A 144,179-nucleotide genomic window follows, 5' to 3' on the forward strand; every position below is an offset into this window, starting at 1 on the left:
GAGCAAAGAAATTGTTGTAGGTAGTTCGTTTTCCAGGTAATTACGTGTATTTATTTAAGTTACAAAACAACGGTAGTAGAGCTTGTCTAAGCTAAGATGCCTCACTTAACTAAATCATTATGACTAGTACCTAAGACAGCAAATCTTACAATAACCCCCTGAGTCTAACGGGGATTTAGTTCCCTGTTAGACTCAGAAGGCTATTGTAAAGATTTGCTTTCTAATTATTCCTAATGGTGTCAATTTCAGCAGTTTATTTACTATGGTTTTCGAGACATTACAGCCCTATGACGGACAGGCAAAAGGACAGCGGAACGACAGTTACCGTATTGCTTTAATAGGGTTCAGTTTATCATCAAATGAAAAGGCATTTACCTATACTCAGGATTTGGTGGATGTGGATTTGATTGATGGTCATGTGGATAATGAACCATAAAAACAGCAGGGCTACTACGAAACTGGAAACTCGAAGTTCGTGTCGTGCGATCCCTCTGACACATACTATTTAATACGAGAGCGAGAGGAACGGTACGATACGAACTTCGAGTTTCGAGTTTCGTAGTAGCCCTGCAGTAAAGCAGTATCATTATATAACCGTAATAGGTACGTGTCAGGCAAAAATATATTCTTTGTATTGAAAAATATGAGACTATGTCGACTAGCACGTTTCCTAAAATTAACATCTTATTTACCTAACGGCACATATAGCGTGTATTTTTGATACTACCTCAAACTGAAACTAGACGATGATTTAAGTGCTGCGAAACGATTTCAAAGCAAATTTTTAATTTAAAATTAACTACCACAGCGTAATTAATTTTTGAAATATTTTCGAGCAGCAATGTAATGCGTACAATAATTTGCTACGAGAGAGAAGCGTTCTGTGACAGCTGTCACGTCAACAAGTGCGACGTTTTGAACAGAAACAAAGTAGTATCACGTAGTGATACATTGCGTGCTAATTAAATTTATAAGGAAAATAATAAGTCTGTTTTTTTTTTACAAAAATGCGATAATTACGGCCTTCACTAACTACCCTTAAAGTTTGAGGTAGTATCAAAAATACACGCTGTAGGTATCATTCTCTCGCGCTTCCCCTGACACGTTCCTATTACTATACGTTCATGCCATGATGGTGTAGTGGAGGTAAATACTAGCAAATAGATCAAAATCCCTCATTGTTACTAAAATTGAAAAAGTCTTATTATAAGTAAGTACTTAAGCCTAGCGACGTTCATTTCAGCCACCTATTAAATGCGCAAAATCCCTTGTTTTCCTCGTTCCTTCATCAATTTACTGAACAAAAGCCCGAGCAAATTGAGCTCATGTTTATATACCTTATAATGTACTCGTATGTGCTTTGTCAGATCTTCAGTAAACAACCGGATGACCTTTGTTTGTACAGTCCACGATAAAAGTTACTTTTGCAATCTATTGCTTCAATGTAACCGTGTAATTGTGAATCTTAGAGAGTACTCGTACTTACAGGTTTGAAAAGTGATACATAATTTGTTTGTAATTGATAAATAATTTATTGTCATAAAAACATACATTTTATTTTTTAAGGCATCGTTAAACTGCAGTACGGTTTGTATCGATGCTGCATTCCGCAATAGCTCTAAATATATGTACTACTGAAGATTGGAAGATACTACTGCAGGTTACTAAGGGTTTTCGTGGTCACAAGTAACTTTCGCCACTCTATTTTAGCCCGGTACTCCTGGTAGCTAATTCTTTGACCTATGGTCTGAAACGATGGTTGTAAGCTCGAGCCTAGACTCGGAACTGATATGCGAAATTACATTTGAATCTTACCGTAAGTAATCGTGTTTAAGTGAGTTTAAACATCGTAAGGAAAGTGGCTCAAGTTTTTGGTCTCCAGCCATACTTTCGAGGCGAACTGTGAAGACAGGTATATTCTGTGTCTTCTAATTACCTAATCAAAAATATTTTAGCCGATCGTCAGGTTAGTTTGACATCACACCTCTATAAATGGACTTATTTTTTTATGTTTTCATACATTATTCAATGTTCTCAGTGTACGGCGTGAAAGATATAATTATTTTTTCTATCAAAAATTCTAACGAGAACCTAGTCAAATTAATTGGCAGGTCATCAGTTCCCATCAGATGACCCCACTTGCTTGTTTGCCTCCCTCTCAAATTAATAAAAAACCAACCCATCATCTTGACGACCACATGGCCTAGTGGTTAGAGAACCTGACTACGAAGCTTGAGGTCCTGTATTTGTATGAAAAATGCGAACGTTTGCTCTTGGGTGTTTAATATGTATTTAAGTATGTATCTATCTATATAATTATATTTATCCGTTGCTTAGTACCCATAACACAAGCTTTGCTAAGCTTGCTTTGGGACTAGGTCAATTGGTGTGAATTCTCCCGTGATATTTATTTATATTTATCATCTACTTACTAAAATATTCCGGATTAATTTTAAAATATCTTGTATTAACGAATTGAGGAGCTTCCTTTCTAAATTGGTTAAGAATCAGCTTTCAACTTCTTTATACTTACACCAATTATTTAATTCTCAACTTGTGCCATATGATTCTATCCGCTCTTTGAGATCACCTTTCCAAAGCACAACCCATCATTTGATACCGAGTACGCCTAAGTACATATTCAGCCTGAAGCTATTTACGCACGAACTCCAAGTTAATTAAATAACCTATGATCTGTCGACGTTGTTTGACATTTCGTCCGTGCCGGGCCTCCTTAAACCTCTACAAGGAAAAAGCTCAATATTTTCTTGTACTCCAACAGAATAAATATATTGAATATAATAACACGGCAAAGGATAACTTTGCGAAGCGGACTGAATACAAAAGCACCGTTTAGTGCTACGACACACATGCCTACTGTATGCTGTGGACACAACTTTAATTAAATTGTTACTTAGGTCTAACTTGGACGCACTTACCACTAAAGCCACCTTGGGGGCGCAGCCGTGCAAGCCAAATTTAATATGCCTAACAAACCAGCTACGGCTACGGCGACGCGGTGATTTTTCTGTTCATCGTATTTTGTGTGTTCATCGCATGGTCGAACCAGCCAGCCAGCCAGGTCGAATCAACCAGCAATCGACAACCTCGCGTTATACTAAGTATAGCGGGGAAGCGGAGTGCAGAAACGAGCGCAAGCAGGAAAGCGGGGAAGGTCCACAAATGGAAAAACAGTCCGCAAGTCCGCTTCGCATTAACTTCTCGCTCGGCTCCGCTGTCTAAATCCGCGAGAGGACAGACAGTCCGCAACTCCGGTCCGCATGACCCCCCTCGCTCCGCTCTGCTGGCTCGATCCGCTCTAGTGAACAAGGCTGCGGCTCCACTGATGTGAAGACGAGCGGAGCGGAGAGGATTGAATCTACATCTCGTCTCCGCCTCATTATCATCAGACGTGTAAGGATTGGTCGATCCCTATACGTCTCCTCTCCGCTCCGCTCGTCTCAAACTCAGTGGAGCCGCAGCCTTCATGCACAGTGCGTCCTTTTCTTACTGGTGCAGATAGAAATGAAATTCGGTCAGAATAGGATGTGCGTTTGTCTGGAAGAGCAACTCAAAAATGAGGAGATCCAAAGATAGAAGTAAAGTTACAGACATAATATATCTCAGCAAAATTGCACACCTTTAGTGCAGCACACGCAGCACCAATACGGAGAACTAATGAATGTTAAGAGCCCATAGAAACCATTGACTGCTGGTAACGCAAAACCGATCACCTTTTAATAGCTCGTCATGGAAGGTTTATATTGAGTAGTGAACTCTTCTTGCTGAATGACGATGGGATACTCTTTTTGATGATGATAGTGGTAAGAACGCACTGAACATAACAAGCTAGCAAACGGCAAGCCCGCTAGCCCTTCTGGGCTGACATGTAACACACTTCAATTATTTACTTACTTATTGTTATTTCCCATGGGAACTTGTATTGCACGTGACGCTCTTTGTAAAAAGTACAGTACTGGTGGAATGATTTCGTTGGCAACCTTAGGGCGTTGTAAGACCCCACATTTTTGATTATGCCACATTTCGATCAAATAAATGTAATGTGGAATTTTACAGTGGGATCTTTCACTGTTTTGATAGACAGTGGTTTGCAATGGTTACATTTTCCGGCCGGTACAATCCAGCGATCTTCAAAAAGCGAACCAATTCTTTCTCGAAGAGCCAGCAATGTATCCGTAAACTCACTTGTGTCATAAAGTCCAAAATATACGGTATTCGACTATTTTTCATTTATTTTGTAAATCTAAACTTGTTAATATATAATGCGTGTTATCGAACGGAAAAACAATTTTTTTAAGCCACCTTTATTATATCAGTCATGGGTTTGAAATTTAAGATTAGACAGAGAAAGACCTACTTTCTTGTGATGTCGCACGCAACTAGAACCAGAGGGCCTACTCCGAAGTTCGAAAATCAAAGTTCGTACCGTACCGTCCCTCTCGCTCTTGCATTAAATAGTATAAGCATAGGCGTATATAGAGGGGGGGGCCGGGTGGGCCGTCCCACCCCAGTATGATCTAGTGCCCACCCCAGGATGTTGGGCTACTGATTTTAAATTCTATAATACTGATATCTTCACACAAAAATCCAGGACAGGCCCCCTCTGGAAAATAACCCTAGATACGCCAATGAGTATAAGTGTTAGAGGGACGAAACGACACGAACTTCGATTTTCGAATTTCGGAGCAGCCCCGTTGCAGTGTAGCCGCCTGTCATATAAAAACCGGCCAAGTGCGAGTCAGACTCGCGCACCGAGGGTTCCGTATAAATATTTTTATTATATGATGTAACTAAAAATTTACGGTTTTCGCAATTTTTCCTTTATCTGTGCTTTAAGACGTTGCTTCGTACCAAATTTCAAGATTCTGAGTTAACGGGAAGTACCTACCCTATTAGGTTTTGATTCCCTTGCGAGTTTCGAAAATTTGCGGCATAAACGGCTGTATCTTTTGATTGCGTTGGCTTAGAAGTTTGATTTTTTCACAGCTCCAAAGGACATTAGACCTGAGTATTTAATATAAATTACAGCTTGATACCTCCACGCATTCCTGAGAAAGAGGGTCTTGACAGACGGACGCAAGGACGGACAACAAAGTGATCCTATAAGGGTTCCGTTTTTTCCTTTCGAGGTACAGAACGGAGGTGACGTAACTAAAGTTGAATGCCTTCAAATAACATTAAATTCGTGACAACAACTCCGCTGGGTACAGCAAAGTAATATTTGACCGCAATAAAATGTCAAAGATAGAAACAACACAATTACCTCTACACAAGCAGCTCTCATAATTCAAGTATTTTGAACTTTATGTCTAAAGCTTCCTCGAAATTGAGTATGACAACTTGAGCTCTTAAAAATTCTGTGTAAGATATGGTAAGATGAAGCAAAAATATCTATTTCACTCCTTGAGTAAGTAATTTTTACAAAGGTCAAATATAGGTTGTTTTATTTATTAGTGGCAAAGGTTGGCATTTTTTAAATACTAAACTGACGCTGACTTCTACCGCTACACCCTTATTCAAAGTAAATAAAAAATCGGCAGTAGGTAGGTACAGTACAGATATCCCACTAAAAAGTTAGTAAGTAGGTACCTACCAATTAAAGCTCACGGACGTAAGTAACTCCAAATGTTTTGATCGACTATTACACGGTAACTTGTAAAACCTACTAAACTGTGATAGTTTAAATAATAAATTCATAAGTGTCGTAATTGGTTGGCTTAGATATAGAATAATAACGTCTTTTATAGGAGCCACAAGTATGTGCATTCGAGGCACACGTGATAGATCCATCGGGTTGACGGACCCAAGACCAGCAGGGCTACTACGAAACTCGAAACTCGAAGTTCGTGTCGGGCGGGGGGATCTCTCTGACACTTATACTATTTAATACGAGAGCGAGAGAAAATCAAAAATACTATATGAAATCATCCTATAAGTGGTCCGACCCATGTTATGACAAACGATCGTGTTCTGACAAACATTACATTCGGACTTACAATAAGTTAGTATGCGAGCCGATATGGACCCAAATTCCGTTCTTTAGGGTAAAAAAAACTGTAGTTTTCCTTTTTTTAATTCGTTATAATTATGTTTGTATACCACTATTGTGATTTCTTTTCTCAATATTTAATTTTACCAATTTGTTCATGTGGTTAATCATCCATGTAGTTATACCAATCCAAAATTTCAGCTTCCTAACACTAACAGTCTAAGGTGGTCTAAGCTATGCCTTGGACGGACGGACGGACTCAGCGAAAGTAAAAGGTTCCTTGTAGGACGAAGGCACTCTAAAAAACTACAAATGACGCAACAAACCCTAGGTCCACTTCGATCCCCAAACAAAGAATATAAAAGAAGTAAATACCTACTAAATAGCAAGTCTGGCTACTAGATTTAATAAACAAGCCATTTCCTACGGGGAATTATATTTGTACAGGCTGTGTGGTGTGGGCGGTGTTTCTTTCACTTCGCATTACGGTATTTTCTGTGAGAACAGACACAGCTGGCAAAGGCTATTTTGTCTTACAAGTTATCATGATTGAGCCATGTTGGAGATAAATGAGTAAAACAGTTTTATTCTATTATTGCTGAAATTAACAGTTAATACTCGTATTAGTGTTATTGCTGACGGGTTGACGTTATGGAAGGGAATTACTTCTGATCAAGACATTGTTTGATTAATACTATACTAAGCTAGTAATAATATGGTATTTGACAATTCCAGAATTTGCAACATCCAAGCATGTTATTATGACAATACAGAATTTCAGAAAATAAATCATCATCATGTCAGCCGAAAAACGTCCACTGCTCTCCCAAGGCTCTCCCTCCACTCAGACCACTCTTGTGCTTTCCGCATCCAACGCGATCCCGCGATCTTAACCAGGTCGTCGCTTTATCTTGTTGGAGGCCTACCGACAGCTCGTCTCCTTGTACGAGAAAATGATTAGCGAAGAAAAAAAATATTCGGTTTAAAATTTAGGTAGGTAATTTATAGTGGACTATTGAATAATCTTTTTTTTTATTCGACTGGATGGCAAACGAGCAAGTGGGTCTCCTGATGGTAAGAGATCACCACCGTCCATAAACATCTGTAACACCAGGGGTACTGCAAATGCGTTGCCCACCTAGAGGCCTAAGATGGAATACCTCAAGTGCCAGTGAATTTCACCGGCTGTCTTACCTACTCGCCACGCCGAAACACAAAAGTGCAAGCACTGCTGCTTCACGGCAGGACTAGCGAGCAAAATAGTGGTAGCAATCCGGGCGGACCTTGCACAAGGTCCTACCACCTGCCTATAAATCTATTTACATATGTCTCTTTTTAAAACGCTTTTCTTTATGCAGTAGATATGACGTTACTGGCGTGTGCCATACGCTAGTATCTCTTTCTCCGTCTAATCTTGAATTTCAAACTTGTATTTTGTATTTGCAGCTGGCTTCGTTCAATACCGAATTGAATATTAGATATTTGCCACAAATTGGTACGAAAACCTACACTGCCGGTTTTTTCTTCTTCACTAAACACTATAAGGTACTCACATCTGTTTTCATAATAATATTTAAGATATGACAAATTGACCTCTTGAATTTCAAACCGCCGTCATTATTCTCAACACTTCTTATACTTATCAGTCTCTTAAGAAATTGATGTACAGTCACATGCATTAATACAGCGGAGCGTGCAAAAATATCTGACACTCCTACCGGCCTTAGAAATAGAGTCGTATCAGATATTTATGCACGTTTTGTTGCGTCAGATATTGATGCTGGTGACTGTACTTGTCCATAAAGATCCACATCCAACCACATTATGAAGTTTTATACATAGCAGTGCTTGGCTTAATATTAAATTGACACCAGTTACTTAATTCTAAATTCCGTTAGAATGATGTTGAGAATAATGTCTGGATATTTCTATTTTTTGTCTAGATATTTGTATGAAAAATACGAATGTTTGTTCTCGGGTCTTGGGTGTTTACTATGTATTTAAGTATGTATCTATCTATCTATATAATTACATTTATCAGTTGCTTAGTACCCATAACACAAGCTTTGCTAAGCTTACTTTGGGACTAGGTCAATTGGTGTGAATTGTCCCGTGATATTTATTTATTTTATTTATTTATATTCACCCTGGCGCAATACAATAATAAACTGCATACCTACACTATACAAAAAAATCGCTATGATAGGGTGGCAATTAAACAATACACTGACATGTAATTGAACAATAAAATATTTATTGTGGAATTGTAATATATGCTTGAGGCAAAAAAGCATCAATACAGCTCTATTTTCGAATATCATGACAAGTGTAGTACTTACTTAATATATTATTCAGATAAAACACAACCAAGCCATAAATTATAATATATGATTTAGTGAATCAATACATCACTACAAACAACGATGATGCGGAAAAATAGCCCGAACGGTTGAATCTGGAACGTTTTTCCTGCTTTTAACCAGCTAATTCAATGAGAGTATGTTCGATTTTTTATCAAACACAAATGCAGGGTTCGCTGTAAAAACATCTTACATTTTTCAGTCAGTATTTGAATGTTAACCCTTGTATTTTAGACATTAATGTATAATATATTATATTTGAATATTATAAGATTTGGCAACAAACTAAATAAAATAATAACACGAGCCTTATTTTTATGTAAATCCTTTACAAGTAAGCTTAACAGATATATTTTACCAAATTCTTTACTTAATTCGTATTTACTAAGGTACATAAAACAGCAAATGCCAATATTTACAGCAGGTTATAAAAGGTCTCTTTAAATTCTTTACAAATACTTCAGCCCCTGTAAAGGTTATTTATCGGAATTTTGAATCAAAAGTGTACACTTCGACGCGGTACACCTTGAACACCTATGAATGTATTGAAATTTTGTTAACCATAGTTAAAAGCAGGGGACTTTTGGGACGGGAAAGTTCATTTGGGGAAGTTCAGCCAAACTAATCCAACTATCTGCTAAATATTTTGGAACAATTTGAAGATACTTTTTATATAGTTATATTATATTTTTACTTATTACATGCTTCCTAAATATGAAATCATAAGATTATAGGTACAAGTGGTAACACCAAAAAAATACCGGTTTAATATTTTTACACCAATAACTGCTGACAGTCATCTTATCTACAATAAATTAAAATATATATATATGATTGGAACTATATAAAAATGCATTTTTAAACCTATTTTCCAATTTAAAACCATTGTCCATCCAAAAAATCATCAGCATCAGTGTTTCCCTTAATTTTATTCCCCTGTGTTCGAATTTGCCCCAACACATTACATTACATTATAATGAACAAAAAAGAAGATATAGAATGAGAAAGACACAAGGTCACAACAGCGTAATCATTAATCACAGATAGGCTTTCGGAAATACTAATAAACTAGAAAATAATTCTCAGTTATATACTCTTACAAGGCCTATTAATTTTAATGTTGCTTAAATTAAAATTTCACTATTTGTCGCCAAATAGTATTTTTAATTATGTATTTTAGCCGCAAACAAATAAGTTTGGGTTAGAATGGTATTTACTAGGCGATTTAGTATTCTCTATAGTGGAGACAGTATGCTGTAGCAATTTGAACATGTCACTTGGTGTCAGTATGATTTATACGTTAATCCTGCCGTCTACTAGGCTCACCAAATGGACTCCAATACAATTGAAAGAAAGAACGAAATACGTTTATTCACAACACTACACAAGACACAACAATATTATTAAGTAGGACAGTATAGAATTGCAATTATGCATTCCTTCCTTAATCATGATTGAACGTGAGGTAGTGCACCGATTTCGTACCAGTAAACAAACTCTACTGGACATACTTGTACATTAATTTTAACTTGTTAGCGCAATTGTTCTAATATGCAATGGTCCTTCGTGTTTAAAAAGTTTGTTACCATTAGCTGAAAGAGAAGCTTATTTTACGAGCTCTGAATCATCTTACTCTAAACGTCTTTTTCTTTGAATCACAATAATTTTAACTTTTGAGCTTTGTTGTTCTTTGAACAGCAATGGAACAGTTATAGTAATTTGACCCCTTTCCAACCTAGTCGAGTATGAAAAGGACTACGATAATAGACTTTGAGAAACTGATGACAATAAGGTTCAAATAGTTATCTCTTACGATCGTATCAGTTCGGTCGGAAAGGGATAATAAGATTGTAATAATTTGTATTAATCAACGTCCAATTAGGTTACCATTTGTATTTTTAAGTTTTCTCTGTTTGTTTTTTTGCCACTAACTCTAGCTTTTACCATTTTTTATATATTTATCTCTATATCTGTATGATTCTCTGTAATTATGCGTTTTAAATATTATATCTGACTAGAAGCTGCCTTTTTTATTTTCGTAATCTCACTCTATTCTTTTATGGTATTTATTATAGTGTGAAAATATGTTTAGGATTAAAATAATACATTTTATTGTTTATTTATTTAGGCGGGTGAAAATTGTAATCACTAGTTTCTGGAATTTGGTTAATTCGAACATTTCGAACCTATCTCTCGACGCCATCGCGCCATCATTTCCCGCAATATCGAGCGTTTAACAAGATTCTGTTTCGCGGCCGTATTGAATTTATGCGTTAGGCTAGTTAGATAGGTAACATAATTAAGCTAGATATTTGTGCCAATAGAATTGTTTATCACGTTAAAAAATATTATTAAGTAGGTACTTTTATTAAAAAAGATCCTCAAGGCTAGTAGATAGTAACAATACACGATATACATATGGTGTTAGTAAAATGTACATATGGCATCTGACCTATGTTTAAAAACATAATAGTGAAACAATTACATTTTACCTGGCTTGAAAATACCTATCACAAATTTTAAAAGATATAGTTGTGATGGGGTAAATTGAGACTTGGGTGTAAAATCTAATCGTAAACATTACCACTAAACTTGTCTATACATTTTGGCCACACGTCGCATATATATATCATTAAATGTTTCTTTTCACCCTATGTTTGAAATGACCCCAATGCAATTTGTTATCAATCATTATTTTCACACTCCCATTAGGTACCTTCCGCTGCTAGAAGTTTTTTTCTATGAACTAGGGTATTTGATCACCTAATGGTGAGTACCAGTTATGGACACCCGCAAACCCCAAAGGATTGCCGATGTGTTGCCAGCCCCGAGGTTCAGAGGGCTAGGATAGAATACTTATAATATTTTTCACCTATGATGAGTTCTGTGACGTTTCCAGTTTGACAGTTTTAGAGATGTACCATTTATCGAGTGAACTATCGATTTTTCTAAGAGTTACTAGTGCCTATTTTTGGAGAAGTTGCATTATATTTAAAAAAAAATATTTTTCCTGATTTCCGCCCACCGACCGGGCCACCGTTTTCTCGTTCTCGCTCGTAATAATCCCTGAAAAGAATAACAAACTTCCGACTCTGGGAGTTCAAAACAGTCTCTTTAGACCGTTTCGTCATTTTGCCAAAAAATAACAACAAACTTAAAGAGAAACAGTAACAAAAGTCAACAACAATAATAACAGAAATGAACAATAACAAAATACAATGCAAAGAAAATGCAACGGAAACTCAACTCTAAAAGGCAGACGCACTCGTACTGACAGGGATACTGACAAGCACTGGTCACAAGAGGCACAAGATGGCTGCGGCCGCGTTCCAAATAGCCGCGTTTACAAAATCTTGCAAGTTCTGTTTAAAAATTTAAAATATCTTAGTGTTCACAGTTATCGAATAATGAACCGCGGCAATTGCCGATAATGTTGTGTCACGTCACTACTCTGTTCCGTTTCAGACATTACGTCATTTAAAAAAAAAATTATATCGTATTCGATGCTATTTAATGGATACTGATATTGATATATATTTTTAAAAAGTACAGTTTTACATTTTTTTATTATTTTGCTTCAAAATAGAAATTATTTTTAAAAAATGTTTAGCGAACATAGTATGCGTAATTCGGAAAATTTTCAAATGTCACAGAACTCATAGGTGAAAAATACAATAATGTACCAGTAACTTCGCCTACGCCACCAAGGGCTACTTGCACGTTCCAGGGTTAAAAAATTCAGTTGTTAAACCTGGATTAGGTTAGACAGTTCCATACATTTTGACACTACTTAAGCGTAGGTTAGCGGTAATATCAGAGTTAAAAGGTAACTCTAGTCCGCGCAAGCCCGCCTTAGCGAGTAAGATGGTGGCAGCGAACGGGATGGATCTTGCACAAGATCCTACCACCAGCAAACCTGTAGTTTCCAGCTTCTCAAAAAAAAACATTTGAACTCCGTTCGACACAACACAACACTCAAATACACTATTAGTTCTTTCTCCCCTAAGTTTTAGGTCTTACAACCCCACATAACTTTACAGCTAGGTCGATCAGGGTACTTGTTCTTAAGAGCGCTGATAATCTTGATATACTGTTGCGTGTTGGCGCGTTCGGCGCGTGTGTGGCGCGCCGGCGCTTGCGCCGCGGCGTGGCAGAGGAAGCCGCCGTCGAGGACCACTAGGCGGTACTCTTGAAGGCATAGCTCCAGCATCTACGAGAACACATGACTTTAGAAGGGGCACTGGGAAGCGACCGCGAAGTGAGTACCAGGGTGGTCAAAGACCATTCGAACAGGGACCATTTGGACTCTTGACTAAGAAAAAGCGTAAGAAAATTGACCAGAGAAAGCGGTACACGAAGTAAGACTTTTTATTTCAGCAAAATTCGACACGAAAATAAGTTAAAACATAACAATAATTTTAAAAGAAAGAAAAAAATACATTTTACCTCTAGTTCGAAAAAGCACAAACAAGATTTGCAGTGTCTCTTTGTCGAAAAAAAAATAACGCGATGTAATATAACACGTAAGCAATAAAGCACCTTAGTTGGAGTTTAAGCGTTACGCTTTCACTCTTCCCATGTACTAAGCATTGGATTTTTCCATCATGGCAATTTACGAGTATGTATATTACGTAGTAGGTACTCAAACTTCCACGCGTCGAAAAGCAGATGGAATTTGTCAAATGCGAGGTCTTTAATCCTACAAGATCCTACTCGATTTACTTGACAAATTAATTCTTCAAAATCCTACTGATACCCCCACACCGAATTACCTTGAAAAGATGCCTTATTATATGGGTGATACACGATATTCTAAAATTTACCCGGGATATTTCAGCAGTATGGTTGAGCACAATAAAAGTTTTCAAGATTTTTAATGCAGTTGACATGTTTTCATACATTGATCCATGTTCAAAGAGTACCCCGCGTCCAAGGGGTCATTACATTTTGAATCAATCATTCAATCATCATCATCCCATCATTTCAGCCTATGTCCCACTGCAAGACACAGGCTTCCTCTCAGACTGACAGGGCTTGGGCCGTAATTCCCTCGCCAGTGCAGATTGGGGACTTTACACACAATTTGGATTCGCTGATATATGCAGGTTACATTCCGACAAACTCACCGAGGTGCAAGACGAGGCTTGAACTCACGACCCTCTACTTGACAGGCCATAAGTCAGACCACTGGGCTACCATGCATGACTCATCCAATCGACAATTCCAATGATCTTAATAAACTTTTCAAACATTTGTTAAATATAATTACAAAGTACCTTAGAATCGTTTAGGTACGTGTAGTGGATGTGTAGTCAAATTAATTCAACCATTTGCTGGAATATTCCGGATAAATTTAAAAACACTCACGAAGATGGGATGTTGGGACGAGACGACCTATATGCTTATCACGCGGGATGGCAGTATCTCGCGTTTGAGAGGCAAAATTGAAGCAAAACAGGTCAAACCTTTAACTAACGGGACGCATAATAGGCTAATTAAAAACATAACGTGTGAAAATACCTGCGTCATTTTGTCCTGTCGCCCCTCCCACGACAAACCCTCACTGTACCATGGCTCCTTTTGTGTACCAAAGTACAAAGGTTCCCACCTGTGGTACGGATATTCCCGCCGAGCTATCAGCATGGGCTGTGAACAAAATATTTGAATGAGACTTTAAATACAAAAGAAAGAACGCATTCAATCGTGACATCAAGAGAGCTTGGAAAGGAAAATAAAAATACGCATATCAAGTCACGGCACGGAATGGACCCAAATCAGCAGAATGCCGACTTTATTCATGTCCTGCGCTGGTCATTTTTGCTTTTTCGGATTTTGAGTTTTGATATAATCTTTTATCTTGTGTTTCTTTTGGTTTTTTTTATATAATTTTTATTTGTGTATTTATTGGTAAACACTTTAATGTCCTCATACATATGTAATATCATCATTCATTCATGATTTTCATTCTATGACCAAATTTAATTAAAACATATTTTCATATGATCCCAAAGACAGCTCTACTACGTTCCTAGAAATATTTCTCTAGTAATTATAGTCTAGTAGAAATTATAAAGTGGCAACACTGTAGTGTCCTCCCTTTTTGATTTGACAGGGTTTGAAAGGGATGACACTAGAGTGTTGCCACTTTTTAATTTCTACTCTTTTTTGCCAGACGTGCAAAGTGCCCTATATTTTATCCCTAACTTATAGACCAGACAGCATTTAAAATTAACTTGACTGCTGTTTTTCTTCGCTAAAGCCGTCCTTAAACCGCATACATACTTACAAAAAAAATAAACTAAATAAAATAAAAAAGAAAGAAATAGGAATGGGTTCCAAAAAAAAGTCAGGTCAAGGATACCCGAAACCGGTGAGCATGTACGAAAAGTGAGTGTTGATGAAGCGAAAGATGTATGACAGGATCGTAGCAGGTGGAAACAAAATAGTATCTGCTTATCCCTTCGTTCGGAATAAGGCGTGATTGTATTTATGTAAAATAAAAATAATGTATTTCTGACATTAAGAGGTATACAACTTATACACATTGAACGTTAAGTAGTAGTACAAAATTGAAATCGGAAACAAGGGATGGAGAGGAAGGGGTGGATGGGGAGGGGGGGTTGATTTTTATTTTTAAGGTATTAGTAAGTAGTTTTTAGCGAATCTCCGTCACGTAGCGTCCAGTGTAGGTTTATTATATTCTATTCTAAGGCTAGTATTAAGAGTGCGAGAGATCACAGAAAAATAAATATCATCTGAGGCACTTCTCAAATTATGTATTTTTCTAAAAAAGCGGTAATAAATTCCATCCAAATAATTCGATAAGAAAAAAAGAAGGACGCTTCAACGCTTCAAGAAAATCGCGTTCAATTTACGACTGGGACGTATTCCGTCTTCTATTGTCACTTGCAAATAGGCACCTAACTCAATTCCACATCAGATAGTCTTGAATACCGTAACTGATTGCGATTTGTTTTACTGCTCCGGAATGGGGCTGCCTACGACTGCCCTTGTAGATAAGGATATATTACGTTACGTAACATTGTCTTTAATAAAATGTAACGTATGTTTTGTTACCCGTACGTTACGCAAATTTAAGTTTACTAGAAATTTGTGAAAGGTGGCTTTCATAAACGTAATGTAATTTGATGAAATCCCGGTGTTTGTTCACGCGGCTAAAGGCCAGCCCACTAATATTATAATTTATAAATGCGAAAGTTTGTGAGTCTGTTTGCTTGCTACCTCTTCACGTCTAAACCGCTGAACCGATTGAGATGAAAATCGGTATACAAATAGTTTGAGTCCCGCGAAAGGACATAATCCTATGCCCTTTTTTATCCCGGAAAATTGCATAATTCTACGCGGACGGAGTCGCAGGCAACAGCTAGTTGATAATAAATCCTGAAATGACTATCAGGAGACATTCGTGCGTCATCAAACTAAGAGCAATGAGAAGGTAACATCTTTATTTAGTAGACGTGGGTGCAGACCCACGCCAAAGGTTTTGTAATCGAGCCATTACAGAAAAATACAACAATACACTAGGAATAGAAAATAATATCTGTTAATACCACGCTTTGTTATAACCTTATGTGATTTACATTTCTTAGGTACTAAAAGCACGTGTAATCTAAAATATTATGCCATAGATGCAAACAAAGGTTTCGCGTAGAACTGTAAAATTTGAGGTCTCTCTTTTTCGCTCTTTTTGCGTGGACGCGACGTAAAGCGTTTTTTAATTGGCTAATGCCGATTCCGCGTCGTAAGTGTGAGGAGACCATTAACGGTATGTAGCATAGCATACTAGAGTTAACATTTCTAGAGCTAATATCCATAAACCCTACATTTTGCAAGCTTTTATTTAAATTATCGCGAAACTTCCAGTGGGTTCTAGTGGGTGGGAACTGTTGAAACTACCTAAAGTACTTCCAAGAACCATAGTATATATGGTCCTTGGTACTACCATCTTAGTGACACAGTTATAAGTTCTGATTCTGTGGCCACATTGAGTTGAAATTTTATAAACGTATATAGCTTGAATGACAATGCAAGTACAATACCACAAAATAGCCAGCAAAAAAAACTTTCAATAAAAAAGTAAGTTTCTCTAGATCAACCACTAACTAAATAATTCAGCATACCTAATCAAAACTTTACCAATAACCTAACCAACAAAAAGTTGGACAACCCCCGGCTTTGTCATTTCAAAGTTCAATATCTCAAAAACTGAACCGATTTTTATAAAACATGTCTAAGAACCATGGCTAGAAAACTTGCTTTAAATTTAAAAAAAAAACACCCGTTTATGAGCTACGGTGCACACACAGACATACAGACACACAGACACACATAGCGGTCAAACTTATAACACCCCTCTTTTTGCGTCGGGGGTTTAAAATAGCCTAGAACAACCTCAACAGCTTGCCAAAACAACCTCTAAATTACAACTTACAAACTTAACAAAACCCAACTTTGCTAAGCAGAGATAATAACCAGAACGGCTAACTCCGCCTAAGTTTCATTAGCGCCTTGTCAAACAAAACCGCGTTAAATTTAAAAGACCAGCTCCAGTTACGAAAGTAACCGCATAATAATTCGCTAGTAGCCCAGTTAGGGCGCGCTCCCTCATAATTAGTAACCAATTAGAGCCAAGGGGAGGATGGGCTAAATTCATTAGGGTCGCGGCTGCGATCTTGCCAGAATTGGGGAAAAAGCGGAAAATCTAATAATTATTTGGACAATTTGGACATGTCATGGTAAATCATAGGCGAAGTCCAGTTGCTCATAATTATAAAATAACAGAACAAAAACAGTACACTTCTTGGTGATTGAGGGCAATCACCAAGTTGTGTACTGTTTATTTTTTCGGGTCCAAAACTATAGGGATATGTTTTGGACCCGTTCATATTTTTCTACAAAAGACGTGATCAAAAAAAAAGGATTTTATTTCAATTACTTAACCCTTTTTCAGGCTCCGCCAATTTAGATACGCTACTAGAAAAATAACTGTGCTTTATTTTGTTTACCTTCGAAAGAAACATTTAAAAGCGAATCGAATATTTAACAAATTCAATTGATTTTGTACCATATTGCAAAGGGAACGAATCGAATCTATTTGGGTAGTTATACAAGCGTTTCAACCGCTATCAGTTTCCTGTGGCATGTATTGAAGAAAAGAAGACGTGAGTTATCCCGGTCAATATATTTAATATAAGTGAGTCTCACGGCACGGTAGTTTCATGTTCAAAATAACCTAGTTTCTGAGAACGACTACTAACGTCACAGCTTTAGTTTAGAGCTTTTTCAATATTAAACCTGGCAACCTAACTCTACTGTCACAAGAGGGTGTATTCAATCGCCATTTGAAGTTGGAACACGCTAAGTTCGGCGTGCAAGTTGGCTGCATTGGGGAAGTTAGCTGATGACAGACTAAAGCTAAAGGGCACTTTAGTCTCAGTTGATAGGGGCTTTTATAGTAAATAGTTGACCATATTAATGTCGCTACGTAGCCTTATGTCAAAAAAATATTGTTCCGTATTTGTAAAATATTTTTTTAATTAATATTTTTTGATGACCTCACCTCGACGATACCAGGCGTTCGTGTTCGTGACAGCCAGGTCTGCAGTCCGGGAAATCTTTGGCAATGCGGGCAATACTTCTGATGGAAGTACATCGCGCGATTCGCACCCACCATATACACTAATCTGTTGACAAATATTTATATTAGTTTCTGTTGAATAGGTAGTTCTACGAGCGTTTCAACCACTATCAGTTTCCTGTCGCTGCCAAGCGCGCAGTCAGCGGTATCAGCAATTTTTGAAAAAATATTAGTTTTTTTTTTACAAATTTACAATTTTACTCGCAAATGTGATGAAAAACATTGTATGTCGCACGGACGGTACTAGAATTACGAACATCGACTCATTAAATAAAGCCCTGTCTTCGACTTCGGGCTTCTAATAGACTCTCGTTCGTAATTCCTTATTTACCGCCCTTAAGGCACAATGTACTATTAATACACGCCATCTCACCACTCAGTATCTGATCCATTTCTTTAGTATAAGCGGCCAGGAACTGATAGCGGTTGAAACGCTCGTAGAACTACCCGAATATAAGATATTTGTTAATGGTAGAGTTAAAAAACATTTAGGGGAAGGTGGGCATGAATGAGACATGTTTTGAAAGAGCCACTTAGATTTTTACCCAAACTTTTGAAATTACATTTTCATGTGACAACATTGATAATCTGTGGCCCACAAAGATTTGACTATTTATTTATTTATTTATTTTTTATTTGACTGATGGCAAACGAGCAATGGGTTCCTGATGGTAAGAGATCACGAAGTATAGTAGCCGAAGCGTATTGGCGGAGCAGGACGCTATCGAAAAAAGTCGCATTGCAAAGTAACTTTTTATGCTGTTTTTTGAACGTTTTTATACACTAGGTACTACCAACTAACCGTTGTGGAGTTTCGTCCTGCGGAGACGATCCTGGCTGGACCACCATGATGTCACTACCTGATTATTGTATTGTCACAAAATCTACATAAGTACCTATGCAAAATTTTAAGTCAATCCGACCACTGGAAGTGGTTCAAAGTCAACTTGCAAGATTTGACCCGCACATAAATATAGACATATATACATATTTACATACATACAATGGCAAGTTAAATAAAAGCTTGTAGAATGTCATTTGCTATTAATATTGTTTAACTTTTGGAGAAGTTTATTGAAATAGTTGATAATATAGTGCATGGCTCTTTCATAAAATGTGGTGGCTCTTTCAATAACCACATGCTATGAAAGAGCTGTTTTCCTTTTCTTTTAAAGGTAAAATTTTATAATCAAACATTTCTATAAGTAATAATTGTTGATTGGATGTTATAGAGTAATAAACGAGTTTTTAACTTACACATAAACCATGTAGTTTTATTGTGTTTTAGATATTTAAACAAGTCCATTTCTAAAACTGGCTCTTTCACGCCCACCTTCCCCTACTGTCATTCAGTGCGGAAAATCGTCCGTCGTGAATGACTATTTTGAATTCAGATCAAAATAAATACCATAAAGTGAATTTTGTCAAAATGTAATTGCATTGAAAAATTATTTAGAACCAAATTTCTTTTCGTTGCAAATTAATTAGCCCCAATTGAATTTAGCCTCTTATGAATAAGAACCAAAATGAAATACGCTATAAAGTGAATTTAGTCTGGACTACTATTAGTTTAGTACTAGGTACATACTATTAGTTTAGTTCCATAATATTATTATAATTGGACTCGTCAGAGATATTATGTAACAGTAATTTTTCCATCGCAGTTCAACGGGGCAGAGCGGGAAGTATATTGGGCACCTCTGCACGCGAGGCGGTTTATTTAACTGATTGTACACGTATTTATCATTTTGTAACAAATTGAAATAATTAAATTACCAGCTTACTAGAAGCAATGATTATGAAGGAAAACGGCGTAACATAACTGATCTGCCATGTTATTTTTACCACAGAAAAACAAATAATAGAAGATACAATAATCCTTAGACAATTCATGGCTTGAGTTGATGATGGGATTGGACATCTCATCAAAATATTAATGAAATGTGTATAAATCCATAACGAAACGGAAAAACATGTTCCGCCATATTTGTTATTCATATACACCGTTAAAATGAAAATACAGCCGAGAGAACCCATGTTTATGTCAGTACTTAAACATAAACGCTGCGGCTGCACGTTCAAGGAATGATACGATTCCGACATGAAAATTTAAAGCCACTGTTTGGAAAGTACTGTTTATAAAACGTTTTATGATCATATTGGAAATAAAAGCTCTTGATGTCTGTTCGCCGGTTATGAACCAGGTAAATGGGCCTAGTGGTTTGAACTACGAGCTCTCTAGCTTTATGGTGAAGGAAATCGCGAGGAAACCTGCACAAACCTGCGAAACAATTCAATAGTGTGTAAGAATTTCTCAATCCGCTCTGGGCCCGCGTGGGAACTACGGCCCATGCCCCTCTCATTTTCACTCACTCACTCACTTTAGCTCGTTTGTGTTGCGCGTGCCGCGGCTGCTGATGGGGACCATCGCGAGTGCTGCCTTCTGGCCGAAAGACGTCGTGTTCCGGCGGTTCCGGGGCACCATGCCGCAGATGAATGCGACGTCGGGGACGGTGACTCAACGGGGTCACGCCGTTTTGTCACCAAATTAGTTTTAAATATTGATTATAAATATGTATGTTAGTCTGTAAGGTACTTATTGTATGGGCCAAGTTGCCCGAAATAAATGAATTTATTATTATTATTATTATTTTGGGAAGGGGGCCTATGCCCAGCAATAGGACGTATATGTATGTAAACTTGTTCATGAATGTTACAAAACTATTATAAAAAAAACACGCTTATTATGCATCTGACAAATACAGCTAATGTCTAAATGGCAGATAAAAACACGATTGATAAGTTAGCAAATGCTTATCAGGCTTTTATTATCGAAAGTTTTAATTTATTTGTGAAGTATTAGGCTTGTTTCACACGTATCACAACCACACGACAACCACACCACAACCACGCCACGTGGTCGGGCGCATATTTTGTATTGAAAATGAATAGTGCAATTCACACGAACCACATTTTGCCGTCATTAGGCCGGCCGGCCTCATCGCAACCACGCGCCTGCGCTCTCCCCCTTCATTCATTCCGACTTCTTCTTACTAATAAAAGCCATAACAAGGATAGCAACACCAATGTTTCCTGTTCGGATTCCAAGAGTAGGCTCAGTCAAGTCAAGGCGTGTTTCCTCTATGAAAGCCGGAGTATAACTGCGTCTGCACGCGACGGAACCACATCACAACTACATTTTGCAGGCACCACAACGCAACTGCAAAATGCAGCAGCGACACTAATCACACGTAACCACATCACAACTACTAGCGACAACCACATTTTGTAGGCACCACAACGCAACTGCAAAATGCTGCATCGACACTATTGACACGTAACCACATCACAACTACTAGCGACAACCACATTTTGTAGGCACCACAACGCAACTGCAAAATGCTGCAGCGACACTATTGACACGTAACCACATCACAACTACTAGCGACAACCACATTTTGTAGGCACCACAACGCAACTGCAAAATGCTGCAGCGACACTATTCACACGTAACCACATCACAACTACTAGCGACAACCACACTTTGTAGGCACCACAACGCAACTGCAAAATGCTGCAGCGACACTATTGACACGTAACCACATCACAACTACTAGCGACAACCACATTTTGTAGGCACCACAACGCAACTGCAAAATGCTGCAGCGACACTATTGACACGTAACCACATCACAACTACTAGCGACAATCACATTTTGCAGGCACCACAACGCAACTGCAAAATGCTGCAGCGACACTATTGACACGTAACCACATCACAACTACTAGCGACAACCACATTTTGTAGGCACCACAACGCAACTGCAAAATGCTGCAGCGACACTATTGACACGTAACCACATCACAACTACTAGCGACAACCACATTTTGTAGGCACCACAACGCAACTGCAAAATGCTGCAGCGACACTATTGACACGTAACCACATCACAACTACTAGCGACAACCACATTTTGTAGGCACCACAACGCAACTGCAAAATGCTGCAGCGACACTATTCACACGTAACCACATCACAACTACTAGCGACAACCACATTTTGTAGGCACCACAACGCAACTGCAAAATGCTGCAGCGACACTATTGACACGTAACCACATCACAACTACTAGCGACAACCACATTTTGTAGGCACCACAACGCAACTGCAAAATGCTGCAGCGACACTATTGACACGTAACCACATCACAACTACTAGCGACAACCACATTTTGTAGGCACCACAACGCAACTGCAAAATGCCGCAGCGACACTATTCACGTGTAGCCACAGCTTGACCGCATTTTAACGCTGCGACGTGGTGTGGCTGTGGCGTGGTGTCTGTGAAACAACTCGTCTTCCTTTATCGATAACCTGTTCAATATGTCCTTTAATAGCCCTTAATTGTATTTATCCGGAAAAATATTCCTTAACATTCCGCATTATGAAAGATGAAGCGACGCGCTTTATGCCAACGGCCCACGCCTTGTCGCATGGCGAAACAGATATCGTGGAATAAGTCCATAAAACTGGTTAGTTTACTTTTCTTTATTTTGCTACAAAGAAATACCCCCATTTCTTTAAAAGACAGGGAGAACGTGTGTAAATTTTATTTTACATCTCTGCTCACGGTTCTATGCGTATGGTACCTACTAAAAAAATCTCCATTCCCATTAAGATACATTATTTTGTTGAACCAATTTAAATACCTTTGAAGACGACACAACAGGTTTCGTAAAATACCAGGAGGATTTTACTGTGCTATTTGTGTACCCTCGGTACGTAGTCGGACTCGCCCTTTTTAAGGAAATAATGCCAAATGGAGGCTTCGCAGGAATTGGCTTGATTTGATTCTCAGACCGGCTTAATACTGCTGTAATTGAAACAGTATATTTATTTACAGGGACTTTAAGAGCTGTAACTGTAACGTTAATCTCTAACATGCTACAAAATAATTGAATTTTTTGAAACTCCCCCGCACCTTCAGAATTACTGCCACAATTCGAAATATTTTCATTTGAATAACAAACTTTGTGCCAAAACATGTAATTATTTCGAATTGAGTCAGTATAAATCTGAAGGTGCCTAGGATCACCTGTTGCTCGTCTGTATGTCTGTCTGTAAGTTTGTCTTTAAAATTTTGACACTCCACCCACTGACCCAGAAGGCCAGAATCATGAAATTCAGATAAACCGCACCAGAAATCATTATTCATTTGGTTGGTTCTTTTTATAGCAAGACTGGCCATAACCAGACCCTATACTGCGAAGTGCAAAATTCGAACTTCCATTTTGCCGTCCCGCTGACGCTAATATTATTTAAATACGAGAGGGACGGTACGAAGCGAACTTCGACTTTCGAATTTCGGAATAGCTCCCCAGGCTGCTCCAGTCTTTTTTCTTTGTGTATAATTATAGTACCTACCTAGTTAAGTAACTAAAGGTAGCGGCCCGGGTCGCCTCCGCCTCACATTAAAAGAAAACTGCTGTTTGACTTTATTCTCGAAACAATTAGATTCTAATTGCTTTGTCATTTTTTTTTTCAAAATATTTATATGGTGGCTTCAGGAGAATAAATATAAATGAAAGAGATAAGTCATTATGATATAAGCCTGAAGAGACTCCGTACTCGCGCCTATTACATTACAACTACCGACGTGGAAAGATTGTTCAGTTCGTTGAAATGGATGTTTACAGAAAGGCGCCGTAGCTTACCTCTTCCAAATACAGAAAAAATATTAATAGTTTATTCTGGAAATCGCGTTAACAACTAAATTTACTGCAGGTAATTTTTAATGTTAGAGCTTGCCTGAGGCTTGGTAGTAAAGCTAAAGTTTTTAGTTTTTATTTGTGTAGTCCTCTCTTATTTTCTGTGGCAATCAATGATTTTGTTATTATTAAAATACCCCCTACACGAGTTAAAATAAAATTGTATCTTAGTTTGTATACAATTCGCAGAAAAGTAGTTATTCAATAGGCATAATATGATTCTTTTCAGACTTACCTATCTGTTTATACTCTTTCTCAAAACAATATCCGATTGAATGTGACACGGAGAGTTAGCATCTATTGACATTGACAACTAGCTCGTTTTTTTTTTAAATATTATTTTACTTTTACTTGGTTTCAGCCGTCATGTGTAATTTACAAGACATTGATATTTTCAAAAATATTTAAATTTAACTATAATAAATAAATATCACGGGACAATTCACACCAATTGACCTAGTCCCAAAGTAAGCTTAGCAAAGCTTGTGTTGCTTGTGTGTGTTGTGCTTGTGTTGGGTACTAGAAACGGATAAATATAATTATACTTATAGATATAGATACATACTTAAATACATATTAAACACCCAAGACCCGAGAACAAACATTCGTATTTTTCATACAAATATCTGCCCCGACACGGGAATCGAACCCGGGACCTCAAGCTTCGTAGTCAGGTTCTCTAACCACTAGGCCATCTGGTCGTCTAGCCACTAACTATGCCATTTTATGCAAGATACTCAAATTAGTATCTTGGAATTATCAATATTTTAAGAAAATAAGATAAAAAAGAGTAGTAAAAAAAAGTGAACAATGCCAATTGCTTGCTGTGTTGGTGTGCAATAAAGAGTTATTGTATTGTCCATCCGTTTGAGAGCTACGATGCCACAGATAGACATTGGCATCGAACATGTAACACCCCTCTTTTTGCGTCCGAGGTTAAAAAACGTTCGTCTTAATCTTAGGATGCGTTTCACCAAAGATGTGCGAGGACGTGTTGCGAAGAATGTGCTTATCATGAACCAAGAGAAACGCTTCATTTACCTATCCTCGCACAGCACATCTATGGTGGAAACAGCTCAGCGGAGCGAGGCTAAATATGAAGCGTTTCTATTGGTTCAAGAAAACCATATTCCTCGCAACACTTTCTCGCACATATCCGGTGGAAACGCAGCCTTAAGGGCCCGGGCCCACTTAGCGTCTTTCGAGTTAGGTCAGTCAGTGTGAAAATGGATTCTGACGAAGAAACACAGTTAGCCGTGGTGGCCTAGTGGTTTGACCTATCGCCTCTCAACCTGAGGGTCGTGGGTTCAAACCCGGCTCGCACCTCTGAGTTTTTCCAAATTCATGTGCGGAATCATATTTGAAATTTACCACGAGCTTTGCGGTGAAGGAAAACATCGTGAGGAAACCTGCACAAACCTGCGAAGCAATTCAATGGTGTGTGTGAAGTTCCCAATCCGCACTGGGCCCGCGTGGGGAACTATGGCCCAAGCCCTCTTGTTCTGAGAGGAGGCCTGTGCCCAGCAGTGGGACGTATATAGGCTGGGATGGGATGGGAACGTGTATTCTGTATATTCTCTTTGGCGCTAATGTTTCAACTGAGGCTGTTGAAATGCGGTGGATTGAGTTGCGCTCTGTCCGTCACAGTGACGTTGTGCTGACAAGACGCGACGTTCGACAAACGCCACTGACGCCGCGTCGACGCTGTGCGGGCGTTAACGAGACGCTAACGTTCGAAAGACGCCACTGGCGTCGCGACGCCGCAATGTGAACGTTACGTCGGCGCTGCTCGGGCGTTTACTAGACGACAACGCTCGAAAGACGCTAAGTGGGCCCAGGCCCTAACCTTGTATGAATATAAGGTGAACATTTTTTTTTAAGAAAAATCTGTATCGGCGGTTATGTCGACAGTGCGAGTATGAGAGCGACCCCTTTAATGATATTACACCCACGAATATGTATGAGGCTCGCATCGGCTGAGGCGGTTCCGCCAATTATATTACTGAATACGTAAAAAGTATGTAGATTCGAGTGCCCCAGAATAACAAATATGGAATACCAATAAAGCTTACGACGGAAAAAACATTTTGATGCCCCATTAAAATCATACCTACTGCTGCTTACGAACATATTCCATAGATACGAATACAAGTCATTTAAACTGTCTGCCGCCAAATAATTTTAACATAGTATCCTGTTCACGTGAAAAACGTGCGTAATCCAATAGCCCCTCGGGAAATCGTGCAAAAGAAAAATAAGGACAAAAAGCAGGACAATAACGATCCAACAGGTGGGCGAGTTGAAAAGAGCCGTTCAAATGTCGTGTCTAAGTAAATAGCTTCATTTGTCAACTCACGTGTCCTTGTCTCGCGGGATCTCTTCCCCCCTCTCGACCTCGAAAAGGGGCACGACGAAAACAGTCTTCGCAAATATACAACCATCGTCCCTCTTCTTATCGCCCATAAGTTTTCGAACCATTGACAGAAACTTGGGTGCCAAACCATCACTTGGCACCATTTCTATGTCCGATACGATAAAGTAGTTGGTACTAGATGCATTTCTTGCTACATTCCTGCCTACATTGACATGGTATATTAAGTTGTTGTCCTTTTTAAAAGTAGAAATTCTGGAGTCAATGTTAGAGCAATCGGTAAATGTTAAATCAGTAGCAAATGTCCTTTTGGTCGGCATTCTCATCATCATCCTTTTAATTTTATCCTTTCTTGCCTGCTGTATGTACTCATATCTTGTCTTACTGTCTAAATTGTGATAATTGACTAATTTCTTTTGTAGTATTTCTTCTATTGTTACATTAGATGTAGTTGTTGGAATTTCAGTTGTAACGTCAAGTTGCTCTTTGTTCCGTATTATTGGAGGATGTCGCTTCGGATAAAACAAATGAAGTGACACTTTGGACATACCAGAATAGCAACGACAAAGATGATTCATAATTTGCATAGTTATATCCAAGTCATAATTTGGCACGAACACAGAGAGACTGATGGGACCTTCCCAATACCTGGCTATCTCGACGATATGGTATATGTATTCAGGTGTTGCTTGAGTGGCATATGTTACGGCATTGTATTTACTGTAGTTTGCATATGTGGTGCCTTTGATGGCATTATAGATGACTCTGTAAGGGCTTTTAACACCCACTTCTGGAGTAGGCATGACTTGAAACAATCCCCATTTCAGGGTGTCTGGGAGGCCATAGTTAAACTGGCAGTAGCTTCTGTTCTCATTAGGCTGCTGTCCTCGTAGGAACGCACCTGGCTGGTAGTCAAAGTCACCTATCCTGGTCAGCCGGTGGTGGGGCTGGTGATGCTTGTATCTGTACAGGTGCAATATGATAATGATGGTGACAATGATAGAGGCTATCAGAAGTAGGGTTGAGTGCCGCCTCGTCAGCCTGTAGGAATATGCCCCGAATATTCGCAGACATCTCGTCATTTTTATCTTTCATTGTTTTGATTCAGGTCCCTTGTCCAAAATATAGTTTCATTTGAATTTTGCTCTAGAGTCCTGGATATTTACATATATCTATGTAATCTCTTTTAATTTCAAAGTACTTAAATACTTAGATAGTTTAAGAGTTATTTCAATTTCATTTGAATTGTAAACACTTTAACTTAATCATTATTAGTCACACGTTATTACATTAACTAGCTATCCAATATTATTTTATTTTAGCTTTAGAATAACGCAATTTTAGCGAACAATACAAATGACACATCGTTGCAAATAAGTTCCCTTCAACTTGCTTACATTACAGTATTGATTATTACTTTCACATATTTGTCACAGATTCTGTCTGGTAAACATTTATAAGACTAAAAACAAACCAATATCAAACAAAATAACTCTTAAAACACTGTAAATCACGAAAACAAAATGACAGCTTGTTTACGCTTTCAAAAACTTTGCACTGCTTTTTGATAAACACAAGTTACGTCGTTTTATTGTGTTTCTCATCAGGTACTCAATCACAGTCCGTTTTTGCACATTTCACGGGCATTTTGCGCTAAACATTCTTTTTTGCGAATAATTTTATTTTGACAGATATTGCGCGCGCACTTTTGTTTTGTTCGAATCGAGCGAGTGCCAAAGTGCCAAACTTTATCGGCCCGGCCAGCGGAATCCGGTCCGGAGACATGAAAATACCGACCCTGTTTTTCGCCGTCAGTGAATAGTACCGCGTCAAATTATTCCGATCTGATAAATACCTACACGTTATTTAATTTAAAATGTAAAGCAAAAAAAGGTTTGTATTTTGTGCAGTATACCGGAATTTACTGCTCTGTTATTTCGAAGCCATATTTTGAGCATTCAACTATCAGGCCGGTATTTCTGTGACGAGAAAACTTCAACTACCGTGATGGTATTTATCAGGTCGGGAATGTTAAGCAGCGTTTCCACCAATAATGTGCGAGGATGTGTCGCGAGGAATGTGTTTTTCAAATATTTTCAATGGTTTTTCATTAACCAATAGAAACGCTTCATTTGCCCATCCTCGTTCCGCTCAGCTGTTTCCACCAGAGATGTGCTGTGCGAGGATGGGTAAAAAAAGCGTTCTATTGGTTATGATTTATGAAAAACATATTCCACGCAACACATCCTTGAACATTACCTATTGGTGGAAACGCTGCTACCCTGCTACATTTTAATACCGTTTAAAGTACCTATATTGCGTGACCGGAATTTACGCACTGTTCTCTCGAAGTCACATTTTGAGCTTTCAAATAGCAGGTCGCTCAGTACTGTACGGCCGGTAATACTCATGTACGTTTTGAGTGCACACGTGCACACCCTAAAATCAATATTGCCGCCATGCTGCTGCAAATGCAATCAGTAGGTTCCCGATATCACGTAAAAAAAGGTTTTCTCATGGTTTTCTGTTAGGTACTTACCTTTATTTCAGTTTATGGGCACCAACTTCAATTCCATTGCAAAACTGAGCTAACTACCTATTCATATTTAAGTCAGAGGTTCAGGACCAAAGGGGGCCCGTTTCTGGGACTTACTTACATCATTTATAAAAATATTAAAGAAAAGCGGTCCCAAATGAGACCCCTGAGGGACTCCGGAAGGAACAGGTACGAAACTGGAACAGAAACCCTTGACCGCCACTGCCTGCCTGAGACCGATCTCTCAAATAAGACTTGACCCAACGCAAAAGATGTACACCAGCAAACTCAAGCTTCCGCAATAACAAGTCATGAGAGATTTTATCAAAAGCCTTTGAGTAATCAGTGTACACGGCATCCACCTGGTAGCCCTCGTCCATCGCAGTGTAGACCTGATTGACAAATTCACAAAGGTTGGATTCAGTGGATTTCCTGTCAACGAATCCGTGTTGCTCTTGGACAATAACTGATCTCAGAACAGGAAACACGTAGTCATAGTGATGATCTTCTCAAACAGTTTAGGAATGACACTAATCTTAGAAATCGGTCGATAATTACTAATATCATGCCTGTCGCCTGCCTTGAACACAGGGGTCACAAATGATAGAATATGATGATTTATTATAAATTACTAAACTTATGCTAGGTATGCGTCTATCACAGCCATCTTTCATTTTGGAGGAAAAAAAAACAATCAAAAGATTCATATTTTGACGTATTCTACACGTTTCAATCATTTGAAATAGGTATCAATGACACCACTATCAAAAAAATTATCCCCCTTTGCTATAATCTAGCTAAGCTTGAAATGCATAGTGGTCAAAATATATAATGGTTACAATGTATAATGGTTCTTAGTCATATGGCACAAAATACATATTTTCATAATGTATACGTTCAAAATCTATACAGTATGTTTTCTATAATGGTTCAAATACATACTAGACACTGAATTTTCACAAAGAAAAATGCATATATTACAATTCTGGCTGGCTGTTTTGGTCATGGTTACACCCAACACGCTCCTCCTCGCTACGCTCGTCTTCGCACCTAAAGTTTCTATTCAATTAGTTTAAAATGCAAGGTCTTGTTAGACAATACGGCTTCCGATCAGTCGGTATCTTATAGGTTAGGTTAGAGTTTTGTCCAGGCGCGATGCGCCTAAAACTAAAACAACGTAAATAGACTAGAGATGATGATGAACCTAGGCATTATATAGTATGTACTTTGACCATTATGAAAAACGTACATAGGAATTTTAGTTGTTATTTTTTTCAACTATTATAAATTCTGATTGTATATATTCAGAGCATATACATTGTGAACTTAGTCATTTTAATTGTATGTATTTCGACCAATATGAAAAACGTGCTTTATTAATTTTGATTAATATTTATTTTAACCATTATATTTTACAATTTTCGATATTTCAACTGTATGTATTTCAACCGATCTGTATTTTAAATTTATACATTATAATACGTACCCGTTATGGTGAAGTAAGTAAGTATGTATAATGCGATGGTAAGGCACCAGAGGGACTCGTGAAGAATTACATCGATAAAAGCAATATTTTGTAAATAAACAAACAACTTCTCACCCTAACACATAGGTATTATTATAATACCTACCTTCCATTCGGCCGTGGGCAAAAAGAATACAGGAGTAAGTAAGATAAAGATAAATAAGCAAAAAAGGTTGATCTACCTATCCATAATTATAGAAGCTTAAGGTGATTTGCTAAAATGCGTATCCGAGTTATCTTCAATAAAGTTTATAATAACAATCACTAAACCAAACCTAAGCTATAAAAGCTTTAGCCACGAAAAACCATATTGTTCCCTATCACATTAATGTCTAGGTAAGTTGTTACAATCGTACAAAGAAAACAGCTTGATAAAACAGAAACTTATACGAGAAGTGGTTCCTGGAAGGATTTTCAACGTTAGGGCGTTATTACACGACAAATTCTGGGCGTCTTTCCAGCGAGACAATTTGTTAAGATGAAATTCCATTTAAAGCACAGAATAAGTAATAGTACAAGGTTAAAGCTGCACGGGCGTCTGTTATTGTGACGCATATTAGTGACGCTGCGACAGAGTGATAGCATGAAGTTTTTAAAAACCTTTTTTTAGATAAAAGAAAACTAACCCGGATTGACCTCTATCTCACCTGATGAAGAGGGTAGATGAGGTCAAAAGTGTATCTATCTCGCTGGGTCAGTAACAACCTACTCACTGTAGCACTACGTCTATCTGAAAATACAGACGACAGAATGAATTTTAATCCATAGCAGTTCGCAATAAGAAATATGAAGGGAATTTCTTCGTGCGGACTAATGACATACTAACTACATTTCATTGTAAGCACCTTTTTAGGGTTCCGTAGTCAGTTTAGCAGACTATTTACTTGGCATATGAATCAGTAAGCCGAACAACTATTCACAGAAATTCGTTTAGCCTATTAATCACTACACATTTTGCACGTATGATCGAACAACCTTTCGCTTTTGTAACGGTTGACCTATTATTCAGTGCGCATATCAACTTTTCGCATCTTTTCGTTTCGCATGGCGAATGGCGAATGGCGTTCAATACCGCGAATATGTATGGATTACACTATGGCCTCATTGGCATTTTTACACGCCGTGCTGACCGCGCATTATTTATGATTTTCTTATGTACCCTCACAAGTTTTAAACGTATAAAGCAAGTAATAAACGTATTTTTGACCATCATTTGCATATATTTTATGTTGGAGTCTAAACAAACCAAGTCGCGATGCTAGAATTCGGTTCTGGCACTTCGCCGGCCGCTGCCGCGGCACGCTCGCTTCGCTCGCTCGGCTCGTGCGTTGTTGGTCGCAATTCTACCTAACACTCCTCCTCGCTAACGCTCGTCGTCGCACCTAACTACATTTTGATAACAGCTTGTATATGATAGTCAACTCAGTAAAATCTTACCTGTCGTTTGGCCGATTTTGTTTGAGTTTGGCAGGTTACGAAACTAAAATCGACTGAACATTAAATCAACTTATCAATATTAATGCCATGTGATAACTCTGCTTATCGTGTTTCGACGAACATGCAGTGATCTGTTTGCGAAATCAGCAAGTTTGCAAAAATTTGAAAAAAAACAAAATGGTAGTAAATGTAATCAAATTTACAAGGAAAATTATAGCGGCTAAGATTGCTTGAGAATTGTAAGTAGTAAGGTATACAACATACCTAAACTTGGAAGACTCCGTACACAATACGAAATCCTTATAAAAATATTACTTGATTTTTATCCTATCTTGGGCGTGTCCGACACGCTCTTGGCCGATTTTTTTATGACTAGGTATATCTTTTGATTGCGTTAACTTAGAAGTTTGTTTTTTTTTTCACTGCACCAAGGGGCAGCAGACTTGAGAATTTGAATATTAATTTCATCCGAATACCTCTAGGCGTTCCTGAGAAAAAGAGTCTTGACACACCTACGGACGGAAGGACAACATTATTATTTGGATTAGGGTTCCATTTTTGTCAACTGAGATACAGAACACTATCAAATATTATAAATAGTCGAATTTGTTGCCGGTTTCTTCTCAACATAAGTTTTTTCCGAACCGGTGGTACCTAGATTCCTCGGCATGAGTGCTTGTAGCCTATATTGAACTTAAATATTTTAACCAGCACGGGTTCTAGCCCTTGATAAAGATAGGGCAAGATTTTTTACATCGCTTCCGCGCCCTTCAAAAGGCGACATCAAAATTTCATTTTGCACTGGAAACTGGAAATTCGCGCCCCTTGCCATCTCGGGCTTAGAGGACTTGCTCTACCCTAGGACCGTCGCTGATTTCGACTTTGACTTTGATATATCGCAGCAAAAGTGACGTCATTGACGTCTGCTTCGAAAGTCTATTTTAATAAATCGCCTCGCTGTAAAACCGTCCGCAAAACGCCAGTGTGATAAATCTCTAATAAAAATGTGGTATAAATCTGTGCGTTATTGTTGCGGAGTCGTAATTGAGGTGTGTGTGAAGTGACAGCTCAGCTGAACTCAATTTGGAGCTTTCTTTATAGGTTTATTAGGCTTTATTTGTGTTACGAGACTTGCAAATAACAAGTCGAGGGTATTCTGTGCCCTAGATAAGGTTTATTTTATACCTGGAGGTTTTAGTCGAGAACTGTTTTATTGGTCCAACATGGAGGAAAATCTTAAATTTGAATTCAAAGCGAAAATGTATGTGGCTCTTATAGAGTGTCCTAATAAGTATAACTGAAATTAAATGTTATTATAACGGATAACTCACGTCTTAAACCGAGTTTAGCTCGACATGAGAGCGGTGGCGCGTAGTGTGCGTGTTGCGGCAGCCGCCGATTCGCGTGCTCCTGAGAGGAAGGGCTACGAAATAGCCCGAAACATGTCGAGCTAAACTCGGTTTAAGACGTGAGTTATCCGTTATAATAACATTTAATATGAGTGAGTCTCACGGTAGTTTCATGTTCAAAAGTATAACTGAAATTTTAAGTTATATCAAAAAACAACAGTCAAACATGCAAACGACACACTCGACGTCCATTCCAGAACGAAATGGCAATAATGGCCGCAGCGTACGTTCGCTGGGGCCGGCCGTGCGTTTGACGAGAATTGAATGCCTGGCACCACTCCACTATCGTCACATAGATTGTACTCCCTAATAATGATTTTAATGCACGTTTCCTCAATAAAATGAAATCTGTACTTCTATTCATTTAATTTAAATTATGTTCTTTAACCCGAGTTGTCATGGTTATTTTCCCCTACCAACAATATCTTTATTACTACCCTTTTATTTTTACGTCATGTCTCCTCTCCATAAATTAAATAAAAGAATATCACCAAAACGACTTCTATTCTGCCAGAATAAAATCAACATAAATTCGACTATTTAGCGTACAACCTATGCCTTAACAGCTAAAAAAAAGGCTAGTATATCACTGGATGCTTTATCGCAAATCTTCGGGGATGGTTTTAGATCACCCAAATTTGGAGAAGCTATAAATTTTATGTATAACATAAAAGCCAGCCTAACATATCCATAGTCATAACGCGTTCAAGATGTTTAACGGGAGCAAAAAGATGTTAGGTTTTAAAGACTAGTTTATTAGGCGTTTAGTGTAACCTTACCTAGGTCCAGTTAGTAAAAACGAAACCTTAATATAGGATCACATTCCGTCCGTCAAGACCAATTTTCTGAGGAACGCAAGGAGGTATCAAACTGCAATTGCTACCAAATTCGCAGGTCTGCTATTCCTTGGAGCAGTGAAGAAACTAAAATTTGTAAATAAACGTAATCAAATGATATTCCTCAAATAAACTGTTCAAGAGCATATCGGATACGCCCAGGAAAGGGTTCCGTGGCCGTTTCGAAAATTACTACTGTACCTTATGTGATTTTGTGTCGAAACAGCACACTGTAGAGACTGTAGAAAGGTAAATGGAGCTAAAAACCGAGTTTAGCAATTTTTGTGAACTATGTATACGTGCAAAGGTCGGAAGCAAAGGATTACCCGTGACTTTTTAGGTACATAAAGAAACAAAAAAATCGTAAAATTACGTATTCATGATCGATTGAATATGTTCTAATAGTAGATAAAGCACATCCAGCAACAGGTCAAGGTCAGTGATTATTTGACTGATTCAAGCGTTACTTTGTTGATGTCCATATCAACGAACTCTTGCCTTTTTACCTTCATCATCGTCATCATGTTTAATTAACCAATTGAGCCTAATATACATACTATTCCGCCTACATGTGTATAAGTAAACCACTAAACTACACAAAAGGAATAGGTAAGTATCATCTTGTTTCAAAGATAAACTATCATCGCAAGAATAAGATCAAAGCCTGTTTTCTATGAATGACTCAACAGTCTCTGATGTTTTTTAGATATAAAAATATCAGGATTCATATATATACCTCTGTTACTTTTATATTGTTCCTTTAAGTAAATAATTCTATTGTTAGGTGCTATATAGATCCTGTCGTAGATGTCACTTTGATCTTGAAAGAGGCCATCGGAGGGCAAACGTATGTTGACAATGGGGCGTATCTATTTTCGTCTAGGATTGGTCATGTCTTTGTTTCCTTACAAAACAAGGCAATAGATATGGGTGTATATGTATACCTAGTACAGTTGAGTTCATAATATGTAATATTTATTTTACTTAATAATTAGCTTCTACAAGCCAACCATAATTTGATAGTTTGAGAGAGACGCGTATCAAAATTCCATCGATTTTGCCGCGGAACTTAAATTCTTCACTCAAAAGCAGTACATCGGCTCCCAATTTCTTCGCCAAGTTTCATAGCAAATGAGGAATCGCTTCCGCAGCGAACTTTGAACAGGAAGTGAGCAGTCTAAGTTTCTAACACGCCAGCATCGAACCGCTTTTGGGAATACCATTTCCAGGCGAGCCACCGCCCGTGCCACGATGAAAAATTCATTGTGCAGGAAAAAATTCAAAACAACATTCGTGCAACCCCTTTACAAAGTAAAATTTCGTAAAAAACCTAAACTATTTAGTAATATTTGCCGACGTAATCTAGTAGGTGACGTTAATGTCAATGCTACTAAAACGTATTCTAATGTTAAGTTTAAAGATGTACAAAGGTATAGAATATTACCGGGTGGATGTGAGCATTATGATATTAGATGTGATATAAGTGACACATTTAAAAATATGATCCAGGAGGTGAATGTTAATACAGCTACGAGTAAAGACGATAATAATGGTGACAGTTATTCTGTTACTAAAAACGATCAGGTGTTAAAAGAATATGGTGGGAACTCTGTCAATAAAAATTCTGGTGCCATGAATCCAGTGATTATTGTAAGTACTGTGCATGTTTTTAAGGAACCATTAGGTATTAACACCGGTGTATTTAGTGGAACATTAAAAAATCGGCCTTATCAGAGGCCATGGCCCTACCAAATCGAGGGCAGCCCTATCATTCTTGTTTAGAAGCTGCTAATAGCGACACTTTTGAGCCTTCTATAACTTCCTTGTAAATAAACTAAGAAATTTTATTTTTTTAGTGTTCTTATTACTGATAAGGTTTGCTATGAGCTTTGCGGCGAAGGAAAACATCGTGAGGAAACCTGCACAAACCTGCGAAGCCATTCAATGGTGTGTGTGAAGTTCGCAATCCGCACTGGGCCCGTGTGGGAACTACGGTCTAAGCCCTCTCATTCTGAGAGGAGGCCTGTGCCCAGCAGTGGGACGTATACTTATAGGCTGGGATGATGATTACTAAAAAGAAAATAACAAAGAAACACACCCCTGAAGGAAATCAAAATTTCAACAACTCTTTTTTTCAATTATTTGCGTGATTCTTTAAAAGATTCAGCTCAGTCACAGACAGACAGATAGAAAACGTTGACTTAGTAGTAGGGTCTCGTTGCCACCTTTTTGGTCATGGAAACCTAAAAATTGTAATATCTGTGTAGATATTCTATTCAATCATAAATTTAATAAACTATGTTTCTATTTAACCAGTTATTTCAATTACACGCACTTACTGTGGTTTTTCCGGGATTGACTCCACAGCTTCCAAGTATATTTAATTACTATCTTTTGCCAGCGATTCCATTTGCGAAAAATCCATTCGTCACTAAAGCTCCGTTTCCACCAATAATGGCGAGGAATGTGTTTTTAACTAACCAATAAAATCGCTTCATTTACCTCGCCTCGCTCTTCTCAGCCACAATGCAAGTGGTAATAGGTCTCAGCTGTTTTTCACCAGATGTGCTGCGCGAGGATGTGTAAATGAAGCGTTTCTATTGGCTAAGGAAAAACACATTCTTCGCAACACATCCTCGCACATTATTGGTGGAAATTATGCAAGTTTTCGGGATAAAAACAATCCTATGTCCATCATTCAACCAAATCCGTCCAGCCGTTTCAGCGTGAAGAAGTAACAAACATACTCACTCACTCACAAACTTTCACAATTATGTGAACAAACATGTCTCAAATCACACAAACAATCGAAATAAAGTTACATCTTGACCTAAATCGAAGGATATTAGTTCGGTTCCCGGCGGAAATAGCAAATCTTTCTTGTCTCCCGGCACAGCTAAAGTAGGTACGGGTACACTGCAAGTAGGTACTTTCAGTGTACCCATTAGGTTACTGGAGGGCTACTACGAAATTCAAAAATCGAAGTGCGTATCGTACCATCCCTCTCCCTCTCGTATTAAATAATATTTGCGTCAACGGGACGGCAAGATACGAAGTTCAAATTGTGCACGTCGTAGTTTAGAGCCTGCAGGACCAGACTAACAGAAAGATGGACCGATGGGCAGTTATTTATAAACTTAAAATATCAATTATAAGGATCAAGGATATACAATGTTTTGTGGTTAAATCTGGTTAAATATAGCATAGCGTAATCGTCAAAGTGTCACAATCGTCTTCACCACTTCTTTCATACACTTGCTCTCTGCAGTCTAAACGGGTTTTACTGGTTTTAGGGCATTTTTCTTTAAATGGCCCATTTTTTTTTCAGAATGAAGTATTTTGTATTCTCCTTACAGAATCAAGAGCACTATTAATTTGGAAGAAGAAAAAAGTGTCCCTAAAGTTTTTTGTCAGTTTTGTGAGTGTTTGTGACTTTTTTTTTCATACAGTTTATATGGGGCGATAGGATACGAAATGGTCACTTAAAATTTATATGGTAAATTGGGGACGTTTTATCTTCTTTGTCAAAATCAATAGTGCAATCAAGAGATTCTGAGTAAAAAGATTCTGAAAAAAAATTGCGTCATTTAAAGTAAAAATGCCTTTTTTAGATTCGTCATACCTGTCGGAGTGACAAAGAGCGGCCACATACAACTACGCAGTGTACAACCAGCAGGCCGATCATTCTATTGGTCTTTAAAATGATCGAGCAATTTGTCTGTCTAAGTGCTCCCTCAGCGAGGAAACTGCTTAACAAGGAGCTCAGTAGGATTGCTGTTATTTCGAGTTCCGTCCAATGTTACTCGTATTGTATACATGTAACCTGGAACTTTATTGAACTAGCTGTTGCTCGCGACTTCGTCTGCGAAGAATTTATCGTTATTTATCGTAACTATGCTGAGTGGGGTCCACTTTATACTATTCGATGTTATTTTTATTTTTTCCATCTAATGTATTTTTATGTGTATCAAATATGTGTAAATAAATGTTTCTCTCTCTCTCTCTCTCTCTCTCTTCTATGGATTTTTGGAGTTATAACTTACCTATGTCCTTTCTAGGGTCTCAAACTATCTCTTTGGTAAATGGGATCTACGAGTATGTAGGAAGGTATACGAACTACTGCTAATGCACCACCTGCTGCAACCTAGTTCTTACTTTATATTGTTGAATATCCGTTCTGCAGTTTAAACTTATACTATTACTTTATTCTGTGTTTAAGCGTGAAGAGGCAGACTAACAGAAAGATGGACCGACGGGCAGTTATTTATGAATTTAAACTATCAATTATAAAGATCAAGGATATACAATATGTTGTGTGGTTAAATCTGGTTAAATATAGGTATATAGGTACATTACGTAATCGTCAAAGTGATTTTTGATCAACAAACAGGATGACCAGGGATTTTTGTCTCAAACTTGGAATCACAACGTCTTCACCACTTCTTTCACACAGTATAAGACGAGGGTAGAAAGATATAGTGAATGCCATCGCGAACGTCAGCGCGTTAGACAATCAATACGGAATTAAAACGTACCAAATAAATCGAATATGTGTAAATAAATGCTTCTCTCTCTCTCTCTCTCTCTCTCTCTTACGCTTAAAATGAATTCTAATCACCTACTACTCGTATAATTTACCTACCTATAAACAGAGTTCATTTTTACCCGATTGCGAAGAAGAATAGGGTTATGTGTTTGACCCGTATGTGTGTATTTTTATCTATTTTGTAAATATTGTATTTTGTTTCTATTCATTAAAATATAATTAATTTATACGGCATCAGACGGCCATTTTTTCCCTAATCACATTATTAGGGTAGATAAATCGTCAATTACTGACCATGTTCAAAAAATCGCCACCTTACGCTTAAAATGAATTCTAATCACCTACATACTGGTATAAGTTACCTATAAACAGAGTTAATTTTTACCCGATTGAGAAGAAGTATAGGGTTATGTTTTTGACCCTATGTATATATGTCTATTCCTATATCCTCTCGTAACTACTCAACGGCTGAACCGATTTTGATAAATGATACGTCATTCGATGCTTCATAAATGTCGGAGTGATATAAGGTACATATTATTTCAATATTATGTACCCTTTTTTTAATAAAAAACAGACTTTACAGAAATATCAAAAAAGTGTGCAATAAAACATTAAATAAAAAAAATCTAAAATCTGACTGCCTTAAAAAAATACTAAAAAGAAGAAAACAATACTTAGTGGTCTAAAACTGCTTTAAGTAGGGTAGCTAAATCTTAAAATCGTGACCAGCTCAAAAATTCTTAGTACCTAATGGGTCCCGACTGTTGAACTTTAACGCATTCACTGTCACCTGACTTGACTTGACTGACCACAAGTGCCACCGACGCCCATGTGCGTTCAAAATCTATGAATAATTATGACAGCGGCACAGGGTGAAAGTCACGGTGACGCATATATGCGTCGGTGGCAGTGAATGCGATAAAGTTAGCTACTTAACAGAGTTCTAGACCACTAGACTTGTTTTCTTCTTTTTAGTATTTTTAAGGCAGTCGGGTTTTTATTGGTGTCATATTACCTACTGGCCACCCTTCAATAACTGGCCACTTTATACTAAAATGAATTCTGGTCACCTATAAATCATCAACATCAACCCAGCCTATATACGTCCCATTGCTGGGCCTCCTCTCAGAACAAGAGGGCTTGGGCCGGATTGGGAACTTCACACGCACCATTGAATTGCTTTGCAGGTTTGTGCAGATTTCCTCACGATGTTTTCCTTCACCGCAAAGCTCGTGGTAAATTTCAAATGTAATTCCGCACATGAATTTCGAAAAACTCAGAGGTGCAAGCCGGGGTTTGAACCCACGACACTGCTTGAGAGGCGATAGGTCAAACCACTAGGCCACCACGGCTAAATAAATAAATATAATTCATTTTTAGTATAAGGCGGCCAGTTATTGAAAGGTGGGTAATTATTGACGTTTTACCCTACTTTAGAAAATTTTGTTTTAGCCTCCTGAAACTTGGCTCCGCGTATATCCGGCCCGCATGGTCCCGGGGGAGACCGTGGGGTCCGTCGCGTTCCGTTGCGTCACGTGCCAGCTCGGGTTGATCGCTTTTCTCGTGCTTTGGACCCTGTTGTGGGTGTTCGTCATACACTCCTTTGAAGGTAGATTAACATGTAAACATGTTTATGTAAACTTCAAAAAGTTTTTGTTACAATTCAATTTTTAATACAATTTTTTTGCGCACTAAAAGCAATAAATAAGTGCTTCTGAAAAGAAATCCTTCCACGGCAAAGTCGCGAGAATAAGCTGGTACATAATAGTAACATATTTATACTAATATACTCATTGTTAGTAAAAAAAAGGTTTTAGTATATCTAATTAAATATTATTGCTTTTTCAGCACCACACGAAACCGAAATAACTCTTGACTTTATACGAGAACAAAATCAATTAGTTATCGACCTGGCAACGGAACTTCGTCAGGTAAGTTTTTAATGTACCCTAAACTAACTGTGTAAATGTAAACTCATCCCCGATAAGTAATGCTCATGATGATTGCAACGCCTGGCAAGGTAAATCTAACATGAGTCACGATCACGATTGAAATCACTTTAAATAAATTAAAAAATAAATATCATGAGACACTTTGACACCAATTGACCTAGTCCCAAACTAAGCACAGCTTGTATGTCCCATGGATACCAGGCAACGGATAAACATACTTATATAGATAAATACGTACTTAAATACATATTAAATATTCAAGACCCGAGAACAAACATTCGTATTATTCATACAAATATCTCCCCCGCCTGGGAATCGAACCCAGCACTTCAATCTTCGTAGTTAGCTTAGGTTCTCTAACCACTTGGCCGTTCAGTCGTCCATAATTGAATACTTTTTATTTTCAACATCAAAAAACACGTTTATCGAATCTCACTAATAGTTACTACTACGGTGCAGTAGCCTTAAGCTGCCTTAACTAACTGAATCCGGTTAGGGTTGACTCTGCTTACGACTCCCGTCCCGAATCCTTCACCCAGTGATGTTCTAAGTGCTGCCACTGACTCCAAACGGTGTAAACGAACTTTAAAAAAATACTACCTGGCCTGTGATAACCAGGTTTGATCTTATGTACCTATAAGTAGCTTAAGTTTGTACGCGGATTGAAACGCGATGACTCGCCAGCTATTACATAAACCCCTAAGGGGTTTTCAATAGTGGCTCGTAATTTTCCACTCACTTGTACCACTTGTTTATATAATTAAATTTAAAAAAAAATGCCGCTGTATAATTTTTCAGCCATTTTAAACGCAGATGTGCGTTTATTGCCATAAACTGGGGGGCTACGACAAAATTCGAATATCGAAGTTCGTATCGTACCTAACCTTCCGTCCCTCTCACTCGTATTAAATAATATAAGCGTCCCCGGGACGGCAAGATACGAAGTTCTAATTTTGCACTTCGTAGTATAGGGTCTGGGGAAATCTCCGGTTCGACAACCAGCAGCAAATATGCGTTAAAAACAGAACTGACTTCGTGCAAACCAATAATACTGACAAAATTTAAAAAAATTGTATACTTACTGCCTTAAAGTTCTTTTAGTTAATTAGACTAAAATATGCTACAAAAGTAGCGCGTTGTAGTTTTAGGCGTACCTACACTTTAATGTGTTCTAGAGATAAAGGAGAGATTTATAGCTTACGTTAAATAAACTTGTAGAGGCTTTTGAAACATTATACAGTTTTCGTTGGAAATACACGAATAGACTCTCAAATTTAGACAAAACCGCTGTGAGAAAACAAGGTTAGGTAATCGAGTAGATTCTTGGTGTCATGCGTGTATTTGGATTTAGTTTTAAGCTGTGATAGATAGATTCTCGCATAAAATAGTAAAAAAATAACTAAGGCAACGTACGTAGCTAGGAATTAAGTTACTTGTTTTATTAAAGTACTTTAAACATCCTATATTTATTTTTATCCTAAGCCGTGGTGGCCGAGTGGTTTGACCTATGGCCTCTCAAGCAGAGGATCGTGGGTTCAAACCCCGGCTCGCACCTCTGAGTTTTTCGGAATTCATGTGCGAAATTACATTTGAAATTTACCACGAGCTTAACGGTGAAGGAAAACATCGTGAGGAAACCTGCACAAACCTGCGAAGCAATTCAATAGTGTGTGTGAAGTTCCCAAACCGCACTGGGCCCGCGTGGGAACTGCGGCCCAAGCCCTCTCATTCTGAGAGGAGGCCTGTGCCCAGAAGTGAGACGTATATAGGCTGGGATTATTTATTTATTTAACTTATCTATTGAAGGGATCGATTATAATATTACAATAATTTTTAATTTGAAAAAGATTGGTACTACACACAGATGATACAGACTCTTAAAGAAGTAGCTCAGTAAACGAACAAAGATTAGTTACATAGATACATGATTTAAGCACCACAAAGACGACAATGCATAGCCAAATAGAAATAAAATAAGAAATAAATATATAATATGCTGGCACTTCACTAGGTACGAGTATATTCACCGGAATATTTGCGTGTACGAAAGAGATGTACTTTTTCATTTCTATCACGCATTATCAGAATAATATCAAGACAATTTGGATATATCAAATCACGCATCTTAATCTTACCCCAATAACGATTGAAACTTCGCTAGGTACACATATTTTTACAAAGTTAACCCAACAATCTCCCCAAAACAAACACGCAAAGCAAATTTCCCATTTTAAGGAGATTGATAGGTGTAGGGATTGTCAATATGCCTACAAATTATCCCGCTGATTGATTACCTCGGTAATGGAATGCAAGCATGTTCGATGATTCAACCTAAATGTGCAAAATAGAATGTGCAAAAGCTTGTGCCACACGAAATGAAAGAGAAACATTTTAGGTATTTCCTCGGCATTACGGTACAAAATAGGTTTTACAAAAAATAGGGTCTGAAAATGAGAGCCTTTTTAGGGTTCATTAAAGAAAGAATGATTGCAGTTTATATGTCGTTTAAGTGTTAACGTACTCGTAGCTACTTGAAATTCTGTGTCCAGTTTAGCTCTAAATGCTAAAGGAAAAATGTATAATTAAGAATAATTAAGTAATTTATTTAACCAGGCGTTACTTTGCGGAGGTCCATATCAATGAACTAAAAGAATTTCCTTGCTCACGCGCGACCTTACGATAGCTAAGCTTATGCAAAATATGCGTGCTCAAGCAGTTCCTCCACCTCCACACTGTAAGAACACACACAAATCACACAAACCCATCTATCACCACCACCACACTACACTGACGCGTTTCGAACTCAACCAGAGCTCATCTTCAGAGTGACACAACCGTATACCAAAAAGATAAAGATGAGCTCTGGTTGAGTTCGAAACGCGTCAGTGTAGTGTGGTGGTGGTGATAGATGGGTTTGTGTGATTTGTGCGTGTTCTTACAGTATGGAGGTGGAGGAACTGCATGAACACGCATATTTTGCATAAGCTTAGCTATCGTAAGGTCGCGGGTGAGCAAGGAAATTCTTTTAGTTCAATAATTAAGTAAGTTTCTGCTATAAATACTTTTTTAATACAAGCTTTAATTTTTAAGCAAGCAGAACCTACATTATGTTTACCAAATGCAATAAGTCAATCCGAAAACTAGAAAACTGAACTTGCAAGATTTGACCCAAACAAAAAACAACAACAAAGAGGACAAGCTAAATAAAAGCTTGTAATAAACAATGGCAGAAGCTTATTCAAAACCTTATTATGCCATCTTTGTTCTATCACCCTAGTTATCAAACTTTGTTGATTAAATCGCGTCAGAGTCGAAATTAATATCAAACATACGAAGTATCCTCAAATTCTTAGACAGCTTTGAAACGGATTAGAATTCGGACTATGAAGCGAACTACGCACACACAATCTCAACAACTATGCTAAATATTCCGCATGCATACTTGGTTTAGATAATTACGCTGCATAATATCTCGCCCGACGTATGGTTAGGTTAATTTCAACGAAACTTCATTATTGCGTTAAATGTTGTGATAAAGATCTTAAAACAAAAAAACTTAACCTTATGTAACCTTTTTGGTTTTCCTTTTTGTACACTAAAGAGTATAAACAAACAAACAATTTGAAGTTAGGCAGTAAATAGTAAGCCTTTATATTTTGGACCAAGGGGCCTTTAGAACATTCGGTATTAAACTAGGATTTTTGTTGTAATTATTGCGATTGTGAACTAGACTATCGATATGCCCGTAAAATATACATTTCAAAGCACATCACTCGGGTAATAGTATTCGAAAGCAAAAAAGAAATAATTCTATGCAGATAATTTGAATTTGATACACAGAAAAATACATTAGAAGTTGAAAATAAATAACAATAAACATCAAATAGTACTGCCCCCTCCCCCCCACACCACAATGTTGTGGCAAGCCGCAACGCTGTTTTTCAGTGGGACCTATAAAAACATAGGTACACATACATACACACACACACACTGTGATGATAGGAACACCAGTTAAGTTAGAATTAGGTGGCATACGATTTGCACTTGTAAGCCTCGTGAGTCCTCGCGTACAGTCGGTGCCCTGATTTTAGTATCCACTTTTCTATGCAATTAGTATGAAAAACCGGCCAAGAGCGTGTCGGACACGCTTGAAATGGGGTTCCGTAGCCATTACGAAAAAATTAAGTAATATTTTTCTAAGGATTTCTTATTTTGTACGGAATATTCCAAGTTTAGGTATATATTACACCTTAGGCTGCTATATACTCTTACATAAACTACTAATAATTCTCAAGAAAACTTAACCGTTATAAGTAGTTTTCCTTGAAAGTTTAATATACTTACTACTATCCTGATTTTTTTCAAATTTTTCCACCCACGGGCTTAGATTTTAAAGGGGGGCGGGGGGACGCTCGATTTTAACAAAAAATTGCAATTTAAAGTTAAATACAAATCACTAAATCGAAAAATCGTTCACTCACTCGAAAAAAGTCACTAAATCGAAAAAAGACCTATCTAACGATACCCCACACTACAAGGTTGGATGAGAAAAAAAAAACACCCCCACTTTACGTCGATGGGAGGTAATTTTTTATATTTTTATTGTACCATTTTGTCGACATAGTTGACATATATATATTCGTGCGAAATTACAGCTTTCTATGATTGATAGTCCCTGAGCAAAGCCACGGACGGACAGACAGACAGATACATACAGACATGGCGAAACTATAAGGGTTCCGTTTTTGCCATTTTGGCCACGGAACCCTAAAAATGCATACATAAGTTGGTAAACCGACCGTACATACTTTATAAATAACAAATTAACACTGAGAATAATGGCCGACTGTACTTTAATAAGCACAAAAGCAAAAGCTAGAGAATTTAAACAAAATAACAAAAGCTGGTGACCCACGTCTAGCTCTTAGGTATTACATCTGTTGAAAAAGTTAGAACTCAGGAGGATAGCCAATTGACATACAAACAGCAAGCCAAATAAAAGTTTTTTTTTTATTTTCCTTTAGAGTGCTGTCCAAGTGTCCACGCTTAAAAAAATACAAATTACATCCCTTTAGAAAGTACGTTACGTGTAAATAATTGAATTCTGCATTATAAGTGAGCAATAAGGTTATATCCGGAGCCCCTTAGCTAGCAACAGCCTCGTTTAAAGAGAAAGAGTCGCTTGCAAATATTGGCGTTCTTTGTTTCAAAGGAAGGTATGCTTTATGACAATTTTATTAAAAGCCACGATGAGATATTGCCACAGGCATGTCAAATACGAGTATTATCACATTTTGGCTGCCTGCCAGTAACCATTTTATCTAAGTTATGAGGTACCAGAATTTTGCTAGTTAAATATGTTGGAACTTTTCATCAGCAGCACACTATTATGTCGTCATCTCGGTCTACGATTATATAATATACGTCAGCAGAGCACAGATCTCCTCTCAAAATGAGAGGGCTTGGGCCGTAATTTCCACGCGAGCTCAGTGCCGAATGGGAACTTCACACACACCATTTCTTTGTAGATGTCTACAGATTTTTTACGTTTTGCATGCACATTCTATATACCTAACTTGAAGTCAAAGCTAACTTAAAATAACCATATAGTTGGATATTTTAAACGGTCGTAAGTATTCGGTATTGAGCACGATGTTTATAACGATTGTACTCAGTAAGAATTGAAATCCCTTTCCTAATCTATAGCACGCCCCAAATAAAAAGGATTCCACTATTAAGTCGACCAGAAATAATTCAATGGTAAAAGCATTTGAATAGCGTCTGGTCTCAGAATATTTTGCGGCACAAAATATTGAAGTGAAATTAAAGCTCAGGATATTCATCCTTATAAAATATTCTGATTATATTCACCAATACATGTAGGAAAATACGTTACGTACCAATTTTCAGGTAACGCGCAAAATGAAATTTGAATATATGTAAGAAATCTGGGCAAATCTTACTCGTGGCTAGGGAAAAATTCTATTGTGACTGATGTGATAATGTAAGAAAACTATTTACATGAATAATGTTTTGCCATCGTATTTTGTCATATAAATTCGTGTGTATATTGCTTTCTCAATTAACTTTAGTAAACTTCAGTAAGCTGTTTGAGAAATCAAGATAAATACCAACTTTTCCGACAAAATACGAGGGCAAAACAATTATATTCACTATATCTTTGTATGTAACAGGAGCAAAAAAATAAACAACAGCTTCCACTCTTCGTCTTGAACTAATTTAGTTCTACAACTTTTGAAAATAACTTGTATTATGAAAGCAATGTATTGCGAAATCCGTCATTTTGTTACGTGGCAGGCGATGTCATGTAAGCTATTGGATTGGATGCCATACATTGAAAACACCATTTATGTAATTTGTCTGGAATAAACACAATGATAAAATTACTTCATTTTTGAAAGTTGCAGAACTAAAGTAGTTTCATTTGAGTGGCAGAACCTGTTTTAATTTTTTGCTCCTGTTACAGGGCCCACCCGGTATTGTACCTTTTTAGGGTTTCGTACCCAAAGGGTGCCAACGGAACCCTATTACTGAGACTCCGATGTCACTAATTCATAATAAGTACGCGCCGTTCAGCCACTTTTTTTTCGGCGCATGGCAAGAGTTTAAAACGCTATTCAGCCTCCGACAGGGCGACTGTTTTTATTAACTTGTAATGTAATGTTGTAACTAATTATGTTTTTTCAGGTGGAATTAAATAATTTAAATAAAATATTAAATATTTCAACTTAAATTTGAAGTGGATATCTACAACCGATTGAGCTGAAATTTTGCATGCATGTATAAATCCTATGACAATGCAATATTATTATGACGTAGAGCTGATCTGATGATGAAGTTAGATGTTGGCCATAGGAACTCTGTAATAAAACGACACGACCGCATCGAATTTGGTCTCATTTGATTCGTCTTTACGACTACCTACTTTGGTAACCAGGGGCAAAAAGTACCGCCAACAAAAAAGCTTGTATTAGATTTTTTTACAAAAAAATATTACCGAACTATTTGTTTTTAAAACATTGTACGGAGGTGCGGAACCTCATGCGCGAGTCGCTCGCACTCGCACTTGACCGATTTTTACATAGTGTCAGTTTAACCATCATGACTACACTGCCGGGCGAAAATAAAAGATTTTCTATGCAACGTTGCAGAAAGATGTTTACCAATAATTTTGTTCATCAGACAGAAATAGAGCAACTCAGTTCGAAATATTGTGTATTCAACAATATATTTTGTATTAGAAATGCTCAAGTTCAGCATATTAATACGGCTCATTTTAAAATTAAGTCCATTGCATTCAGAAGGTAGGTACGACCTGTCGAATATTTTTATAGGAGAAAGAAAGAAAATATTTATTGGTTATAAAGTTATAAATAAATATACGTTACATCAAAAAAAGAAATAAGGAGCCAGCACTAGACAGGGTGACGTGCGGTACTAACTACGAGGTACTCGTAGACCTCTCCGACAAACCGTAACGTGTATGGCTAGCTTTTAATTAACGCACTTTTCATCTGAAAAATTCAAGTTGCAGACGAAGTTGCAGGAAACTGCTAGTATTATGTACACTAGCTAGCTATATATATTAGTATAGTATAGCTGTGAAGGTTTCTCTACTCTACAGCCTTTTATATTGGAAACTGTAGAACAGGGACCCACGGGAGAACCCGGCGCTCCCGTCAATTCTCGGAAAAGCATTTTATTATGGACTAGCTGTTGCCCGCGGCTTCGCTCGCGTTAACTATGGGGTAACACAGATCATTTACTTTCTATGATCTTTATTTTCGTATTTTAATTGATTTTTCGGAGGATTATATTTGCAAATTTTAGAATTTAAAAATCAACCTAGACGATCATAATTCGTTAAACTTTGAACCCCTGTTTCACATCTTTAGGTCAGGGGTTGTAATTCTAGAAAACCCACGTGCTTCTTTTGCCCGCGACTTCGTACCTACGCGGCATAGGATTGTTCCCGCAGGATAGGAATAAGTGAATTCAAGAGAAAATCACACTGTCCGCGATTGAATTGAAACAGGCTTCTATTATTTTGGGTATCGATTTTTAAAAAGCTTTTACTGATAGTTTTTTTTTAAATCCGCTCAGTTTTTCCAGAGAAGCAGACAAATTTAAATATTTCCTTTTTCCCATGGGAATTTCGAAAAATCCTTACTTAGTGCACTCCTATGATACTTTATCTACATGTGTGCCAAATTTAGGTCTGTCAGCTTGTCCTGTCACAGTATACTGTTTTACAGGTATGGATAAATTTTGTGACGTAATGAGTTGATTGGTTTGGCGTAGGTACTTAATGTGTCCTCCTAACCGTTAAGGAGTTATACCTTCCATCATCAGCTCACCTGAATAACCAGAAAGAATACAACTAAAGGTCTACCTATACGTGCATATGATGTTTAAAGAAACTTCCTCTAACTCCTAACCCTTAAGGAGTTTAACCTTCCATCATCAGCTCATCAACATGAGATGATGTCTGTCAGACGCAAATACTTAAATAACTCGAGATAATTATATAAAAAACGTAATGCGTGCCTACAAAATTTGAGGGTTGCCCTCGATTTCCCTGAGATTCCGTCATCAGATTCTGATTTGGTGACAATGGGACTACCTCAGGAGTAGATATTATTTCGAATAAAAAATTATTTAAAAAATCGGTCCACAATTGAGCGAGAAATCGGTGAACTAACATAAATAAATATATATAGCGGAATGCATAACCTCCTCATTTTTTTGAAGTCGGTTAAAGAGCTTTTTGCAGCGTACGTGCAGTATAAAATTTTGAATTTTGAAATTCTGTTTTTTTCCGTTCCCATAAAAAAACGGGAAATGCTCTGTTAATGCTCCCCTACACTCCCCAAGGAACACACTTGCCAAGTTTCAGCTATCTACGACCAGTAAAAAGAAAAATCCCGTTTTTCCCTGTTCTCGTGTGAATTTTGGACAGTCCTCTCTCAGTGCTCCTCTACATTGCCGAATTTCAGCTTTCTACCAGTAAAACGAAAAGTCCCATTTTTCCCTTTCCCGTGAGAATTTCGGCAAATTATCTCTTAATCGTTCCACAATAATACTAATGCTGTTTAATGTAAAATTGCAATAATACTAACGATAAATCCTGTTTTTTCCCGTTAACGTCAGAATTTCGGGAAATCCTTTTGTAGTGCTCCCCTATACTCCTCCCCAAGGAACCTAAATGCCAAATTTGAGTTTTCTGCGATCAGTAAAACGAAATATCCCGTATTTTCCCGTTCCCGTTGGAATTTTGGAAAGTCCTCTCTTAACGCTCTTATACAATCCCCAAGCAACCTACGTGCCGAATTTCAGCTTTCTAGGACCATTAAAATGAAAGATCCTGTTTTTTTCCCTTTCCCGTGGGAATTTCGGGAAATTATTTCTTAATGGTTTTCTTCAATTTTCAAGCAACTTACATGCCAAATTGCAGCCTTCTGCACCCAGTAAAACGAAAAATCCCATTTTTCCCGTTCCCGTCAGAACTTCGGGAAATCCTTTTGTAGTGTTCCCCTACACTCCTCAAGGAACCTAAGTATATGCAAAATAACAATTTTCTAGGACCAGTAAAATGAAAAATCGATCCCGTTAAACTGAATATAAATCCCGTTTTTTCCTTATCCCGTGGGAATTACCCAAATTCCTTAAAACTGTTTTTTAGTATTATAATCACCTACTTCTATGCCAAATTTGAAGAGTCTAGTTATTGTAGTTCATAGAATTCAGTTAAACTGAATATTATAAATCCCGTTTTTTCCTTATCCCTTGGGAATTTCCAAAAATCCTGAAATCGATGTTTTAATTAATGTAATACCTACTTGTGAATCAAATTTGAAGTCTAGTTATTACAGTTACTGAGATGGGGTCACTCGGAATCGAATATATAAATCCCGTTTTTTCCCGTTACCGTTAGAATTTCCAAAAATCCTTCCTTAGTGGATGCCTACATTGTATAAGGTATCTATGTGCAAAATTTCAAGTCTCTAGGTTTAGTGGTTTGGGCTGTGCGTTGAAATATCAACGATTGCTTTTCGATTGACTTTGTCACCACATTACCCCCTTTCAAGGGTTGAATTCTCAAAAAACCTGAAACACGTGTTTACTTATTTGTTGTTAAGAATACTCCTGTGAAGTTTGGAATAAAATAGTCTAACTAATCTTGTTTCTCCATACTAACTTTGGACCCCCATTTCACCCCCCTTAGAGGGTGAATTTTGAAATATCCTTTCTTAGTGCACCCCTAGACCTTAAAAGGAACCTACGTGCCAAATTTGAAATCCCTAGAACCAGCGGTTTGGGCTGTGCGTTGATACATCAGTCAATCACTTTTGCCTTTTATATATATAGATATTCCGATATCATACCTTTTCGGGTGGCGTCTAAAAACGTGTCCGCGTAGGTTATAAATAAATTACCGAAGAAAATGAATTTTAAAAGCAGTTTTCGTCTCTTGGGTAACCATTTTTTTGGAACTTTAATTTTAGCATTTTTAACACGAAATTGATGTCGTGGGCTTTGCACGAAATGAAGATTTATGAAAAATGATATTTTTTTTAGTTTCGTGCTATCTGGATGACCAAGCTTCGCTCATCGCAATTCGCAGCGCAAGCTTCCCTATACTTCCTGGATTTCATCATACCGCAGTCGCGGTTTCAAAACACCCGCGTCATGTGTCTCCTCCTAGCGATAGTGATTTTGAGATTCTCTGATTCCGTCGGAATATCGGGATAAAAAGTAACCTTTGTGTTATTCTAGATATACACACACATACCTACTCACAAACTTTCGCATTTGACTTTTGACTTTGACTTTGAAAAATGGCCGCGTGTCCCTAGAAGGCGGGGCTTGAAAACCGTGTTCTGTGCGTCCTTTGTCGTGAATCTGACATCGCATTATGCGCGCAAACTAATGCCTGCTTTGTTTCTGAATTTTAACCAATCAACGAAGATATGTCTATTTGCAACCTCGAAAATGATTCCTATCTGAATCATAAGTCATTTTGGTTAAAGTATGACCACTTTTTGTGTGGAATTTGTTCTGAGTTAAGTACGCTTCCTGACTTATTAAATATTTATTCGTAACCGTTGGTAGACACACCATAAATGGACAAAACACAATCACCACTAACTCCGGCTTTCAATTATAGCCACAGCAGTCGTTGGCGTTGAAATACAATTGCTTAAGCATTTTGATACAAATATCTGTGGGAATATACCGTGAACGTAGCTAGGATTGTGAGCGATTTCAAAGCGGTCCTAGAGGTATTGCGACGAAATATGCGGGGATTTATGATCGAGATTCTGGAATCGGATTTAATTAAATTACGGAATATGTTTCGGTTCGGACAGGCCTGGGTTTTGGGAATAACTGGAGTTACTGCCGGACTAGGAAATGTCTCTCAACTGTTTTCGATTTAAAGCTCACTCACTCTTCGTCATTTTTGTTAGGAAATCAATTATGCATACAGTGATCGCACAACCACATGTGCAAGACGCCTAAGCATAAGCATAAGCTTAACTATCATAAGGTCGCGGGTGAGCCTGGAAATTATTTTAGTTCAAGACGCCTACGTCTATGTGTTTTCGTTTAAAAGCCCATCCTCCTCCAAAACACAGTAAAAAAATAAAGTCCGTAAGTAGGCTTTTTTGATTCTCAGATATTTAGCAAAAGAAGGTCAAGTGGAAGTGAGTTTTTTTATGTTTTTCTTATGGGCCACGACAATGCCACTAGTCAAGTTTGTAAATTTTACAATTTAACCGTTAACAATTAAAAAAGTTAGTTTAACTATGTATTTTAGTTTATTTATAAACAAAATAGTCAATATTCATCAATTAACCCTATACAAATGTAAGATGAAACTAATTACATGGCTGAAACAACTAAGCTATGATGACACGGAGCTACTACTGTACCGAGCTAAATATTAAGTGTACCTAATATGTGGCATATCACACACACACACACACACACACACACACACACACACACACACACACACACACACACACACACACACGCACACACACACACACACACACACACACACACACACACACATGCACACGCACACACACACACACACACACACGCACACACACATCACCGTTATTTAGAGTAAATTAAGAATATAAGTAATTTTTCTTATTGTTATATTTCCTGTATAGTATACTTACCTAATACTTAGTTATGGAGGAGCGGGGCATCCTAACACAGGTTTACTCACCTAAAAGGATGTCCCTACCACTAAAGGAAACTGTAGACTAGTTCATAAGGGAAATAAACAATTTTCATTTTTTTTTTCATTTTTTCATTTATCCATTCAATACAATTTACATCATAATTTACACATTAATGTCAAGTCAAGTCAATGTGCATTTACAAATATTGTGATTTGTATTCCTAAAACAAAAACTTAATTGTCTCCCTGCAAAATTCGTCAAACAAACGTTCGTTAATTAAGTAATTTCAACGCTTATGTAATCAAATCATGCTTTTGAGGCTACACTTAGCACACAACCATTCACTCTTAAGAATGTATTTTGAGATACATTTTCACAACGAATCTAATAACAAATTTACTGCTCGTATTTCACATGATATAGTATAAACAACACATTGTGAAATCCTTGTGTACATACATTATAGCTCTAGACTTTCCTAAAACAACAGACCTAGTGTTGTTGTCGGTTAGTTTAGGCAAGCCGGGAACCTAATTACTATTTATAAATGCCCTAAACCATACGAGTATTTAACTGTGCGTAACATTGTTCTACAAGTTTATTTTAGGTACCTAACAAGTTATACTGAAGGTTAATGACTGTAAAATTACTAGTGAAATAGCAATTTAAAATACGAATAAATAGTACCTAAATGCTATTGTGGTAAAACGGTGAAGTCATACAAACAAGATAAAATGCTGAAGAGTATTCTAGCAAGAGAGCTAGCAAGATCTTTTTGTAAGCTTCTGTTTTCCATGCAAACACTCAATACAGTGTTCCTAGATTGCAACTTAAAAGAAAAAACCTGCCAAGTACGATTTGTAGGTAGCTGCGAATATCCAGTTTAGCACAGCGCTGGTGCGAATAAAATGAACGCAGTGTGGAGTTATTTTTGATTGGTTACCTAAACAGATATAGGAATAAGTAGGAATTTTATGAGAGTTAATATAGACCCATATGCGAAATGGCGAAGCAGTCCCAGCGGTTTGAGACTCTTCTCAGGATTCCGGGAGAATTTTGGAAATCTCAGGATTTTTAAAATTCTCAATTAAATAGAGGATTTTTTACATCTTTTAATCAAAAAGTAACAAAATCAAAAAATAATTGTGACGTTCACATAATGTAATAAAAAAAGTAATAAAAATATATGACACTCACATAAACTATTTACTATTGTTAAAAACCAAAAGTAGAAATATAATAAAATAACGTTAACAAATCGCCAAAGTTTGATACATTTTCAACCCCACCCCACCCTGATTCCCGAGCTCTAATACATTACCCCCTTAATCTTAACACTGATGCAAATAGGGTAATAAAGTGTACACGGTTTTTCGTAGCGATCCTTCAATGTCGCACTGATCGCGTTAGGGTTATCGGGTGAAGATGGATGTTATGAACTTTGGTTTTTCACCGACAGTACCGACTGAGAAAGACGTTGTTTGTGACGGCATTATGGCTGGAGACAAAAATGTTCGACGACATTAAATTATTATGGATTATTTAAGTAATTAGTGAAGTTTTAGTACGGATTCTTTTTTTTTTTGGCATTAAATATAAATATATCTCAGGGATAATGTAGCATTCTAATGGTGAAAGAATTTTAATTATCGGAGTATATAATGAGTTTATTCGTCAAACATAGGTACAAATTTTTCCACTTTAAATGATTTGTGTAAGTGTAAACACCTACGCATATTGCCCGAAATAAATAGTTTTACTAAATTATTGTTATTTATCTTGCATCGGAATACTTCAGTAAATTTTCTTGTCACACTTAGCGGTTATGAATTTAGATCGATATTGCACGGAATAATTATTCTATAGCCATTAAGCTTAGTAAGCTTTCTTTGGTATAATAATCTACTTTTTACATGTTCACGGTTAATGCTACCGCTTTGTAAGATTACCCGTTAAATTCATCCAATTTGCAGTACCTACACGCTAAATCTTTCATGTTTTATTTAAGGCAATCTTCTCTCAAAGCTGTTGAAATATAAACGTTCGTGTCTGACTTACTTGCAGCACTGTACCAACTGGAGGTGTCATACAGTCATTTCGGTACAAAAATCTATCACACCTTCGACGTATTTTTTTCAATTCCTCTTGTTATTATTCTTGTGATGTTACTTCATGAAGCACACAGCAAAATGGGCTAACTTGAGCTTAATGTGGCATTTAGATACACTACTTCGTTCTCCCAAAGCGTTCGGTGAACTTGTTTCAAATTACTTCAGCCAATGAATGTCGTCTTAACATTAGTCTGTCTGCCTACTGCGTTGAACAAAAAAAATACAAACAAAATATAAATAGGTTCCGAAAATATTAAAATCACAGTTACATTAAGTAACATTAACGCACTTGCAGCTGCCGCTCGCCGAATGCGGCCGAGTAATTTTTTACACTGTTGCGCATAGAACAACTTGCGATGAAGTGACCAGCTTAATATAAGTAATTACCGCAGAAACACGGAATCACTTTCTTTCATGTATTGAAATGAGCTTGGCCTAATTTTGTCCGCCAAAATACCAAATGTAAGTTTTTAAGCTAGAATAGCAAGCTGGTGTGAGTAAGCTACTAAGGTAGCAAATCTCGATTATGCATACCAATGAACTGTTTCTAACTAGCTCTAAGTATTTACACCAAACCATCATTGCTAGCTTGCTATCCTAGCTTAAAAAACTAGCCCACTGCATTTTCTCAAGTTAAGCTTTCATAACCTAGACTCTAGTTACTAGAACAGTGCATGTTTTTCAACCTGTGGGTTGCCTTAAAGCCTCTTTAGGGGGGTCGCGGATGCTGGAAACACTACTTCAGTAAAATAAAAAGTTAAAAAAATATCAAATCCGTTAACTAATTATATTTGTCACAAAATAAAATACATGTAAAAAAAGAACGGGTAGGGGGTCGTCTAATATTTATTCATACTAAAGGGGTCGTGTTCATGCAAAAGGTTGAAAAACACTGAACTAGAGTATAGGTCATTTAATTGTCACTATACTCTATTACACTACTGTAGTAAAGTTAGTTTTGACAGAGGAGTAAACACGATTTTGACCTCTCCAGTTGGTTTAGTGTTCTAAGCTAACTGCCTGTCATGTGGGCCTAAATATAGGTGAAGAATTGGATTACATTAGCACTGGCATCTTTTCCTGAGAAGGGGGAGCTTGTGTGTATGTAGCATACGGGTGAATGATTAGGTTTACTTTGCGAGTTGTTATAAGCCTAGGTTGTTTGCATGTACCTAATGTTGTGTAGAGTTCTTAAACTTCTGAGCAAATATTTGATCAAAAAACATCGTTCTATTTTTAACGTCAGATATTTTTGATCGAATTTTTGGTCCGGCAGTTTAAGAATTTGCCTGTATAAATTGCTGCAGTATATTTTTTTATATTTAGTTAGTGAAAAAGTCTTGAATGAGTTGTCCCTTTTTTTTAGAAACAGAGTAGACTAGGTACTGTTTTGAAGGTTCCATGTCGATAATATTCGGAAACACTGCCAAGGGAACTCATTCCATAACTCAGCGTTTACGAAAAGTCGCTGGTTCTTGCTTTGTTAGCTAGGTGTATAAATAGGTCTAAAGAAACAACTGGCTTAGGGTCAAAGTGCCACGTTGGACGTCAAAACATTCTAGAACCTTTGTTTGGAATAACAAAACGTCCATCCTCAAATGAAACATGTAGTCTGAACAATCAAAACCCAACCCTTCCCACTTGTGTTAAAGTTTAAATTATCTTAACATACTCATAGGTTAAAAGTGTATTGTTCTATTTGGAACTCTATGAACAGAGGCGAAAGTTTCAAATTAGACAGTTTAGAAAAATTGGAAGGTCTCAGGTGCAATGGTGCTGTCGGGTAGATTGGAATAGTGGAGTGACAGAGAAATGAACGAAATAAAGGCAATGGGATATGAAAACTGGCCTGCGCAAATCCTACCAACATTATAAATGGTATCATAAGTGTTCGTAGGTATACGCTTTTGTGCTAAAACAGCTAGACGGACTAGAATAGATGAAAATTATGGTATGTAGGAACCTATCTAGGCAGGCGCGGTCGGAATGGGAGGTAACAGCTTAGGGGACATGACCCCACTCCCCCCCTAAAATGGTACACGTCAAATTGAAAAATCTTCTAAATATATACAAAAAAATATTTGCCCCTAGCCGCAATGTATTATTTCGATGGCAGCAAAGTAGATACAGACATCTACATTTTTTCAAAAATGCTTTTTTTACAAAAAAATACTTATATCAACCATATCTACAAGTCTGTTAAAAAAATATTTCAAATTTCAAAATAATGAAGAAAATTTGGCACGTAAAAGAGAACATCTACACGAGCTTTTGAAAAAACATCGCCGTAGAAACAGACATTTGAATTTACCCGCTTTTACGTCGGAGCTTTGACAGGATGCTTGACACGTCAATGAAGTCATCAGTCACCTGTCACATTCGGATTTGACAAATTTTAAGAAAACAATGCAAGATACCTATGAAAATGAGTACCTGTGACACAATCATGTTATATTATAGTGTTAATTGTTGAAATATTAGCGCTGGTAATGAGATCGTAACCGTAGTAAATTAATTTTGTTTTGCGGTTACGGCCCGACGTAAACACGGACAAATGCCACTTTTAATGCCGTTTATTTCTTATTTCTATGAGCAAATGTTTTGTTTTTTCTTAAAATATTTAAACAAATAGATATATTATTAACATAATGAATTTATGTAGTCCTAAACTACTCAAGTTTGCATTGCTTGCAGCTTACCGCTTTTTTGAAACGACATGCCTGAACAGAGGCTGTATTGCCTAAGGTTTTTGGCGCTCGCTATCGCAATCAAATGACAGTTTTAGTATGTGAAATCTGTCATTTGATTGCGATCGCGAGCTTCAGAAATATTAGGCAATAGGGCCTCAGATCTTGACTGATGATGACGAGCAATCTGTTTTTTCCTAATAGGTAGAAGTAGTAACATAGCGATTCTATTATTGATTATCAGTCAATAGCAGTCCATCGCTGGACAAAGGCGTGCCCTACAGAGCGCCGTTGCGCCCTGTCTTCAGCTAGAATCTAGCCGCTAGATACATCCAGCTTCTACCAGCAGCTTTTCGCAGATCGTCCCTCTACTTGGCCGGAGGGCGTCTTAAACTACGTTTGCCGAGACGCGGTCTCCACTCAAGAAGTCCAGCGGTTGTCGGTTCTTCACCTGATATGACCAGCCCACTGTCACTTCAACTTGCTATAATTCTCTGAGCTAAGTTCGATAACCTTAGTTCTGTGTCGGATAGTCTCGTTGCGGATTTTATCCTTCAGAAAAACTCCAAACATAGCTCGTTCCATAGCCCGCTGAGCTACCTTGAACTGGTGGATTAGCCGTACCATGAGTATCCACGTTTCAGGTCAATATGTCATGACGTGTAGGATGAACTGGTTAAAAACTTTCGTGTTCAGACATTGCGGTATAAGTGACGAGAAAACTCGACGTAATTTTCCGAATGCTGCCCAGCCCAGCTGAATTCCCCTCTTGGCCTTCTTCTCATCTCAAAGTTGTTTCTACCTAACTGAAAATTCTGGCCGAGGTATATGTATCTATGTACTCCGAAACAAATTCAAGAAGATTTTCACTAACGATGATGGGCCTTTGATCAATGTGGCCATTGATGATAATTTTGGACTTATTCACATTCATTAAAGCATTATATTGTTTACTTTATACTATTAAAATTACAGTACACACTGTTTTTTTCTACAATTTATATTGTTATATTATTATATATTTTTTGTAATTTCATTATTTGTACTTTGTACCTACACTGTTCATTTATTTAATAGTAATTTAATTACGTTCTAATGTAAAACTTTAAAATATTTTTTTTACTACGAAAAAACATTAAAATAACAAAAAAAACAAAAATGTAATGTTTTTATTTTTATTTTAGGGTTCCTAGCTTTTTTTGTCCTTTTTTACGTCTTTTTTAATCGAAATAAATGAATTTATATGATAGACAGACATGAAGTTTAGTGGTAGATAACTCATTTAATAAAATGAATAAAATGATAAATGCAAAGTAAATAGAGACATCTGCAAAAAAATATAAAAAAAAGGGTGTATACTCGTTGCATGTCGTTTAGATTATATCTAAATACTCTTATAAGTTTAAATTACCACAACTTATTTGATATTTATAATGGAACAGGCGTTTTTTCACTACAACGCATAAACGGATATCTGGCAGATGTCTTCCTCTACGTTTAAACTCTTTCAAAGTAAACAAATACATCTACATTTTTTCTGTAAAATAATGCTACAGCAAAAATATCTGTTAAACAATCACTAAAGAACATTATTTTAATGCATCATAGAAAATTTCATGTTAATCGGTCCATTAATTTCAAAGTTATCGATATTTTGTACTAAATACGCTCTCCTGTAAAATTGCAATTTTGTAGATGTCTTCTTTTACTTTGCTGCCATCGATTTAGTGAACCCCTCCAAAATTTCAGGCTGCGACCGCGCCTGTATCTAGGTATCTAGCTGGCCATCTGAAATAACACATAATGCTATACTTTTTATTCTGATATTCCCACGGGATCAGGATAAAATTTCAACCGCTAGGATTAGAAACATGAAATTGGTCGCGGGTATTTCATATACAACGTTAATAAAATTGACGGTATAGTTTTTGGAAATTCCCACGAGAATTTAGTAAAATATCGGAATTTCAATTTTACAACTGGTTCTGATAATTTAAACACCAGGCCCCTGTACCACAAAAGTTACAAGTGCTACATTTTTACAAAATTGTTACGTTTTACTAAGAGAAACTTAACAATTTTGTACAATTGTAGCACTTGTAACTTTTGTGGTACAGGGGGCAGGTCGCGGGTAAACACCAGTATTATTGATACGAAAGTTTGTAAGAATGTGTGCGTAGGTGTTTTTTTACTCTTTTTCGTTAAAACGGTTGGACGGATTGAGCTGGACCTCTGGAATAACGCATAGCCCATTTTATCCCGATAAATAAATAAATATCATGAGACGCTTCACACCAATTGACCTGGTCCTAAAGTAAGCAAAGCTTGTGTTATGGGTACTAGACAATGGAATTACATATTTAAATAGATAGATACATTTTGAACATGAAACTACCGTGAGACTCACTCATAATTAAATAATATTGTACTTGTGCGCGTGTTGCAGCAGCCGCCGAGTCGCGTTGCTCCTAAGAAGAAGGGCTACGGATTAGCCCGAAACATGTCGAGCTAAACTCGATTCAAGACTGGGTTATTCGCTACAATATCATTTAAGATAGATACATACTTAAATACATATTAAGCACCCAAAACCCGAGAACAAACATACGTATTTTTAATACAAATGTCTGCCCCGACTGGGGATCGAACCCGGGGCTCAAGCTTCATAGTTATAGGTTCTCTAACCAATGGGCTATCCGTTCGTCTAAGTATACATACCCGGTATTCCATATGACAGGGTTTCTCAAAGTGGGGTATGCTAATCCCTAGCGATTCGCCATTCGAAGGTAGGGAGTTCGCGACAAGATTTACGTAATGGTGGCTGCAACACTAGCAATATGTTTTCTTACCTGTATTTGTTACCTTTTATTGATTAATACTAGTTCAGGCCCACGTGCTACATAGATTTTAAGTGAAATATTGTATTTTGTTATATTGTACCGAAATGAATTTGAATAATATTTTTTTTATTATTGTTATATTCTTTATTTATCTTCATTTTTATGATTAGGTTTTTATAGTTATAAAAAGTAAAATACAGAAAAGTAAATACAAAATAAAAAATACCTATTATAAAAACCTAACCTAGTTTGCCGCCGGTAACGGGGCAGGGCTCAAGCTACCGGTGGTCAGGGCCGCAGAGTGAGGAACCTCCGGACGATGCGTGCCGTGTCCAGAAGTACCGCCTTTTGTATCTGGCCCTTGACCCAGCCATCAAGAGAGAATCATCTAGAGAGAGAGAGTAGTCAACATCCCACATAGCAGTCACCTCTTGAGCCAAGTCAAGGTACTTGCTGAGTTTGTCCTTCTCGGCCTTCACGAGGTTCTCGTCATGTGGGATGGTGATGTCGACGAGCACTGCCTGGCGGTTTGATCGATCTGTCAGCACGATATCAGGCTAATTGGCTACAATAGTCCTGTCCGTAATGACAGATCGACCCCAATAGAGCGTGGCACGACCATTTTCGAGAATCGGCGCAGGAACATACCTATAATACGGCACCTCAGAGAAATAGAAATATATTTTATTTGCATTAAATGTTGTTACAATAAATGATGTTTACAATTAATTTAGGAGTCAAACATATAGGATTCTACAAGGCCGTATCGAAGAGCAAGTTGCTAGTGGATTATTATTATTATTATAATTGTGTTTAACTTTTCGTTATCTCTCCTATTAGGAGGTAAAATGTTGCACGGGCCTAAGCCAAGTGCTTTAAAATATGTACCAAACTAATTTCTAATTCTAACTGTGTAGGTATTATATAGAAAGGAATTTGCGTACGATGCGGCAAGTGTTTAAGATGACTGCTTTTTGTAATAGAGTGTATGTGGCTGAGTGCATATTGAGTGCCCGGAGGCTCTCATGGAGTGTTTTCGGTATGACACCTGTTGTGGAGAGAATGATAGGAATTGTTTTAACGGTGCGGACTTGCCACTGTGTTTTAATTTCTATGGAGAGATCGGTGTACTTAGCTATTTTTTCTGTGTGGGTATTTTGTAGGTTATGTGTGTTGCAGATGGCAATGTCAATTAAATATACTAACTTTTCTCTCTTATTTAAAATAGTGATGTCTGGTCTATTGCAGTGAATCGTTTTATCAGTCATGATGGTTCGGTCCCAATATATTTTGTAGTCACCGTTTTCTAGAACTGTCTGGGGCTTGTATTTGTAGTATGGGACTTTCTCTGTTATTAGTTTGAACTGGGATGCTAGGTACTGGTGAACTATTGCTGCTACTTGGTCATGTCGGTGTTTGTAGTCAGTATGAGCTATGGAGCGGCAAGCGCCGGTGATGTGTTGGATTGTTTCTGAGCTAGCGTGACAGTGTCGACAGTGGTCTGATCCTGGTCTGCGGATGATGTACTTCTGGTAGTTTTTGGTGTTTATCACTTGGTCTTGGATAGCCATTAAGAAAGCTTCAGTCTCTGGGAAGAGTTCACCCCGACGCAGCCAAGCGTTCGACGCTACGTTGTCGACATGTGGTTGCTGCAGGTCGTTGTAATGTCTTCCGTGGAGAGACTTGCGCTGCCATGCGTTAATTTTTTGTTTTGTGTCCGTGATGTGCTCGTTGCGCTGTTTGTTTGTGTTGTGTAGGTTAAGAGGGGTAAGCCGTATGTCAGCGTGTGTGACTGATGTGTGTAAGATGGAATCGTGTGCTCGTCTATAAAAGAATTGTCTAAGGTTTGTTATCTGATTGTTATGCAAGTTAATGATATCTATTAGACCTCGGCCGCCTTGGTTTCGCGGAAGAGTTAATCGTTGTACACATGATCGTGGATGATATTTACGATGTGAAGTCATTAACTTGCTGATTATGCATTGCAGTTTTTGGAGATCGGTTTTCGACCAGTTTATTATGCCAAAACTGTACGTGAGAATTGGTATTGCGTAAGTGTTAACTGCTTTAATCATGTTGCGAGAATTTAATTGTGACCGGAGGATTGCATTTAGTCTGTGTTTGAATTTTTTTATTAAATCTGTTTTAGTTTCCTTTTGGTGAATTTGCTGTGATTGTTGGAATCCTAGATATCTATATGGAGTGTCTTCATCCATTGATAAGATGAGGTCGCCATTGTCAAGCGCATAGTCATCCTGCACAACAGCTCCCTGCTGGACAGACAACGTCTTGCACTTGTCAATACCGAATTCCATACAGATATCTTTGGAGAACATTTGCGTGATGTCTGCGAGCTGGTGTAATGCTTCTGTATCGGAACTGTATAGTTTAATATCATCCATGTACATAAGGTGTGTTAATGTTGTGTAATTTTGATCATGTGATATTGGGAATCCGTTGACATGTCGGTTCAGCATATTTGAGAGAGGATTAAGAGCGAGGCAAAACCAAAGGGGGCTCAATGCGTCTCCTTGGAAAATGCCACGTTTAATGTATATGTCTGTAGTTTGTATTGGTGTGGGAAAATCGACTAATTTAAGTTTTGTTTTCCAGTGTTGCATTGTGTCTTTCAGAAAGGTAATTATTGTTGGGTTAATTTTGTAATGGTGCAGTATTTGTATAAGCCAGCTGTGGGGCACAGAGTCGAAGGCTTTTCGGTAGTCTATATACATAGTGGTAATGTTTTGTTTATGTTTAATTGCTGATTTCATCGCAACCGAGTCAATGATGAGCTGTTCCTTACATCCTTGGCTGTTCTTGCGGCAACCTTTCTGTTCTTCTGCTAGTAAATTGTGTTCTGTTACGTGTTGGTATATAAGTTCTGTAAGACAAGACGTGAGTATTTTGTAGATTGTTTGCAAACATGTTATTGGTCGGTATTTAGCTGGGTTTAGTCGGTCATTATCTTTTGGTAACATGTAAGTGATACCCTGAGTGAGAAATTCAGGCATAGTGCTGGGCGACTCTATGAAGTTATTTATATGTTTGTGTAGTGTGGGATGTAGTGTGGTAAGTTTCTTATACCAGTAGTTGTGTATATGATCAGTACCAGGTGCTTTCCAGTTATGTGTTTTTTTTATAACTCTAACAAATGTGTCTATTGGTATATATTCGAACTGCATCAGAGGGACGTCGTTCAGGAGCTGTTCATCAGCATGAATCCATTCAGCAGTTTTATTATGTTCTATTGGGTTGCCCCATATATTTGACCAAAATTGATGAAAATTTTCAGCGTCAGGTGAGACAGTGTGTAAGGTGTTCTGTGTACTCTTGTGTTGTGTGTCTATCGTTAGTTGCCTGTAAAACTGTTTTTCGTTATTACTAAATTGTGTGTTTTGTTTCTTCCTGCGTGTACAATTTAGGTATCTATTAAGCCTTGCCTTGGCTGCATTCAGCTTTTGTTTCAGTGTATCAAGAAATTGCTCGTTAGTTGTATTGAGCTCCTCGTGCTGAGAGTGCTGTCGATGTCTCTTTTTTATGTCTTCAACACATGCCGATAGTCTTGCCCCCGTGAAGCCCTGTATGTAGTGTGTTAACCTGCCAATGTCTTTCCTTAAATTACTTATTTTTGTTTCTAATCTTTTCTGCCACGCTGGTCTAATATCATTACTTTGTTCTGGGTATGAGTTCTTATGTTTGAATTTTGTGCCGTTACAGGAAGCAGTAGTGTAAGCTGAACAATATATTAATGTTTGCGTCACTATGTAATTGTCCTCCTCGGACATGTATTTGGGTAGAATGTTTGTGTTGATGTAGTTAATAATATAGCTAAGTTTTTTGGAGGTTTTTTGTTTCGGTATGTATGGTCTTTGTGTTGGATCAGTAGTTTTGAATCTTTCCAATGTAGTTTCAAATGTTTTTGTTATATTTTGAGCAAGTTCGTTGTTTGCATCAACTGGTTCAATAATTTCGTGGTTCCTTGTATTTTGGGGGTCAGGTTCTGTCTGTAGGTTTTCTATTGCAGAGTTATTTTCATGGTTCACATTGTCTGAGTCGGTGATTTGAGTGATGGAAGCGTCTTGTGTATTAAGCTGTTGTTGTACCTCATCTCGTATTTTTTGTAGTTTTTGGTCTGGCAAGCGGTTGTTTGCTATAATTATTCGTCTTTGGTCAGCAATTCTTTGTTCTGAGACATGTGATAGTTCTGAAAAATTTTCTGTTATTTCTTTGTGTAGCTGTCTGCGGTATGCTGTAGTGTTTGACTCTAAATTCGTGATCGTGTAATATGCTCTTATTATAGCTTCGTTAATTTCATCCGTCCATATTATTCGCGTTCTTGACTGGGAGTTATTTGATGTCTGTGACTGTTGTGTAAGGTTTGTATGTGAGTGTGTGAATTGTAAAGTTACTTCCTCTCTTATGATGTCTAAAGTGTCTTTTGATAGCATCTTATTCCTTATAATGGCCCTACGTTGATCTCCTATTCGTTGCTTAGATACATTCATTTCCGGAAACTGTTCGTTAAACTGTGCGTATAATGTGTCAAGGTAGCCATTTGTTTTTGTTTCTAATTCGGTAATATGAAGATAAGTGCGCCAGATGAACTTGTTCATTTCAATAGTCCACTTTTTTCGCGCGCGACAGTTGCCCGTAGCGGGTCCAGGGCTGCTGGCGTTTGCCTCCTGGACAACATCTACTGACATTGAAGATAAAGATGTCGTATCGGAAGGCGATAGGGAGTCAAAGGGGTGTGGCGATGAGTTGGGTGATTCAAATGTGCTATGGGTCGATGAGATTGGTGATGATGATCGTGAAATGATATCAGCTGCTTTCGCTAGCCGAGTTGACCTAGGTAGCGGTACATTGCTCCCCCCAGAATACGCGGAGCGGCTCGAGCTACGCGTGATGCGGCGCTCGGGGCGGGATTCTCCAGCATCGTCTCCTCCGCTGGTACCCGCCTGGGGTAGTATGTTTCTCTTTTGTCCCGCTTTCATACTTACGTCTCGCTACTAGTGCTCCGTTAGCCATTGGTAAGTATATAGCTATATACATAGCTGCCAATGTCCGCCCCTCACGTGACACTGATGGTCGTGTCGGACGTGGAGTTAGATTTGTGAGGGGCTTATTATTATTATTATTATATTACGATGATGATTAAAATAAAAAAACTTTAGTTTCTCCAACAGCCAATTTTATTATTTTCTTTCGGAGTATTAGGGGTTCGCTGTCATCAAGAAACTTTAACAGGAGCACGTGGAGCCATAAGTTTGAGAAACCCTGCCATATGACGTGTAAAATCATGATAGTATATCTGCTTGATATTCACCGGCCAGTCTTATTGACCCATGGCGCCGTCGTATTTCTGGGTCACCCTAAGAATGCCTATTTCGAGCACTGACTAGCACAATCCAGGGTAACCCAGTTTCACGAGTCGTGTGACATTAGACACTGATTTTGACAATACCCCGTGTACTTTAAATTAACTACCAATTAAATATTGAGTAGGAGAAAGCACTCTAAAATACGACAGACGCATATATGTGTGTGCGAGTTTGTTTACTCCTGCCCGCGAAAATAACTGGATGTATTTAAGAATTTTCAAAAAAAGTGTACCCTTCAGTTTCAAAATGTATTTAATTTTTTCATACAAAATTTTACGAGTCAGTTTTGTGACGCCCATATTAAGTGTATGAAAAAAAACGTCACAAAACTGACAATTTTTTTTGGGACATTTTTTAAACTATCGGAATCGATTGTGCTCTTCTGAGCGATTCTGAGTAGGATTCTGAAGAACACTTTTTTTGTGAAAATGCCCATTTGAATGAAATCAGCTGGATTTATTGCCAGTGTACCTGTACAAAATAATATTCAGGAAAAAATAAATCTAGACTTAGTAGTTAATCCAGGCTTAAGCTTGACAGTTCCATACAATTTGACACTACTAAACTGAGCTTAACGCTAACTCGAGATTTATGTGTTTACTGCAAGTGGACCTAAGGCTCGTTTTTTTCTTCAAATTTAAATGTGTTGCCAGTACAAAAATCCTAAACAAAAAATAGCATGTATCAAATCGGTTTTTAAATTTCAGTACATAACCAATAAAAAATGACATGGATTAAGAAACTTCTCCTTTTTTGAAGTCGGTTATTAAGCGCACACCAATTATATTAAAATCTATATTTATAACTACAATTGCTAAAAGTGGCTCCGAAGCGGTAACGTTTCGTGTGCTCTGCCTACCCCATTTGGGAATACAGGCGTGATGTTTATCACGCCTAACAGGCCTATCAGGTGTGTATTTATCTGATGCGTTGTTTTGTTGTCGACAATAAGAAACTACTAAAAATTACAGTATCAACACACTCATAAAGAGCTTTTTAAATATACTAAAATAATAATGTGCAACAGTTTCGCATATACGTAAAAGAGGAACTCAATCCTGAGTTTAGTTTAATGTTATTCAGAAACTAGAACTCGTGCAACCCAAATTGCTTTAGTTCTAAAGCTTGAAACACAAAGAGAGCGGCGGCGGGGCGGTGCGGCGCTGCGCGGAGGCGATACCGGTTGTAATATTCGAGCGAACATGAAAGAGGACACGTGGCGCGGTATTCTGTGTGGCCTTTCACGTTAGCTCTAATATTACAACCGGTATCGCCTCCGCACCGCTCGGCCTCCGCCGTCAGTAAGTTTCTAGTTTAAATGTTTCACAGCTCAGCATATAACCACAGCACGTGTTTATTATTAGTCCCATAAGTATTCTTAGTTAGATAACCACTCGACCCTTCCTCGTATATTAAATAGGTATTTGTTTACAAACACATGGTGGTACATGTCGGTCTAAACTCGATTTAAGACGAGAGTTATCCGGGTCAATATATTTAATATGAGGTATTTGTTTGTTTCAAATCTGCAATAGTAGATTGTACAACAAGAGCATAAAACGAGCCATTTTACCCAAGACGTTCATATAGCCACCCGAGCCGGTACGGTGGATAGACACGTCGAGGGAAAAATGGGTTTAATGCTCGAGTTTTACACTCTGCTTTTCATTTCGATGGCGAGGAAATGAAATAGCAACAGTGGAAACAATTATTCACTTACTACATACCTTTTATTGTTCACGCATCACTATTATAATTGTATTTTTTTGGTTTAATTGATCTATTTCGATTAATTTGATTGATTTTGAGTTTTATATAAATTAAAAATTATTTTAAAAAATATGTAGAAACTTCTTTGTTTGTGGCTGTTTACACCTGATTGCCTTGGTCTTAGACGAAAATTTTACTTTATGCACTAGAGCATAAAAAGTCGTTTTATGTCGCCTAGATCCAGCATAAATATGAACTTTACGAGCATGAGAAGAGAAAATTATTTTTTATCCACTTTCATAGGTAGACTTGAGTATATTTACATACCTACGAAGGTTAGATGACATTGGTAGTATATACAATCAACAAAAAGTTCAGCTTGTGTCCCACTAATATTGTAAATGCAAAATTTTGTAAGTCTGTTGGTTTGTTACCTCATCACGTCTAAACCGCCGAACCGATTTAGATGAAATTCGGTATACACATAGTTTAAGTCCCGGGAAAGGACATAGGATAGTTTTTATCCCGGATAATTGCATAGTTCCCGCGGGATATTAATTAACCGAATTCTACGCGGACGGAGTCGCGGGTAATAGCTAGTTAAAAATAAAATTTTAACACCATGCCAAATTTTGAAATTGTAACCACTAAGTCTAGAAACATTAAATTTGCCACAACTATTCTTGATACAACGAAAATAAAAACCAAGATGTAATTTTTGGTAAATCGAGCAAGAGTTTAATGTGATGTTAACTGATCATCCCTACTATTAACGAATTAAATTTTATCCCATTTTGCTCCTAAAATAACCGAGCGGTACATATATCAACCAGATAATCAAATTTAATCACGGCCGATGTTGCCAGCCTCATGAAATAAATGACTAGCATGACGATGATTTATTAACCGGCCACACTGAGTTATTGCGGAACAGCAAATAGATGTCCATTTATTTTATTTAAACTGACGTTTACATAATTTACTTTTCAAACGGCGAATGGAGTTTGGGGTTCGATTTGTAGCATTCGAACATGGCGGATGTAGATAATATCAAATTTTGCTATTTCTGTTTCTTTGGCTAGTTGAAGTATAATTTTGATAGTGTTTTATGCGGCGATTTCCCTTAACAGTGAACAGTGATCACAAAATTCGATATTTCTCTCGTGTCTGACATTTTTTAATGCACAAGTTGTGTCCACGTGGTTTCTGGAATTTTACTATCAAGTTGCAAAAACTACAACCACCGTACAACGTCCCTCTCAAAGAGAGTATACTTTGACACTGGCGAAATTGTCCTATTAATTAGGACAGAAAAGCCATAATATTTTAAAAGAGAAGAAGAATGGAGTTTGATATTTTGCTGATTTTTCTTTATATTTTACTTGTCTTACCTCATGGCTTTGCTCTCGTATACCATTAAATCTAACAGTCGAAGTTAATTTAAACAGAAAAAAAATTAACGAAATCATCCCAACATTTTTTTTTATACTAAATCTTATCCAATTTACCAACCTCAAATTTAAATTTAAATGATTTTACCAACCTCAAATATACAATGTACATAAAACACATGAAATTAATAGATAACCATACGATTTGTCAATCGATATTGACATAGTGATATATATAGTGGAACCTTTTAATAATCAATTTCATTACGATTTCCTTGACAAAAGTATGAGATGTCAACATGACATTAGTAGCACAAAGGTTCCACCCTGGGTCATGATTCAATTTGTTCGACTGTACTCTATCAAACAAAAATAATTACAAAATACATTTACGGGCAAAATATCGACGGATATGAAACAAAAAAAAAACAAATTGAGAAGCTTTTTTCATCATCACCATCATCATCGTCTCAGCCTACATACGTCCCACTGCTGGGCACAGGCCTCCTCTCAGAATGGGAGGGCTAAGGCCATAGTTCCCACACTGGCCCAGTGCAGATTGGGAACTTCACACACACCACTGAATTACTTCGCAGCTTTGTGCAGGTTCACGATGTTTTCCTTCACCGTAAAGCTCATGGCAAATTTACAACCTTTTTAAAGTTGGTTAAGAAAAAAGCCAATATTGGTAGCAGTGAAGCAAGGTAAAATTATTATAAGTAGTTCATTAAAAACAATCATCAACATCGGACAAGGTATGTATACTATAAAAATGTACGCGTCGACTAAAATGAACTATCTACCTACTACCTATGCTTTCGTCATTCAACAAAAATGTACTAACTAGGTATTCCACATAATACTTGCGTAACATTGTCAAAAAATCTTCAAATATTTGATAGTAATAATGACGCAAGGGACCGCTGAGTTATCTTCTAGCTCTGAAGCAAAAATGTAATAGAGCAAGTTTTATCACAAAGCTAGCGTACCATCTTTCCTTACCCTCCAAACGTAATAAATACAACTCTCAATTTACTCCTAATGCAAACTTGCGTTACGACAGACAAGGTTCTATATTGTACACGTTATTTTCTTACATAGAACTATGTGGTTATGTTGACGGGATGGCTTCAGGCACTCGGTATGCAAGGAATTCCCGAGGCATGCTGTGATTTTAGGGTAAGCATTTAGCGGAAAATTTGGGGACAATTTGTTTGCGAAAAGGTAAGTTTTGTACACTTTTTTGGGAAGCCAGGTTCATTTCTAAGACTTATTAATAAATTTTACTAGATAATTAAGTACTACTTTCGTGTTTAGACCTGTCAATTTGGGGCCCAGGAATCATCAAATTTTGTGGAGGTAAACTTGTAACTTGCTTGTTTGCCGGAGCAGAGGTAGGCTATAACGGACGTGGCAGGACGGCAACATTTTGCCGAAGTCAGAGAACAGTGGAGCAGCAAAGAGAGCCTTTGCCCAGCCGTGGGACACCGTATAGGATTATTGAAACTTGTCCCAACCTAAAAAAAACTGTTTCAAAGGTTCCTTAACTTCTTCACCTCCACAAAACAAACGAAGTGACGTGCTCTGTACGCAGATTATGTATAACTGTGGCCGCAATAACAACAACAAATGTGTTTTTTTGCCGTTTTTTGCTAATGTCTAAGGTCTCCGGGTGTGTGCTCATAGTATCTAATTAGTGTCTAATGAATGTTGTATAAATGGTACGGAACCCTTCGTGTGCGAGTCCGATTCGCACTTGGCCGGTTTTTTAATTCAATTGCAGAAGGATTAGTTTCTAGTTGAATGTTGGTCATGTATGATGACCATGGCGTGTGAGGTATTACGTTAGCTGTCACGACTGGATGACTGGCGGTGAAGAGGTTAACCGACGACCACGACCACTCAGGCCCTATATACTAGAAGTGCAAAACTCGAACTTCGTATGTTGCCGTCCCGCTGACGCTTATGTCATTAATACGCGAGTGAAAGGGACGGTGCGATACGAACTTCGATTTACGATTTTCGTAGTAGCCCCTCTGTCTAGATGTTGACTTCGAAGAGACAGAATTTAAGATAATGGAGCGAGCGTAGCAAGTCTACGTAGCCCGTAGCAACGCTACGCAACGGTCGGTAGTATTCGTAGCAATGTCTACGCCGCATCAAAGGCTCGAGAGATTATTCCTAGAAATCAGGCCGCGTCGTAGTCGACCCTATATAGCTGACATTACTGGAATTTTTGAAATTGGTTGTTACAGAATACCTACCTGACGATAATTCAGTATTTTGTATATTAATGATAAAAGTTATTAATAAACAAGAGATGGGATGGAATTTGTTGAAAAACTGGCCAAGAGCGTGTCGGACACGCCCAAAATAGGGTTCCGTAGCCATTACGAAAAAATTAAGTAATATTTTTCTAAGGATTTCGTATTTTATACGGAATCTTCCAAGTTTAGGTATATTTTATACCTTAGGCTGCTATTTACTCATAAACTACTAATAATTCTCAAGCAAACTTAGCCGTTATAGTTTTCCTTGAAAGTTTGATATACTTACTACCATCCCGATTTTTTTCAAAAGTTTTCGCTCGATTTTAATGAAAATTTGCACTTTAGAGTTGAATATTTCGCAAACAAATCACAGAATCGAAAAATCGTTCTAGCAACCCCCTAATGGTTCTAAAAGACTTATCCAACGATACACTACACTATAGGGTTAGATGAGAAAAAAAAATCACGCCCACTTTACGTCTATGGGAGGTACTCTAAAAAAAATTGATTTAATTTTTATTTGTACCATTTTGTCGGCATAGTTTACTTATATATCCGTGCAAAATTACAGATTTCTAGCATTGATAGTTCCTGAGCAAAGCCGCGGACGGACAGACAGACATGGCGAAACTATAAGGGTTCCGTTTTTGCCATTTTGGCTCCGGAACCCTAAAAAGATTATGTAGGTATTTAAAACAATGTCATATGCTTACTGTAGGTACTGATCCATTTACTTTGATGTATACTTACTTTACTTCCTTTTGAAACCCAAAATCTCGGTGTAAATTTAACCTTTTCGACGCCAACAACTCATATATACGCACCGCAGGTTCCACGCCAACGACCTATATACACGTCCATGACTTCAATGCAAAAGCAACCTTTGTTCAATTGTGATAAGGTTAAATTTTAGGCTTAAATTATATAGAAGCCTGGCGAATGGGTGATGTCTTTTGTATTTGCCATGGCGGCGAAAAGGTTAAAAGCAGGCAAAAGAAAGTTTTTATTTGAATATTTCTATGAAAAAAAAATTTATGTTAAGCGAATCAGTGATTTTCGGACTTTTTCTGTGACATCCAAGTGCTCCAGCCGGATCGTCTCTGCAGGAGGGAATTCCTTAATGGCTAATGGCATCGACTTAAAATTTGGTACGGAAATGTAGTTTGGATGACAATTCAAGTACACTCTATAAAAAGTAGGTACAGTCAGCAAAAAAGCTGGTATTAAAATTAATTTTGTAACAAATATGTATTCACACTAACGAAATTCATATCAAACTTGAGGTTTATTGGAGTCCGAATATATATAATAGAGCATCGTAAATGCACATTTGATATTCCAAATCCACCAAAATCAATTCCTCTTCATAAAAGTTAACCCGATAAATTTTAACATATTCAAAAACTTTAACTTTGAATAAAATGCACTTTGGCATTTACGACATGCAGCCAAAATTTACATTATAGTTTCGTAAAAAATACTGGCCGAAAACTATTTTGCATATCCAATGAAGCCTCTTTGTTTCAAAATTATTTTTGAAAATGGAATATGCGTTTTAAAAACAGATTGCACGATTCGATTAAAATACTGGTTACAGCCGCTGTCACAGATTGCGTAATAGTTTTGTAACAGATTCGACACTCCTAATTAATTGACAGTCAGCTCACCGTCAACAGCGTTTTACTGTGTGCCAAAGATCTCAATGAACGCAGGTCATGTCTGTTGTAGAAGAACGCATTATTTTATTTTATTTTTATATTATTAGTGTTTTAATCTTAAAAATATAAACAAAAACCACGAACAAAGAATACAAACAGTGCAGTGATATTAACGGAGAATTGCCCAAAGTAAAGCTTTGCATAGGTAATGCCCGCGTCGAACAGAATAGAATTACTACGGGCCAAAGACAGCCGGAAAGCACTCTATTCTACATATTGTATGAAGTGACTTAGCACAACCGATGTTGTCATTTCTCATTTAACATACGAATAAACATAGTACTTAGTAGTAAGTAATTAGTTGCTGGCATAATACTTGCATATGCTGGTTTGCTAGCTAACACGCTTGGTTACTCACTTGCGTTGTTATTAAGTTCGCATGAAATATTCATGCTTCACACAAAGACACGGGTAAAAGCTAGTAAAAGTGTAGTACAGTCAATTTGCAACTTCCCGAGCAAGGTTGTTACCTGCTAACTTAGTTTAGTTTACAATCTAGGAAGGAACTTAAACTTTTGACACGGTTCGAAACATCGAGGCCATTGTTGCACTGAAGTTTATATTACAGAACAAAACGGATAACTTTTAGTCAACATCAGCAACACAAGTTGAAAATGTTTGGGGCTTTTTGAGACTTGCTCTTGCTTTTAAGTATTAAGAAAGAAGAGTGAAGACTTTTATTCACATTCACAAAAACACACAAATACAACAAAATTAAAAAAACAAAAACCATAAACAGCAAACACAAATAAAACAAAAAAGAAATACAAAAATTAAAAATACACGATTTTGTGTGTCCCCGCAAAAGAAACGGCCGCTGACTCAGCATTATGCTGAGGCGATAGACGCCTGCAGCGCTGATATTCTGTCAGAACCGTCTGTGACTCACGGAATGATACACAAAAAGGTATACTAAACTTATCCATATGTAAATAAAATTAAGAAATAAAATTAGATTTTATTTTAAGTAAACAAGAAATAAATAAATTACAATAAACCATTACTATGTAAAAACAAGGGACAAATAAGTTTACTAGTATAAGTTTATTAGTGCTCCGTCACTCCTTACCCCTTTCGAACCCAGCCGAGTATGAAAAGAGTTAGGACAATGGACTTTATGTACAATCCATGTCACGTTCAAGTTTAAATATAAAAGTTCCAACAGTGGACCTTATGTACAATCCATGTCAAATTCAAATGTAATTAACTCGCACGATCGTATTGGCTGAGTTCGAAAGTGTAATACACTATTTTGCCACCGCTACCGCTGACACTTAATGATTATCATTAAATTCTGTTGCGTTTACCAGTTGTTTCTCAAAAATGTACTCTGTGACTGCTACTAACACCGTGTAGACGGTGAACCCACGGTGTACAGTCAGCATCAAATATATCGTAGCGGCCAAAATGGTCAAATAGTTGGGCACGCGATACAAAATATATGGCCTGCCGAACCATTTGACCATACTTATTACTTCCATACCATACTTATTACTTATTTACTGTGGCTCCTGCTACGATATATTTGATGCTGACTCTACAGTCAACGTCAATGATATCTTTACACATTAGTACTGTGTCACAGTATGCCTTCTGACAATTTATATAAAAGTTGAAACATGAAGTGACAACGACTATGGTCCATTCAAGATAACATTGGAGTAGTATTTCATTGTATTGTATATCTCATCATTTTACATAAAACATATGAAAAAACAGTTAACAAGAGAAAGAGATCTTCTTCTATCTTTCAGCTAACCTTTAAACGATTGAAAGGACATCAGAAACAAGAGTAGACACTACAATGGAAAGATAAAAGGCCCGAAAAATTAAATTCACCGAAACAATACATCGAATATAAATAAATAAATATGTACCTACACATTCACATTTATTTTACAGTTGTTTATAGAAAATCTATAAATCTGTCTCTTTCTAAAACGCTTTTCTGAATGCATTATGTAAGTTATATTAGGTGCTATAGCGCTACTTGCTTGTGACGTCAAAGGCTATTTCTCTGTCTAATCTTGAATTTCAGGCCATTATGGATCTGATAAATGTAAATAGAAATACCTAAATTTATATTTCAAAAATCAATTTTTATTTAGTAATTGTTTATTTCTTAGAAAAAAAAAGACAAAAGAAAGATAGCTTGGATAGGAAAGGTAGATTAAAACTGTTTTACCGTTCGATAATACAATGAAAAGCTTTTATTTATAATATAAATAAAAATAAATAAATACCGTATTGCACTGCACAGGTGGTACGGAACAGAACACTTTATGTGTGAATCTGGCAGAATCTTGCTGGCAGTAGGTAAGTGGATTTTTGGCCAGTAGGAATTGGAATGTTATTACTTAGGTAATACCACGCAAAAAGCTTTTACGGGAAATCGTGAAAAATATATCAATTTTCATTAGAAATCAAATTTGATCCTGCCCTTTTCAGGGTATTGGATTTTCAATGAGCTTTATTAGATTTAAAGTTGTTAACAATGTTCGTATTTTTGGAAAGTCTGGATGATGAATTGATTAAATTATATTCGACGTGAATATTAAGAAGTCGAAGCTGTATCCGGCATTGGGTACATGTGAACTGATCTTAAAAAAAATACTAAAAAGAAGAAAACAAGATGTGGACGTAGTGGTCTAGAACTGTTAAATAGCTAACTTAAACTTCAACAGTCGGGACCCATTAGGTACTAATAATTTTTGAGCTGGTCGCGATTAGAATGGGTCCCGACTGTTGAAGTTTAAGTTATCTATTTAACAGAGTTCTAGACCACTACGTCCACGTCTTGTTTTCTTCTTTTAAGTATTTTTTAACGCAGTCGGGTTTTGATTTTTTTAATTTATTGTTTTATTTTATACTTTTTTGGTATTTCTGTTAAAACGGTAAATATAAACACATGACTTGTATATATTTTTGTAATCTGTTTTTAAATCCCTTCATTTTGATACCCAACTCGATAGGATTGAATAAAAAAAATTTTTTGAAGACAATTTGGCGCCAAATATCCGCCATTTTATTTTTTAAATAATATCATGTACCCAGTGTCACTTGCGTCATTAAGACGAATCCAATGACGTATCATTTATCAAAATCGGTTCAGCCATTGAGTAGTTACGAGAGGACATAGGACTAGACATACACACACACACATACATACATACATACATATGAGTCAAACACATAACCCTCCTTCTTCGCAGTCGGGTAAAAAAGAGTTGTCACTTGGAGATGCAGTCTATAGTGCTACTAACACCATTGACGGAAAGCAGCCTGATAGATGAATACAACGGTTGTCGAATACAACTGTCGATTCTGTTACATAATTATATAATCTATGACATTAATTTGGATCGCTTGGGACTCTGGAATAAATTTTCCAGCCTGAATCAGCCGAAGGCAACACGGTAAATATAACCAGGTAATTCTAAAAATAAAATTAAAAATGAACCTGGCGTTCAGGGTAAGCTGCCTGCTTAGAATAACGTTAAAGCTTCCGGCTATCATGAAAAATATAATAATAGACAACGCCAGTTCGTCACATACGCATAAAATTATTGTAACAAAATCTTATCCCAACTTGTCTTAACATTAATTTTAGTCAAGGTTATATTTATAAGGAATACTTAGATTCAAATAGTTTTGGAATCTGATTTAATCATACGAAACTGAGACATGAATGCACAGAAAAACTAGAAAGAGACCAGCGCTGGGAATCGAACCCAGGTCCTCAGCAATCCGTGCTGCGTGCTATAACGCCTACACTACCGCTGGACAGGAGTCTAGACACAAATTTCTCCTATGCACACATATCTCAGGTTGCTTTTTTCTACTACGCTACTTAACCTTAAGCTTAAGCTTAGGTTTTCACGGGATAACCGTAAAAGTAACAAATTTAGAGTTGAAATAAAAAATACAAAAAGACTTCAAAAAACCAATCATAATTATTAATAACATTATTAATATCCCATCAAAGATCCAGACAGATTCCAAACAGTGGAGAATACATCAGTTATTTCAAAATATCAAATAGCGCTCTATCAGAGAGGCAGGGGTGTCATAGTGTTCGACCGAACATGCGGTTTCTATTTAGTTTCATTTTTGATTGAAAGAGAGTCTACCGAAACTAGTACCGAAACCGAAACTGAGTTTGTGGGGTTTTCAGTTGGCTAGTCAAAGTTCCGTGTGACACTTCTTAGCACGGCGTGATGTGACGGCGCCCACTCCCGAACATTAACGCGCTACATCTTTGTCGTCTTTTGTTTAATTGACAAGTGAAAATCATCATCCCAGCTTATGTACGTCCCACTGCTGGGCACAGACCACCTCTCAGAATAAGAGGGCTTGGGCCTTGGGGTCGAAACTAAAACACAGGCTGAAATTGGGTTTCGGTTTTAATAAAATTACGGTCAGACACTAGTTATCAACGTAACCGCAAGCGGGTCGGGAAGCCTTTGTTTAACATATGAGCGTGACGTTAACAGGGGAGGTCAACTGCGGCCCACGCTGCACTTGACAACACCTGGCTAATGGGCCGGCTACGCACTGGCGGACAAGCTTTGATCTGACAATAATCCTAGATCAGAGGGGATTTAATGTTGACATTGTTAGTTAAGAGTATAACTATTAGCTTTTAACTGTTTTGCAGTTGAATTGGAGTTCCAAGATTGTAAAATTTAACTTTCACATTTATCCCACTATCCCACTTCCACTATAATACAATAAATGCGAAAGTTTGTAACTCTGTTTGAATTGTACTTTTTACTCCTATCACGCAATTTGATACAAATGTAAAAACTCGCTTAAAAAATAACCACAAAATGCAAAAACACGAATATTGAATACGGTGGCAGGTTATTGAATCAGTCGCAATCGCGCCACGGTTCATTCACCCGCAATCATCAATCATTGAAATAAATTTAATATATTGCCACGCTAATTTGCAATCAGAATGCGGATCGAATCTTGGATGCCTTAGCAACCATTTGAGATGTTCAAATAGGGTCACCAAACGCCAGTAATTTTCCTGACGTGTTAGGAATTTTGGCCGTTTGTCACGAATGCGGTCGGAATACGAAAAGTCAGGAATTTTTCAATGGTTTTTTTTTTTTATTTTCTAAAAACTTTTTATACATACAAGACAAATCAAAACTGTTACACAAAGAAGTACTTAGAACTGGTTTTATAGGTACTTCTTTTTAATGCTTACATGAACTATATACTATGAACTATATTGTTTTGTCTTGAATAAGTTTTTGGTAAAAATATCATTTTTAATACAAGCTTTTTTTGCTGACTGTACTTTTTGTTGACTGTACCTACTTGCATTGTCACCCAAACTACATTTGCATACCAAATTTCAAGTCATTAACCGTTGAAGAGTTCCGTCCTGTGGAGACGATCCTGGCCGGACTCATCATTATCATCACCATCAGCCTATAGCAGTCCACTGCTGGACATAGGCCTCCCCCAAAGAGCGCCATTGCGCCCTGTCCTCGGCTAGACGCGTCCAGCTTCTACCAGCAACCTTTCGCAGACCGTCACTCCACCTGGCCGGAGGGCGTCCTGCACTACGTTTGCCAAGATGCGGTCTCCACTCAAGAACTCGTTTACTCCAGCTTTTGCCGGTTTTGCGACAGATATGACCAGCCCACTGCCACTTCAACTTGCCAATTCTCTGACCTATGTCGATGACCTTAGTTCTGTGTCGGATAGCCTCGTTGCGGAATTTATCTTTCAAAGAAACTCCGAGCATAGCTCGTTCCATAGCTCGCTGAGCGACCTTGAAGTAGTGGATTGGCCAGACTAACAAACAGGATGTCACTACCAGATTATTGTATTGTCACGCAATTTACATAAGTATGCCTAACCTACCTAATTTTAAGTCAATCCAACTACTGGAAGTTGGTCGAATTTACCTTGCAAGTTTTTTGACAGACAGACAGACAACTGGACAGGTGAAACTAAATAAAAGCTTGTAAAAGATATTATTAATTAACACTGTCACTTAATATATACTGTCGGGCGCAGCAATCTCCAAAAAGCGTCAAGTATTTTAGTAGCCAACCAGGAATTTTATCTGGTAGGTACCCTACCATATCGTATTTTGTATCAAAACGGTCTGATATCATGGATGCTTGGGTCTTGCTATGAAATATCATCATCATCATCAACTCAGCCGTAGAACGTCCACTGTTTGGACATAGGCCGCCCCCATAGACCTCCAGTTGTTTCAGTTGGCAGCGGCTTGCATCCACCGTAAAACCCGCGGATATGAAATACACACACACACACACACACACACACACACACACACACACACACACACACACACACACACACACACACACACACACACACAAACATCACGCCTGTATTCCTAAAACGGGTAGGTAGAGCACACGAAACGTTACCGTTTCGGAGCCACTTTTAGCAATTTTAGGATATGACATATATGCTTATTTAATTAATTTTGAAATAAATATTCATTACTTAAATATTTTTACCGCTAACCCCAAATAAGCAAGGGAGCGGCGTGACACGATTTTTGATTGCGTTGACTTAAAGGTTTGATTTTTTTCACTACTCCAACTTTACGTGTTCTGAGACTCCTCACTTGACAGACGGACGGACAACAAAGTATAAGGGTTCCATTTTGGCCGACTGCTAAGATATAAGGAAAAAAATAGTATGCTTTTCTTTTTATTTGTCCGACACTACTCTTAAGACCTAGCTTTATCTACTTAACGGAGCGAGATCAGCTACTGGTCTAGAAAATTACCCGTACTTAATTCAATTATGGTCCTAAACGGCGCCTGCTTCCTAATTAAATTGTGGCAGTGGCACAAAGCAATTTAGTTCCTCTGCTGTACACGATAAGGCTGTTATTTATGATTTGTTAATAGAATATATTAGCAGGGTAGGTTAGGTAGGTTCTGAGCAAAGTGGGAATTCGATACAATGACCCTTGGAATGCGTGCTGATTGCGCTCGGGAAATATTTTAGTCTAACCACGAAATGTCAACCTCTTATTCTGTGTAGATGTACATAAGAACATAAGATGTATTCTTCATCCTAATCCTAACTTTTTAACACGGACCAATTCAATTTAAGCGTGAAGGCGAAACAAGCAAATGTACCCGCTTTCGCATTTATAATACTAGTAAGGATTATTTGAGGATTTAGTGATATCTTATACTTAGGTAATTTCAATTTATCATCCGAGGGTTCGAATGTATCAAGTTGCGGGTACCTAAAGGCTGACGTCATTTTAAAATTATTGAATGTGTTCCAGATAACTCCAATCTCCTCGAAATGGCGGGAAGCCATCGTCAAACGAATAGAAGAGGGGCGGCGGCAAACAATGGTGGCAGCGGGGAGGGGGGCCAAATTAGACCCTGGACAGTACTGGAGCCTAAGCGGGACCTTCCTGTTCACTGTCTACGTCATGACAGCATTAGGTTAGTGAAAGACCTTTTTATTACCCAAATGCCCGAAGGAGTCGGAGTCGGATTGACTTGAAATATGGCATTACTATGTAAATCTGGTGACAAACAATAATCTGGTAGTGAGATCTTCGTGGTCCAGCCAGGATCGTCTCCGCAGGAGGGAACTCCTCAATGGTTAATGGCATTAACTTGAAATTTGGTACGGAAATGTAGTTTAGATGACGATGCAAGTACAGTCAGCAAAAAAAGCTTATATTAAAAATGCAATTCTAACAAAAACTTATTTTACACTTACCTTACCTACTTGGCTTGCAATAATTGACTTTCTTAATTTTTTTTCCTTCAGGTTTCGGAGCGCCCGTGCCACAAACCGTCTACGGGAGATGTCTATCTCTTCTGTACGCCGTATTTGCGGTACCCACCCATGTTTACCTTAGTAAGTACTGTCACATTTGAAATTTATAAAACACTAGTTGCACGTGACTTCGTTTGTGAAGAATCTGTTTATCGCTGTCCTGCGGGGACTAAGTATATTCTTCCCAGGGTGTCAAACTAACATCTCCATACCAAATTTAATTTGAATCGGTTCAACGGTTGAAGGTTGAAAATGTAAAGGAACAGCTGGTTATCCATACTAATATTATAAATGCGAAAATGTGTGTTTGTATGATTCTCCGTCTTTCACGTCGAAACGGAGCGATGGATCGACGTGATTTTTGGCATAGAGATAGGCTACTTTTTATCCCGAAAAAAATCACAGTTCCCGAGGGAACAGCGCGCGATAACCGAATTAAACGCGGGCGAAGCCGCGGGCTAAAGCTTGTAACGTATTATTATACAACTAGCTTTTGTCCGCGGCTTCGCCCGCGTGGAATTCGGTTATCACGTTTACTGTTAACTGTTAACTCGGGAACTGCATTTTTCCGGGATGAAAAGTAGCCTATGTCACTCTCTGGCCCATAAATTATCTCTCGATTCTATTATATTTATAGTTTTTTAATTCCTTATATCTCGATTATACCTACTTATAGTTGTTTAACTCCTTTTTTACTGTGCCCAGTCTAAAAGTTTACAAATCCAACATAGGTACGCTAATTTAATATCTTAGCGAGGTTGCATATTATTTAGATACCTAATATACAATGGAGGCCAAAGCTATCTTTACACTATAGTTACCTATATACCTTAGGTATGTCACTATATGATATTGATATCTGTCAATTTTATAGGTTCAAAAATTCAAACATGAAGGTGACAGCGACAAATAGTGTAGTAAAGTGTAAATACATCTTTGACCTCGACTGTACCTACATTAGGTACCTATAATATAAATCTATGGCGAGCTGCCGTACTTCAAACTTCGTACTTACTTCAAGGCGTGCTTTAAAAATGCATGATATGAAAACCATTAAAGCGAAGACGTTATGAAAATGTACGAGCTGAGATAGAACACGGCGAATGCTTAAACTTGTTCTAAAGCCAGTTAAGGTAATGAAGGAATGAATCATTTATGAACTAACATCATTCATTCGGTCTTAAAGGGCTTTAGGGGGTAGTAATCGTTTTAATTTAATTGTAAGGCCATCTTCTGTAGAATTATCTTCGTTCGAATCTATTCTGTAGGTAGATAGCTCCACATAATTAAATAGTAAACTAACTGAAAATATGTGTCTATGTTTATTCGTGTATTTTTAGAATAGGTTTAATTCTTCTTGAAAATCACGCTGGACCGAGTTTTAGAGTTTATCACCTTTTTTATATTAATAAAGTACCTACCTACTAGCGTTTGCCACTGACTTCGTCTGCGTGGAATTCGTTCAACGCTATCCCGCGGGAACTATGTAATTTTTCAGGATAAAAGCTAAGCTATCCTTTGTCTTTCAAATTATCTATTACCTACTTAGTTTGGCTTAGTATTAAGCGATATAAGACAGATATATCGACACTTAGACATATCGAATGTTAGTACCTAAGTATCTCCCACATTATATGTATGATTACCTACCTATACGAGAGCTCGAATTCACTTCCACGGTTAATATAAAATCAGAGTGCCTGCTCCGCTCCCAACCCCCTTAAAAATGCTAAATCAAGTGCGTGTGAAGAGTCTAAATAAGTAAACTCCTCGTCTGTTCGAGACGTGTAACTTTAACGCCGCGATTCCGGATCAAAAGTGGCTCGAACAAACTCGCTTACATTTCTCAGTTTTGCGTATTTGGAAAGGCTTGATTAAGCGTTAGATTCAAACATTCGTATTTTTTTCATACAAATGGCTGCACTACCTACAATTTTTTTATAAAGCTTTTATCATCATGTCTTTCCAGTAGTTCCAATACACACCATTGAATGTTGTTTGTTTTCCTTCATCGTAAAGTTCGGGATACATTTCAAATGTCATTTTGAAAAACTCAGGGGTGCGAGCCCGGAATTGAACCCAAGAATACGTTATCCTCTGATTGAGAGGCTATAGGTCCACTACCAATCTTGTCTAAACTTTAGGTACGATTCAAAATTCAAATACAGCTCTATGACAGACGCACAGTGGAGTAAGGGCTAGCTCATCTCATCATACAACTTTTGCATCGACTAATTGTTTGTATGCGCGGGGCATCCGTTACCCGGTGAAGGCTGGTTAAAATTAATCATAATTATGCTCATATTGACAAGTTTCTTTGTTTCTTTTCTAGTGATGAATGCCAGCAGATGTGCAGTGGCTCATATCGAATATTGCCTACATTGTAAGAAGAAAGTGAAAAGACGTCCTGGACCAATCGAAACTCACAGAGGAACGGCCATCGACAATAAAGGTTTGACTACTTACATATCATTATTCCAGATTAATTTTATGAAATCATGACACGATGAATATTATTTTCATTTTTGAATTTTTGTTTGTGTATAAAAACGCGTTTTTTTGCTAGCTGCTGACTGTAGCAACAGTTACACTGTCAGTTACTTATAGATAGGTATATAATGTCAAGAAATCTAAACCACGTACCAGAATGGAACCTTTGTGCTACGAGGTAGGTAATGTCATGTTGACATCCCATACATTTTCCAAAGAAACATTAGCGAAATAGATTATGAAAAGGTTCCACCCTGGTACGTAATTTAGTTTCCTCCACAGTCTTATTATTATTCCCTCAATAGCGGCCTTAAGGCTTGGGCCAATGTCGTTGCGATGACAGGGTTGCGGTTGTCCTCCACAGTACCTACTGATTATCGAATTTCAGCTCAATACAACAGCTGACAGAATGTTGACAGGTAGAGATCCCTTAAAGGTTAAGTTTGCTTTTGTTTCTCAATGGTTGTCAATTGTGTTACTTTCTTTATTTTTGTACAATAAAAGGTTTACATAAGGTACATAATTATGTTTATTCTCAAGTCCTTGGGTGTTTAATATACGAGTATACTCGTATTTAAGCATGTAACTATCTATTTTAACTACGTTTATCCATAGCCTAGTGCCCATAACAGAAGCTTTGCTTACTTTAGGATTAGGTCCAACACATATATACATACACGCAGTTGGAAGTTCAAGTTAATGCGTGTTAAGAAATCCTTAACAAAAATTACCAGGCACACATTTCCCTGAAAATTGGAACTCACTTCCAATATTGACACACTTTACAACTTTACCCCAAAACAGCCATTATCAAAGTTGATTTTGGGGGGGAATTTCCTCGCATCCAACCTCCTTCCTCTTTGCATCCAACGTAACAAGCGTCATTAAGCTGCGACTGGGGCGACCTCTCACGCGCATTGTTTAATTTGTAAATAGCGGAAGCAGCTGTCATCTTTTAAATTGAATTTTAAAACCAGAATGGTGAAGTGCGAATAAGAAAAAGTAGGCAATAATTAATAAAACGGCAAGAGGGAAAAAAAAGTAATATAAATTCATTGTAAATTTAAACTAATCTATAGTACTCGTATATGTAGTAAAGTAATGTAGTGTTAATGTAATTAATTGACTCAGGTGTAGATAACTTTGCGGAGGTTTTTTTAAAGGAAAAGCAAGGTAAAGGAGTAAGTAAATAAATAAAAAATACGGGACATGTGACACCAATGAGGGCTAAAAGACCATCGTCGTCGAAGAACGGTTGTGTGTAGCTCTGAGATGAGCTCTGGTTGAGTTTGAGGAGCGTCGGTGTAGTCGTGGTGAGGTTTGGGTATGTATGATTGTGTTCTTAAATATAGTGTGGAGGTGATGGTGCATAAACATACATTTGTTGCATAGACATACAGAGTTTATAGTTCAAAAGTACATACTTTTTAATACGTACCTATTAAACTTTAATTTTTGTACTTAATTATTTAAGAGCGATACTAGATAGTCCAGCTGCTAAGCGAAGAGAACGCTAATCATGTTAACGCTGGCAGCTGGCTCCTTCGTTTCATTACTTAGTTCTTTACTTGTTAATTTACACTTCTATTTTTAAGGCTCTCATTTCAGTATAGGTACTTAAGTACCTAAGTACGTTAATTAAATCATGATCCTGAGATATTAAGTAGGTGCATAGTTAATTTCAATATTTCTAATACTGAAATAAAGTAAAAGGAAAAGGTAACAATGAGGGTTTTCACAGAAATATCGCTAGATGGCGTTAGTGTCGTGATGTCCGTTTGCGTTTGACGTTTGCTCGTGATTGGTTAAATAACTAAATGAGCCAATCGCAAGCAAACGTCAAACGGACCTCACGATACCTACTAACGCCATCTAGTGATATTTCACCTTTGTGAAAACCTTCATTGGATTAGCCACGTACCGTAAACTGCTTCAACTTTGCCCTCTGGCCCCAACATTGCCTGAGTTGATTTAGAGTCGATAACTTAGGACTCTTATATTTTTTAAACTTTTATCTACACGGGAATTATTATTACGGGGAGACAAAAGTTTAAAAACCTAAAGGGTGCTAAGTTATCGACTCTAAATCGAATCAGGCAATGTTGGGGCTAGAGGGTAAAGTTGAAGCAGTTTACGGTAGCAAGAGTAGCAAATGCTACGGGCCCCGCGCACCAACGCTTTCTGATAACAACCTAACCAACAAAAAGTTGGAAAACCCCCGACTTTGTCACTTCAAAGTTCAATATCTCAAAAAACAGCTGAACCGATTTGATGAAACATGTCTAAGAAGCATCGCTAGAAAACTTGCTTTCAAATAAACAAACCGCATTCAAATCAGTCCACCCGATTAAGAGCTACGGTGACACAGATAGACACACATAGGGGTCAAACTTATAACATCCCTCTTTTTGCGTCGGGGGTTTAGACAGAAGCGTGAATACTTTTCAAATCAATGCACATTAGTACAATACGGCCACCACAAAACCAACACGAAACCGCCGCCAAATAAAGAGATATAAGTACTTAATGACTATAATATTTTAGTACCAGGGTGACCGAGCTTTGCTCGGGCTAAAACTCGATAGTAATAGCGTTTTTTTCCAGAGATAAGACCAAGCTAGATCGATTTGTCATCTCCGAGAACCCCCATATACAAAACAAACAAACAACATTTTTATTCACCGCAAGAACATGGTAGACAGAGTAATTTATAAGCTTAGCTATCGTAAGGTCGCGGGTGAGCAAGAAAATTCTTTTAGTTCATGGTAGACAGAGTAGATATTACACCAAATTTCGGAATCGTTGGAGCAGTTTCCTATTCTGATTATATTATATATATATAAGAATTGCTCGTTTAAATGTAAGTATTAGATTTAATACTTTTTTATATGACAGGGGGAAAAGAAGCAGGCGGGTCACCTGATAGAAAACACCGCCGCCCATGGATTTAAAATCTTGAAGCTTTAACTTTAACGCACTCGGCAAAGCCTCGTGGCCTAATTTCAGTCGTAGACTTCAACCCTTCTTCAAGCCCTATTAATGCCTATGTATCGAATAACGATTGTTTTACGTAACGAATAAGTACCTACTTTACGTAACAGTTAACACAAAAGGCAGAGACGGCAAAGCTATAACCAGCTTTTATTTCAACGACTTTAAACAAACATGAAAACCAATGGCAAATAGCGCCGTTAACCGGGTGGTAATGAAGTGGAAAACGGCGCCTTTAGCGGCTATGCTATGGTAGCTCAATAAACGCGATTGCACAGACTAATATTGACAGTCAAAATAGTAGGTACTCAAGTAACGGTGGGTTACCTATTACCTAACATATTATCATCATTATATCAGCCATAGAACGTCTACAACTATTGAACGTAGGCCTTCCCCAAAGACCTCCTGTTGCTTCGGTTGGAAGCGGCCTGCAGCCATCGTGAATCCGCGGCTTTAACCGTCCATCCATCCGTCCGTCATCCGTCCATCTCGTTGGTGGACGTCCTAGGTACCTACAGTCAAGTGCAGAGATATCGACACGGCCAAAGTTACAAAAATAATAATGTATGGGTAAGGTCGCAAATAATTGTAAAATAACACACTGGAAGACATAACACACTGTAACACAATAACACACTGGAATATTGTAAAGCTTAGTGCTCATTTGACTATTGTAGGTTAAAAAAATGCAGTTAATTTTTTATGTATACATTTATTCGTACGAAATTCGAATCCACTAATTAACAATAGGAATGGAAATTTTAAGGTTAATAACAAACAATTCGAAAGGCTAAAAATAATCTTTATTCGTCACCATAATCACAATAAAATTAATGGTCGCCATTACCATGTCATGCTGCAAATGAATGCAACGTCGGGCACAGTGACTAAACGGGGTCACCCCGTTTTGACATTAAATTAGTTTAAAATAGTATTCATTAAATGTATGTTAGTCTGTAAGGTATTTATTGTGTGGACCAAGTTGCCCGAAATTCTTAAATGGATTTATTATTATTATTAAGCACGACTGAACTCGGCTCCACATACAATACAATACAAAGACTCTTTATTGTACACCAGACATAGTAAGCGATACATTAAACAGATACACAGAGGAAAAATTACAAGGTGGCGCCATTTCATGATGTGCCTAGGAATTTCGTAATCTGGCGGATTTTACGATCGGCCGCCGACATATACATATTTTTGGAACTTTGGCCATGTTGATATCTTTGCACTTGAATGTACGATGCGCTTGCGGATTCGCGGGCTATCTGTTCTTGCTATAAGGCCTGCCCATTGCCAGTTAATTGACCTGTTGAATACCTACAATAAACCTGTTGAATACCTACAATTAATAAACCTGTTGAATACCTACAATACCTAGGTACCATCAGCCAAATAAGTGGTCTATCAATTTTTAAACAAGTTCCTATCAAATGAATATGTCGCTAAAGTCGAACTTTCAAGTTGACAGACACGTCTATTGGCATTATTGTTTTATGACATGCAAGCGATTATCAACTTTAGGGTGGTAGACCATATATTTGGCTGATGGTACTTTTCTCACCCGTGACCTTACGATACAGCTACGTCTATACAACTAATGTGTGTTCATGCAGCTTCTCCGCCTCCACGCTATAAGAACTCACGCACACATCACACAAACCGCAACCACCATACTACCCCGACGTGTTTCGAACTCAACCAGAATTCATCATCAGAGCAACACAACGGTTCACCATGCTACCAGGTGTTGGACTAATGTATCAAAACAATCATTTCATTTGTCATGTTATGGTAGGGCATGATAGGTGTCGCGATAAAAATTATTGCGATAAAACCTCGTCTTCGGCCTACGGCATTGTGCATGGCCACATTGCAAACAAAGAAATAACGATAGTTTATGTGCGCCTTTGATGTGCGCGAGTTTACCGACAGTGGGGCGAAGTGTCTACGGGTTCGCCTGAAGTGCCGAAGTATTCGCGAATATTCGGCTACACACATCGCGATAAAGCGAATGTTCGCGTTAGCATCGATATCGCTATCATCATTGAAAATCCTCAAGTGTATACCATCCCCTTTTTCTTCAAACAAAAAACCCCCAAATACTTGAAAATTCCGCACAATAACGGCTGATTCAATAAACAGTTCTACAACTTTGAAGCAGACGTGAAAACATCTGTTGAATAGCATGCGATATATCTGCAATAAACTGATGTTAAAGCCTAATCAAATCAACTCCCACGTGCAAACGTCGTTTCATACCGCAGCAAATACTGTACAAGCCTTATCGTTCTGTGACGGCAGTAGAGCCGTAATAAACATGGCATTAAGCAATCAACCACCTTTATGGGCAGCGCGGCGGCTGTGAATTCTCATCGGCACTAACTGCTCGTTCGGCTTAACCCAGGTTTAACCTCGTTTAATTGGCTTGTTTGCTCGCAGATAGCCCGAGTAGCAGTAACAATTCAGATGTCAAGACGCGGCGGCGGAAGTTTTGTGTGAGTATGAGACAGTGTTAAGTTAACTCTTTATTGAACACCAACACAATATAGTAAGCAGTACAGAAAACACAAGTAGGTATTTCCAAGGTAAGCAATTGGCGGCCTTGTCGCTTCAGAGCGATCTCTTCCAGGCAACCTTTACAACAATAGACAGAAGTAATGATTAGATTTACAGGTACAGTCGAAGGCATAAATATCTATTCAGCTATAGCGTCAAATATATGCATACATCACCTAATGGTCAGTGTCATAAAGGTGTATAGATATTTTTGACGTCTAGTAACGTATATAAATATATTTATTTATGCCCTTGACTGTACTTAGAGTATTATAGGTATTATCTGTAATAGGCATCGGTTCTGGTTTAAGTACTGGGAAAGTCCCATTTTTCTATAGAACTGTTACATGGCGCGGCGTTAGAGCCTAGAGCGTGTATTATTTAAGTAGTGAGTGATTCGAATCATTCACTATTCATTTTCAACCACCGTATTAACTTTGTTAAAAAGACCCCACGGTCTTTTTCAAAAACCACTACCACTAGCCCAGTGACCCATGGCCTGTTAAGCTAAGCTTGAGAATTCGAGCTCAGACTCGGACTTCTGAGTTTTTCGTAATTTAAGTGCGTGCGAAACATTTCATATTTTACCGTGAGCACCAACAAGTAATAACTGTCTAAAATCTAAGGACGTCTTGTAGACTTTTTTAAATCTCGATTTAAGACTTAAACTGACAGTTCTTGTATGGATCTGACAGGACTTAAGACCACTTAAACCTAGATTAAAAAGCCTGCAAGTGCCCCTTAATGTACTTGCGAAGCAATTCCATGTTGGCGTGAATCATTTGCAACATGACTGTCCCTTCCACTAACATATGCCCAGTCAAGGAGATTATCATCATCATCATGATCCCAGCATATATACGTCCTGCTGGGCACAGGCCCCCTCTCAGAATGAGAGGGCTTGGGCCGTAGTTCCCACGCGGGCCCAGTGCGGATTGGGAACTTCACACACCATTGAATTACTTCGCAGGTTTGTGCAGATTTCCTCACAATGTTTTCCTTCGCCGTAAAACTCGTGTTAATTTCAAACCCACAGTTCGAACCCACGATCCACTGCTTCAGAGGCGATAGGTCAAACCACTATGCCACCACGGCAAGGAGATTATATACTTACTTATACATTAAATTAAAACCAATCCCATTGTGTCTTTTACTGATCCCATGACCACACCTACTTAGCTTATCTTTATTCATTGGTCCTCTCTAGGGTCTGATGTCGGTGCTAACATGGGGCCATTGTGTGCCACTGACATCGGCGGTGTACTACGCGGCTGGCGTGCTCATCTTTGGCCTGGTGCGCCAGACAGAACCCATAGATATATTGCTGTTCCCGCTCCAGTTCACTACGGGAGGGGGGCTAGCTTCAGTAAGTAGTAGTTGGATAGTTGTACGAGCGTTTCAACCGCTATCAGTTTTTTGTCGCTTATATTGAAGAAATGAGTCAGGAAGAATGGAAGGATTTTATAAAATGGTGTGCATGCGGTATAATTACAATTTATTAAAATTTCTTGCTTACGGTCTCTCATTTCTTCAATAAATGCGACAGGAAACTGATAGGTAGCGGTTGAAACGTTCGTAGAATAAGCCATTTTAGGATTACCCAAAGCGATCAATAGGGATTAGAATTAGGATGTTGGAGAGCTAAAAGGTCGAGCTCAGTGGCTTGCCATGAGAAAATACTGTAGCTAGTTCTAGCGCCATCTAGTGAGCAAATATAGAATCTCGCCAACTTCACGCCATCGAAGTTTCTCAACTCGGACGCATATACGCAACCACAATAAATATCATAGGACAAACAGTCCCAAACTAAGCAAAGCTTGTACTATGGATACTATGGCAACGGATAAACTACTTATATAGATAAATACATACTTAAATACATATTTTAAACATCCAAGACCCGAGAACAAACATTCGTATTATTCATACAAATATCTGCCCCGGCCGGGAATCGAACCCGGGACCTCAAGCTTCGTAGTCAGGTTCTCTAACAACTTAGCCATCCGGTCGGTTTTAAACAATCAGTTCTTCATGTAGCTGTCTATATACCTATCTAGCAAACTGTCACAGACTGATGAAGTTGCAACTAAAAGGTATCCGATTAGTAAGCGTACAATGTCTTTCCGATCGTGTGTCAGAAACAAATCCCTCTAATTTCAGGTGGAATGGTATTTCCGTCTACTATACGGCTTCTACGTAGAGGGCGCCATGATGGTCCTAGCTTGCGCAGTGGCAACACTACGGCGCTACAGCGGCAACTCTGTTAACAATATGACAGTGAAGTACCGGCTTTTTGCCAGAGACAAGTGTGGGAAATAATAGAGGAATGCATGACTACAACAACTTTTTTTTTAAATAGCCAGTTTAGTTTTAGAATTCTAAGATTATTGCCCGCCTTCCGTGATGAGCGGAGCGGACTCTGTAACAATAATCATTCTAAAAAAAAGTTTCCATTGAATTAAGCCGCATTCACACATCTGAACAATATGGTTGTGATCATATTTCTTTGATGCAGCGTGCAGCGTGTTATGGCGGCTTGCGCTCTCTCTCCGTCCATTATCAACCGTATGAAAAAGATACCTACTTATCTGACGTGTCGTGACAACACGTCAGATAAATGTTTGTATCTATTTATTGTTTAGTAGGAATAATTGAATAAATATTTATATAATGCCAAGAGAGTCCTGAATAAAGACTATTTAGACTAGTAGGTTTTTTTTCCTATAGGAAAAGTATAATAAATAAAATGCCCAAATCATGTTGTTAATTTATTTACCAACCTACAAACTAGTCAACGGCTATGTACAGCTTTCATCGATTAACTATAGGTCATCGCTACAATCACTCCATAGAGTATAGATATTTAAGACATTCGTTAGCAGCAATTTTGAAAACAAACGAAAATTATTCTATGGAGCAAACAATACGGGAGTACAAATCAACGCACGTAAAAAGAGCTCCTGGCGACATACCTGCGCAGCGAGCGAAATACGGACCAAATTGGCGGCGGAGCAGTGGGGGACGCGGGAGGGGGCGTAGGAGCGTGCGCGCGGCCGTCACGCCATTGGCTTGTGAGTTGACAGATGCGCAAACGTATCCCCTCCACTAGCCACCCAGAGCTCTTTTTACGTGCGTTGACTTATAATACCATTTATTGTTATTTATATAAGTATCACAGAACTGTAAAGAAACTTTTGTAATAAAATGAAATGATAATAAAATATTTTTTGGTATAAACTTAATTATAAACCCAAAAATAAACTATTCAATTATGGAACATGTGAATACCTGCGTTTCAGTCAATCTAGAGGAAATATAAAAACTATCATTGGAATATTCTTCTACTATTAAGAAAGAAGCAATCAAAGGCGAAGGGGAGCTTCAAGAGCTGTGGTCTCGAATTACTTGTATCCTCTTGCTACGACACAACGTTCACGAAAAGAGCTAAATAAAATATTTGATAACAATTCCGATCAAGCCCAGAACGGATTCGGTTACTGTACGGTCGACACAGTGATTCCTGTAAATGTCGACCCAAATATACGACCTGATAATTCATGTAGGTGATAATTCAGGTGGCGCGCCAAAGTTTACATAATTTCAACTATGATTTATTGGAAGTCCGTAAATATTTCGCACAATATTTTATACAATAATCAAATCACTAATCATAAAGTCACCATTACGAACGATAATAATTCAAAATTATTCCAATTCATAACATCACATACTTTTTGGTTTATGCTATGTATATCCTAAGTTGTAGACCTAGATTTTTTCCCACATAACACATTAATTTAAAATCTTCTGAAGTATCGTAGCAAGAGATTCCAGTTATATTTATCAACAAGCCTACGCTTTGCTTCTCTTGGATTGTTTGAGGTCATCTGGTTCGTTGCCTTCATTCGCGGGCGCTTCGCTACCAGGTGCTTCGCTACTGCCCGGTACTTCGCTACCAGATGCTTCGCCGCTGGCTTGAGTGCCCCGGAGCGACTTTTTGTCTCTTAAAGCCTCGTTTACAGCGTCTACGAGGTTCTGGTATTCTGATACTGATATTTTCCTACCTGTGAAAGGGTAAAATTGTTTTATTTTTGAATCATACTGGTAGCTTTTTACCCTTTAAAGATTATAGTATTTTCGCTAAGAGTTGATAAGTACTATGATAACGTTTCGGAATAGCGAAAGTCGCTTAATTATCGCTAAACTGTATGAAGGCCGTCGTTTATCACCGCACGCACTGAGTTTCTTGGTACGAGGCACGCAGTTGTTGTCAAGAGTAGACGAGCGGATGCGACGGATATATTGCCATGTCTTTCTAAAACGCGCTTCTAGTGTGTAGTTTTCTGTTTTATACAGTTAAGATTAGTTTAAAATTATTCATTTATGTGTAGAAGTAGTTAGCGCATTTGTAATTAGTTAGGAACAGCCGATTTTATAAACTGTCGGTGAATTTATTCTTTATTGATTTCAATCTAATACATTAACAATTTGTTAGCATTCGAGAAAAGAGGTCAGTTAGGTCCATGTGTCTATGTGTGAGGAAAAAATACACTGATTGAATCACTTTGATGTTCAACGCAGCCTTAATCTTAGTGTTTTTTTCTCGCACACCACTGACTAAGAATCATCAAGTGTAGCCTATATTTAAGCATATTATCAACTATGGCAAATACGATATGAATTTCAATCAACTAATAATAACCTACGTTAAAATAAGTACTAGGTATTTAGCTAACTAAAATAATGAACCATTTAATTTGATGTTTCTTCAATAGTAAATACCTACAATGATTCAACTAGACTAGTATGTTGAAACGTTTTTTTCTCTACCTATTATAATTAAAAACTGCAACTTACACGGTGGCTATCTAGGAAGGTATCTTTCTTTATATTGTGCCACCTATAAGAAGCAATCAATTTTATATGAATAAATTATCATTGTTTCGGTAAAGTTTGTAAAGATTGAAATACTTGAAGGATCAATTACAATTGGACAGTTTAACTTTTCCCTGTAATTTGACCAAAATATAAAAAAATAAGCTATAATTTGGAACTTATGTGTATGCACGTAGGTCGCTAGTCGGCACCTATGGGTCAATCAACTCTAAAGTGTCGTGATAATTGCTTAGAAAAATGTGGGTAATGTACCTACATATTATGCTACTAGCATGCCCCATGAAGAAACTGTCACATGCACAGCTTTTGGTAGATTTGTACACTATTAAATTATATTGTTAAAGAGTGACCCAAGAGACATTGCAGCCACACTCAAAGGTTGATTGACCCCTATGTTCCCGCGGGAAGCTTGCAGTTTCTCAGGATAAAAAAAGCTATGATAATGTAACTGCTTACTGAAATGTTCTTTCCAATCAGTTTAGTAGTTTTAGAGATTACCCTACAAACAAACAAATCTGAGACTATAGCATGATGGTGTTAGGGTCGCCAAAAAGGATACAAAATGAAACAACATTTTCGATCAAAAATTTCGTGTATTCTAAATACTGTTATACAGAATCGTATGACCATCATACTATATCCCTTTGGTTAATAATAGTATTTCATTACATAAACACTTAGAAATGTTCTGAAATCATCTAAATATTATTTATAATTACAGCAGGTTTTCGTTCCTCTACTCCTTATTTCGGAATAAAGACTAATTCCAACTATTTCTATTACTCAGACGTTTCGATACGGCTATGATTTGAACAAATAACATACATATCGTCACTACTTTGAAAAAATCTCGTATCTAAAATCAATACGTCAACAAAATTGAACTTTGACATAATGTTCATAAAGTTCACTCAGAAAATTATCTATTTTGAGGTACGAGTTTTTTTTTAAGTAGTGACGATATAATCAAAGGCTGCTGTTTAAAAATAATAAAAGAGCATAACATTTATACTAATATCACTACATGAAGGAATCAATCTTTCACGCGTCATAGAACTCTGGATTCTGCTCTTTCCTTTTCCTAATAGTATTCTGGTAACCTAACGGTCCTTTGTAAGTCCTATCCTCATTCTGTTGCTCTAGTTCTCTCTGACGCCTATACGCTTCAACCCCAAAACTATCATTAGGATCACTGATTATAGTGAGAGTGCACATTATAACAGACATTCCGAATCCTACAATAAACCACACTTTGTTCCTCTGATACGCGTCAACGAGGTTTTCTAGAAACGTCCACGTTTTAGTTTTTTCACGTTGTGTGTCCTCCGAATCGCGGTTAGCTTCGTGTATTGAACCTGCCGTTTTACCGCTAGATTTAGACTTTTCTGGAAAACAAATTTGGTCTGATCATACGCGTTTTGAGCGACGTGCCACCTAGGGTGAACTTTAGAAGCGGTTGCCGAATTTTAGATTATTTTTGCTTTTTCTTACCATCTCTATCAAATGAAACGCCTAGGATTTGGCCGGGCGTGTCTTCCTCGAGCTCCGCGTATGCGTATACAAGCGCCTTTTGCTTATCTGTTAGCGTTTTGGGAACCTGGAAAAAGAGTAAGAGTAAACTCCGGAGAATCAGGGACGTACAGCCGAGTTTTTTAGCCAGTGAGAGTCGAGCACTGGATGGGCTCTCCCTTCCCAGTCGTTCATAATGGATTTTTCTTGACTGCCCGCTGTCATCTCCATAAAGCACCTCATAAAATTTAAAAACTAAAATCAAGTAAATAAAAGCCAGGATCTAGTGACTCTATCAAAAAAAAGAACATGGAAGAAGGCAGGTAAACTTTTTTTTTCACTTTCTCGTCGAAACGCTAGACCTAGCCTCACTACGCAAGACTATTGCTTTTCCAGAACCTCATTACTGGTAGAGAATGTTTAAAAGTTGTTGCAAGTCCTCTGATTTCGACTAAATGAGTAACTAACCGTATATTTAGTGTAACCAACCTGTATTTTAATATGGACATAGTGATCGCCGTAGCCGTGTTTACTGACGAGTTTCATGCCTTTGCCCGAGAGCCTGATGAGCTTGTGCGACGAAGTGCCCGGCAGTATCTAGACAAAACAGATTTCCTTGTGAATAATTGAACGAGCTAGAGCGAGTGAGTGGATAGAATTATCTCTTCTTTTCCTGAGAGACCAATACGTCAATTCCAATATGGCTAAAAATGTTCCATAAATTACAGGTTTTATTTTTATTGGCAGGTCGGGCTTGTAGTTCACAATAGCTGGCAGGAAATGAATTGAATGGGTGAAATAATAATGTCTATGTATGCTGTGCATTACCAAATGATTGATTCAAGAAGTAAATCCTGTTAGAAGAAGTATAATACTTGTATACATTTCTTTCGTTCAGTTCATTCCTATCAGCTTTTGTAGATCGAAATATTCTGAGAAATGGGATTTATGATGGTCTTGAACATGAATTTCTAGTTTTAGGCGAACTATTGTCATGTTATACATTTTATATTAGTATTTGTACCCAATAGTCGTTTATATACAAACCTGGAGGGTGTGGTCTTCATACAAGCCTTGTATCCTCACAGTACCACCCAGCAACGCTTGGGACACAGATATCTGAAACATCAAGCGACATAATGTCAAGAATGCTACTTCGGATTTTCTTGTGTGAAAAAAAAACAAAGGCCTCATTGTCTAACCTACTTACTAATAATACTTCGAGGCTAGAAAGAGATTTTGAATACGATAGAGAGCACGAGAGCGTTAGACGGCCACATATTTGCCACTCAAATGTTTAAAAAAATATTAACAATTTAAGCGATTTCGAGCAAAGCAGCCCTAAAGAAAAGGGATATTAAAAGAGATGCTAAAATTTGGTCTCAAGAACCGATCAATACGCAAAATGTGACACCTAATCGTACATCGATCAATGTTTTGTAGGGGGGTGATTGGTTAGTTGCTATAGTTGAGTAGATAGGTGAGTGTGTAGGGGATTGTTCTTAACTGCTGTAGTTGACTAACGTGGGCTTATAACCTTGAAAACTCACCGTACAATCAGTATGCACATCAGGGCCATCCCTGCGGAAGTATTCAGAGCGCTCCACTTTGAAAGTGACGAAGATCTCAGAGTTTCCTACAGACATGCGCACCGTCTGACCATCCTCCACTCCAGCTGGGACAGGCACGGTCACCTTCTTGCGTTGCACCTGCAAACAAAGCGTAGAGTAATGAATGACGGCATCCATGCTCGAACCGTTTTTCATGCTAGTGACACATAAATAATAATAATAAGAGTAATCGTTTTATTTGGGTCCATTTAAAATTGAAGAAAAAATATCAACCCTAAGGATATTCATTGAAATTGGTCTGTTAAAATTATATAAACTGTTATTTTTGGTTTCCGTTAACTTTTGTCTCAAATAAACTTTTTTCGTTTTCATTTAAAATAATTAATTAATCATGTGTGCAACAGTGTAGGTTAGGTACATAGATTCTTCATTTATGACGCTTTTTTAAATTCGTAACAAAAGTGTCGATTCGTAGATATTAAGCAAAATAATATTTAAAAAATGAGCTTCTTTAATGTCTGGGTGTAATTTAACCTTTACCTTTAAAAATAACTTTATTTATAATTATTAAAAAAACCAAAAAAAAAACTGTCAAAATGAAAAAGCTAATTACCAAAGTAGGTAGTTTATATCAATGAACTGAGCCAGCTGTCAATGTTAACGGAAATCAAGAAGTCTTTAGTTTGATTCCAGTGAGATTTCGACTTCACACAGATATTCAACCATAATCAGCTTCACTGGCAAGTTCTAAGGAAGCAAAACTTAAGTGGACCGAAGGTAATAAGAACAACTTACACACTGTCCCTTCCCTTCACACTCGACGCAAGGAAATTTGATCAGCATTCGGGTTCCGTGACAGTGCCGGCACGTTGACCGCATGACAAAAGGTCCTGAAATTAAAAATATTTTTTAATTTTGATAGCCATTTGATATCAGTCACAGAATTATCAACTGGTAGTTTTCTAAGCTTCTGATCTATGAGAATACCCTAATGTTACAAACAAATCAATCAATTCAATAGTAATTCTAATAACTTTACTGAAAAGATATATTGGTCATAAATTAATTCCTGCAGCTGTGTATGCAACATCCATACTGAAAAGATATAGTTAAACTAAGTTACTATCGTGAGTTGTATAGTTATTTTAGCTTAGATTTCATATAAAGTGTCTTAAAATTCATTCAGATTCAACTGATGGTTGGATTCGTTGACTGAACACCTCTGTAAATGTTTTTCAGGTTTTTTTTAAATTGTGACACATAAACGTTTCCATACAATGATTGATGTTCAAAGTGAATCGCGTCAAAGACGGGACTAAATTTAGATTAAAAAATTCCATATAAAAGACCTTGTATAGGGGTCAGGGGGCCTTAGGGGTTTATTAAACACAACCACCTACTGAAATATACGGAATTCATTTTGACACAACTTGTATAAATGTTACCAGTCCACTGAATGCTGTGCTCAATGCTGCTTTTTTTGTATTTTTTTTTCTTTAATTGTATAATATAGTTTTTAAGTATTTTATTTGTAATTATATTATTATGAAAAAACGACTTTCTGCCAAGTTTCTTGCGGCGCATTCTTCTTGGCAATGATGGTCTTTCCGAAAGTGCTGGTAGTTTAAAAAATGATGTGTAAAAGTGCCCATTGCGGCCTATTTACTGAATAAATCATTTGCATTTGCATTTGCATAGCTTTAAGCACCTTTTTAGCTTAGTCACCTGTAACTATGTAAACAAATGCATCAATTCGCTTTTTTACTTCCAATGGTTGGATTGACTTGAAATTTGTGACTTGTTATATGAATGAAATGACTAACGTCAACAAAAAAGTGTATTGAACTTTTACCTCCGGCTGCTTCATCAAGAGAACACTCGTCCGCCTGCTTTTCAGTTAATACTTGCGAACGATATGTTGTAGTATCATCTATTCAATAAGTAATGTCAATACTAGAGCCAGGTAACTTATAAGGTGCTAGTTCACTAAATACTACTAAATAATGGCCTCCCTCTCATAGTAAAAAAAACTTTTTTTTGGTTAATTGACATCGCCAAGTGCATAGTTTTGTTGTTAAAAGAGACATCCTCTGTATGGTTCTATTTTACAACAACAGAGATCATATTGTCCAATATGTATTTGGTCGCAATCGCATTTACCATCTCATTCTAACTTAGTTACAAGAATTGACTGATGTTCTGTGTATTTGACTGTGTTAGAGGCTACATAAAAGTACTGACCATAAATAAAATAAATTATTGTTGTGTACTGTAAGGTAGCGGAGTAAAACCTCCCATTAAATTATTAAATTTAGTGGTAGGTTGTGCTCTGCAGGAGAGAGTAAATAAGTTTTTTACTATTTTAAAGCTCTGGCAAATAATTGCTTTTAAGGTCTTTGCATCCAGAGACTTATTTTCGGTATAAGGGAGAGTGTAAATGTCTGAGGCTCCCCATGAGGCTGACATAGTCACATTAGGTCATTAAAGCCTCTGTAAAATATAAGATTAAAAAATAATAGTTACTTTCTGATCGCCACAAAAGTTGGCAAACCGCTGTGTTAGACAATAAGGCCTTCAGTTCTTTGAAATATTCTTAAAGCTTACCTCTAGAAAATGTTTCCATCCCAGTTCCGTTGCAGTATGTGCACCTTATAGACTTCGTGCCTGGTTCGCAGCGGGAGCCCTGGCACTTTGGGCATGTGTCTACAATGTTAATGTTGACATCCTTGTTTACACCGCGTGCCGCTTCAGTGAATCGGAGGTTCACTATTATCTGGAATCAACATCTTATAAATAAATCAGTAAATAGAGAAAAGTAACAATCATTTAGACCAGGGGTTCCGAATCTTTTTATACTGCAACCCTCTTTACATGTCAGTTTTTTTTCTCAATGCCAAATAAAAGTAGACTTACTAAACTTATTAGCTCAAGATATGTATGCAGGTGACCAAAGTATACAGTAGGTATGTGACACACTTAAGATAGTGCCACCAAGAGCACAGTCCCCAGATACCCTGGGGCACACTGGGAACCCCAGATTTAACCAATCACTTGAACTTTGGAATCACAAGTGCATAGGTAACTAGCCATCTGCTTTTCAGATCTAAGAACTAACTCTAACACTTACTTCTTGAGAGGCACCAAAACCAAACTGGCTCTCGGCAAAGTCACTAAATGCCTCACTTTTAAAGCCAGCATCACCAAATATTTTCCTAAACAGTTCCTCAGGATCTATGGTGGCTTTGTATTGCCACTGGTGTGTGAACCCATCGGCACCACCTGGTCCCCCACCCATACCCATCTGCTCAGAGGTTGTGCCAAATGTATCATATTGTTTACGCTTGTTATCATCAGAAAGAATCTAAAACAAAAACAACAATTAATGATTTAAAAATAATACTTATTTCTTATTTGCAGACTACAATTCTAAATAGGTGTAAAATTTGTATCAAATGTTATCATTAACCCAATTGCTGATGAACTGATGAAGTTTTTAAGCAGTTTTGGTGTCAAGTGTCCTGTGATATTGATCTATTTGTCATTCGTAACATAATTAATGTAGTTACCTCATAGGCTTCGGAAACTTCCTGAAACTTCTTAGACGCCTCAGGGTCAGACTTGTTGGCGTCCGGATGGTATTTTTTCGCTAACTGGTAGTATGCCTTCTTTACGTCCTTGGCAGATGCGTTCTTCGAAATACCCAGAACCTTGTAGTAATCCACGCGTGCGCTCAAACAGTTCGTCGTGTGAATATACCGATGACCAGAAGAGCCAGTGTTATCTGACAGTATTAGAGGTTATGTATCATAAGTATCAGAAACATAAAACGAGACAACCATTGCATTTCCGATTTCGGCATCGGTCTTGAAAGAAAGATGTAAGAGAAGTAATAAATATTATAAATAAAAGCCGGTGATGTAATAAAAGCATGTCAAACTTACAATTGAATTTGTTGTGAGCTAATGATGCAATAGCGATCGCGGGCCCTCCAAGGAAATTTTGACATTTATTACATTTATGAAGGAACCGACATGGAGTCTTCGTTAAATTGTTACTGAACACCGCACTAAAGTTTTTCGGGGTCAAAAACCCGATGATACTCCGGGTGGGAGCCATTTTGAAAGAAATAGGTCAAAACAAAAACGTCAAATGTCAAAAATGACTGTCATAGATTTTCAGATTCACATGTCAGCATTGCCCATAGACGTACTACCCAAACGGGACCGAGTACTTTGAAAATTCGTATTTACGAAAATAAACCATATTACAATAACAGAAAGTATTTTTTACTTTAGCGCCTAACATAGAGGCTAATCCACGATGAGAGAGATAGTTACAACCGATGCCATTTGTCACCATTTTACATCTTGCCAGCCAATAAAATATCATTATATAAAATCTAACGACTATGTTGACCATGATTTTTGTAATGTGTGTCCTTACGGTAGTACGTCGATGGCATTGCCTCTCTTAAATTGAATTGATTTGATTGTTTCTAGATTTTTTTATCAAGTAACTGCAAAATGTACTACCCTACAAACACAAACTGGCAAGATAGTAGACTGTACAACAAGAGCATAAAATTATAAATTTACAGTTTTATTGATTTATTTGATTGATTTTTAGTTTTACATAAAATAAAAATATTGAAAAAATATACAGAAACTTTTTTGTTTGTGCCTGTTTAGGCATGATTGCCTTGGTCTTAGACGAAGATTTTACTTTATGCACTAGAGCATAAAAAGTAATTTTATGTCGCCTAGATCCAGCATAAACACCAACTTTAAGAGCATGAGACGTAAAGAATAAATTGTTTTCTAATAGAAACTCTCTGAACTATAAGAACGAATTGAACGACCTCAATTAACCTCCAAACAGCAGGGCTACTACGAAACACGAAACTCGAAGTTTCGACACTTATACTATTTAATACGAGAGCGAGAGGGACGGTACGATACGAACTTCGAGTTTCTAGTTTCGTAGTAGCCCTGCAGTATTTAACTAACATTATTGTATGTAGTGCTAAATAAGTGCTAACTTTTAAAATATCATATTTTCTATAGATGTTATTTATCTAACACGTACGTTTATATATTTTAGAAAGAAAAGTTAACACCAATCGATAACGATATTTTACTACTGTCATCAATATTTATTTAATTTCACTGACAACACTGTATTCCTGGGCAACGGTAGGCAAGGCAAGGATGATATATAAACAAAAAATGAGCTTAAAATGCCAATTATTGTATTCAATATTAAGATAAAAGCTTATTTTCGTGTGTAATTATTACTGTGCAGTGTGTATCAAAATATTAGATACGAAATTAGTGCGCAAACATGGCTTCAATAAATGTTCGCGATCAGAAGATCGAACAGCAAGTAAGTGTTCATTATTTAAAATATTTTACACTGAAAAGTTTGAATTTCAGAGGGTTTTAAGAACATTGAACACTTGCACTGAGCTATATTATATTTCTGAATTCTTTTAAGCGTCAAATAATGGAGCAAAAGATGAAGCAGAAAAGGCAGAATTCTGGAATGGTTCAGGCCAACGATTTGAGAGTCGGCTCCGCGAAACGTCCTATTTCTGGAAGCCGTTCCCGGGAACTCCACGGTAAGAAGCCTAGTATATTAATTTCCCGTTTGAATGATAAATGTTTTCATTTTAATTAATGCATGATTGTGATTGATTTTCCTCATTTATTTCGTTATGCGCATTATGTTTTTTTCAACAACAGGCTATGATGGCCCGATGCAATTCCTTATGTCGCCAGTGAATCCAGACCAAGTTATACCCCTCCAAACCAATAGAATATCAACTTATGATGGTGAGTAGCGCTTGCTGGTTTATAACTTTTTATTCATTATTTTTGCATGATCCATGTCCTGTGTTTCCAATCAACTTATTGCTAATGAAGACTTATTAAACTTGTCACATATATCTGCCTATGTATAATGTGCTACTGATTAAATCTGCGCTGTGATTAGGTAACCTTTTTAAATGATTTGTTAATGCCAAATCAATTTTTCAGTAATATGAGTTCCATTTACTTCAAAACCTAAATGTGATCCTAAATAATTTAAGGTAGAAGCTGACTGTTCTCTGCAGGCTGCAACTCAACATCTGTGTGCCCATTTTGCATGATTAAGGGGCTGTTTCACCATCCATTGATTAGTGTTAACTGAAAACAAATAGAGACGGCATCACATTTAACCGTCAGTTAACACTAATCAATGGATGGTGAAACTGCCTCTTGGTCTTAGTATTACATCATGATAAAATTATATTCATAGATCCATAGATAGGCTTAATTGTTATCTGAAAAGACATCACACTGCACTGGTGCACCAAAAAGATAGACGAAGAGGCAACCCTCGGAGGTCTCCAAATCCAATGAAGCTACAGAGCTTTTTCTTTTTTTTGAAAATTGGATATATCCATCAGCAAATAGCCCATATAGGTATATTGTAAATCCAATAAAAGCACATTGGCTAAATACTAAAAAAAAAAAAATGACAATGGCCTTAAAAAATTTAAGAATAAGTTCACCTTTATTTGCAAAAGTATCTTTATGTTTTTATCCAACTGCCCAAAGGTGAGTTATTCACTTGTGTCTGTTTATTTATTTTTGTCCAATAAAGTAACTTGTCTTTTTACCTATTTAGGACCAAGGTCCTTAGACAATCTTACAAAAATAAAATAAAACATTTTGCCTTTTATTTTATTTATTTGTTAGTTCACTATTTACATTTGTTCATTACATAGGTACATTCATTAAAAAAAAATATTTTTCAAATACTTGAATCAATCTGATATTGTATGACAAAGGCTGAGTAAATTCCATAATAATATATCAATGTTAAGTGAATATATCCCTAATTCATTGTTTATTTATTCTATGTATTGAGGGTGTTTAACTTATTTGGGCATTTGTCTTTGCTACATTATGTTGTACTCTGATATTTGAATACCCCAATATGATAAAGTGGTCTTGTGCAAGGAATATTGAATATTGACAAAATATTATCTTTTAAACCCACCCAGCTCTGTTTGTATCGGTTGTTATAGAAACAGCCCACTTCACTGTTAACTCAACTGACTCATGGTTTATGAGTCAATCCACTTGTTTAATGAGAAAATGGTTGATGTGACTCTTAAACTTTGAAGTGAATCAATTTATGACTTATTGGTTATTGTACTTGTATTGATTTTTTATTATCAAAGGAATGTCTTAGTAGGACAATTGTATGTGTGACTACTGTATATTATTATTATTAACAATTGTATACATATTATTCCGACTAAATAAGCTTTTTTATTAAATTAAATATATATTTCTCTTTTTATACTACTGCTAGCTTTTACCCGCAGCCTCACCCGCGCGGAAAATTTTATACATATCATGGATTTTAGATTTTGTATGTTTTACTCAATTTCATCCCACAGGAACATTTGACTGGGATAAAAAGTATCCTATGTCCTAGCCCAGGTCACAGACTAGACTAGATTAGACTACATATGTGCAAAATTCCATCAAAATCCATCCATCTGTTTACACGTTGGTAACAAACAAACAGACTTGCAAACTTTCACATTTATAATATTAGTGGGATTGAATCGACTGAATTGTGACTCAATGTAATTTTTTTACAGAAAACTGATTGTGGGCATATTGGGGCATTTCCACATAAAGTGTACCTTTTTTTTAAATTTCAGAAATAATATGGTTTTCCTACTCAGAATCAAGAGCGCAATCGATTCCGATAGTTTAAAAAAAATATCCCAAACCAAAACGTCAGTTTTGTGACGTTTTTTTTTCATACACTCGGTATGAGCGTCACAAAACTGACTCATTACATAAAATATGTATGAAAAAATGAAATACCTATAAATACATTTTCAAATAAAAGGTACACTTTTATTTAAAACGGCCATTGACATGGCAAACTTTTTGACTGAGCTTGGTACAGTAAAAAAGGGATTTAAAAAAAAACCTGGTTTAAAGTACAGTGTGACGATCCTCCTTTCGATTCTGAACAAACTACTTTCAGGATTTCAATGTTATCTGTACGAGTAGGTATGTGGTTTGTTGATACTGTATTAAAATTGTCCGCAGCAATGTCTTGTACTGAGTAACAGGAAGTTAGAAATATAAACCCAATTATTACAATACATACACATATACAAATTAACCACTTTTCGGTCAGGATAGTTCAAAATAATTTATCATTAAAATTTTGCACATAGCAGTGATGTTACGTAATCTTTATATTTATAATTAAAATAATAATTAATTCATTTATTTGCAATAAGTGTTGGTTATAATGGTCTTAAATTTAAAACAATGAAAATGTTCACACAATTAGCTAACTATAATAGCATGCAAAATATAAAGTTTTATAATCTATATAAATAAAAATGGGAAATAATAAGTGCAGCGACTAAAGTTTTATTTAGCATCCGCAACGGAACATCTGTTTTTGTATGTAAGCAACGAGTTAATAGAACAGCTTCTATTAAACTAATATGCCATCTTTACAATACCAGCAAATTATGCAAAATCGAGCGACAATTTACAAACAACAAATAATGTAACTCGGCTACCGATATAGTAGATTATTGTCGTGGCCTGGAAGTAGACAATTGCTGGATGAGTATGAGTATTAAACGGACGAGCTTGCGAGTCCGTTTAACTAATACGAAGCCAGCAATTGCTATTCCAGCCGAGACTTAATATAAAGCTTTTCTCAAAAATGGTGAATAATTCTGAAATAGAATAAACTTTTTCTCAAAATATAATTATAATAAAATTTAATTTTATTCCAATATTTTTGTTATGCTTTTCCACCTTTTTTCATTAAAAATAAACAGCAGGTGTATTTTTCCACCGAAAACACCACAAGCTATTTCAGACCCAATAGAAAAAGTCCGGAGTTCCAACAAAATATCTGATACCGGCCATTAGATTTGGCTGTATACGACTTGTGCCAACATTTCCATGGCCTTTTAACTTAAAAAAAAATGTGACTGATTGCAGGCGCGCTAATTCATTATTGTCGAGCTAGCGCACCTGCAATCTTTTTAACTTTTTAATTTTTCGCTGACCATAAACTATGCATTTCACCTTCTGATATGTAAAGAATAATGACAACTTTTACGGACATTTTTGAGAAAAGACACTTATTAGAAGCTAAAAATTTGTAGACATATTACAAATTTAGTTGCTATATAATAATCGTCATACTGATTTATTATTTATGGTCGCTTGAAAAGTATTGATTAGACGCTTAAAATTAGTCGCTGATTTATTAATTTAGAAGACAAATAATTAAATTTGAGGACAGAAATGACAGTTTAAGGAAGCTGCGTTAATTACAACCCAATAAAAATGAACCGTAAAATGTGTTGCTAAGCGCAAAATTCGGGAACGACTGGTCCGATTTCGCTAATTCTTTTTTTTGTTGTGTTCATTACTGTCAGGAGAAGGTTTTTATGGAAGAAAATACAGAAAAATACAACGGGGGCGAAGCCGCGGGCAACAGCTATAAATCAATAAAACTAAAAAAATCCAATTATATAGTAATGCATGAAAAATAAAAGGTACATAGTAAGTGGACAGGACAATGGTTTCCACTGTTGCTATTTCATTTCCTCAGAATCGCAGTGAAAAGCAGAGTGTAAAACTCGAGCATTTAACCCGTTTTCCCCTCGACGTGTCTATCCACCCTCGCCCTACCGGCTTGGGTGGTGAACGTCTCGGGTAAAACGTCTCGTTTTATGCTCTTGTTGTACAATCTACTATTTCCCGTCATTTCGCGTCGTTCGAGCTGATCGGCATCTTTTTCGCTCTTTTGTGTGGACAAAGCGTTTTTTGATCGGATGAAGCCGATTTTGCGTCGATAGGTAGGTATGGTATGGGAGACTTTTAGTATCTCATCACATCATCATATAACATTTACTTGACGTGACACATAAAGAGAGACATAATAAAAACTCACTTTTATCTTACTGTGCATAATTAATTCTCGATTATCCTTTAAACAGTAAAAATTAGGCCTTGGAGAAATTAACTTCATTTGACCTATTGAATATCCTCTTTAAGTTAATGGAGATCAAAAATAACACGTTGTATATTGTATTAAACAGAATCCTTAACCCCTGTTTATCTTGATTACAGAGCTGGGCAATCAAATAGAGGTGCTAACAGTGGGCGACGACAACAGCGGCGAGGGCGAGGAGGAGGAGGAAAGCGTGCCCGTTTGTAGCGTGGCGCGCGACGTGAGCGCAGACGACGTGTGCGCAGACGCGGCCGTCGCACCCTTGCACGCGCGCGTTGCGAGAGACGCATCGCCCACACAGGTATACAGAGGTGCTAACAGTGGGCGACGACAAAGCGGCGAGGAGGAAGAGGAAAGCGTGCCCGCTTGTAGCGTGGCGCGCGACGCGAGTGCAGACGACGTGTGCACGGACGCGCCCGTCGCGCCGCTGACGCGCGCGTTGCGAGGGACGCGTCGCCCACAAAAGTACAGGCAGTTCATAATACTTTTCCATCGTAATTTTTCGTAAAAGTTCATATTTATCTTGCTTTCTCAACTAGCTTCCCTATCCAGATGTATATTTGATTTGGCCCCTAAGCCACTAAATACTATAAAATGTTCTGCAAAAATACTGTCCAGGTGGTTCCAATTGCAAGACCTAAAGATATCTCGATATTCCCAAATACGCCTCGGCATGCCTAAGGACCTCTCGGCAATAATTTCCATCAGCATGACTTCCGACAGTGAAGTGACCTACATCATAATTTTCTCTACAGGTTGCAGAAATCGAAGGTTCCGTCGAAGGCGCAGTAGAAACGTTTGTGGTGACACCAGCAAGACACGGCACTCTTTACAAATGCAGGATAGCCCGGGACAGGAAAGGCATGGACAGAGGTCTCTATCCCACGTACTTTCTTCATTTAGAGAAGGACTATGGGAAGAAGGTGTTTCTATTGGCTGGTGAGTGAGGATGTTGGACTGTATAAAAACCTCTTACCTATTTATTTTTTAACTCGGCCTTCGACTTCCGGCGGGAGATATAAATAAGCTTGATTGTCATTTTTAGTTTTAGTAACAATGTCTAGTTTAAACTTAAAGTAACTTCACTTGTAAATATTCTAAAAGGATCCACTTCTTCAACCAAAACTACCGTTATGCAGTCTTCTGACTTCACGTCCACACGTTTTAAAAGTCTACACAACGTAATGACAGAATAAAATCTGTACAGTGTGAGTCCGCTATTAGGAAATCATTTTTTTAACACTAAAAAATGAAATCATTCACAGCTCGCAAACGAAAAAAATCAGCAACCTCCAACTACCTGATATCCACGGATCCTACGGAGCTGACACGTACTGCAGACAGCTTCGCGGGCAAACTTCGCTCCAACCTCATCGGCACTGCCTTCACTGTCTACGACAACGGCAAGGCGTGGCGCAAACATGACCACGCGCAGACACGACACGAGCTAGCCGCTGTTGTCTATGTGAGTTTACTGTGTTAGACAGTGATACACTAGTTCTCTAGCAGACTTGTAGCTCCAATTTCATCGGCACTGCCTTCACTGTCTAGTCTACGACACGACAACGGCAAGGCGTGGCGCAAGCACGATCACGCGCAGACACGACACGAGCTAACCGCTGTTGTCTATGTGACTTTACTGTGTTAGACAGTGATGCACTAATTCTCTAGCAGAGCTTGTAGCTGCAACCTCATCGGCACTGCCTTCACTGTCTACGACAATTAGTTACAAACTGTATTAACAATGCTTGAAAAGCACTTGACTTATTACGTCCGTTATTTTCTCCGTTTTACAGGATACAAACGTCCTAGGATTTAAAGGTCCACGCAAAATGACAGTCATCCTGCCTGGTATGACGCCAGACCGCCAGCGAGTGACAATAGCACCCAAGGACGACAGCGAAACGCTCCTCGAGCGCCTCAAAGCACAAAACTTGGACGACATCGTGGTACTCCACAATAAAACGCCAGTTTGGAACGATGAAACACAATCCTACGTGTTGAATTTCCACGGCCGAGTTACGCAGGCAAGTGTGAAAAATTTTCAAATCGTACACGATTCTGAACCGGACTATGTAGTTATGCAGTTCGGGCGTATATCGGAAGATATTTTCACTATGGACTACAGATATCCACTGTGCGCTTTGCAAGCATTCGGAATTGCGCTTAGTTCTTTTGATAGTAAATTGGCGTGTGAATAGTTTTTTTGTTTTTAAACTTATTGGGTTAAGTTGAGATGAGAATATTGTCAAACTCGCACACGTTTTCAGGTAAAACTCAGAAAAAAATGTTATAAAGTAAACCTAATCTAAGTAGAGTTCTACAGGGTGACCATTTAAAAAATTATGAAAAATTATGACATTTTACATTATGACTAATTGTACGTACGTACCTACCTACTAATTGCTCCGTTTTATTTTTAAAATGTGTGCTAATTTGTCACTTACAATTTACATGTTTAAAAAACGAAATATAATAATAGCCGACGTGTATTTTTATGCATAAATGCATTTTTTGCCATTAGGTTAGTTACGTATTTTATTTATCTTTACATTCCACAATGAATTTGTTTAGTGAAAGTCTTTACACACAATTTTAAAAACCACTATATGTATTAAAATGCGTCCACATCAATTTTAAGAGAAATTTAATAAACTGCAACACTCGCTTATTTACATTTGCCTCAAATCTCGATAGTATTTAGATCTCAAATTCTACGCTTTTTTTCTTAAAATTTGCTTTGGTGTGGATGACATTTATTAGTATTAAACTTGATTTTGGTGCTTTTTTTTGATGTCGGTTGTGTTGATCAAGTCTCAAACAAGTTGATTGCTGGGTATGCAACATTCGTTTCTTTCGGACAAATCAATTTTAAACGAATATGCAATGCCAGCACGAACAGCACAAAGAAGTCATCCTAACATTACTTTGACCGGAATCTTATTTTATTATTACAATTTATTGTTTAAAAAAATGAATTACATTTAAATTTACAGTAAGATCCAAAATGTTAAAATCATTCGAATTTATGAATTGGTTGTAAGATTCTCGGAATTGGTCTCATGTTTTTTTACTTTAAATCTGGCTCAATCATATTCTTATTTAAAACTAGTGAGTTAAATCGTGTTGAGGAAATGTGAAATTTATTATTTATTAAGTATTTTTGTGTAAGTGTTTTAATGCATTTTTTCATAACAAGTCAAATCGAGGCTAAAAATAAGCTCACTGTTCACCGCTTAGTCTTTTTACAAACGGAAACCGTATATCTCTTTTTTGGATTTGCGTCTTCAAAGTGGCATTTAAATAGTTTGTTCTTTCTCATAGTTATCTATAAAACTTTGGGATGTAAATAGAATTTTAACCCAAAATTTATCTTTATCTTTTGTAATTTCGATTAAAATATATCAACAGAACCCTAAGATAGAACCCGTTTTAAAACTACGTTCAGCTTGAATTTGTTGCTGTGATTCTTTGTATTTCAGCAATACATGCCCATAATGTCATATTTATGCTAATGCCATTTTCAAAATTGTGTAAGCGGAATAAAAAAAAAGGAAAGCTCAACTGACTTTAAGTTTCCAGTGCTATATATAACAATTACTTTGGGTAGGAATGAACAGTGTGCTAGGTGTCTTTGATATTTGTCAATAAAATTATTTATATCTTTAATGAAATCATGACATGTTTAATACCACCCTAGTCATTTTAATTAGTTCAATATTTATGATCAAATTTGCATTTATCACGTGAGATTTGTTGTAATTTAACATGTAGGTATAATAATAAACTCGCATGTAAAAGACGTAGTGAAAGCAACATCGGAATTATAGGGGCAAAATTAAATCCCAAATTACAAAAAGTGGGTTTGTAGATGTATAATGGGGGAGGGGAAGGTTAATGTTTATAATCTGCACCTTATTTAATAATTTCAATCTTAATAAGTTCAGAAAAGGTTATGGTCACGGGGATTATTATTTCCATTGCATCTGTATTTTGGGTGGGTACAAGTATTTTAATTTTCTATAGATTTTAGTTTTATTATGTATGTATATGTAACACACCGTTTTTTGATCATACAACTACTTGGGCATTTAATTTTGTCCTAAATATTCCTAATTTCCGATGTTTTGTTCCTTAAACTAAGCATACGAGGAAACGCACAAACTTTGACGGGATTTGAATAGTTTTAGAACATTAAGTTTCATTTTATCTAAGTACTGTAAGTTAAAATAAACGAACACGCTTTTTCGGTGCCATTTAGTATTGAACTCTTGAAATTTCTACTCAATACCATGATTACCGTATTCCTTGGCACAGTCGAAGGAATTTTCACCCTCTGTTACACGATTCTGTTTCTTCGTCTGTATCATTGTTTTCAAGGGCATCGCCAAGGGGCAGCTGCCCCCCCCCCCCCCACCCCCACCCCACCCTCTAGAGATTCTAAAAAAGTTGCCAAATGTAAATCAACCAAACCAAAGTTATTACAATCGCAGTAGATGTAAGGCTCGTCCTACAAGTGAAAAACTTCATGTCGACACTTTACAGACAATTCATACTTTTCTCATTCTCCATATCAACTTGCTCCCCCCCCCCCTGAGCCATCGGCTAGCGACGCCCTTGTTTTATATAGCTTCTGGGTTTTATTGTAAGATTACATTTTTATTTGATGACACTGAAACAGCGTGTTTATTCGACTGCATAAGTTCTAATTACTGAGTTTTATGTATTGTAAAGTCATGATGACACCGATACAGTATTACTTATCTAAGTATTTATTCTTTATTGTATCTCCTTTAAGAACAGCAGGTAAAAAAAGTTCACAAAATTTCACAAAATGTAAATTGCTATTGCATAGTTACTTAATCAAACTATCCCCAACACACTTAGGTATTCTAGATACCGATAGATGTATACTACTCAAAAGAGGTCACGTGAGTTTTATTGCTAAAACGGAAATACAAATACTAATAAAATACTAATTTAAAGACTGTCCAAGATAAAATTACAAATATATCATTCATTACAAAGATACACCAGATCATGCATGCCTCGATTTTATCATGGACAGTCTTTATAACATTCCTTGTCTAAATATGTTTTTTTTTGATACAACATAACGCAATACAAATGCTTTTCATTCAATTAAATGTATTCAAATAAAAACGCAAAAATGTTTGTGATTTTACCGATGAAACTAGTGGCCCTTTTGACTATTATATATACTTTTTAATTTCTATGATTCTTTGATTTCATTTTATTCAAAACAAATACGAAATGCTTTCTCTCATTCAATCACAATCATTTCAACGAGCTTACCCTCAAATTATAATTTATAGTTATGACAATAAGTAATCTGTCCACTGCCTTCTATCACGTTATTGACTGTCATTGCTTTTTTAAACATTTAATAAATAATAACAATGAATAGAAACTAAATAAACGTGTGCCTATAATAGGATATGTGTCTAGATAGATATTTAAAGGTGGAAAATAAAATGTTTGTATTATAAATAAAATAAAAACTCAACGCATCAATATAAAATATGAGCTTTTTGTGTAGATATATGTTAGATATAGTAATGCAAGTGGACAATGATTTCACTGAATAGATTTATCTTATATTCGATTACACTATTTTGAAATTGTAATTTACTAATTTATAATCATGTGGGCTGAGCCTGCCCCACAGTTTGTTGCTCTCTTTCTTAGAAAGACTTATCTAATAGTATTGGCATATATGTTTCTCTGACTGTCATATAAATAATGCATCTAACGATCAAATGAACAACAGTAAGGTGGGCTCGAGCAATATGAATTAAATATATGAAATCATGTTTATATTGTATTCTTGTCCGGATATTGATATACACATTTATCGGAATCTAAATTTACTTGTGTCACATAATAGTATGATGTATTAAACCTAATCATAATCACATTGGTTTAGATAGAACTATTTTATTACTAGATGAAATTGAAATTTTGGACACACTTCATTATTCTATAGTATTGATCTAGTCTACGAGGAGATTCGTTGTATGGTGACTTCCGAATAATTCTCCCGCCTATGAAACTTGGCACATGATGAAAATAGGTAATACAGATTATAGATACATATACAATAATCCAACAACTTTTCTTACGAGAAGTTTTTGAAGCTATTTATTTTAGTCAATAAAATCATATTAAAAATAAAAATCAGCAGAGCAATTTTTCAGTAGAAGTTTTAGTGCAAAATGTTAAATTTGCGGTAAGTATCTCTGAAATCGATATATAGGTACGTATACAGAAATAATTTCAGTCTGGGGAATTTTTCGCAGAGCTATAATTGATTTTTATGTTTAGGTAAAAGTACCTAACTTCTCGTAAGAAAATTTGTTTGATTATTGTATATCTATAATCTGTATTACCTATTTTCATCATGTGCCAGTTTCATAGGCGGAAGAATTATTCGGGTTGCAAAAGCCTCGTTGGTCGGACTATATTGTATTGTAAAAATCTTTATTGTACACAATAACACAATCTAATTCTATCTATATGATTTTTTGTAATTATAATGGCATGTTATCATCCAAATACGAAAAATATTGGTAATTTTTATTTCACTAAACCAATGTGAAAATTTGTTATCGATCATGAATACTATAATTCACACAAATTATGAATTTTGGGGGTATTGTGCCTTTGGTAATGTAATTATAGGTTTAAGACAGGATTTCACAATCGATTTTACGAAGTACCTACATTAACATTATTTAGTTCATATCATATTCATAATGAATGACATTAATACTGCGATGTATTCTCTGTAACGCATTTTCTGACTTGCTATCGCATTCACTATATCTTTCTAGCCTCATCCTATATATACTATACTAAAGTACTTCTATACTAAAGTCTTGCAAACTTCAGAAACATTAGAATGAACAAAAATCGATTGAGAAAAACCATCTGAATATTTGTGCCTTTTGTTTTCATTTCTAGTTTGTATTTTGTACCTGATGCTACATATTCTTAGAACCAATTTAATACCCGTTAGGAGCGTTCAGAAAAGCTCGCGTGTTTAGTATTAGTGATGTGGTAGGGTAGATAAATGTTTGCCATCTATAAATAGGGCAGCATATTTACAAGCTCATAAAAATATGCACAATTAAGGTGTAAGCACTATTCTTTTTTGCACTAATGCATCCATAATATAAAAGTGTTGAAAAAAGCTGTATCTGATATGCCTTGGAATTAAATCATAAAATTGTTCCCAATACAACTATCTGAAATAATCTTCAACTATTTTCTAATTGAATGGAGTCCCTGTTTGTGATATCTACTGTAAATAATAATATATCTACTGCATACATACCTATATGTTTACCAAATAATGTTAAGCTGTGACTGGTAAAATTGCATTTGAAAATGTAATATCGTCCAATATGAACTTCATTTGAAATTGATGAATTGATTGTACCTGTCAACTGAGTTGTGAGGCTTACGGCTGGTCTAATATCCTTGGGTAAAAAATGTTTATACGTATACAGTAATAATACCAAGTAATTTATAGAATCAGGCGTTACTTTGCGGAGGTCCATATCGATGAACTAAAGCAATAACTTTGCTCACCCGCCACCAAGATATGCGTGTTCATGCAGTTCCTCCACCTCCACACTGTAAGAACACACACAAATCACACAAACCCATCTTTCACCATCACCACACTACACTTCCACCACACTTTTTTTGTTTGAGAAAAAATATAGGTGGGTGCTTAGGGAGTTACAGTGGCAAATTAAAGCGTTCGTTAATCTAACATCTGGTAGCATGGTATACGGTTGTGTTGCTCTGAAGATGAGCTCTGGTTGAGTTCGAAATTCGTCAGTGTAGTTTGGTGGTGGTGATAGATGGGTTCGTGTGATTTGTGTGTGTTCTTACCGAGTGGAGGTGGAGGAACTGCATGAACACGCATATCTTGCATAATCGTAGCTATCATTAGGTCGCGGGTGAGCAAAGTTATTGTTTTAGTTCATTAAGACAAAGTATTTAGAGATTAAATTTTCATAAGGGCAAAATTTCACTGGATCGCTGACACTTGCAAAACGATTACTACCGTAAACCTGTGGCCATATTGTGTAATATACCTAGTGCCATCCACGAAGACGCGTGATTTTGACAAAATTAGACATTAATCACATTGTAATAAGAACCACGGCACGCGTCATTGTGAATGACTCTACCTATACCTGAGCGCTCGCGATCATTCACCATTCCTTTCTACCCTTAAATTGTGACTGAAATAAGTGAAAACGATTATTATTTCGAGAGACATTTAAGTCATCTGAGGTGATAGAAGTATGTGGCTACTTTGATAGTTTTTAAAGTGGAATAAAATAAAATCGATATTGTACATTAGAAAAATGTTTGATGAAGACGAAAAAAAAATCGATTAATACATTGACTGGGAGTAGCCATGAATAAAATTTAGTAAATCATCGTCAAACCTCTTTGAAACTCTTACAGGCTCTATTAAAGTAGCCTCAGTAGCAAACAAAAAATTAGCGCTCCTACGCTCTATGCGGCTTAAATGCCCTATCTCTTTCTCAAGCGATACTCTGAAAAGGCATGGCGCGGGAAACTGCGAGCACGGCTAACCGCATAGTGTATTTTGGAGTTACAGGTATCATTTGGTACCCACCTAGTAACGAATAGAATAGGTATTTTTTGAATAAGTTAAATTTTCATATCATACGGTAAAATTTGTAGCATGTTCCTAAACACACAAGGTTCATTATGAGAGTACAGTTAAGTCGCCATCAGATAGGTATTTCGGAGCGGCCAAAGTGGCCAAAAATATCGGCACACACATGCACTCTATTATCATGGTGTTAGAGTTCAGGTTTCGATATTTTTGATCACCTTGGCCGCTCCGAAATATCTGATGGCGGCTGTATAACCAAAATGTTTGGCCGTTTGGGACTCGTCAGTTTAATTTCGTTATCCTGAAGATTCAAATGGGAAAGGAAAAGAAAAGCGATCTTTTGTCTCGAGTTCTGAACGACATAGCAAGCTATTGTGTAAAACCATGTGGTTGATAAATCGTCTCTGCATTCATTAAGGCTTAAAGTTAACCCGGTTTATGTTAAAAATAGTGAGTATTTCACCTGGCACAGGCAACCAATGGAATTAGCCAATGAGCCAAAAATATATGTCCTAAACTACTGAAGTACCTACTTGGAATGAATTATACATTATAGTATTTAAAAATACATGAAGTATTTTATAATACAAAGCTACGTTAATGATTAATTGTGAGGAGTGAGTATTGAGAACAGAATATAATTATGAACAAAATACAGTTTGCAGCAGAAGTGCATAAGCGGTTACGGTGTTTAAAATGATCGACACGCGACTCTACTACCAAGGTAATAAGAAATAGTTTAGATCATTTTGAGCACCACAACTAATCGTCTACTTCTGCTGCTGACTGTACTTCTGCTTCCCATTCAAAACACAATTCTAGCACAAGTGTTTTGCGGTTGGGTATGCAGCCTTAGGCTTAGAATATTAAGACTACCATACGCACTATGCGGCTAAACGCGCCGTCTCTTTTTAAAGTGATACTTTGAAGAGGGACGGCGCGTTAAATCCGCATAGTGCGTATGGTAGTATTAATATTCTCGCTAAAATTGAATACTTTGGACCCATTGATACAAGACCTAGCCTGATTAGGAATTTTGAGGCTTACTGAAATAGTTTATACCCATTGTAGATAGTCCTGATGTGAATATTATTTTATATTTAATAACATTCCTTTTTGTGATATGGAAATCATGATTTGTATAAATATAAATGGATTGATAAAATTATTTTGGTGTTTTAATTGCTCCTTTTGAAAATACCTCAACAACAGCGGTCAGTAACTGCAAAGTTTCCAATTTTTCTCTTAATGAGATCCAACCTTGGACTTCATGAAAGCTTTAAAAAGAATAGCTAGTCTAGTTCAGCCATTCTTTTTGTTTCATGTTAAATTTAAGGGAACTTTTTGTTATAAGATAATCAGGAGGAGATCCTATTGAGGAAGTGGCGCTGGATTGGACACGTGTTGCGGAGACCGGATGCTCATCTTGCCAAGCAAGCGCTGGAGTGGCAAGCTGCTGGTAGTAGGAGGCCAGGCCGACCCCGAATCACCTGGAGACGGTCGGTTGAGAAGGAGATCTCCCTAATTGGGTACCATTGGCGAGACCTAGAAGCCACAGCACAGGACCGTGACGCATGGAAGTCCCTACTGCGAGCCCTATGTCCCTGCTGAGGGACTACAGGAATTCATCATCATCATCATCAATCAGGAGTGAATAAGTCCATTATTCTTAATTATCTTAATTCACAATTATATTCAGCAAGAGTGAGAGAGAAAGATATGTGTGACTTTTTATAAGTGAAATTACGTGTGTCACCAACACCAATATGTGACAACAAAGTGTGCCTAAATATCTGAAATGGCTTTTTCTCGGACTGGTAGAATGTAAAAGATATTTTTGCATGCCTCATTGTGGCAAATATTAATACAGGTGACTGTACTTAAGTCTTATCAAAATATTAATAAAAATTATCAAAGCCAGCCCATGGGTGTTTTATTGTTTTTTAAAATATTTGTAATGTTGAAGTTCTGTATCTTTTTATAAACCTGGCATGAGGTTCTTGATTTATGATTGATTACATACAATGTAGAGTAGAAAGAGTGAGTATTGTGCTTGTGATCTATCAACTCTTTTACTAAAGTACTTCACTATCACAACATAACCTAACCACACAGTATTCCAACTGAGAAGAGTAATAATGAAAATTCCAAATGGTTTTTATATTTTTTTATTGTCAGCTTACATACAAAACTTATTCGGTCTTAGCGGCCGCGGCTTTGGGTTTCTTCGCCTTGATGGGCCTCTGAGATCTGAGGATGGCAGAAGCGCGACGGAGCGTGGCCTTTGATAAGTCAGTGCGGTAGTGGTTGGCTTTGAGCAGCTTCTTTACCTTGAAGAGGGATCTCCTCGCGCCAGCTTTGAATGACCGGCGCACCAGGGTCTTAGCGGGCTTGTTGCCAGACTTAACCTTCTTGGTAACGACTGTGAATCCCTTCCTGTCCGGGTTTTCAACCACGCCGACAGCTTTCTTGTGGATCAGTCCGTTGTATCTGTAGGAGTTGAGGTTAGTCACATTATTGGGCTCCTTGCTGAAGGGTTTCTTGATGTTGCGCTTCTTCACGATGAAGGCGCTGTTGTTGCGGATGATCATCCAGTTGAGATGAGACGACATTTTTCTAGTTTTATCGTAAAAACTAGCAACAGAAACAACGTGCTCACGACGTGTCCGTAGACAAAAGGAAGAGGAGAATTGTTGTTTATGGTTACCGTTACCGGAGCTGTCAAATTTAATGTTGCCGTTGGAACATTTACATTTACCCCGATAAACTGCGCAAAGTTTTAACCACTGTCCGACCGAAATCGCACAGCCAGGGAAGCGTTGATTGGTTCCACCAGCCTACTTGAAGAGTATGAAATGGGAATGTTTGCTTGCGGAACCGGAAACTCAGTCTACTTCAGATATGAGTCATGATGCTGTTTATTCATGGCTGATGTAACAAGGTTGTAACTTGTAACTAAGAAATTTATTAAGTTAGGCGTTTTGTTTTGCTGAGGTCCATAAAAATAGACCAACAAACCAAAACAAACATTAAAATTTGCCATTTTAAATCTCTCTCTTTTTTTGTCACATAATTAAAGTACCATGAAAATTTATTTATTGAAGCACTGTTAAAACATACTTTATTAACCTTGAAAAAAATAAACTTTTACTTGCTCATTATTTTCATTAATAATGGTATGCATGGAAATAATTAAGTACGAGTGCCTCGGACAAAATTGGGGATTTACAATGGCAAATTTAATTATTTGTTTTGATTTGTTAGTCTAACATCTGGCTGCATCTTGATCGGTTTTGTTGGTCTGAGAAAAAAAGGTTGAGTTTGAAGCGCCTCAGTGTAGTTTGATGATAGTTAGTATTGTGTGATTTTACTGTGTTCTTACAGTGCGGAGATACAGGAACTGCATGAACACACATTTATTGCATATACTTAGCTATCATAATGTCCCGAACAATAATTGTTTTAATTCAAGGATGTAACTAGCATTGTAAACATTACAATGGTAGAGAAAAAGCCAATGAAGGACAAGTGAAATTTGTTGATGTTCGTTGAACTTGCTAATTGTATGTCAAGTTGGTAGGATTGAGGAATGATTATTTTATCTGTGGCCCCTTTGTTCTTGTAACTTGTTGGAATGAGGGCTATCGTTTTTTGTCTCACTATATGGCGCACTGTTGCGCGAGGTTTTTAAATATGGCTTTCAAAGTCTGTTATTACGGGCGTGAAAACAAAGTTTAGATTAAAATTATATTTAATACACCTTATTAAAAGCGTACCATAAAAATATCGAGCATGCCACAGTGTTGCACAGTTCCGGTTTTGTTCGGAAAAAAGGGAGGACAAAGATTTCCGAAAGACGAAACTGTCTCAAAACACAGACATTAATTGCCTTGGAACGCATATTTGCCATAATTAATTTCAGGTATTGCAAAATATTCACAAAATTATTTTAATTATAAATAAATCCGCGTTGCTCACCCAAAAACTATGAGATTTGACATTTCGGAGACCTCACGCTACACTAGCGCCTCTAGTGGTGAATTCATACGCGATAGCCCTCATTAAAACATTGTGGTGCTTTATCACAAATCTTTTATTTATGTAATCATAATTGAAGGTCGTAGTTGCAGTTACAGAAAGTACCTAGTTAAATGAGCTTTTAAGCCAAATTACACAATCATACAATGTACAAACAAACATATGAGACAAGATACGTGTTTTTAATATTTTTTTACTTTTGACAGAATCAACAAAATCTTAGAGGTCTATTGTTGCTAAGAAAAATGGCTCACATTCATCATGAAATACCCTGAAACAAAAAACTAGAAAATAACATGGCCACATTTTTCATAGACAAATAATGCTTGCCATAAATAAATTGTAATGTAATTTTTTTTTTTTTTTTTTTTTTATTTGAAACGGGCAACGTACAAATTTGTCACATTAGCCCATAGGGCAAAACATTAACTAACCAGAAAAAAAAAATTACATCTCACAATTGATAATAACTAATTCCTTGTCACATCAGCCAACCTGAAAAGCATTAACGCCATGTCTGAGGCCGGCTGAGCTAAAATACCTACAAACATACCCGTGTCATACTTGCTCAGGTTGGCTGCTGCAACCAATGCCTCCCTCGCAGCACGATTCCGAACACATTCCACCAATAAATGTTGGACATCTTCTGTCGTACCGCATAATTCACAATTTGGTGAATCACTTTTTTTCATCAGATGTAAAAACTTATTAAGAGGAACATGTCCGGTTCGCAGTCTGTGTGCTGTTACAATGTTAACCCTACTTAAACTAATATTTTGAAACCAAGGTACGCGTGGAGGTTCACTCTGAATGCACTTATACCAAATACCCTTTTCTCGTGAACGTTCATCAAAATACTCTTTCCAAATTTCATGGCATTTAATTTTGAATTTATTCGTCGCCTCTAAATAAAATGGTAGTATATAAATTTCGTGACCTTCCACGATACCTTTTTTAGCCAAATGGTCTGCTTCCTCGTTACCTCGCAATCCAATGTGTGCAGGCACCCATTGAAATCGCAAATTAATTTCATTCAATTGTAAACGGATAACTTTATCTAAAATTTCATACGCTACAGGTACACCTCTGTGCCCAGAAACACTACGAGCTAAATGTTGTAACGCACTTTTACTATCGGTGTATATTACAGCCTTCCTAATACCTTTGTCTTGAATATACGATATTGCACTGGAAATTGCAATAAGCTCAACTGTCATAACACTAACATTCCCTATAACTTTAAAGATATTATAATTCTGATTATCAAGGGAGCCAATTGGATCATAGAAAGCGGCTCCGCGTCCCGAAGAAGATTTGGAACCATCAGTATATAACACGTGCCAACCTTTATACTTTTGTTTTAATTCCGAAATTACATTTGCTTTAAGATTATTAATTTCATATGATCTTTTAGATGTAGTAACACAATCCAAATCAGATGAAATTAAAATATCTACGTCAATATTCGACATCCACGTAGATAAGGAAAACATCTGAAGAGGGTTGGATGCAAATATACGTTCTTCTACAGTATCTTTGCTTGCGACAACCAGAAGAGGAAGTTTTTTATTATTCCAATACCTATTTTGGCACAACGAACTTAAGTTATCCAGAAGGGGTATAATTTCATTATTTGCTACAGAGCGGATCTTTAAACCATACTTGATAGCAAGATATCGTCTTCTTACAAATAATGGTGGAATACAAGTTTCACTTTCCATAGCGTGGACCGGCGTACTTCGTAAAAAGCCACCAATAATCCTCAAGCCCTGGTTTTGCACTTTATCTAATTTATAGATATTGCTTTTAGCACTATTATCATACAGAAAACTGGCATAATCTATTCTACTTCTAATCAGAGCGATGTAAATTCTACGCAAGTGTTTTGGATGCAGGCCCCAAGACCTAGCAGCCAATAATTTAAATAAGTTTAACCTTTTTTGTACATTGGCCACCACTTCATTGATGTGTTTGCCCCAACGTAACGACTTATCAAGCCAAAGACCCAGATATTTGTAACAATCTACAGACATAAGTCCTACATTATTAACTTTTAAATTTACTAATTTTTGTTTGTGTCCTCTACTAAATATACAATATTTCGATTTAGATTCAGATAATTGTAAACCTAAAGAGTTCAGTATAGTAACAAAACTATCTAAAGCACTTTGAATATCTTCCACACTTTGAGAGAGGTTCGAATTACTTTTATACAGGATAAAGTCGTCTGCGTATTGGCATATTTGTACTTGTTTAATATCCCTGCAGAGTTTCCTAGTGGCAATATTAAAAAAAAGTGGCGAAATAGGGTCACCTTGTGCTAAACCTTTACTAGTATGCCTCACCAGAGAACTTTCACCACCAGCACAATCTTTAACTATGAGAATTCTGTCACTAAGAAAATTCCAAAAATAATCACAAATTCTTTTGCCCGCTCCTAATTCGTCTAAGATACAGATTAACTTATCAACTAAAACATTGTTGTAAGCACCTTCAATGTCTAAAAAGCATACCAGCGTACTCACATTTGTAGTAAAGCCTGTTTGGATATGTGAAACAACATGAGTCAAACAGTCTAAAGAAGATTGACCTCTCCTAAAACCCGAAGTAAGTGGGCTTAACATATTATTCTTCTCTACATACCATTCAAGTCTTTTCAGCAACATAATATGTAAAGTCTTACACAGACAGGAGATAAGTGAAATAGGTCTTATTTTGGGAGTAGAATTAGTATTGCTACCTGGTTTAGGAACAGAAACCACTTTAATTTCTCTCCACTGGTAAGGTACACACCCAGTTTCAAGAATAAGATTGTATAAGTTCAAGAGGAACTTCAACCCGCATTCGGGTAAATGAAACAACATAGAGTACGTGATTCCATCATCCCCTGGAGCAGTATCCTTCTTTTTAAGGCAATTTTTTAATTCGTGCAATGAAAACCTAGATTCTAACAGAGGATTGCTAGATTTACACCTGGGTGCTTGTGGCAGTACAAAATCAGGAGCAATACTGTGGAGCATATTCGATTTATCTAACACTGAAAAATTGTGACTTTTCTTTTTAAAACCTTTAAGCCAACGCATTTTCTGCCACATGTCTGAGGCCGACATCGATTCATCTATACTACTACAATAATTATGCCAGCAATCTGTTTTAGCACGTAATATAGCCTTTTTTGCATCAGCAATCTTTTGGTCTAATATGTTTAAATTTTGAGGGATCGGATTTTTTCTAAAATTTTTTAACGCAGTCTACGAGCAGCAACTAATTCAGAAAGAGAACTGTTCCAGTACGGTTTCGGTTTAAATTTAATGTTCGGATACGGACATACTCCAATAAAAGGAATACTTTTGTTCGCTGCTATGTAGATATGGTCCACAAAAAAATTATACAGTTCTTGAACATCAGAAGTATTCCCTGGATAACTTAGTATTTGACCAACACTTTCCTTATACAAACTCCAATTAGCTAGCTTAAAATTTCGTTTCTTAATTTCAACAACTGGCTCCCTATAATTAATCTTCATTTTAATAATCAAATGATCACTACCTAAATTTTCGCTAATGACATTCCAAGTGAAGTTTATTGCCACATCTGTAGAGATAAAAGAGATATCAGGTGATGTTTCTCGAAGTATACCGTTCACAGACTTGACTCTGGTTGCTTGTCCATCATTCAGAGATATATATCCGGATTCCAGTGCAGCATCAAAAAGCTGAGAGCCCCTTGCATCAGTCTTGCAAGACCAATTAGAATGATGAGCGTTAAAATCTCCTGCTATTAATGTTTTAGCCGAAAATTTAGAAAATAAAAAATCCCAATCTGCTTGTGAAGTTCTGACAGTCTGTGGACAGTATACTAAAATAATATTTTGCAGAATGCTACAATTTAAAAGAGTAACACATATACATTCTATTCCAGTATTCGAAATGTTCAATATATGTGTTTGACTTTTAATTGACTTGTGAATGATCAAACAAACACCACCATAAGAATCATCCCTGTCCTTTCTAAAAATATTATACTCGCTGATGTTCAAGTCTGAGTTCGGTTCCAACCAAGTCTCAGAGACTAGTGCGATGTGTACTTTTTCTTGTGACAGTAATGAATCAAATTCCACCAACTTTGGTCTAAGACTTTGCGAGTTCCATTGTAAAATACTAAGCATAGATATTCTTTGCGAACTCACGGCCATAGTAAACCAGATAACAAGTTCTTAAGCATATCTCCATCTCTCAACATCTTAAAAACATAAACACATAATTCCTCAACGACAATTTTGCATAACATTTTTACCTTATCTTCCAAATTCCCCTCCGAGTTTAAAATATCCCTAACCTTCCTGAAAAAACCTTTAAATGAAAACTTTTTATCCCGTGTGTCCTGCTCTTTCCCCGCATCAAAATCAAAATCAATGGAATCCTTTACATTCTTCGAAGATTTCACGTTTGGCTGTCTTCTCTTCGCTTGCTTCTTACGCCTTTTTCTAAGCTGGCTTTGTCTTGCGATTGAAATTGAGGAGTCAGATGCAACTTGCTCAAATTGATTTTCTGTTTCATTTATAAAGGAAGGATTTACCTGTCCTAGGGGGATTGGAGACTCAGTTACTGGAGACTTATTAGTGCTTTTTAATGCATCGCTGTAAGAGTATACACCTGTTCCTAATCTTATGCGGTTGGAACGTTCAGGTTTGGCGTAAGAGTGGTCATTTTGAACGATATTCTGCTCATTCTTCTTTTCACTGTGTAAAGAAACAGCCTTCTTATAAGTGCAGTTCATTCTTGACATTATTTGTCTTACTTCCTTCTCTTTAACAAATACAGGACAAGATTTATCTAGGGCCATATGGGCCCCCTTGCAATTTACACATTTAAACGACAAATTTTCGCAATTTCCATGTCCCAGCCCACATTTGGGGCAAATAATTTTCTTTGTGGGGCAGAATTTAATTAAATGACCAAATTTCCAGCAGCCCGAACACTGCGATACTGGAAATGTATAGGGTTCAACTTTGAACCTGCATCCATAGCCGTAAACATATGAAGGCAGAGAAGAGCTTTTAAAACAAAGACGAATTGTCTCGCAATCCACCCATTTTCCATCTTCGGACAACCGTCGTAAACGTATCGCCGATATAATGTCAACATCTGCCGTCAAAATAGATGGGATGTCTTGGACATCAACATCTAAATCTATCTGTTTGAGGATGCCAAAGCACTTCTCTCCTATGACAAATTCACTACTGTATCCTAGTTCAGCCATTTTTTTACAATCAATCAGCTTTTGAGCATTCTCTTTGCAATCAAAGACTAACAAAACTTTGAGAGAACCTTTATATTTCATCTTAAGAATACCGCCAATGGCCTCTGCTCTCAACAGTTTTGCTAACGCTAGTTGCTTCGGTAACGCTGCTTGGGCCGTTAAATATACCTCAACGCCTTCTACGACATCCATCATAGACATTTTGCTGTTGGGTGTTCGAGGTCTCTTGCGCGCAACAGTCGTGAACCCCTCATCCTCATCGTTGTCATGATTCACTAGTCCACTAGAAATTTTCGGCTGACTCTCGAATACTCCAGAAGTATGGCTTAGAAACTCATCATCATCGAAGTTATGTTGAGATGCCTCAACCTCAACCACGCTACTTACACTCATGGATGGTGACAGCGAAGAAAAACTTCGCTCACTCATCCCGTAGATCGCATAAATTTACAATGGAAGATATAATTAGTCGAAATAAAAATTTCAAGAATTTTAAATATAACTGACACCGTTGACGTACTTGACAGGAATGTAATGTAATTTAATTACAGCAGAGGGAGAGGGCCTACTCCGAAATTCGAAAATCAAAGTTCATATCGTGCCGTCTCTCTCACTCTCGTGATAAATAGCATGTCAGATCCAAGTCAGATCTGCAGGGCTACTACGAAACCCGAAACTCGAAGTTCGTACCGTGCGGTCCCTCTGACACTTATACTATTTAATACGAGAGCGAGAGGAACGGAACGACGCGAATTGCGATTTTCGAATTTTGTAGTAGCTCCGAAGTTTTAATACGTTTTTCCCGTCCTACAAACACTTTTGCATTTATTTCAATTTTTTTTTTCTATCTATTTATTATGTTTGTTGTAGAATCACCATTTAAAGTTTTTTGTTAACTGGGTTGCACTATATTTTTTTGTTACAGAAAATTGCTTATGGATTTTACTTCATTTTACCGTTGCTTCTATATTTTTTTTTGGCATTATGGTGATATGTCAAATTCCGAACTAAACTTGTCTGGGACATTTCGTGTTGGTTCCTATTATTAATTACATATTTTTCTTTATTATATTTACAGTATACGATATAGTAAATGTACTTCATTCATAAAATTTGTATGTGGTTTTCCATTAAGTGCCAAATTGATGTCTCGACTTTATTGGTATTATGAATCAGGGTGATCAAAATATAAACAAAGATATGATCGATTGTGATCTGATCGACGTGGAATCTTTGGATTTTTCCGATGACCAGACATGGTAAGATCATATATTTACTGTTCCCGTGTGATAACTGTTCGGTGGTGGTGCGCACCATATGTTTTTGTGGGACGTGCATGCGTTGCCCATTTGACATTTTGACTTCCTACTGGTACGAATTTGGCTTGTCGTTCTCGTTACGATATCCAGTATAACCAGTGAGACTCCTTTAAAAACCTGTATTAGTTGTACTCGATGATTCACAGGATGATGTAAAGCTTTGTTTTTTATTTATAAATGTTATCATCATAGAATTATGTAAACATTCCAATAAGAATAGTGGGTAGTTGTTATTTTTAGTTTAATACCTCAACATCGAGCACTCAATGCTCTATTTGCCTTTCTTTTCAAAGATCACTAATGGTAACGTTTAGAATGGTAAGGAAACATGGTTTAAATTACTAAATTAGCTATTCTGTAATTACCCTTGTTTTGTAAACAGAAAGTTTAACCTTGAGTGTAATAGTTGCATATTTTTCATGCAATGTTTTCATGTAAACATGATTTCATAGTACCAAAGCATATTCAAACAAAACTTTAAATTAGATTTAACATCATCATTTAAAATTGATCCATAAATATTTTTGTTTGTTGTATCTTGCACGAGTAATTTAATGGGGAATATCTGAAAAATTTAGAAACGCTTGAAACTTTTTATATCAATAGGAATAACCTTTCTAATTAATAGAAAAAAATATCAGATTTTTAAGTAGCATCAATTAATTTAAAAAAAATAAGTTTTCTTTACGGCCAAATTACGACAGTCCGGTCCGTTATAGGTTGTTCCATGGTCCAGAATAAAAAACATTAAAAAAGAATTTGTGTCTTTGACTTGATTGTTTTGACAGGTGACATTCTTTAAAATAATGATACTGACATGGAAATACCAACCCTGTTTTTCATAACGCCCATAGAAACTGACATGAGCTTCTATGGGTGTGTAGATGAAAAACAGGGTTGGTATTTCCATGTCGGTATTATCCGAGCTGGTAAAGAGTGTCACCTGTCAAAATGATCGAGTCAAAGACACATGAATTCTTTTTTAATGTTTTGTATTCTGGACTATGGAACAACCCGTAACAGACCTGACTGTCATAATTTGGCAGTAAAGAAAACTCTTTCATTTTTTTAAATTAATTAATTAATCTATATATTATTAATCTGATATTTTTTTCTGTTAATTAGAAAGGTTATTCCTATTGATAAAAAAAGTTTCAAGTGTTTCTAAAATTTTCATCCATTCCCCATTGAAGCAGAAAGAGTTATTTATTAATAGTCAAGTTATTAATTTCATAACACCTACATTTATACATAACTAGCACACATAAACTATTGGATCTGGAAGTTATAATTGAAATTCTCGGGGGATTTTACAAAATTCCCCTGGGAATTCCCAAAATTTATATTGTGGTCTTCATTGCCGATGTGTTGAGAACAACTGTCCAAAATCAAAATCAAGACTCTTAACCCAGCATTTGGAATTTCGAGATTTTATCCCTATCCCGTGGGAATATCGGGAAAAAAGTAGCCTATGTGTTATTTCAGAGGTTCAGCTACCTGCATACCAAATTTCGTGACTCTAAGCCCAGCGGTTGTTTTTTGGAAATTTTATCTCTATCCTGTAGAAATATTGAGATAAAAAGTATTTTGTGTTTTAATCCAGTTTATAAGTGAACTTTTTGCCAATTTTCATCCAAATCCGTTCAGCCGTTTCAGTGTGAAGAAGTAACAGACATACTCACTCACAAACTTTCGCATTTATAATATTAGTAGGATTGCATTTATAATAATAGTAGGATAATGTCACTAATAAATTTTTATTTTATAGTAAAATCTGACTCATATTTGGGCATTTTCGTTCACAACCACAGAATCTTATCTCATTTTGGCATCAAAGTTATCTAGATGCAACAGGGTATTAAAATCAGTGAAATTGTTATCTAATCAAAGTACTTAGTCAGAAATAAAGATTTATATTCTTTTTTTTGTAATGGCATATTCAGCTTCAGGTTTGCTTGGTGCAAATTTATGCCAATTTTTAAGTCTTTTTTTCTAAATTATGACAGGCTTACCTTTTGTTTTCAGCTGATTCAAATGGGCATTTTCGTGTACAGATGTCCCTTTATTTATTTTTTTGACTTTTAGAAAAAATATGGCTTTTCCTATTCAGAATCAAGAGCACAATCGATTCTGATAGTTTAAAAAAATGTCCCCATTTATGGAAAAAAATTATGAGTCAGTTTTGTTACGCCCATACTAAGTGTATGAAAAAAACGTAACAAAATGCCCTTTTTTTGGGGTCATTTTTTAAACTATCAAAATCGATTGTGCTCTTGATTCTGATTATTTTTTCTAAAAGTGAAAAAAATAAATAAAGGGACATCTGTACACGAAAATGCCCATTTGCATCAGCTGAAAACAAAAGGTAAGTCTGTCATAATTTAGAAAAAAAGACTTTAAAATTGGCATAAATATTGCACCAAGTATCCTACAACCTGAAGCTGAATGCCATTACAAAAAAAAGTATATAAATCTTTTTATTTCTGACTACTTAGTTATCTTTGATAGATAACAATTTCACTGATTTTAATACCCTGTTGCATCTAGATAACTTTGATGCCAAAATGAGATAAGATTCTGTGGTTGTGTTTCAAATGTAGGAAACTTTATTTTTATTTTTATTTTATTCGACTGGATGGCAAAAGAGCAAGTGGGTCTCCTGATGGTAAGAGATCACCATCGCCCATAAACATCTGCAACACCAGGGTTATTGCAGATGCGTTGCCAACTTAGAGGCCTAAGATGGGATATAGGGCTTCCATCCCGGGAATCGAGACTCTCGGTTTTCCGAGAGTCTCGAACCATTTTCGGTCCCGAGACTCTGAAGTTCCAGTCTCGGTGATTTTCGAGACTTCGAGACTTATTATATTCAGTCCAGCAAGACCGGACTTGTGATTGTTTACAGTCAATTATTCGGAGACAAGTAAGTCTTTTCAAAAGACAATGCGTTATTCAGGATGGTGGGTTCAAAAAACATTTCCTTTTTCAGTAGACTTTTGTTTTAGGTACCTAGTCTTATTTTTATGCCCGGGTATCTGCCTACATTTTGAAAACTTCGGAATCAAGACATTATAATATAAACTTTAACTTATGATATTAAAATTTTACAGGCCACACAGACAATTTACGTATTATAATGCCTCTACGATAAGCAAAATCAAATGAACTTTCATAAGTACCTCATAAAATCCACTATACGTTAAATACTTTAATTAGCTAGGTGAACTGTGGTTATATATACTGTGATGATTATGTTGTTCACTACATGATAGTACTTAACGACGATGCATGGAAGAAATTGTATTTCGTAATCTACATATTTTATGTACCCCAAGCGGATTCATTGCATTGCAGTCGCTAACTAAACCATAAAAACGGATAGAAGAAGATTATGCGATCTTAGAGATCATAAAGAGAAATGTCATGGTTTTGGACACATGCTAAATTTTCTTAGTAAGTTTTTGAAAATGTTTACTAAAGTTTTTCAGAAACATATTCATATTTATTATATTCACATTGAATTATTATTTAAACATATTCATATTGATGTTTATGTATCGAAAAGTGTTATTATGACTTCAGATTCGGACCACCCGAAAGGATTTGTCGTTAAGTCTCGAAAGTCTCGAAATTTCGAGACTCCCGGGACTGAAGATAAAGTCTCGTCTCAGTCCCGAGACTCAAAATTATTCCCGAGACTGGACGCCCTAATGGGATACCTCAAGTGCCAGTAATTTCACCGGCTGTCTTACTCTCCACGCCGAAACACAACAGCGCAAGCACTGCTGCTTCACGGCAGGATTAGCGAGCAAGATGGTGGTAGCAATCCGGGCGGACCTTGCACAAGGTCCTACCACCTGCAAAATGTCAGACATTCTGTCTATGCCGTCATTGATAGTAATAGTAATTAGTACTTCACTTGTTTTAGGTTGTACACAGCTCCTGAAGACGCTGGTGAGAACCTAGACATTGTTGACTGGCAACTCTCCTTCGACTGGCCGTTCACCGAGGATGATGATTACCTTAAAGCTGAATCTGAATTATATTCACTGCTCGATAATTTGCTTAAAAGTGAGTATTTTTGGTTTATTTTTCAAGCATGTTCAATGCATTGATTGGATCGAACAAAATACAGAGGCTAAAATTATAGAAAGAAAATACATTTTGGTACTTAACTCCATAAAACATCACAATCACAGACCAAAAGAAAAAAAAGATGAGACATTTAAGACGCTAAATAGAACACTAACCCCCTGTTTCACCATCCATTGATTAAATTTATCTGATGTGTGATGCCGTCTTTGTTTGTTTTGTTCAAATAGAGGGAGCCGAGACAGCATCACATTTTATCCGTCAAATAAAATTAACGGGTGGTGAAATAGCTCCCTGAGCATAATGCCACTAATATCAGGTGGGATTGTATAATAAGTTTGATTTTGTTCATAAATAATTAAGTTTTTGCCTTAATTAGAAAAGGTGATATGTAGTAAAGTTTTTGCCATGACTTTTGGTAGTAGAGTATAAGGTTGTGAAATTCCCTATCCCAGCAGAAGTGGATGATGATGATATTGATATAAGGGTGATAATGGTATGACGTTCAGACAACACAATGATAGCTGAAATTTAAAACATTTACGGTAGTTGACGGTAGTCAACGCAAATAATTCGTTTTCGTGACGTTTACTCCGTTCAGTTCCACTGTCGGAATTCGGCCCACATGCGAAACGCAGATATGCGTTTCCATCGTCGTCTGAGGAAATATAGGACCTAATAATTTGACGTGTTACAAAACTGGAAAGAACTAATGGCATTAAAATCGTCAGCAACCATTGAAAAATTAGAAAGATATGAGCGAATGAATTTCGCAATCCATTTCTTTCTAGACTAGAAATGAAATGGACTTTCTATGGTCGTCGCAGCACATGACGTCATAGATAGTCCATGACGGATCTCTCTGTCTAACTGAAAATATAAAACGTCTATATGTTCGTTGTTTTTTAAGATATTTAAAAAAACATTTAAAATTTGGTTTTTCAAACAATAAAGATATAATTGAACAAATAAAAAGAATGCTGCATATTCTCTATTGCAAACACGACAAAAGAATTAAAAACAAATAGGAGCAGTGTCGCGCTAACATCACAGATTTTCGTGACACAGAACCTATACCCATCCTTTATTCAATCAGCCATTAAGCATAAACAAAAAGCTAATTTAAAGTGACTTATTAATGACTAAGCAAACGACCGTGTTCAGCAGCTGATCCGCGACATTCGACGCGCCTCATAAGCTACGAACAAAGATCCGATTCCACGCATTTTATACAGTCGTCTACATAAGTGATAATAAATAGTCGATGAAACACAAAACCCAAGCGGCTATTCTTTAGCAAAAGTAGAGGCATGCTCGATGATCTTAGAAGAACTATAAGTCTTAAGCCTTGTAGTTGTATGTAAGCGTAATAGCTTCGTGTGGTAGGACTGTACTTTCCCTATACTACGATACCAAGTGCAAAATTCGAACTTCGTATTTATCCATCCTGGGCCCAATTGTATAACACAGGGTTTCTCAAAGTGGGGTACGCGAACCCCTAGGGGTTCGCTATTCGACGGTAGGGGGTTCGCAACAAGGTTTATGTGATGGTGGCTGCAAGACTGGCAAGATGATTAAGATTGGTTTTTGGAGTCTTTTTGTATTTTTTATTTCAACTCCAAATTTTTTACTTATTTGTTGTTGTTTGTTTCGGTTTGTATTTTCGTTGGCAAGGATTCTTACCTATATTTGTAACCTTTTATTGAAATAAATAATATAGGTACATTATATATGATGATGATTGAAATATAAAATAACCTTAGTTTCTCCAACAGTCAATTTTATTACTTTCTTGGGGGCGGGGGTAGGGGTTCGCTGTCGTCTAGAAACTTTAACAGGGGTACGTGGAGCCATAAGTTTGAGAAACCCTGGTATAACAAATTACAAGCTAATAGTATTAGCGATTTTGTATTGAAATTCACTAATACTATTTCCTTGTAATTTGTTATGCAATTGGGCCCTGGTGACACTTATGTTATTTAATACGAGAGTGCTCTCACTCTCACCGTCCCTCTGAAAGGTACGATACGAACTTCGATTTTCGAATTTCGTAGTATGTAGCCCTTATCATCATATTTAAACGGCTGATGATGATTATTATTGATAAAACGAACACTGGGACTTTACAAATAAAGTCTTCGCCTCAATGCCATCAAAAATACAGCGTAAAAATAATCCTGATAATTTCGATACTCTTTTGTACAGTCGGGTTCATAAACTTGTTAGCAAAAATTTGATCAAAAATATCTGAACACGACTCTATTGTTAACGGCGTAGAAGCGTGTTCAGATATTTTTGATCAAATATTTGCTTACAAGTTTATGAACTCGACTGTACGCAACTGTAGCCTGCCTCAATGCTGGCCATTCATGATCGCTTCAATGCCAGCCAGTCATTATCCAATTGCAATTGATATAAACCGATACCAAACTTTTTCATGCGTCTTGACTCTCTTGACAATTTAGTTATAGGTAGGTACGTACGGTTACGTAATTACAGGAAAATATTAAGCTTTGGTATATTTTTAATGCTTCAAAACGTCATTGTAGGTGTTGTCACACTCGCACTGGATGCATTCCGCCCGGTTGGATCAATTTTTACACAAAGCATACAAGGTGTCTAAAAAATTAAGTCAGATCGGTTAGTTTGAGAATAAACGCACAACAACACACAATTGGGATGCACCAAAAAAAATAACCTAAGTATAGTTTTTATCTTATTTTTGGAAAGAATAGGATATTTTAAGATACCATTTTCATTGATTTTGAATTTGGATAAGTATTTATTTTTATATTTTTTTTACGAAATACGCTGGATGACGTCACAGTGAGACAGCCACATTCCATTGCCTGGAAAAATTCAGGTCGTACATAACATAATCTGTGGCATTACAATTTGACAATAATTCAAGCACTAAATGAACCATGACAAATAGTTTTATTTTATTTCTCTTCTTTTAGCTTCGATTATTCCTTCGTTTATTTAATGGTGTGATAGTAAATAGATATCTTTTTAAAAATCTGATATTTAAATTATTTTGTATTTACTTGTAACATAGTAATTTAATAATTTAATTTGTAAAAATACATTGGAAATACTCGTATACATTTCGGACTTTACGATAAATGACAACTGTCTCTCTTTGCTATTATAAGCAGGACAGGAACATTTCAAACTGTCAATTTGCTTAAGAGTGTAGACCTGCTTTATAACTGCCTTTGTGACGAGATACTCCAGGGGTCAAATGAGGGTCATTACTTAAATTTTGTTTATTTAAATCAGTTTATCACATTTTTGGAATCTGATTTCTGAAAACGCTTCACGAAGCCTATTTCTCCAAATGGTTTTCGATTTATTATATGTTGTCAAAAATTGGGACATCCCAATTAAACTACAACACAACAACAACAATTACACTGCAATTAAACCAGTTTGCTAATGAATGTCGTTCGGAACTCGAAAAAGAAGGCTGATTTTCTTTGTCTTTCTAATATGAACCTTCTATAGTACAATATTACATATTACTGTAGAGGCCGGCAACCCCAGGTTCCGGTCGAGGCTTGTATAGTGCTTTTCTCAAACATTACATGAAATAAAATAAAAAAAAAAACAAGAAATGAAGCTGGCGGGACGCTAGTCTGGTCGCCCTGTTGTGTGGTTGCTAGCGGCGGGCGGCTGCGAGCGGTATTGCTGGGCGTGGGCCGCGTGCGTGTCGCAGAGCGCGCGTTGAAACAAAAGACGGTCGCATTGCCGGCCAGCAAGGTTGTATGAAATCTCTTTGCAAGCCGCTAGAGTGACCGCGCGCACGCAACTGAGCCGCAGCGCCTGCAGCGCAATACTTCTCGGCCTATTATTTGTAACACAACGTCAATATTTCATGTCATGTTTGAAAAAAAATAATTAACATTCTAGTTGTACATTAAATATTTTTGGGTATTTTTTATCATTCCTTATCGCAATTTTGGATATAAGTTGTTATTTGCGAATTTAACTTCGATGTACAGTCAACCAATTTGATTCCTAGGCCACCACAGAAACTTGTCGTAACAACATTATATGTCATTCGATAAAAATTGTTACATATAATTGAAATTATTTACAACTAGCGGACCCGGCAGACGTCTGCCCGAAAAAACACTACAATAAAATTATGATAACATACCAATAACAGCGCCATCTAGCGGGTCCAATTTATTTAAATACGTTCTTTAATTTGAGGGGAGAGTTTACCGTATCGACGAGATGAACATTAAATGTTTGACAGTTACGAAACCCATGAACATTTTGTATGGGAAAATGTTTGTCTTTTTATTTTATTTTTTCGTCAATAAAATATTCCAATGTTTTTAATACTTCGCTTCGCCCGTGTGGAATTCGGTTATCGCGCGCTGTCCCTCGGGAAATGTGCATTTTTCCGGGATAAAAAGTAGCCTATGTCACTCTCTGTCCCATAAACTATCTCTATGCCAAAAATCACGCCAATCCGTCGCTCCGTTTCGACGTAGGTACGGATTCCTGACGAAGACCCGAGCCGGTACGGCGAGGGTGGATAGATACGTCGAGGGGGAAATGGAATTATTACTCGAGTTTTACACTCTGCTTTTCACTTTGATGGCGAGGAAATGAAATAGCAACAGTGAAAACAATTGTTCACTCACTACGTAAATTTTATTTTACATGCATTACTATAATTATATTTTTTTTAGTTTTAGTGATTTATTTTGATTGATTTTTAGTTTTATATGAATGAAAAATATATTAAAAAATATAAAGAAGTTTACGTCCTATTCTCAGACTTACCGAATATACAAAAAAAAAAAAAAAAATTGGTCAAGCCGTTTCGTACGAGTTTGGTTACTTACACGAAAATTTTATATTAGATTTTTTACACGATTTTTTTTCCTGTACAATTCTACGATACGAAATACGCACGATACTTTTACAAATCTCAAGGTCTAAGAATTCAAGGTATTTCTAAAACACTCAGAATAATGAAAAAGCATTTGAACACTTTTATAATTTTGTTTGTAATGAATGCATGTTTTTGTGATTGCCTTTTGAAGCCCAAACATATTGTTTACCGTCGAACGGATATGGGTACATTCTTGTCAACAATTTCGCTGTGCGGTAAGTGACGTACATATATTCATATTTCAGTGAAACACTTAAAAAGTCTAGTCTATCTTATGCTTCAAGTAACTAACCAATAAAGAGCTTATGTAATAAACAGTACGAGTACCTATAAGTTTTTCGCGATAGTTATTTCTTTAACTCTTAATGAACAAAAAAAAAATATTTATTGAGTTATTGGTCTTTTTTTTCATAAAAACACGTAAGTTATCTTAGACCTGCAAATCAAAGTGTAGCCTGCTCCATTAAAAATTAAAATTATTTGTGCCATCTTTATGTAAAGTATAACTAACCTATTTACGTACGAGTAGACCACCTTACACTTCCGATGGTTGTCTTACCACAATGCATACAGGAAGTAATGCATGCCTCCTATGTAGCTAGTTTATTAAGACAATGAATTTGCATCTCCTAAAGGCACTCCTACGCGTCGATTACCATTCGAAGCATTACGTTTCACTTTTATAACATCATTATAGCACTAAAGGCCACACGAGTACCGTATGTAACGGTAATAAGGTGTATAATAAATTGGCCAAGCAATTGAATCAGTTTTGATCGCTTTTCGTTTTTTATCGGCCCCAAAGATGGCGTCAGATTGTGTCATAGTTAGTAGGGTGAAAGTGCGGGAAGTTACTTCCGACTGTGTGTTGATCTAGCTTACACAGTTTTGTATGTATGTGTTTATGCTCTTAATACATATATGCGTACTTATCACCGTCATATCAGCCGTAGCCTCCCCCATAGACTTCCAGTTGCTTTGGTTGGATTTTTTTTTTGCTGTATTCACTGTGAACCTGCGGCTTTAACCTGTTTATCCGTCCAACTCGGTGGACGTCCTTTTCTGCGCTTGTAGATCCGCGGTGTCCATTCTAGAACTTTTCGGGCCTGCTCATTGCCACTTTTTTTTTTATTCGACTGGATGGCAAACGAGCAAATGGGTCTCCTGATAGTAAGAGATCACCACCGCCCATAAACATCTGCAACACCAGGGGTATTGCAGACGCGTTGCCAACCAAGAGGCCTAAAATGGGATACCTCGCGTGCCAGTAATTTCACCGGCTGTCTTACTCTCCACGCCGAAACACAACAGTACAAGCACTGCTGCTTCACGGCAGGATTAGCGAGCAAGATGGTAGTAGCAATCCGGGCGGACCTTGCACAGGGTCCTACCACCTGCAAAACGAACGATAAACGAAAGTTGTGTTAAATACTTGTGATGTATACATATCTTTTAATAATATTGTAAATCTGTTTAAAAAATATATATATACCTCGTTGAGTTTCTTGCCGGATTCTTCTCAACAGAGGTTTTTCCGAACCGGTGGTAGATTTTTTTTGACATTGGTAAGTGCTTGTTGTCGCCTTATTAATTGAATAAAGATATTTTGACTTTGACGTTGATTCGACCCAGTAGAGAAACCCCGAGCATAGCCTTATCCATAGTTCGCTGAGCAATTCTTGGCTTATTCATAAATAATGCATATATGCGTGGTATTATGCTGTAATAGTGTTTCTTTTGTTACATTATGTTCGTCTTCTGTAGACGTCTGTAGAGTCTGTCTCTGCTTTTTTATAACTGTTCAGCCAATCAATCAATACTGTTTACTTATTCAAATCTTTTTACTAGTCTGCTGGCTGCTATCTTACTAGATGTAAATGAAATGAACCATCCAGAGTCATAAATGGTTCATTCATCTTGCATGGTTACTTGAAACGCAATATTACAAAACGGATAATTTTATAATTCCCAAGGGTACGCGACGCGATAAATGAATTCTTCGCAGACTAAGTTTTGGGCATCAACTGCTAGTATTATAAATGACAAAGTTTATATTTACTTTTAACCGATTCAGATGAAATTTGGTATGGAAATAGTTTGGGACCCTGGCAAGGACATAATATAGTTTTTATCCCGGAAAATGTATAGTTCCCTTGGGAGAGCGATAACCAAATTCTCGGCTGATGAAATTGCGGGCAACAGCTGCTATTGTATATAACATTGATTTCCAAACATTTTGATTTATAATTATAATGTTACTGACAATCAATGCTGCGGCCCGCTGCACTATTAAATACTGTTGCTAAAAATGCTGGTCCCTACAAAAAAGATTGATTACGGCTGCTCTAGACGCTAAAGGTTCTGTTTGGTAGCGAAGCGATAGAAATCGCTTATAATATAAGTAGCTTATAGAACAGCCCACATGTCGCGACCTCAATGAAAGCGTGGCGAGCGCCTCCGGCCCGACCGCAACGCTTCGGACTTCGGAAAGTTACGACCTAATTCGTGCCGCATTTAAGTTCATAGATGGTAAGGAAGTTGTAGACTTTTTTTTATTTATTTAGGTATTGAATTTTTTTCTTTTCTTTATTCATTCTTTAATAGAATTAAATGTGTTAATATACAATCTAAAAATAAAAGGAATAGAAAAGTATCGTGAGTATTTCCTTCCAGAATTTATCACTGTTCTAATTTGTGCGTTTGCTAACCCGTAAAACAGCCCTCTTCAAGTTGGCATATACAAGCATAAGGCCTAGGTTACACTTGCAAGAAAAATCGGGCAAGTTGTGATACATCGCGAGGTCGTAAAGGAAACGAGTTCGAAATGCTCAATCGAGCGCAGCAATGTAGTACTACTTGCACGTGTAAGCTGGGAATGAGGATCATACATAACTTTCCATACTGTATAAACAGAGACCTGTCAATAAGATATTCTGCGAAATAATAGCTAAACAACGCTGTGTAACAAATGCAACCCGCGTCCAACTGTCAAGTCTGTCAAAACAGTTTGACATCTGCCACTTATACCCTGGTGAAGTATACCCAGTGAATATTAATTAGACTATCTAATTTCACTGCCAAGATGACAACACCTTATTCTATTGGCAATGCATGCCAATAAAATTAATTTACAGTTCAGTGGTTTTGATTGAAAAAAGCTCATGCCACAATGCGTTAAGGTGCAAATTGGAGGGTGGCGGTTATTGTGGTTTGGAGTCTTTCTCAAACTTTAATGGGTTTGTTAACCCATGTTATGTTCCTTTTTTGTTTTGATCAGCGTTTGAATTCGTTGGGACATGGCGTAAATGCATTTAAACTTTGTTAAAATAAATTAATGTTGTTTACTGATATGTATTGTAATCTACTTTTATTTGAACTTTAGCCTTTACCCGTAGCCCCGTAGCTTCGCTTGAATGAATTTAAGGGAGGGCATTCGGCATTACAGCCCCGGTACCTCCACAAGGAAGGGCCCCACAATACAGGCTTAAAAATATCTCAAATTTCAAACGGTCGGCTACTTTTCCGTTTCTTTTTCAAACAGTCTTTTTCTTTCCTCTTAGTGACCTCCATTCCTTCGATGCCACAAGTCTGCCAGACCTCTAAAACCGGCCCTGATTAATCCTGACACAGATTTAGTTAGTTTACTTTAATTTTATTAATTGATTTAATTAAATTAAATTAAAAATGCTTTATTGCAGACCAGGATCCATAGTTTGTTAGTAATAATACATAAGTTATATTTTTTATTTGAATGTAGTTTGATTTAATTTTAATTTTATAATTTGACATGTATTGATATCTGACATTAATTGTAGTTAGTTAGTTCTTAAATACAGAATTAGTTTAATCGAGGCAGGGTCGGAAGGAAAGCCACCGGGTGGCTCCCCACAAGTCTGGGGCCCGAAACTGCAGCAAGAGCAGCAGCCTTAGGGCCTAACCAAGCCTGCGCGGGCTCGCTCTCCTACTTAGAACCTGGCTTGCGGCAAGCTCCATGAGGTTGGCCCGTGGGGATACGGACGAATTCGGATGATGCAAATTTTGTTGACCTCTACTTTTTGATTCTTTTGAATTTGACTTTTGAACAAATTTCTGTCTCTAATGAAAATGGTGCTATGAACTATAATTATAGGGTGGAACGAATTTAATTATGAAATATGACCAAGGGGGGAATCTTTGCGCTACTTATGTCATGTTGACATCTCATAATTTTGTCAAGAAAATCGTAGTGAAATTGATTATTAAGAGGTTCCAACCCTGGGTCATGATTCAATTTGTTCGACTGTATCTACGTTTTAAAATTGCGAATTATTATATTGATAACGTGCGAAAGATAAGTTATCAGTGCAATTAGGGCACATACGACAATGACATCGTTTTTTCGAGCTATCGTTTTTATAGACCAAAATACTAAATGAGAAGGCGGGTACTGCAGTTTGTATGAATTAAGACAAAGGTGGTGGACTGGTTCTTACTCAAAACGTCCTCGTGGAAAGTTATACGCAATAGAGCAATTAACATGACACCTCTGCTACAGTTTAACCTTGGATTACTTCATGAACTGCAACTGCAATTCTAGTCACACACTTTAAAAGTAGCAATTTGTCGAAGTACAGGTTTACCTCGTTTAGTACCCGGTGATATAATACCGAGTTGATGTTCTAGCGTCGTACCGTTTGCTTGTTGACTGAAAATAACCAATCTATACATAGGCAGTTGTCGTCACAAGCCACTTGTGATATCACTGGCGTATTATTGGTTCGCAACTTAGCACCTTTTTGGCCTTACGAGTAACCACTAAACTACTAAATACTAAATGACACAAATAACGATCTGCTTTACTCGTCTTTTCGATTCACAGTATACTCTACTATAGGTACAGTCGGTGCACTAACATAAGTATCCAGTTTTCTATGCAACGAGTCTGGTTTGAAAAAGTGGGTACATAAGTTAGGAAACCGACCGTACGAGCAGATTTCTTTATTAGATAACTAAATTAGAAAAGTTTAAAAACCCCTTTACATTGTCATTTCGAAGTGCAATATCTCAAAAACGACTGAACATGATCTAAGAACCGTCTCGATTAGACTAGCAGATTTTAAAAACCGTTCCAATCGTGGCTTTACAGTTTATTGACTAATGTACTGCGATATGACCTTCAAGCCTTCAAGAAAAGAGCTTACTCCTCCCTAAAAGGCCGGCAACGCACTTGAGACTCTTCTGGTATTGCAGGTGTCCATGGGCGACGGTAATCACTTACCTTCAGGCGATCAGTTTGCTCGTTTCATGAAAAAATAAAATACAAAAACTAACTTTCCGTTATGGCGAAACACTTCACTGCCCGTCGTCCATCATCTCGCAAAATATTAAGCATTGGCGACACAGCAGCTCACCGCCATACCAGGAGATTACACTGGAACTGACACTAGGAATTCGTAATTATTTCTCCACATGTAGTCCGTTACAAACATCACTAAACTCATTTATTTTTGTTCCAGATGAGATCCTCGCCGTGCCAGACAAGCACAAATTCGACTCGCGAACCTACGTGAGACCTAAGAAGCGGGCCCAACGGCCCAGCATCCAGAGCATCGTGGAATCCAGCCCACCTTCCCTCCCAAGCCAGCCCAATAAGTACTTGACGTATAACAAGTACTCGGCTCCTCTGGGACCGCTAAGCCCGATACTGAGGCTGAAAACGTTCAATGTTGAGACTGATACGGAAAACAGTAATGTGATCAAAGAGTACACGAAGAGACGGAGTTTGGTCAGTGAGGAGGATCCACAGGTGAGACGGTATTATATTTTTTTATCGTCCACTTAAAGGATTGGCCACACCAGTATCTGACCGACAGCCAGCACTGGCTCTGGGGTAGAGTAAGAGGAGAGCGGTCGCTCTAGCCGCCAGCCGGGAAAGGTCGCCTTTTGAGTGGAATGGAATTTGAGACTATCTGGCCTGCGCTGCATACCGTAAACGAAGAAACGTGACTTATGCGTGTTTGTGTATTCTTAATGGGTTCTAAAATTAACACTTTAATGTGACAAGAAATTGGTAGATGGGTCAAACTTGTTTTCTAATGTTTGTCTCTTCTTGTTTGACTATCACTTGTCCTGAGCATAAGACAATAATATCTTAAAAATTTAGGTTCTGAATGAACGTGCCTCACTTCGTACCATTAATAAGAATTATGCCTTTTTCACTATACTTTTTTCCTTCCAACTGCCATCTAACTACCCAGACATTCATTAATTTTCAATACACTAACTTTAAAGAAACCATATTCTGATATCAATCTCAATATCTTGAGAATCTAATATCCGCTAAGTAGGCGTAATACGCTAATAAGAAACGATAAACTAAATGGTTTCATATCTAAACAGTTGTAATTATCACTATTACTCATGAATATGTAACACACGCGTTAAATGAATATACTTAACACTCAATTTAGTGATTTTTATGCACGTCTTTCGATGACGCTGTCATTTGTTTACATAGGTGTAAATTTAGTTTGATGAATACAGAAAGGTTGTGTAAGCAAGCACATAAGTTTGTTTACTTTTATCTCTCGGGTCGTGCTATGAAATTGTTATATTATGTGTGCAATACGCGGAACTATGTTCTAGTTCAGTATTACAAGGTTTTTTGTTGCTTTAAGAATATTCATATTCTGTTGGAGTCGGTGAATTGAAGCTGAACGGTGTATTCTTTAGGTTGATTTTGTATTACTAGATTACGAATCTTGGGATCACCCCATGATTTGTAAAGTAATCTAATTTGAATAATTACCGAGTAGCTATTACTTAAACAATTACTAAAGTATATTTAACTTATTTTAAATGCAATTTGTGTGTCAAAGTAATTTACAATTAATTTAGGATTTAGGGTTAGCAGTGGCGTGGCGTCGTAACAACTCTATTCCCACCGGGTTCACCGAATTTTTTATATGATGTTAGTAATGACAGGTATGGCAAAGTTTGCGGTATACTAACACCGAGGAGTAGATTTCTAAGACATATCTAAGTCTCGCTTTTTGCCATTGTCCGGTTTGCCTATTGAAAATATTCACTCCACGCCACTGAGGGTTTAGATTTCTAAGACATATCTAAGTCTCGCTTTTTGCCATTGTCCGGTTTGCCTATTGAAAATATTCACTCCACGCCACTGAGGGTTAGGGAAATGGAATTCTGTTACTAAAGTTCCGCTACATGTCCATTATTGTCCTTCTGCCATGAGGCTGTGCCTATAAAACCCTAAAAAGCCGATTTCAAATATCTAAGGGTATTCATGCGGATACAGAAAGTAAAGTTAAATTTTACCCGACTGCCTAAGAGGGTTATTTACTCTATTGTATTGTCAATTTCAGCTGGAAGATATAGACATGACATTACTGTCTGAAGGATCGGAGAGGCTGTCTTCGGAAAACTTGCCTTCGAAACCCATCAACATAGACCTTTCACAGCCGGCCCATAACCTGCACAATACCTTCAACAAGTATGTATTATTTACACTATAACAGGATATTATCGCCTTTATTGGCTATAAAACATGTTTTTCACTTCTCATGCTCGTAAAGCTTGTGTTTATGCTGTATCTAGGCGACATAAATGACTTTTTATGCTCTAGTGCATAAAATAAAATCTTCGTCTAAGACCAACTTAAGACCACAGCCACAAACAAAAAAGTTTCTACGTATTTTTTAAATATTTTTTAATTTATATAAAACTAAAAATCAATCATAAGAAATCAATAAAATAAAAAATATTATAATAATGCATAAAAAATAAAAGGTACACAGAAAGTGAATTATTGTTTCCACTGTTGCTATTTCAATATAATCTATATATAATCTAAGTGAAAAGCAGTGTAAAACTCGAGCATTAAACCCATTTTCCCCTCGACGTGTCTATCCACCCTCGCCGTACCGGCTCAGGTAGCTAGGCTATATAAACGTCTTGGGTAAAATGGCTCGTTTTTTGCTCTTGTTGTACAATCTACTTTTGATGACTTCATCGTTTCGGATCATTCGCAGTAGTTCCTTTGGCAGTCCAAAATAAGGAGGATTATTGTGTATGATAGGAAAGGAGCTACTGCGAATAATCCAACGTTTCAGCTGTATTACAAGGTGCAACGGCCAAAATGCCAAAATGTGAAACAAAATAGACCCTTTTTGCTTATTTACTAAGTTGTGAGATTCTACTAAATAAATTCTACTTAAATTTACGCAAGTGTTTTCGGTTAGTGTTAGGCACTCACAATGATTTTAAGATTTATGTATGTATGTATGTAAACTCTTTATTGTACAAAAGAAAATTAACAAAATACAACTGACAAACTTTATGATACTTGTACAAAGGCGGATTTACATCTTGTCTTAGGAGGTAAATAATAATTTTTATTGCAAGTTTTTTTGCTAACTGCTGTTTATGTTTGAGTGACTTGACTGTATAGGTATGTAGATAGATGTAGTGAAAAAAGTTTTTACTCAGGCCAAGTCAAAATCAATCCTATGCCAATGCCATAAGACTTTGACATGGAAAAACTTTTCTCACTTTAACTATACTACACCAGTAGTGTGTGAAATTCGCCCTGTAAAATTTGGCCAAAACAAACAAACATTGCGAGTTGAATAAAAGCTTGTAAAAATCAAAATATAGACTTCAGCAATACCTTAAAACTAAAGAAAAACTTGTGTTGAAAAATCGATGGATGAGTTGTCTTCGGAATATGGAAGCAAAAAACGGTTTTGTTTTGTAATCGCCGTAGTTGCTTTTATTAAGACATTTTAAACTAAGAGTGGCAAAAAAGCACCGATTACTTCCCTGACAATTTGATGACTTGCCAAAATTATAAAAAAGCAAGCGAAAGTGCAACCGTATGAAATAACGTGCCGTCATTCACCTTTCTTGTTATTTAGAGGTACTTTCGAATTGAACAAATGGTTTAATTATTAAACCATTCAGGTATAAGTTGCATTTACTTTGGCGATGACGGGAATTATAAACCTTTATGATTGGTGAAAATCGGTCACGTTACGGCATTTTATTGGCGCTTTTTTTACCGCCAATGAGGGATGGACAGTGCGAACGTTAAGAGTCACTCATATTGAGTGGTTTTTATTAAAAAAATACAGTTCTCTTGCTTTTATTGTCATTCTATCTGTCTGTACCAAATTTCGTCGTACTGTTAACCAGAAGTGAGTGAAATTTGCCTTGGGAGATATGAAAACAAGT

At 37.0% G+C, this 144,179-nt stretch overlaps 6 protein-coding genes across 10 annotated transcripts in view; 3 read left to right on the forward strand and 3 right to left on the reverse strand.

Moving 5' to 3' along the window:
• Window positions 1-8,237: 8,237 nt before the first annotated feature.
• On the reverse strand, window positions 8,238-27,877 carry LOC141435525 (beta-1,4-glucuronyltransferase 1-like). Its single transcript, XM_074098224.1, has 4 exons — window positions 26,153-27,877; window positions 17,951-18,074; window positions 13,891-14,016; window positions 8,238-12,580 (listed from the first exon to the last, which is right to left on the reverse strand). The coding sequence occupies exons 1-4, from the start codon at window positions 27,247-27,249 to the stop codon at window positions 12,380-12,382; spliced, it is 1,548 nt and encodes a 515-aa protein (XP_073954325.1). The 5' UTR covers window positions 27,250-27,877; the 3' UTR covers window positions 8,238-12,379.
• Window positions 27,878-34,962: 7,085 nt separating this feature from the next.
• LOC141435461 (uncharacterized) lies at window positions 34,963-91,824 on the forward strand. Its single transcript, XM_074098145.1, has 9 exons — window positions 34,963-35,560; window positions 39,912-40,068; window positions 40,308-40,390; window positions 80,044-80,209; window positions 80,544-80,633; window positions 82,885-83,004; window positions 88,485-88,540; window positions 89,809-89,967; window positions 90,762-91,824. The coding sequence occupies exons 1-9, from the start codon at window positions 35,162-35,164 to the stop codon at window positions 90,918-90,920; spliced, it is 1,389 nt and encodes a 462-aa protein (XP_073954246.1). The 5' UTR covers window positions 34,963-35,161; the 3' UTR covers window positions 90,921-91,824.
• Window positions 91,357-100,722, reverse strand: LOC141435460 (protein tumorous imaginal discs, mitochondrial-like). 2 transcript variants are annotated; one of them, XM_074098142.1, is made up of 10 exons: window positions 100,519-100,719; window positions 100,144-100,358; window positions 99,705-99,938; window positions 99,182-99,350; window positions 97,373-97,467; window positions 96,557-96,715; window positions 96,054-96,125; window positions 95,496-95,603; window positions 94,989-95,094; window positions 91,357-92,665 (listed from the first exon to the last, which is right to left on the reverse strand). In XM_074098142.1, the coding sequence occupies exons 1-10, from the start codon at window positions 100,691-100,693 to the stop codon at window positions 92,454-92,456; spliced, it is 1,545 nt and encodes a 514-aa protein (XP_073954243.1). In that variant the 5' UTR covers window positions 100,694-100,719; the 3' UTR covers window positions 91,357-92,453. The 2 variants fall into 2 exon arrangements, with proteins under 2 accessions (XP_073954243.1, XP_073954242.1); XM_074098141.1 differs by lacking the exon at window positions 91,357-92,665 and adding an exon at window positions 94,071-94,882 and having other exon boundaries at window positions 100,519-100,722.
• Window positions 100,723-101,763: 1,041 nt separating this feature from the next.
• Window positions 101,764-116,493, forward strand: ktub (Tub domain-containing protein ktub). Its single transcript, XM_074098127.1, has 7 exons — window positions 101,764-101,959; window positions 102,071-102,194; window positions 102,319-102,408; window positions 106,759-106,940; window positions 107,395-107,578; window positions 107,905-108,104; window positions 108,436-116,493. Exons 1-7 carry the CDS (start codon window positions 101,918-101,920, stop codon window positions 108,838-108,840), a joined length of 1,227 nt encoding a protein of 408 aa, XP_073954228.1. The 5' UTR covers window positions 101,764-101,917; the 3' UTR covers window positions 108,841-116,493.
• A 984-nt stretch (window positions 116,494-117,477) lies between these two features.
• On the reverse strand, window positions 117,478-118,025 carry RpL28 (ribosomal protein L28). Its single transcript, XM_074098525.1, has one exon. The coding sequence runs from the start codon at window positions 117,935-117,937 to the stop codon at window positions 117,518-117,520; it is 420 nt and encodes a 139-aa protein (XP_073954626.1). The 5' UTR covers window positions 117,938-118,025; the 3' UTR covers window positions 117,478-117,517.
• Window positions 118,026-125,603: 7,578 nt separating this feature from the next.
• Window positions 125,604-144,179, forward strand: part of LOC141435441 (uncharacterized) — a 32,717-nt gene continuing 14,141 nt past the window's right edge. For all 4 annotated transcript variants that reach the window (XM_074098118.1, XM_074098120.1, XM_074098119.1 and 1 more), the window contains exons 1-4: window positions 125,604-125,884; window positions 129,873-130,015; window positions 140,444-140,733; window positions 142,313-142,440. In XM_074098118.1, coding sequence (XP_073954219.1) covers window positions 125,793-125,884; window positions 129,873-130,015; window positions 140,444-140,733; window positions 142,313-142,440 — 653 coding nt within the window. In that variant the 5' untranslated portion in view covers window positions 125,604-125,792. The remainder of the gene's footprint in view (window positions 125,885-129,872; window positions 130,016-140,443; window positions 140,734-142,312; window positions 142,441-144,179) is intronic.

The sequence above is a fragment of the Choristoneura fumiferana genome, chromosome 15, assembly GCF_025370935.1.
Source record: "Choristoneura fumiferana chromosome 15, NRCan_CFum_1, whole genome shotgun sequence".
In the NCBI taxonomy this organism is placed as follows: Eukaryota; Metazoa; Arthropoda; class Insecta; order Lepidoptera; family Tortricidae; genus Choristoneura; species Choristoneura fumiferana.

What these genes read in the sequence shown, in the direction of transcription:
- LOC141435460 (XM_074098141.1), bottom strand. Translation starts at nt 100,693, where the DNA reads ATGGCTCCCACCCGGAGTATCATCGGGTTTTTGACCCCGAAAAACTTT. An exon ending in AGCTCACAACAAATTCAATT is followed by an intron (nt 100,359 to 100,518) that starts GTAAGTTTGACA and finishes TAATACTGTCAG; the next exon opens with ATAACACTGGCTCTTCTGGT. An exon ending in ATGTGCATACTGATTGTACG is followed by an intron (nt 96,126 to 96,556) that starts GTGAGTTTTCAA and finishes TTGATGTTTCAG; the next exon opens with ATATCTGTGTCCCAAGCGTT.
- RpL28 (XM_074098525.1), bottom strand. Translation starts at nt 117,937, where the DNA reads ATGTCGTCTCATCTCAACTGGATGATCATCCGCAACAACAGCGCCTTC.
- LOC141435461 (XM_074098145.1), top strand. Translation starts at nt 35,162, where the DNA reads ATGAAAAATTCATTGTGCAGGAAAAAATTCAAAACAACATTCGTGCAA. An exon ending in CGTCATACACTCCTTTGAAG is followed by an intron (nt 40,069 to 40,307) that starts GTAGATTAACAT and finishes TTGCTTTTTCAG; the next exon opens with CACCACACGAAACCGAAATA. An exon ending in ACCCACCCATGTTTACCTTA is followed by an intron (nt 80,634 to 82,884) that starts GTAAGTACTGTC and finishes TTTCTTTTCTAG; the next exon opens with TGATGAATGCCAGCAGATGT.
- LOC141435525 (XM_074098224.1), bottom strand. Translation starts at nt 27,249, where the DNA reads ATGACGAGATGTCTGCGAATATTCGGGGCATATTCCTACAGGCTGACG. An exon ending in ATCCCGCGAGACAAGGACAC is followed by an intron (nt 18,075 to 26,152) that starts GTGAGTTGACAA and finishes ATTTGTCAACAG; the next exon opens with ATTAGTGTATATGGTGGGTG. An exon ending in GACAGGACAAAATGACGCAG is followed by an intron (nt 12,581 to 13,890) that starts GTATTTTCACAC and finishes GTGTTCTCGTAG; the next exon opens with ATGCTGGAGCTATGCCTTCA.
- ktub (XM_074098127.1), top strand. Translation starts at nt 101,918, where the DNA reads ATGGCTTCAATAAATGTTCGCGATCAGAAGATCGAACAGCAA. An exon ending in CCGTTCCCGGGAACTCCACG is followed by an intron (nt 102,195 to 102,318) that starts GTAAGAAGCCTA and finishes TTTCAACAACAG; the next exon opens with GCTATGATGGCCCGATGCAA. An exon ending in GAGACGCATCGCCCACACAG is followed by an intron (nt 106,941 to 107,394) that starts GTATACAGAGGT and finishes TTTTCTCTACAG; the next exon opens with GTTGCAGAAATCGAAGGTTC.